At 42.0% G+C, this 144179-nt stretch overlaps 2 protein-coding genes across 3 annotated transcripts; one reads left to right on the forward strand and one right to left on the reverse strand.

The window, feature by feature from the left end:
• Positions 1–4973: 4973 nt before the first annotated feature.
• Positions 4974–96469, forward strand: ncor2 (nuclear receptor corepressor 2). The gene is made up of 47 exons (XM_030737611.1): positions 4974–5218; positions 24501–24696; positions 25493–25608; positions 31712–31889; positions 36021–36203; positions 42612–42725; positions 47798–47854; positions 48588–48640; positions 53005–53071; positions 54117–54289; positions 54520–54613; positions 56580–56758; positions 57406–57460; positions 57550–57648; positions 59359–59486; positions 60946–61106; positions 62311–62373; positions 67550–67692; positions 67814–67952; positions 68635–69064; positions 72304–72424; positions 72933–73215; positions 73935–73982; positions 74267–74431; positions 74571–74698; positions 74807–74906; positions 75005–75106; positions 75232–75326; positions 78462–78612; positions 78760–78909; positions 79012–79104; positions 79190–79407; positions 79492–79834; positions 80023–80214; positions 80372–80623; positions 81460–81606; positions 81692–81970; positions 82088–82271; positions 82388–82770; positions 85000–85118; positions 85273–85445; positions 85635–85769; positions 90206–90348; positions 90437–90490; positions 93303–93491; positions 95214–95393; positions 95506–96469. The coding sequence occupies exons 2-47, from the start codon at positions 24592–24594 to the stop codon at positions 95706–95708; spliced, it is 7167 nt and encodes a 2388-aa protein (XP_030593471.1). The 5' UTR covers positions 4974–5218; positions 24501–24591; the 3' UTR covers positions 95709–96469.
• A 3443-nt stretch (positions 96470–99912) lies between these two features.
• Positions 99913–107499, reverse strand: rflna (refilin A). 2 transcript variants are annotated; one of them, XM_030737649.1, is made up of 4 exons: positions 107240–107499; positions 106728–107106; positions 103287–103396; positions 99913–103145 (listed from the first exon to the last, which is right to left on the reverse strand). In XM_030737649.1, the coding sequence occupies exons 2-4, from the start codon at positions 106944–106946 to the stop codon at positions 102812–102814; spliced, it is 663 nt and encodes a 220-aa protein (XP_030593509.1). In that variant the 5' UTR covers positions 106947–107106; positions 107240–107499; the 3' UTR covers positions 99913–102811. The 2 variants fall into 2 exon arrangements, with proteins under 2 accessions (XP_030593509.1, XP_030593510.1); XM_030737650.1 differs by lacking the exons at positions 106728–107106; positions 107240–107499 and adding an exon at positions 105149–105193.
• Positions 107500–144179: the final 36680 nt, after the last annotated feature.

The following is a 144179-nucleotide window of genomic DNA, read 5'->3' on the forward strand; positions in this document are numbered from 1 at the left end:
TTATCATTGTCACATGCCTTTTTCTAATTCCAAAACTCTCCATTAGATTAAATAACTATTTGCTATGGCTTCACATTTTCAGTCCACCCTCTGGGATCATTTAAAATCCCTGCACTGTTTATAGTACAGCGTGATCCTGGGCATGAGCAAACCTGCGCTCTTCCAGTTTATCACCAGCGTTGCTTATGAATTAGGTGAACCTTATCAATCATTTACGAGGCTGCCTGTTGTCATTTTCTTAGAAGCTAGCTTCCAGCGTCATCTTACTCAGAGCGCTACCTTTCACTGTCGACACACATAAAAAGATCAAAGCCGCTCCATGTGGAAATGCCAAAAGAGTCCATTTCCAAAATGCATATGATCATGAGTTGAAGCAATGTGCTGAGTGTGTTCTGTGTTGTATATTGAGCAACCCCCCCCCCCCCCCCCCCCCCCCACACACACACACACACACAGCTCTCTGAAGTAACCCATCCCCCAGCTGAGACATTATGTGACTACATTACAGCAACGTCCCATCCCCCCACTAAGTGAGCTTTTCTGAGCAGGTCCCTGGGGTGGGTGTCAGTGTGGAAAGCAGACCTTTTTCCCTGTCCATGGGATGTTATTGATGAGGTAAGGTAATGGATCCCCCCCGCTGTGCTCACAGGGACTCTGAAGATAAATCAGACAGTGGGTAAGACCCAACCAGCCATTCCACCTATCTCCACACTGAACTGCCATTTCATTAGCTTTATTTATGGGGGTTTTGCACTCTTCTGAATCCCTCCCCTTTCTGTCCTCCCACTGAAAATGCTGCTATTTCTCTTCCTCCTTCAGTGCTATGGCAACCTATATGCAACCCCCCCCCCCCTTTTTTTTTTCCATCGAAATAGTAGTCTTCAACCTCCCACACATATTTCCTGGAACTACAGCTAGCCTCAGTCTAGTTCATGTAAAAGTCAGCCTGCTGTCCGTTATCTAGCAGTGGACAAAGGACTGGATGGAAAGTGATGTGCTCTGAAGTACTGAAGGACATGCTGGGCTTTTAACATTAGATCCAAGTCCATCCAGCTCAGCACTTCCTGCAGAGCTATTTGAGTTGGCTGATCAGCAGCAATTCACCTCTGGGCTTACAGCTCGCCATGTAACAACAAGAAAAAGCAGCCACTTGAAAAAAGAGAAGAAATTTCTTTTTGGACCTTACTGGAAAGGACTAGTTGAACTCATATTATCGCCACAGATCAAATGTTATTTTTTTATTTTTTCTGTCAGAAATTGTGTCCATTACTGGAAAGCAAACAAGATTCAGTCTGCTTGAACTGAGCGAGTTCACTTCTACGCCCGTGCCAGCAGAATATTACACTGATTCTTTGTAGCTCTTTCATCACTCTTGCCTTAGCTGCCAAAGTTTATCACACAACTTTGATAACATACTGAGGAAAGTCCACAGCACTGTGAGCTCATTGCATCTGTACAAGGCATCAGTGTTATCAGTGTTACTGCTATCTGTTGATGTTGTAGCATCCAATCAGAAAGCAGCTATCAATGCTGACTGATATTTCTGACAAGCTTTACAAATGCCAAACCTCCGTCCGTATATAAATGTTGATATGCATATATAATATATGCAGCACCATTTGCCCATATCCTATTTATTGAAAGTAGTGAATCAAGGCAGTGAATCATAGCCTCATCATATTCGTTTTCCATTAGAAAGAAATTTCTTTTTCTTCCTTTAATGGTGAATGTTGATGTCATGACAATCCTGCTGGAACATGTCCATACAAGGTCCACTTTAGTGTACTCCACATGAATCTATGCAGTCTGACAGATGGTAGACTGAGCAAAGCTCCAGCAACGCTGTGCTACTGCCAGTTCCATCGGTTAACTTGGACATTGGACAAGTGTGAATGTGTCTGTCACGCCCACAGCAGCCAGTGACACAGAGGAAATTCAAGCACGATTTGTCCCATGAAAATAGAGAACGCATAGTATACATATAGAACAGTGTGTGGCGATTGATTATTTCAGTTGCCGCACATTTAAACTGGCTTCAAACCATTATCTGTAATAAAAAAGAAAAAGCTTCTAAATTACATGGATGCATGATGCAACAATGACACAGAGCACTATTCAACTTGTGTTACATGTGGGCGAGGCTGGAAAAGACTCATATTATGTCTCAGCAGTAAGATTTAGTCTACACATGATCTTGATAAAAGGCAGGAAAGGAAAAAAAAAAATGGGAGAAAAGCGTGTGCTGGCAGTCGGCCAGGTGCGGACAGACTCAGGAAGTTAAGCCGGAATTCCAACAATGCAGGCAGTCGTTAGAGTCTTCAGTGAGGTGCTGCCATTTCTGCTCTCAGTGCCGTCTTTGTTGTGGCAACGAGGAGGCAGTTAGGTGAAATGCTGTGGCTGCGAATAAATTTCAGCCCTTGCCCTGAATTGTAAACCACGACTGATGTGTGAATGATACAAAGTAAATAGTGTCATCAAATCAGGCTCCTCTCTTGCGCTCCCGTCCACATCCACACAGAAGGATCATTTTCCCAGGCTGTCTGACTCGAGCCCAGTCGTGACAATAATCAATGCCAGCAGTGACAGAATGAATGATGTCTCAGCTAAAAATGTACATCATAGGAATAGGAAGAAGCTGGCATGTAATTACACTAGAGATATAAATAGCAACATGTGCCACAAAGTATCCATCACCTTCATCTAAAAATCACATTAGAAATGGCACACTCGATTTCAATTACAAATTTTTTTTTTTTAATTCTATTTATTACAACGTGCACATTTCCTGGATTAACTGTGCTTGAATCCAATTAGTTTAAGCCTAAGTGAACATTCCTTAAACACTACCCATGAATGCAATCAAAACCCAAGAATGCCAGAGTGTAATAATGTGTTTCTAATCGGCCACAGCTTTGAAGGATGGCACCATGCAGCACGAGAGTATTTGAATTTGTAATCAAAGCTGATCATTCAGAAAGGGGAGCTCCATTAATCTGGCAGACTCCGGATGGCAGCCCATCTTTTAAGAAGTGTTGTTTTGATGAGGATTTTCCCTCCAGCCTCCTCTCAGTTCTAAAAGGCTTTCTGCCGCCGCTGCTGCAGCAGCAGCAACATGGCTGGTGTTGTTTTCACCTTGTGTGTCTCTATTTGGGTTTTTGTGTGTCTCAGTGTGCCAGCAATCCAAAATGTGCTCCTAGCTGAAGGTGTGTAGCTGAAATTAAGCAGCAGGTCAGATTCTAAGATAAATGTGGTGCGATACATACAAAAGCGAGACCTGGAACTGGCCACTACACACATATATTACTCCTTATTTGCAGAATTTTTATCTGGTGATTGAAGGATGTGGTCTGAGAACTCACTGGCGTTGCAGCTGGTGTAATCTCACATAAGGATGGTCTTTAGCTGATCTTTTATTTTATAGCTGTAATAGGTGTCTGTGGTGTATCTGTCAACTGATGGCCTTTAAAATCTCTAAAGTCTGTTTAGCTGATGCAGTCACCTCCTTGGTGGTGCCTTTCATGTGGGCTCTGGATCTACTAAAGCAATCCTTTAGTTGCACGAATAACTTGTAGGAGAGATACCCCAGACGATCCTCCAAAAGTGGGCTGCAAAATTAGTTTTCCATTCAGGAAACAAAGGGTATTCTATCCAGATTTACTAGTTGTGAGAATTTAGAGAGCAAGACAAAGAGAGTTCTGTCCATTTGGGCTTTGTCTGAAGCTTTGTTTAACATCATGCGGAATCTGGCTGCAGATGAAACACAGCTGTTGACATCAAAACTGGCAAGTGAGAAACATTTGCGCTTTATCAACAAGCTGATAAATTGGGCATTGCAGATCTGGGATAGATTGTTTAGACATATGCTTAGGCTCAGAAAACCCAGCTGAAATAAATGGTTATCTCTCCTGCTCTGTGATGGCTGAATGAAGAGGTGGTGGTTATACTGATGGTTAGAGGGGGTCTCCCAAACCACAGAGCAGAAAGAAAAACACAGGGAAGAAAAAAAAAAACAATCCCAACTGACATCATAGGAAAAGCTGCTGCTTAAATTTAGGTCAAGATAAAGCCTGCCTGGAGTGTGCCAGATAGTTATATGGCAAATACAGGTTGCCAAGGCCTTGTCCAAGTGGAATAACACAATACATAATCATGACTCTACGGTATAAAATTAACTGAAACTTATTACCATAAAAACCAGGATTATATTGTAGCAGATTTTTTTTTCTTTAATGAGCTCCGCTTACTGAACGTAAAACAAACAAAAAACAAAAAACAAAAACAAAAAAATAACAAGGCAGACAGACATTTTTTCACAAAATCCTCTCTGTGAGTGAAGTAGGTTCAGCACAGGTGGTGATTTTAGAAGCCCCTGTGTGTGGTAAAGAAAGTAGTCTCAGATCACTTGAACTTAGTTGATGGCTCAAGCAGAGTCATCAACTAAGTTCACAGCATGGCATGTTGTGATCTCCCAAGTACTATCCTTCAATGTTAAGTCAGTGTATTCACAGCTTGTACTTCTCCACGGGAATCAGGCAGCACAGATGTAGACTTCCTGGAGTTTTAATGCTCGAGCTGACCCTTTTTGGAATCTCTGGGTTCATAAAGGAGCAAAGAGGGGAGGGAGCGGGCTGTAGCTCGAGAGGGACAGAGTTTGAGTCTAAAGTGTATCAATAAGTCCATGATAAGATAGAAATTCTTGTGGACTGTTTATGGAGTGTGTTATACTATAATGAAAATATGAGCAGCTGTACAGTGTATGCTTTATACATTACAAATCTATATTTGAAAATCAAACATAACCTTTTATTTACCAATTAAAATGAGACATGCCAAATTACTATATTGCTAAATATATTGTGGGCATGGGAAATGTGCAGCGCTTGAGTAAAGAGGAGGAGCGAGAGAGCTTGCGGACCTATTGAGAAAGAGAGAGGCGGTTCAGCCCTGCTATGGTCTCGGCAGCAGCAGCAGCAGCAGCTCCAGCTCAGGGAGTAGTACTAGACCACTGTGTTGTGCAGGAACAGGCACGACGTATCCGAAAACCGCTAGCGGAATAAATGAAAACGAGAACTACTCTTTCATGTGGATTAATCCAGGAGAGAGACGTTCAGTCGAAGTGGGAAGATCTTAAAGCGAAATTGGACCGACTGACGAAGATTGTGACGGTAGTTACAGAGCGATAATACCACCGAATGGTTTCTTTTGCCCCGCCGCTAAGGTTAGTTAGCTTTCATTGCTGGCTGTCCATTGGATTTGGGGGGGTCTGCTCTGCCGTTGGATGACGGGGTCCGACTATTCTTTGGAGGAGAAACATAGCCGTATTGACCTTTTCGAGTCTATACGTTGTGCTGTAGTTACACGATCCGACAGACCTGTATGAAATTAAATGTTTAACCCCTGTTCGACTAGCTGGCTACCCATCTCACAACGGTACTGTTAGTTGGCTGGTTATTGCCAGCTAGTTAATTATTTTATAAATCCGGAACACGTGCTACATGGCTAGGCTAGTCTGGCTAATGGCTAACGGGGGTTAGCTACCCAATCTGGCTGTCAGAGTGACCGAGTAGCCAGCGCCAGTTTTATCGAGCTGAATTAGTCGGACGCTGGTGGCGGCTCTTTAACGACGTTATTCCACATATTTTTCGACCAATATCCAACAATATTAACGATTGTCAACTTCTTTTTTTTACTATGTAGTACCAGAAAAGGGTTTCAAGCTAGGTCGTTTAGCCTGCTAACTTGGCTGTGCACAATAGCGCCCGGTTTGCGTTTGTAAACATTGGTTTTACATGAAGTGAACTTAATGTGTTGTATCGGCGGCTAACTTTAGCGGAGACGCATTGGTTTGTTGTCAGATGGCTGATAAGCTATAATCGGCGTACACAGTAGTTCTCTAAGCAGCTTGATGCCAAGTCTCTAAAAACAAAAGTAAAGAGGGACGGTGGTGAGTTAGCGTTAATGTTTGGTTGTCAAGAGATTGATACATTGCTATTGAGAGAATATACTTGCTGGAGTTGGACCGGGGTTTTGGACCTTTGTGTGTTTTTCGGTAGGCTGCTTTTCGTGTGCAGTGATGGTCTGTGATGGAAACATTCAAATTTAGGTTGTTCTAAGTAGTTAATCTGCCATTGAGAAATATCTCGGTGTTAATTCTGTAAAGCTCAGGCTTAAACACTTTGGTCGGATACTTAAGGTAATGAGGTACAAATGGTTTACCTAATATTGAGTACCAGGGTGGGACTTTAAGTTTGATCAGTGTCCCTGTTGTTTGAAGTGTTTTATTTTGTAGAGGAATTCTTGGTTTGTGTATCTGGGACTCTTGTAACACCTACTGTAGATAGGTGTTTATCAGCAATGAAGTAACTGAGTGATTTGGAAGTCCTGTAAGATTTGTTGTTGCTGTGATTTTTCTCTAAAACACAGAAACATATTTTTTGTCTCTTTCCGGATCTAACAATTTAGTTTTAAGAGCCCACGTCTGAAATATGTACCATCACAGAAGTAAAAGGGTGTGGTATGGTTAAAAACGTACATACATTTAACTATAACTTTCTGCATATCTAGAATTATATATTTAGTGACTTTGGTGACCTGAGGGTTTCCCCCCAGGCCATAGTTTAACCAAGCTGGTAAGCACCTTTGACCCAGTTTGTGACTGATGACCAAAGAGTCTATGCATTTTTTTCTGTTTCCATTAGTACATAGATTACACACAAGTCGTGCGTGATTAAAAATAGTGACCTGTGGCCTGTAAGTGGGAGAGCTAATAAAAGGAACTGCACAACAATGTGACGAATGACCATGTGTGTAAAGCAGGCATTGGCCATAAGTTGGCTATAACAAGTGAATAAAACATTTATTGAACTCATTATCAATCATTATTAAACATGAGCCATATATTATTTTGAATGTCCAGGTGTAAAGCTATTCCATTGCTTTATAACACTTGTGTGATGGGTGACAGAGAACTAAACTGATTGCTTTAGAGTACTTCCTGCCAACTGAAACATCTGAGTGTATCAGGAGGAAGTTGCCCTTTAAACATCTGATAGAATGCACATCTCATTGTTAAACTGGGACAAGATATCCAAAGATGATTGGAGCATAAATGAAGAAAAAAAACATTGATTTATTTCCAGTTCACTCTGATATTTAAACATTAGAGCCACCCCTCCCCCAAGACTAGCATGGTTTAACAACCCGTTAACCACCTACTGCTCCACATTACTAATTAGCATAAGCAAGGTGAGCTCATAAATAGTTAGCATATTATGACGCATGCACATTACCGAAGCTATTTTTATGCACATGATGTTTATGCCAACAAGGAGGGTGTTTCCTAACAGAAAAATGGCTAAACCACAGCTGCTTAGTTCAATGCCATATTTCACCACTAAGATTGGCTAACGTACAAATATTGTTTCTGCAGTTTGCAACAGCAATGAAGCAATCCCTCAGTTTCTCTGCCTTAGCATTTATGAAATCCTATGGTTGTCTCATTCATGTTGTCATCCTTGTTTCTCTGTATTTGCATTCATACTGCAGCATATGGGCAACTTCATTAGTAAAGTAATGGCAGCAGTGGCTGTAGCAGCAGGTCAGGTGGGGGGAATATTGTGCTGGAACTGCATCATGAGACCATAATACGTTATATTCTGGGGGCTTAATGTCAGGTATTATTAGAAACAAATATTATTTTCCTAAGCTGCAGCTCTGAACTTTTTGTGACAGGTACATATTAAAATCAGTTGGACTAGACATAAAATTGCCCTAACCTGCCATGTCCCTGGTACAAACTCTGATGTTCAATTGCGCAGGTTATTTAGTGCATGAGTGTAAAATAATTAGGTGTTACAAGCAGTCATAGTACTTGTAGACTCTGTGTGTCTGAGGCAGTCTGAAAAGCTTTGAAATCTCCTAATAATCCATAATGATATGAAATTTCTCACTTGAATTCGCCGAACTGAAGTCTGTGTAGTACGGTGTCAGGATTGCAAAGAGTTAAATCAGAGTGAGGAGACATCTCCCCCTTTTCCAGAAGGGTAATGGGGGCAGGAGATAATCCCGTGCTCTGCATGGAGCCTCAGGGAGACCGTTACACCGCTAGTTCAATTTCTCCTCTTATTATGAAACACAACAGAGTTATGAAACTGGAAAGGGGAAGTTCTTGCTCACTTCATTTTATTCCATTGTGAAAGATGAATCCTTACAGTAAATTCTTGTGGGCAGACAAAGCACATTGCATCATCATAAATCAAAGAGTTCCATTAAAATTCCAAATGTCTCTCTTTCATAATAATAAATGTCACAAGTTCTTTTTTTCATTATTATTTATGTCACCATTAGGTGCTGGTGATGTAGCAGCTAGTCTTCCACAAACAACAAAAAAATCCCATATACAGGAATAAAACATCTAACACATCTAACAGCATATTCAAGACAAGTGAAACATGATTTAAAAAATCCTCCTTTTCTCATTGCATTTGAACTATCAGATCAGTTTTAGGGTTTTTATTACAGTCCTAAACCCTCGAATATATGCCCGGCATAGACATGTCGGCTGGTGACCCGATGTTCGAGCAGTCTTTCCTCTTATACTGCTGGGGCGCAGGCGTAGATGATGCATTGTAGTGTGAATTTTCCGTGGACAATTCTGTGCGGTCGCAAAGAGAAAAGCAGATACATGGACATCCGCACAGAGCCTGTCGATCAAATTCAGGGCTCGAGTGAACTCGTGGACGCGGAAAGTATAATCAAGGCTTTAGACTTGTGCAGCGCCTAAGTATGTTTTTAATTTTGGGGGGGGCTGTCAATACATGACATTCTGTCAGTAGGTTTAGTGGATTACCTTCAGCTCGATTGTTTTGAGCAGCAGGTGGACAAGGAAGAGATGTATAAATATTTTTGTTCTTTGTTTTTAAAATTTACTGTTTTCTCACATCATGAATGTCATTTTTTAAAATTGACTGTTTCTATTATGTTTATATAGTGATTTTGATCCTATAAATATTACCCTTTTTCTACTTGAAATGACAGTTTTATTTGACTCCAGCCTTTTTCTATTTTCTTTTGTAAAATAAGAAATAATATCTAAATATCTTAATTAATGGAGACAAAGCAGTAAGATACATTTATACCCACAGCTGGGTAATGGCCTCTATGAAAAATATGTTGATATACTGCCCACCGCTTAAATTAGGTGAATATGGCCAGTTGTTGAACAGATATGTAGGTGAGAGGATTTTTCTTGCTTCGCCCTCTGCTGAGTATCCTTAGTGATTCCTACCATTCTATGTCCCATAAGGGTTTTATTAAAATTTTAGCAATGGTTTTGAGTAGTTTGTGACATTTGAACGACACTTGCTTTGTGCTTGGACTCTGTAAGGCAGTGTCAAACAATGCATGCACATTCTTAATCAGATGTTAACAGCTCACTAGATCCAGTGACATTGGTCCACATGTAAGCCAAGTCAACCTGTCTGGTTAGTGTGTCAGGGCTATAAGGATTGTTTTATATCAGATGTAGCCTTGGTTCAAATCTCTACTGAATCTTAGTTGTTGACAGGCCGGTTGGATGGCAAATTAAATCACAAGTTCACATCATCCCTAACCTTATAATGTAACAAATCCAATCAGATGTGACTTTTCCAACATTTAGCACTTGACATGGCAAATTAAATGTATATTTACTCTAATTGCAGCACATAATAGAGTTATTATAGGGAAACTGCACAAGTTTACGTGGTGCACTTGATGAACCCTCCAGTTTACATTGTAGAAACCTAAGAGAGAAATATGAGGCAGTCTCTGTAAAACTGCCTCACAGGCTCTTTCCCTCCTCCAGCCCAGTTTCCTTCTCACTGGATGAGTAACTGCAGCTGTCTAGCATTTCTTGCTCACTAGTGGACTGCACCTGGTAGGTTTTGTGTGTGGAGAATGTTATGCATGACTCAGTGTGATAGAATATTATGATCAAGCACAGCTGGTCTGTTGCTCTGCTTCAGATTACAATCTAAGTGCCATTGAACTGGACAATGTGCCACCCCAGCTCTTGTGGCTACATGGGGGGGCTAAAGTTAAACAGCTGTGCTATTTTCTATGATTGCAAATGGAAAAACTTGTTGTGACATGTTGTTCAAAGAAAATTGGCCAGTGCAGACAGTGAAAGTTTACATTATCCTGCAACCTCCGATTTCTGCCCTTATCACAAGTAATCTAATTTTCACATTTAGGATGCAGTTTAGGGAAATCCAGTTGTGGATGGGAGGAGGTCTGCTGGTCATGGGGTTAATGGGGTATGGAGGCCAGGCTGATTGTGTGTCCGTTACCTTGCGGAGTTCAAAAAGAAGTGGTTTATCCTTCAATCAGGAATTTGCGTTGCTTGCAAGAGCAGGTTAGGTTAGGTTTCCAGTAGGATGATGTGAGAGAGAATATAGGTGCCTGTTCATGTGTACTTTTTATGAGCCGTTTCATAACTTGATTGTAAACTAGTCAGTTCTTAAAACATTGGCATCAACTTGTGTTTCGCTTTTGTGTGTTTGTCTTGCACAGCCTGTGGCCAGAGTGTACTTTCAGAATAATTTTGTGGTAAACAGGCTGCAGATGATGTTGACAGTTGGCATGGTGCTCTGTCACTGCGTTAATGTGCTACTCGTTCCTGCTGATGACAAAAACTGTATAAACAGCAGTCCAAGCAGCTACTATTGTGTGTTTGCAGATTGTGACATTATGTGTTTCTATTGTTTTTAGTATGTGGACAAACCTTTAAAAAAATTTTTTATATATATATATAAAAGCTCGCACTTTATCATAACACATCTGAATGTTTGGTGTTTAAAAATGCCTGTTACTGGCCTAACTTCACTTCCTTTTCTTATAATTATTTATTAAAAGCATCTGGTGTCTTGTCCTTTTTTGGTTAGCTCGCTCCTTTTTAAGAAGTGTATTGAGTTTCTTTTGTAGTCAGTGTCTTTGGAGATTAGCTGCGACTGCATTTTAAAAACGTCAGAATAGGATCAGATGTTTAATGTTAAGTTACTTAATAATTTTTTTTGTGTGTTTCATTGATACAATTCCGAAGAATTATTTGGTCAGAAAAGATACTTCGCAGTCCTCACTGTGCTTCAAAACACCTTCGAAACCTCTTGTAATACACCTTTGTTTGGATGCTGTTATTGGAGGTGTTGGAGCTGTTATTAGCAGTTAGTCACTTATTATTCATGAGGTGTTCTGTTTTGATTTCCCTAGCTATGAAATATTCTTGCTATTAAAACCAGTCACCCATATTTAAACGCCATAAAAGAGAGCCAGACAGCGGATTATCAAAGATTAGAAATGGCTCTGTGGTAAGCGATTCACTTGACTCAGTTACGCAACACAGATGACAGCATGGTAAAGGGCATTACTCTTGTTTGTGTGTAGGCTACCAGTGTGGGTAGTGTTGTATTTGCCTCTCTGATTAGCCTTGCTTTTCTACTAGGAATGTGTGTTACAGCATAGTTATTTTTTTTTCCCCCCTTAAAGCAAGTTAGTCAGCCAACCTGGGAGTTGATGACTATATATCAGCTGTATTTTCACTGTAGAACTGAGAGGTATGAAGGCGTAATTACCGGTTGTGTGTGCTTGTGTGAGAGGATTGAGCTCCTGTCTTGGCATGTACCTTGGATCCATGACAGTGCAGTTTGGAACAAATTAGTCCTTTTGAATGTGCCTGTTCGTCAAGCCATTGATGTGACATCTGGTCTCTGTTTTGTAATGTGTGGATTTATTCCCTGCTTAAATTGCTCCCTGACTATAATTAATTCAACCTCATGTATCATATTTAGGAGGGGTGCATTGTTTATGCCATCTGTGTAAATAACAGAGGCATGTATGGACTTTAGTATTTGGTAGTGTACACATATGCACACTGCCACAGTGTACATGCACAGCCACCCTTATATGCTTAACTGGAAGCTCTGTGAAGCTGCTATCATGAGGGGCAAACAGAGGCACTCGGGTTTCATGCTGCCATACAGAAGAACATTTCAAAGTTCTTGAATAATTAAGCAGCAGTGCGGGGGACGTGGGTCAGCTCAGCAGACAAGTGCACTCCTCACTTTTATTTCCTGCTGCTCAGAATTGAGAGCTGAATGTCAGGTGGACTTTAAGAGCCAGCGGAGAATAAAGAGGGATGCATGAGTTGAGGCCTCATGCAGTTGCTTCCTACACAGCTGAGAAACAATTTTATGTGTCAATAACAAACACACCAAATTGTTGTGTAATTTGTACCCTACTAGTAACAGCTGTAACAAAACTGAAGTGTTAAACTACCAGATGAACTGTTCCTTATCTTTACTTCAATGAGTATAAAGGTGCAGTTGGTGTATTGGGCGTTTTCTGACCTAATTGAATAAGGCTGACTTTGCATATCTAGACAGATTGATTTTTCATAGGTGTTTATAGGAAAAGCTTTCTGATTTGACCTCTGTAAACAATATCCTGCCAGAGGTGTTGATAATTCACTACCCATGTCTAGGGCAGACATGCATGTTTGAAGACTTGAGTTTATATACCTTGGCCTGTTTATTTTGCAAATATGCAAATGAATAATATAATTTCACATGGTGACAGAGAACCGCAGATTTCAGTGGTTTCATTTACCTACTTACCACTGAATGTCATTAATAGTTAAATTTTGTCCAATAAAATCTGGACAAACAAAATGATGTAATGGTTAAGCTCTACTGCACTGATTCAGAAACAGTATGTGATAATAAAACACTTGGAAGAGAGTGAAAGTACTGGAACTCTGAATGTTCATTATATTTATAAGGGGCAAAAAACGAACAATAAAATTGGCAACAAGCCATTGAGACAAACAGCAGCAGTAACAATATATAGAACTGGGTGAGGACCTGTGGTCACCTGGTTCAAAGGTCTGTCTTTTTTGCCCTCTAATAAATACAGTGAAGTACATTCGGTTTCAGACTGTGCATCCTGTAGGTCTTCAAGCCAATGTGGAAGTTTCTCCAACTTACAGTGTATCTGAAGGCCCTCAGATGGTGATAGCTGTGGGTACAAAAAGACCCCCTGTCCTATAGAAGTCTATAGGAAAAGCTTTCTGATTTGACCTCTGTAAACAATATCCTGCTGAGTTTACGGTCTGATTCGATTGTTTTGGTTCATATTGAAAAAGTCAATTTGTAAATCTTGGTCTCACAGTTTCGAAAGTTAAACAATGAGGATACCACAAATTATTACAAGCCAAACACGCACATACAGCAGTTAAAGGGGTGAAGGAACAAGGATGGTATAGGTAGAAAAAGACAGTCCGCACACGGAACGCTCCTGGGAAAAAATTTTATTACGATAGTGCCTTCAAAGCATAGTAATGTTTGGGGCATCCATGCCCTTCTTCAGACCTAAGTTACTATGCTTTGAAGGCACTATCGTAATAAAATTTTTTCCCAGGAGCGTTCCGTGTGCGGACTGTCTTTTTCTACTGATACCACAAATTATTCTAATGACTTGTGCCTGACAAAACTGTTAGCCAGTCAGCAAGTGATTTCACAGTCAAATCTGCCCCTTAAGGCTTCAAAACAGGACTTTAGAAACCAATGAATGATGCCACATTAGCCACATTCATCTTTAAAACTGTCAATGGTCTTTACGTGACAGCTCGCACTTTTCAGTACCACAGATTGTACATAACCTGTTGGTTTCAGAGTCTACATTTTGAAGCCTCAACCATAGCAATTTGGCTGCTGCCGTGTTGCTTTTTTTGGCGCCAGAAGTGGCCATACTTGGAAAGGGTAGAGTGCTGAGTTAATCAGCTTATGCTGCCAAGGCTTGGTTAGTGAGCTGCACTTATAAAGACACTGCTAATTAGTGCTAACAGATTATTAAAGTGCTACTGGAGAGGTCCAGTTCAGTGACTTGAATTAGCAGAGGGGAGGCCTTGTGACATTGGCTTTGATGCCCTCTCCTAGCACACCTGTCAGGCAAAGTGGTCACGCCACTAACTTTAAGTCTCAGCAGTGTCCATGTAGATATCCAGAGAGTTACCATCTCTTGAGTTGCTAAGAAGAGGGAAATAAATATCATTGGCGCACTAAAATGCTTTTGTACCAGGCTCTTAACATGTTATTCAGTTGTGGATTTTAGTATGGGAGTCTATGGGGATTGACTCTCTTTGGAGCCAACCTCAAGCCTCAGCATGGTATTTATGGCTGCAGGGATCTCTGAATCACCACCATAGATGTACTGATGGTGGCCACCATCTTTGTCCATTTGGCTGTCAGCCTGTTTTTCCTGATGTCAGTTATGATTGCACCACCCCAGCTGACACATGGAGTCACGCAAAGCATTTGACCAGTTTGCTGGTTGTGGCTTATGGTGTTAGAGGTCATAGGAGGAGCTTGAACAACTGGATCACACTGCATCTGTGTTGGACTAGAAGCTCAGGAGAAATACTGTCAGTTCTTTAGGCTGTGTTGAGTACAGTGTGTATCGATATTTGCTATTGAACCAGTTTTCCAAATACTCTGCATTCTCACTTTGTGGTTTCATGTGTTTTGCATGTAGGTGTATTCCTGAAGACTCATTCTTAGATATTTGTTGAGATTTTTGTTGCCATAATGGATTTACCAGAGAAATTACGTAAAATGTGCTTCCCTGGTGTCAGCATGTGTCAGTGAACAGAAGGAGTATCTTTTAGATCCTCAAGTGTGTTTTGGTTGAGTGGCTTTGCCTGCATGATTACAGGGAGTCATAGTTGGCAGTGTGTGAAGGCCCACTACACTGGCCAGCAGGGAGGGGGCAGGGCGAGCCTTATGTAATTTCACACAGTGTTGCTGAGGCGGCCAGTAGCGAGGGAACAGAGAGGAAATCCAATAATGGCTCTACTGTACACCATAGACACAGCTGGATGACCACATCTGGAGGTACAGGACAACCAATCACTGACTTGTTCATCTCTCACCTCCTTCTGGCTAGCCCCTTCCTGTCAGATCAGTCCATTTTAAAATCTGTATGAAACAGTGACAATGATGCATGCACCCCCCCCCCCCCCCCCCCCCCCCCCCCCCTTCTTCGTGGTCTCACATTTTTTTTTACCCTTTTATGTCTGACATGGGTAAACCAGTTGATTACTGAGACCAGTTATCTTTTTCTTTTGGTTCTTTCTTGTGGGTATAACAATAGATGAGTCATATATATATCTATATAACATAAGCAAGCATAACATTATATTCACCTGCCTAATATTGTGTTGCTCTCCCTTTTGCTGTCAAAACAGCCCTGACCAGTTGAAGCATGGACTCCAGTAGGCCCCTGAAGGTGTGCTGTGGTATCTGGCACCAAGATGTTAGCAGCAGATCCTTTAAGTCCTGTAAGTTCTGAGGTGGGCCCTCCATGGATCAGAATTGTTTGTCCAGCACATCCCACAGACGCTCAGTTGGACTGAGATCTGGGGAATTGGGAGGCCAAGTCAACACCTCAAACTCTGTCTTGTTCTCCTCAAACCATTCCTGAACCATTTTTGCTTTATGGCAGGATGAATTATCCTGAATGCTGTTTCCATGAAAGGGTGTACATGGTCTGCAGTGATGCTTAGGTAGGTGGTACATGTCAATGTAACATCCACATGGATGGCAGGACCCAAGGTCTCCCAGCAGGTTTCCAAAGCATCACACTGTCTCTGCTGGTTTGCCTTCTTTCCATAGTGCGTCCTCATGCCAGATGTTCCCCAGGTGAGCGACGCACACGCACCCAGCCACATGATGCGAAAGAAAACGTGATTCATAAAACCAGGCCACCGTTGATGCTCGTGTGCCCGTTGTTGATGCTTTTAGTGGGTGACAGGGGTCAGCATAGGCACCCTGACTAGTCTCTGACTATGTAGCCCCATACACAACAAACTCAAATCCTTATGCTTGCCCATTTTTCCTGCTACCACATCAACTTTGAGGACAAAATGATCACTTGCTCCCTAATACAGCCTACCTACCAACAGGTGCCATGATGAAGAGATAATCAGTGTTATCCACTTCACCAGTCAGTGGTCATAATGTTATGCCTGATCAGAAGTGTGTGTGTTGTAAATTAATACGTTTTTGTTTGTTTTTTTAACTACACATTAATACTGATTGTTTTTTCACTTTAATAGCAATGATTCAGAACTGTTCTAAGGGGAAACTGCTATGAGGTACTAAAGTTTGCTGCAAAGCTGCTTCCCAACACTAAACTACTATAACAGCTTAGTGTTAAAGCACAAGTAAACGACTGATACTTGGGCTTTAATGACTCATTCTTTGATTTTAAAAAAATGGTATAATGGAAAAAAAAGACTTAAGTTATGTCTGTGTTTAAGGTCAGAAAGTAAATAGATGAGTCATATTGTGAGCTACCTAGTATTTTTTTTTTTTAAGCGACTAGCTGAGAGTAGTGTTTATGCTGAAACTTTCCTTACAAAAACAAGATGAATCAAATTACCACCGTCACCATTTATCTACCTATCTTTCAAAGCCTCTGAAACTCTTGCTTATTTTTCCTCTGTGGCCTGTGGTTTGTTGATCTGATTGGCTAAAGCGTATGGTAGACATTGCCAAGAGGTTTTTGAAAGTATGTACCCCTTTTCCAAACAGTTCTCAGGGCTGACTTCCCAGATGGTTCTTTGTAACAAGCCATCTAGTTCTTCAGTTAACTCTTGGACCGTGGCCATGAAACATCTATGCTTAAGGGCCAGCTCTAAATTGGCAGCAGCACTAAGCCTTGTATCCACCAAACCTAAAAGTCTTAAGAATTGTGAGAGTTCTGCACTTGCGTTTTCTTATGAGAACACAATGTTGGTTTACATTTTGGCACTACAGCCTGAATTAGATATCTGAACAGCATTAAATGCTATTAATTGTAAAATATATCTGATTGATTTGAAACGAATTAGGTGACTGACTTTTGACACCTTGCTTTTCAGTGCATAAAATATGAAGTCTGTGAAGTGCCACAGAAATCATATGGCAGTGGTTATTTTTTATTTATTTTTTTTTTTTTTGTATTTTACATTTTAAACTAAATGGCAAAGTAGGTTTGTGTCCTATTGAGCCTCATTTAGGCAGCGTTACATTGGTTTTTACCTAAAAAGAGACATATCAGTAAAGCTTCCTGTGCTGTTTATGCTTCAATACTTCGTTTCATTTTCAGTCATAGTCTCGAATATATTTGGGTTTTTTTTTTTTTTTTGCTCGTTTTTGTCATGGCTGCAGGTGTCTTTTGCTTCTAATCATGCTGCTGTTGGTGTGATAGGTGGTGGCGTTCACTCAGATTTAAAATGAAAGGTCTGTCAGGCTGTGGTTAAGGGTCATTGTACCTCTTTCTATCAGACAAATTACAGCTGTGTCAAAGTTGGCTGTGGGTGTTCACACTTTTTTGCGCAATGGCTTCAGTTGCTGACTGTGTGTTGTGACCGCAGATTTCCTGTGTGAAAGTTAAGCAAGGGTGTGCTGCAGGGTTTGGGTAACTAGGGTAACTGCCTTCATAGGTGACAGCTAGCTGTGTTATCATTGGAAAGCTTCGAGCGTTTTTTTGCCGCTATCGCCAGGTTATGGTTGAGTGCATACAAAAAAACCAAACACAGATTCTCACCTGACTTTCAGATTCTTGAAAGTCGATATCTATCTGTCTGTCTTTGTATGTTATCTCTAGATTAACCAAATTTGCTGCAGTGTGTGACGTGTACTTCACCTCTTAGCCTTTTTTGGTCTGGTGATTTTTAAGTAGACATAGAGATGTACCAATACTGGCTTTCTAACTTTATTTCAAGCTGGAAATACTGAGCAGTCTTTCTGTTTTTATGACGCAGGAAGGCTTTACATACCCCTTGGTCTGGGTGGAGCAGCTGCTGCTGCTGTAGCTGGTGAAGCTGTGGGTGGATATGCCTGTTATAAATCATTATTACCCCAAACATATTGAAATATGCCAATTCTGATTTACACTTAAAGCCGAAATATTAAACACAAATGTTGGCAGAGCATCCCAGGAGAGACAAGTCACGTGGTGTTTTTCAGTAATATTCCATGTTAGTAGTTGAGCTGTGAAATGCAAACTGATGCACAGCTTACACTCATCCTGTAAGTCGGCTTTTTGTTTTTGTGAATTCAAACCCCACCGCTGACTGCTTCGAGATGGTGTTGAGTCGTTTGGAGCTCACTCGCAGTAAAAGTTAAGTAAATGTAAACTTCCTAATAAAAAATGCTTGCAGTTATCAGTAGGTTTGGGTGAGTCCACTGTGAGTCCACTGTCACGAAAAAGCTGGAGTGTTTTTCACAGGTGCTCTGTCCCCCCTGCTGCCAAAAAAGATAATTGAAAGGCTACTGATGTAGCACTTGTCTCCTTATGAAAGCAACACCTGCAATTGTCTAATGGGAACCAGAGCAGCCTGTGACTACATCTCTAATATTTAATTAATGCATTAGCACACCAGGCAAATATCCTCTTTATTGGCAAGATGCCGATTACACTGATCGTCTGTCACACGGGTTGTCTGACACAAACCTTGCTTGTATTTGTGTTTTTGACCTATGGCTTAGATTATGCATGTACTCACAAAAAGGATATCTTGCATCATGACCTGTTCACTGCCCTTTTTTCTTTCGTACTTCGTCCTCTTCGTGGCGTTTCTGTTCAAAACACAGGCAGATTGGAATGAATTATTTAAGCAGTCAACTCAGGCAAAGTCGTACTCTTGGACTCTGGGAGATGTCCGCATCAAGATAAGCTTTTTCTATTTTTTAATATAAAACAAAAAGTTAATGAGCTCACTTGGAAATGGTGTAATTATTTCCACTGTGTCATCTTAAGATGGGCATTCACCTTCTTTTTGCACCATGACCTTAAAAGCGCTCTTTGGGCCCAGTTCTTAAGCTTCAGTGGATTAATTGCAAGAGCTCTGTTTCCATGCTAAATTAGGGTGGATGGGGAAGGTGGAAAAGTGTGGGAGTAGAACAGGCAGCAATTAAACATGAATTTTTAAGACAGGGCTAAAGTTTCTCCAGATTTGGCTGTAAGACTGCAGGTTGCTCCTCCAGAAAAAAGACTAAATGTGTGTAGGTGGGAAGGAACACCTGAGATGAAAAATATTAGTTATGACTTCTGTAGGGTGTTAGGGGTGTCCAGTGACATTAAGCAGACCTCTCTAAGACCACCTGATATGTCTGGGCAGTTTGTACATTAGAAATGTATTTTGCCCCAAACCAGTCAGTGCTTTAAAAACAAACAGTAGAAGTTGAACAGGAAGTGGCTACAAAGATGTGAGAATAGACTGTTTTGGTCCACTTTCTGAACCAGTTTCAGAATGGTAAAGAAAAACACAGGAACACACTTTCTAAGTCCTGTTGAAACTTAAAGCTTACAGCATTTCCTATTTGGAGAAAAGTGGTATAAGTGTGGGTTTTAGTACCTGTAAGAAATGGCCTTATAGTACAAAAGCATTGATACATTTTCAGAAAAACCAGTGCCATGTAATTAAAAAGCCTACAAGCAGAACATCAAGGCAGCAGGAGAAGGATTTTAGGTTATATTCATAATAGAATCTACTGTGTCATGTTAATCGAATTGTTTAAAATGAACACAAACAACAGGACAACAGTACAGAGCTTATATCTCATTAGGAGGGACTTGCAACTTTTAAAGGTGCAACATTTGGAACCTCTGGGTGTGTCATGAGATCACCAGACTCTCAGACAAAAACAAATTGGTGCAGTGGCCGCATTTTTCCTGTCACTTAGCTGAATGCTGCTTTCACTCACATTTCTTTAAAACGTGGGGAGGTCCAAGAGAGGCACTCACATTTGTGAGGGTCTGGGCAGGGTAGTACACATCTCTGGCTGTGTGTGCAGCAGCCTCACCTACTTGCTGTTTACAAGTGGCAGCCAATCACAAGAAAGTTAGCATAAAGGAAAGGGGGAAGGGAGCTAAAGTGGTTTGTTACAGATAGTGGATGAACTGAGGGGCTGCACCAAGACCCAGTTTAGGATAACCGCAGATTACTTTGAACTGTGAATCGTGCAAAGCTACTTCAGTGGAGTCTTAGGAATAAAAATATGGAGCTGGTAGTGAGCATGCTAGGTCCCTGTTAAGGATGCAATTACCGCTCTGTATCTTTACATGGCAGAAAGTTGTTTGCTTCTATTTTAGTATTTAAAATCATGTATATAAAACCTTTAATTTTGCCAGGAATGAGGCCATTCCATTGTACTCTCTTTTAGAGCTTGACAGTCGCGTTACAATGTCTGAGCAGAGATTTGAATAACTGTTTGTCAGTAGAATGAAACTGTTGTTTGAAGTCTGCCTCCTGCTCCACTAGCAGGCAGCAAGCCGTCTGTGTGCTCTGGGCTAGTATTTCTACAGCCATTCCTAAAATGGTGGGGGTGGGGGGTAAGAGGATGAAATATTGGCTTGCACTGCTGAAGGTTGAGGCCCACTCTACTATGTGGAAAAGACAAGAGCAAAAGAGTGAGTGGGGAAGGAAGGCACGCTAGAGCGAGAGAGTAAGGTGACTGAGTTCATTTGCAGTGTTGGCAGCAAGCCAGCGACTTGCCTGTGGGTGTCTGTAGCAGTGCCAGCGCATGTGTTTAGCCCGTCGTCTGGAAGGCCCCTTTCGCTTCAGAGTTTATGTCAAAGATCACTCATTGTGTTGGTTCTCTCATCTTGATTGAGGTTTTTTGTCCTCCGCCGATCTGGTGACTGGCTTCAGACTTGTTTTCTCCCTTCTCAGGGGAATCTCTCTGAACATGACAGTCATCAAAGAGAGGTTTCTGCGTGGGAAGACTCTCTTGCCCTCTTCCTGGACTCCTTTTTTTTTTTCTCTTTAAACCTTTTATTGAGAATAGTACACATTCTGTCAATATAGCAAGAATTTCTTAAACTATTTAAGGGTTTGTTTCTGCTAAAGGACTTTCCCTGATGTGGTCTGTTTACTGTCTGACCAAACAATGACTTTGCACTAGTTTTGTGAAAATACTTGAAGCCACAGTTTAGACTACTAGACACAAAGGCACAGTCTCTAGTTGGTTTGAGACTTTAAGCAGTGTTTTCCCATCTTGTGGCCTCTATGAGTCTATGTTTACAGAGCTCCTCTGTTTCTTACAGTCAGCCATGTTCAGCCTTTCGTAATGGAGGCCTTTGCGTAACTGAAATCAAATGACACTTTGTGTTTGTGACAGTTGAACAGGAAGGAAGGGTAGATAATGCCCCTCTTTGTGCTGCAAAAAAAAAAAAAAAAAAAAAGTCAAAACCATAGTCAGACAATGGAGACTGGCACACTAGTACTCTTCCCAAAGTTATGCTGTTATTTGGTCTCTGGTTCATAGTGCTATAAAAAGTTCTAGTTTATTACCAGTTGCAAAGATTATTACTCAGCCTGTCCAACTGGAAGACTTGAATGGAACTCACCATGACCAACTATGGCCAACAATTGAGGTTTGTCGTGTGATGTCATGGGCACAATGCTCATGAGTCGTCCACCATATTGGATGTGATGCAGCCACCGGTTACTAGGGAAAAAGTGTCCGCCCCAACCGTTTGGGAGTGGTTTCTGGCTGCTGTTGAATGAAATTGGTTACAAAGAAAGTGCTGCACCAAAAACCTCCTGGTGATATCTTTGGTTGTGAACCGATTGCCAGGGTTGCCTGTACTTTTTATTGTTTGTCTGTAGTAGTCACTAACAACTAGCCCAGCAGTAGTAAAACTTGAAAAAGTGTGAAGCACACCGGAAATGGAGAAGTTTGGCCTTAGAGTGAAAGTAAAAGTTGTGCCTCAGTGCTGCAGCCGACATGTTTCAAAAGGTGCAACTTTTACTTTGAAGTCAAGCCTTCTCCATTTCTGGTTTGCATCGCACTTCACAATTTCACTACAGCTCAGAGAGTAGCTGGCCAGCGTTTGTAGACAAGTCTGTCACTTCCATTCAAACTACCACTGCAGCAATATGCTAGCAACCAAAACAATCAGTAATTTGCCAGCTGACTGGCAAATTACTGAAAGGTCTGTTGGCCTGTGTGATTAGGGCTTTAGCAATGATCCCTGCAACTGCCATCAACTTCTAGCAACCACTAGGAACCAGTCGAGGAATTCTCATTTTTCCCTCCTGACCAGTGGTTGCCGGATGGTCATGGACCAGTCTCCAGGCATGTGTGACTGGAACCTTATTTGCTTGATCCTACATTGTCACCATGATTATTATTATTATTACTAGTTTTCAAACAAGATTAATTGTTTCCCATACTTGGATGTATTTTTTGTAAATTTCTGGAGCAGCCCAGCACAACAGTACTGCCACTTTCTATGTTTCTCTATAAAATGGTGATTTATATTTTGCTGTACTGCTGAACAGCGCATTCATTTTTTTCACAGCACCTGTTCTTTAATAATTTAAATATAAAATATTAGTCTAATCTCAGTGCTGACAAAGTACTTCTCTTCCTAGAGAAATTTGAGTTGCTTGAATTGATAGTCCACAACTAAAGAAATTAGGTTAATGCTGCTGGGCTCACATTCTGCTTTATGTTGTTGGCACTGATGATGGCCACTCGCCTGTTAGTTGGATTGGTGAAGGCATTCGTTGCTTTTCCAAGCTGTTGTACAGAAAGTGAATTAAAAGCTCTCACTGCTTTTAGTTTGCTGTTTAGTTATGGTTCCTACTCTTGAGTATTAACGCGCTCCATAACGGCCATGTAGATTTCCACACTCCACATTGAAAACCGACACAATAAACAAATGCCAACAAATACCAAAATAGCCAGTAGAACTTAAGGCCCCTTAACATTATCTATTTATATTGTACAGTAAATAGAGGGGCTCTATGAAGGATCTACGACAAGTTTTTCATATGTATATGTATATGAAGTACCCAAATGAAACAGCTCTGATTTGGGTTGCAACAGGATTTGTATTTTTAGTGGTTATTCTGATATTAATTAAGTCAATAAACATTATTACACATTAAAGTGTAATATCTATTTACTATTTCTTATTTCTTATGTTTAATAACTACTTAGGTTTGTTAGATCTAAGTAGACCTTACAGTGTTTTTTGGACTAAAGTGAGAAATTACCCAGTGTCCTGTCTCATTGTCGTCTGGCATTGAAATGCATTTGGACTTCTTTTGAGCAGTTGGCGCAGTGACAGTAGCTTTCCCGTTCAGTTTGCAAAATTGGGGTGCACTTAAAGCACTTTGCTGTCTTGTCAAGATTTCAATCATTGCCCATGTTGAGTTGCCATATTTCACCATGCCTCTTGTTGTGTGCCGCACATAGCACTTTTTCAGCGTGTGTTCTAATTTGCATGGTTGCTGTAATGAGAATAAGACAGTTCTTCCCAGTTTATTTTCAAGCAGCTTTAAAACCAAGTGCAGGGTTTTGACCAGTGTATTGCAAGTATGGCATGCTGCCACCAGTTCTAAGCATTTGCATTGCAATTAGCATGTTGTTAGATGGTTCTTGCTTTTTGTAAGACTGCGTTGTGCATAAAAGGCACTCTCAAGCACTCCCTTTCAAAGGATATGTAATAATTGATTGGATGAACTATCCAGGTGCAGCCTTATTGGCCAGTAGTTGCTTATAGGAGGCCAGTTGATCTGAACTAACTGGTAAACACACAGCTTGAAGCCTAGAAAGATGGAATATCTTATGATTTTTTTTTTTTTTTTTTTGATGTTGTGAATCTCACATCATCAATCCAGCTGCCTTGCAAGGTTTGAACTTAGTCTTCTGAAATGTATGGCTAGAATTATGCATTATGATAGACACCTATTACCCATAAGTAACCTGTCGTCTTCACTTCAACTGGTTGCAGAAGGTGCCTGAGGTCCATATATCTTAATAATAACAATAATTAAAGTTATCATGGGTCTGTGAAGTAAGTATAAGTCAGGCCTACCAGTAATTCATCCTGTAGCTTTTACACAGGGGTTATAGGTAGAGGTGTGTTACAGCTTAGGGCGGTTTTTACTTATATCTGCTTTTCTGGTCTGTGTATGGCATACTCCTCATGGATGATACCACTCTGGTTTACATAACATCATCTGCAGTTAAAATCCAGTGGCCTGACTCCTGAGACCTACATCTCTATCTGGAAATGAGTTATTTATGTTGGTTCTAAAACCCCATTGCACTTGGAGTATTTTTACTGGCTAGTTGCTTGTCTTGGCTGGTGTCTGTCTGTGAGTCCTCAGTGTGAGGACAGTGGGCCATTCAGTAAGCTGTGAAGCAGGGGTTGAGTCTAGCAGGTGCAGGGATTCTCACTCCTTTACTAGGCGCTATGAAGGGTGGAGCAGCTGTGGTAGGGAGGTGATGACATTCTAAGATCTCTAGCTTATCTGGATGTATTATCCAGAAAGCATCAAAGAGCTGTGTATAAGACCTGTTTTGTGATTATTCTATGCATGTGAAAAAAGTGTTGAGCAATTCCACTGAGGCCACCTAACTTTCAAAACGTCTCATGTGTCCTTTTTTTCCTCCTTGTCACAGGTTGCAGGCTAAAATAAACGGCCGATAATGTGCGGCATGTGCTCTACAGCAACAAGCACTTCCTGTCTTTAGAGGAAGCGGCTGTGCCAGCATGTCCTCTCATCCCCAGACTGTGCCGCCGGGCCGGAGGACTGTGGACACACGGCACCTGCCAAACCCCGCCACTCTACCACTGCAGCTGCAACGGGCACACACGGTAAGGAGCCTGACACACAATGACTTTATTGGAACCACCTGTAGTGCCTCAGCCTTTTGTTTTTTTTTTAAGGGAAAACCCTTTTGAGAGATGATAACCATAGTTGTGGCCTGGCTCTGCCTACTCAGTGGCTATTTAGTAAACAGAGAGTTAATAAGAACTACTGGAAAAGGCCTAACCCCAGAGGCCCCCCACAGGTATCTTTCCAGATCACAATGGTGTAAACCCAGAATGGTCCCCTCATTAGATGTTTGAGTTGAAAGTTCATGTTTTCTTGTGGAGTCGGCATCAAAGGCTTCCGCATGATTTCCACCCACATCTCCTAATTATCGAGATTATGTTCTTCCACGCGTCAGGGACAAAGCTGTCTGCGCTTGAAAGAAGAGGCCTCTGGCTGATGTAAAAGTTCATTCAATGACCTTCGGTGTTTGCAAGGCTTGAATGGGAGGAAGGTCCAAGACTTACCCCCCCACAATCCCCATAGCTGCACCTTTAGTGTAACCCTACCACTCCTTTGTGTCATCATATTCACTGGAAGATGAAGGTTGATGGACTGTGTTATGCATTCCCTGATTGGCTTAGGTGCAAGTTTAGAGTAGTTGTAATGTTTTACTCTGCTTTTCTGAGAAACAAATTGGAAGGAAGTGATATGAGAGCTGAAGAAAAGATGAGACATTACAGGAGAACCATGGCAGGAAATTAGGGTGGGGGGTGTTAGTGTTTTTGTTACTATGGGTTGTTCTTATAATTCTTAAGAGGGGATGATTTAATGCAAGATTTGTTGTTTCTTTTGTAGGAAGTGGGTCTGGTTGACTATCACTCTCATCATAGTCGGGACTACAGCTCCCACCTCGCTCAGCCCCATCGCCGTCGACCTTCCTTACTGTCAGAGTTCCAGCCTGGGAGTGAAAGGTAAGAGCCCAATATTCATGAATATGGTCGATTCTCTCCTGAGGAACATTTTCCCATAATTTCGAAAGGCATTGTTAAGATTACTTGTGCTTTTATTTATTGCATTGCCGTTTTCACTCTACCTACTGAATGCTATTGAATGTATGTGTACATACAAAATTGGTGTTAGTGAATGTCCAAAAATATATCATGCTAACATAATTATAGCTTTTACTGAAAAAATGTATTGTTAGAAATCATTTCAGCATCCACTGCTGGTTTAGTTTTGTTGCTGACACCATATTTTATACTAGATGCACACTTTGGTTAAAAAAAATAATTATGATAATTTGTGCAATTTTAGAAATGCATGTCTTTGAGCAGTAGAAGTAGATGAAAGTCAGAGAATATAGGGCAAATGGGGAAGATGCCATGCATCAAGAGAGTGGCCTCTTGGGATGCTAGCTCCGGATGTTGTGCTTATGTGGCATTCTAGTATTGCCCCCTTTAATGAATTTGCCCTTGTTGATTGCTAGCCAGAGCATGCTCAGTGGAAGCCTCTTGCAGGCTGCATTTTTATGCAGTATTATTCTGCTAAAGCCTGTGGCTGTTAACCCTCCCCCAGCGTAATCCTTATGTAATTGACATCTGCAAGCCGTTCTTCTGTAATGTTGTATTAAACGGCTCTGCTGGGCAGTGGAGCTTGCAGAGGTTTTTTACTTTTCCAATCGTCCAAACAGCAAGTCGGGCAAAGCATTGTGTGAATAGTACTTTGTCTCTGGAGATGCAGGTCTTGTACCTGCTAATGGACTTTATTATTTATATTGCCATTCTCTTTTTGAGGATGAAATTTGATGAGTACTTATAAATAATTTATATGCATGATATGAATTTTGCACGATGCACAAGAAATCCCCCCCCCCCCCAGTTGTTTTGCAGATTTTCTTGCATATATTAAAACATGCATGGAATACAAAATGTAGGCAGACTTTACTAGAAATCAGCTGACAGATATTACATACACAGTAAGTCAAGAGTAGACTGGGGTCTGTCTTTCACTATATAAATCATCTTGTGTGTCTGACACGACAGACAGCAGATGGCAAAATGATTCTGTAGCAGTGTGGGGTTTTGCATATTTTTTTGGCTTATTTAAGTGTCAATCTGCTAGGATTATGGTCTTCATTGTAAAACAAAGAGCTGTGCACTGGCCCCGTTTAACAGTTATTAGCTTAGCCTGCAGTGTGGGAACATTGGGTCATGGTTTGATAAACAGATAAACACTGCACAGTTTGAATGCTTCCCACTAGCTCCTGATTTTCTGATACTCTTCATTCAGTCACTTGGCAATCTATCGGAGTTGACCCACTTGTAACTTGTGCAACTTTTACAATGGCAATGAATTATTATTTTTTTTAAGCACACACACACAAAAAAAATAACCACCATATCAGAAGGAGAGATTATAGACAGGTAGCCCACATTTCTTTGTGGAAACTGTGAAATAAACCAGTGGTTTGCTGGCAGGCGTCTGGGGGTGGGGAAGCTTTCAGCTGAATATTTCAGGCCTTCAGCATTCCTTTAGAGATCTCAGAATTCAGCCTGAAGCCCATTCAGAGTCTGAATAGTGTAATTCTGGCCTTTGCGATCCTTCAATCTATTCTCTGCTGTGTGCCTGTCTTTTCAGAAGTCTCAGTAATTCTGCACACCATGTTTGCATTTGTAGAAAGCTCAAGGTTGTTACTGTTCTGAGAGAAAATGCGAGCACTAATATGGCCTTTAGAAACTGTGCCATTCTGCAGAGATCTGTCATACTGAGAAACAGTGTGACAGATCAGTGTATTCTCTTTAGTCTGGACTCAAGGCAGGCGGAAATGTGTTATTTTAACCTAATTACAGGTCACAAAACCGTTGCACTGTAAGCACTTTTGAACCACTGTACTAAATGTTTGTTTCTTTTTTTTTTTACTCCATGCAGTACCTCAGTCCCTCCCCCTCTTCCCGTCTGTGTGAGATCATCCCGGTTTCTTGAGAAAGGGAGCGAATGCATTTTATAGCAAACATAACAAGACACTGAAGCCACTTAACACTTTATTTCCTGGTCCAAACAGTGTGCGAACATGGAAAATTAGTTTGCACCATAGCTGGGATTATTCTTGTAATATTCTATGAAAGTAATATTCTAAGTCTTCTGGGATTTGTGTAAGTGCAGTCTGGCAGTTTTCACAAATTTTTTTTTGTAATTAATCCTTTGTGTTGCGACTATTTTAATACCTAGTTATTCCAATTTTTCTTTTATTCAAATGCATTTTTCATTTGTAATTGTAATGCAGCCTTTTTTGATTAAGGCCGTTTAATGTGCTGAATTACTTATTACAGTGCATTATTTCACTAGATTTTTCTGCCTCCGCCTGCATTTCACACATTGATTTTGAAAAAACAGATCTTTTAAGTTTTTGAAATAAATGTGGTTGCTATGATATTTTGTAAATATTCTCCAGTGTTTTTGGCCACTTGGGCAATGTGTTCTTTATTCAGTAATGTGAACAGAAAAGTCAATGGCTTGCACATTTTGCATGAAGTTTTTGGACTCCACCCGCTGTCCCTTCTCTACTGTGCATTATCTCACTTTCATTCATCCCAGCTGTGGTGCATTTAGCCAGGCGTCTCTCTCTGTTAGCCTTCCCTGCGCCGTGCACAGCTGCGTAGCTGCTCCTCTGGGGAGCGACGAAGAGATTGGCAGCCACACAAACGCCGTAGTGCTTTCACAACAGCAGGCTGCGATCAGCATACACGAGCTCTGTTCTTGGCATAATGGGGCCCAAGCCAGTAAGAAAGTAATGGAGCTGTTGTGGGGTGTTGTGTTACCCCTTCCCTCGCTCTCCCACACACTCTCAGCCCACCACCACCACCACCACCTTCACACACATCTCTTTCTCTCATCCTTCAGATAAATCCTCCCTAGCGAACAGATTATTCTGCACGCTCACAAGAGAGAGAGGGGGGGGGGGGGGGGGGGGGGAGTAGAAGAAAAGGATGGAGGGAGGGAGAGAGAGAGAGAAGGGGGTGGGCTAGAGCTTGATGATGTGATTATGTAAGTGCCAATCCTCTATGGAGAGGAAGTATTCAACTGAATGAGTGAGAAAATTGTGTCCGGGGGAGAAATCACACAATCACACACCATCTGGGTAATATTTTTGCCCCACTATTTATTTATTTATTTGATGTGTAGTCCATGATCTTTTAGACTAATCTTTAAGTGGAATCGGGTAGAAAGATATCGGCATTTTAAAACAAATCCATTTTGAGTTGTGATTGCGGAGTATTTAGATTGAAAACTGCAAAAAATAAGATAAACATCCACAATCCGTTTCTTTCCTTGATTTCACATCACAACAGGTTTAGTCCAGCACATTACATGCATTATAACATTTTTCTCTTCTGTTAATGTCTTGATTGTTACACCACCCTTTCAGACAGAGATGGGCTCCATGCGCTTTGGCACATAGAGAAACCTCACACTAGGCCATTGTGGGCTTGGACCAGCAATTATGGTTGTGTTTTCTCTCTCCTCTTCAGAAGCCACTTCCATTTTCACACTGGCAGCAAAGTCACTGACATTCTGGCATCTGCCTTCAGGGTAGATTTGAGAAAACTGCTCCCTTAGTAAGAACAGAGAGCCATTTACTACTGGGCTAATAAAATTTCCCAGATCTAAGTAGCGAGTGCAGTTAACATGTGGAAGCTGTCATTCGACTACACACCAAGAACCTCTTTTACTGGTTTGCTCAATTTTCCCCTGTGCACTATTGAATTTAATGAATGTGACAAGTATGATTTATACTGGCACCGCACATGCAGCATATCATGATTAGATCACATTGCATGATGTGTTTGTGTAATTATTGGCACTCTCAGCCATCCAGACCCATTGTAGTTTTGGTGTACAGTATAAGGAGTGTCACAGTTTCTTCAGCAGCTTTAAACAAAGCCTTTTATGACTTTATATGTGTGGCCACTGCATACAAAACCCCACAAAAGAACTACTTCGGCATATGCTGCGGTAAATGTTAGTGTTACGGTGAGTCACCATTTCCAATTTTCTTGCTTCCTTTTCTTTCCACTCACCAGTGCTGGGTAACCAATTGCTGCTATTTTATAGCAAAAAGGGGGAAAAAAAAAAAAAAGCCTTCAGTAATCATTTGATGATGATTCTGTTTGAACCAAACCAAGCCTTCTGACGTTTGAGTATGCCTTGAACACAACAGTAAAGATTTAGGCCAGCCTGCTCGCAGGCTGTGACTGTCATCTTGTGTACACATGTCTTTTTGTTAAATGTGGTCTGTATAAATGGGATTTAATTAGGTCATCATGATAAAACAAGCTTGCACTGAGCCTTGTCTCTAGCTCAGAGGATTAGTTTTGTCCGCTCAGATTAGTTAACTCATTTTGACTTGACACGTAAAATTTAATTAATTTTTTTTTTCTGTCTACTGTACATTGAGTTTAATTGACTTAGTTTGTCCCAGTGTTCCCTTAAATATGGTTGGGAAGTGTTTGTTCAAGTCTGATCTAGCAGCTGAGGTCAAAAAAGATTAAGGTGCATGGTTCCTAATGTTAGTTAGTTAGTTGGACTAGTCTCTCCTACAACTTGCCTCTGCTTGAACTCGCCTACCTCAGATCCACCTGAGCTAGGCTGCACCTTGAGCTGAGTGCTATTATACGCTAACCTGTTCAGTCACTGTGTACACAATTGTGCACATCTCTTTCTATAGTTGTATATCATACTGTAATATTCATTTTCTGACGTAAAAATATTATGTAGGCTTATGCAAGATTAAGTTCTTTCCACCCAAATTCCTGTATGGTGACCAAAGAGGCTAATATAACAAAACACCATGACCTACCTTTGATAGTGTTGAGCATAATATTTTAATAGGCTTCTGACAGGTATCTTTAGCTCTGTGACTGGTTTTCCTACAACCAAGTTCTCTTCTACCATTGCTTCCTTCAGTCCGGGGCTTCTTATTATTGTCTTTCTACGTTCTTCTTTAGCAGATATCATTCACTCTTTTTATGACATCTTTATGCCGATGACGTCCAGCTGTATATGTTTAAACCTCCCCAGCTCTAAAGGGTGTCCACACTAGTTCACTGTTTATATTGGATAAGTGTCTGGCTTTTCAACAACTTTCTATAAATTCCAACAAAGCTGAGACAATGATTGCTGTTGCACGCATTGTGCACTGGCTTAGATAAATCATGTCTTTCGTACTGAAGACAAAATGCTGCAGTCAGACTACTAATGTGTTGTAGTAAACAAGCTCATATTACTCCTATTTTATACTCTTTATATTGGCTCCCTGTGGATTTTAGAATTTGTTTTAAAATACTTGCATACAGACCACTAAATGAACAAGCTCCAGTCGATTGCATCATCTTTTAAAACACAATACTGCTCATACACTTCAATTGCAGGTTTAAGCTTTGATTATACTGTTTTGGACATATACACAGGCAGCTGGAGACACCACGGTTGAGTAGTCATTCCTATTATACTTCTTTGAAGTCTGCCACTTGGGGCCCATGTGTAGTTAGTGCATTGTTATGTAAATTCTCTGCCGTCACAATAAAATTGGTAGGCTTGTGGATGGTCCACACTGGCCCCTCACACTTACAGTCTAATGATGAAATTTGTCACTTGGGACCAGGTGGACCCTGGTGGACTTGTAGACATGGGAAGTATAATCAAGACTTTAGAGTTGAAGCTGAGGAGGGACAGAGCCTTCAGTCTGTTTTGTTTTACAGCACTTTATGACTGTATGCCTGTGAAAAGTGCTTTATAAATAAACTGTACTTACTTAGCACAAACCCAACAAGGCATGAAATCACCAAGACATCTTTAAGTGCCCATTGGTATCTGGCACCAGGACTTTAGCAGATCTCTTTGGTCCTGTGAGTTGCAAGTTGGGAGTCCCCATGTCTGTCTCTTCTCAGCTTCTACAATATATGGACAAGATATCAGGGAAAATGCTGCTCTTCCTCAGTCTTATTTTTCTTTCAGTAGCATTCTGTACTTTTTTTTTTCTTATCTGCTATGTTTGTATTTTTTTTTCTTTTGCAGAGGACAAGAACAGCATCTCCGCTATGAGCACATCTACCTACCAGAGCCCAGTGGCCAATCAGAGGTGGAATATGCGGAAATCAAACGGCCTCGTTTAGAGATGGGACCAGAGTCTGTGATGAGGCCTTCATCTCACCGCCCGCCATTGCCTCTGGTAGGGGCTGAGGATATGACAAAGGTCAGTAATTGGTATGAATTACAGCGTATCATGTTGACAGTTTGGAGTATAGTACAGTAAAAGGGTCAGCAAGCAAATAAAAAAGCATTAGTTGAACACACAGTTCGACAAATCTATTCTAAATGCAGACTTCAGGGCTAGATGCACCCACAGAGTTTTGCAATTAACGCGATCTGTATTTTGGGAGATCGCTGCATTACCAAAATGATTTTCAGCAATTATGGTTCATCATGTAAAAATGATAACCATTTTCCTTGAAAAGAAAAAAAAAAATTATAAACCCATCCTAGAAATCTGTTGTTTTTTATTTGCCTCCTTCTGAGCCCCAGAGGATGTTATTAGACACACAGCAGAAGTTGTAGAGCGAGATTCAGCATTGTAGCTAAGCTGGCTCTCTGTGAGCAGCAGTAGGAAGGCTGAGGGAGTTGTGAAACAGCAATTAATAAATAATAGAGCTGACCTAGATTTCAAAAGACTGAGCACGAAACTGTGTGAACTGCAGATCAAAACGACTTGCTTGTGTGTAGAGCTGCTGATGGGGAGGTGTTCCTGATTTTACACAGAGTGCTTCGAACTGCCAAGGGAGGCAGCCAGCTAAGGAATGGTAAATAGATACAACAATAACAGACGGTACAGGGGGAAAAAAAAAATAGACTCTTAAGCTAGCAGGGAAATATTCAGGAATGCCAGCAATTCCCCCTTAGACCGGCAAGGGCTGGAAACCCATTATATAAGTGATGTCAGATGCAGTCACTGTGTGGAACAAGTGTACCTAATGATAGTAGGCTAGAAAGGGAGATGCAGCTGAAATGAGGCAAAGGGCAAATGTAGGGAAGTACAGATAAAGGGTCATAAGGGAAAAGAGGAGTAAAAGACCAACAGTAAAAAGGGAGTAGGCCAGTAGTATCAGACAAAGCTGATGCTTACAGCATGACTCACATAGACTGGGAATCCGAGGGACAAAGGCAGCATGTTGATACAGTAAACCATTGTGCAGTCATCCTGAATTTGTGGCTTTAGAAAGAAAATGAAATATAAAGGAGCATAAGAATGACACACTAGGAGTGTTCTTCTTTACAAGGGTGGTCTCAAAGAATTGTTCTCTGGCCTTATATGGCTGAAAACTGAGAATTGCCGTTGAAGTTATGAAATATTGATGGTGTTATAGGAATTCACGTGTGACAAACCTGACTAATGCACTCTCCTGTCAGCTTCTTTCTCCCTGTCTCTCGCTTGCTCTTTTTATTTTATATTTATATATTTTTTTCTCTAAGAAAATCCTGAATGGCAGCCGTTCTCTCCTGGCAGATTAACACCTGTTGTGGTGCTTTTATTGCGCTCTCAGTAATATGACAAGATGTCTTCACCTTGAGTAACTTCATCATCATTTTACCGCTCTCTCCTTGGTGCTGAGGTTGTGTATAACACAGAGGTGCAGCGCGTGTGCTTTGGTTGTCGCAGTGGGAGCATTTAGCGACTTTACTTGAGGTCTTGACAGCACATGGACAGGAAAAGCAGTGTCATTGCTCTATATATTGTTTTCTTAAGGAATACTGGGTAATGGAATAATTAGTTTGAATATTTTTTTTTAAAGGTTCCTTGTTGCTGTTGCATGGGTGCAATCCTTTAATCTCAGCTTTATCATACATAACAGTATTGTGTTGGTTAGCTTAACTCATCTCTGATAACTGGGGTTGCTTTGAAGAGGGAGGGATTGGTACAATTTGTTGTACGCATGTGGTGTGGCTGTGAGGATTGCGTTTGTGGGCTGTACTGTACTCTAAGCATTACTAGGATCTGTGAGCGGCTAGTTCCTGGTGCTTCCAATTAAAAACAAGCGCTGTCTGGCTTTGGTGTTTTTCCCTTATAAGGATGTGATGTCAGGTGAAAAGTATTGTACTGACGTTCACCTCAAATTGTGTTTCAGTCACATCAGTGTCAGTGGGTTTGTGCAGCCGTTGATGCATACTCCTTTGTAGAAACCAAAGAAACTACTTTGAACTTAATACGAGAACAGGATCTCTAAGTCTTTATTTAACTGTTGTCTGGAATGCAGACATTTGCAATGCCAAAAAGTGTACCCCCACATCATGCAGGAAAATATGATCGAGTTAAGCTACAAGCTATACTGGGCCTGGCCTTAGCTATTGAACTGTGACCTTTTCACACAATGTCATGGTTGTAGAAACTGTAGATGTGTGCTGGTTAACCAAACAAAGGATAGTGTATGGAACAAGATCAGAGAGAGAACTTGATTTGGAAAATGTGTAGAGTGGTTTTGACTTCATAGTTTTGTCGTACCACCAAATCCCATCTGGATAAACAAGGTCTCTTAACTGATATCCTGTATCTTAAGTGGTATTGAGTTTGCAGCTGATGAAAGTCGTTATAGTTGAGGGATGTTATTTTAGACAATGTGACGGTATCCATTATTTTTCTCTTCCTATGTGGTGAATGCTTTGTTAGGGTTTCATCATTAAGGACAGCCCCTCAGCAGCCTCTGGCACTGACATTTTCAGTCACAGCATGTCTGCAGGGCTGTAATGCCGGCTGCCTGGTCCAGATTAGCCCACTTATGTAACCTTCATTTCAAACGTTTAAAAATAACGCAGGACAAAACCCAGGCTTATGTACAACAGTTTTTTTTTCTTCATGCATTTTAGACAGTAAACAAATGAATTCCTCTTGTTCTCAGGTGGTTATTTTAGTTCCAGTATGTACAAAGGTGCCTGTCCGCATACCCACAACTGTAGTGTAAAGACCACATGAGTTTGTTTGTATGTGCACAGAGAATAAAAGTTGACTGTTTTCCCCAAGTGAATTTTTTTTTTCTTCCCTAGTTTTTTTTCATTAGGACACGGTGTTTCCATTACGACAGAAAGCCAGAGGAGAAACAGTACTGACATACTGTCTGTGTAAATAACAATAAACTAATATCATTAACATAACGTACTTAACTCTGTCAGTTGAGTGTCAAGTGGTTTTCTAGTGTAGTGACTTCAGACAAGCTTTCACAGTAGCGTGCCGCACTCAGCCCTGTGGGATGCTAATATTAGCTGCTTGTGCTGTTTGAAAGACAATCTCTGGTTAAAACAGAAAACAGTGACTGTGAGTGATCATGTAAACCTCCCACTGTGGCTTCAACCATTAATCTCATATATAAACAAAGTTGCACAATCGAAAATGTAAGATGGTGTCATCAGATCTGAGAAGAGCATACCAGCTTTTCAAGAAAATACGAATGTGTAAAATGGTAAAAGCAAATTTGTCCACATATAATGAAGTCAAAGTAATGATTTCTTTTAAATATCTTGGATACCAGAATGAAGTGTGGAGCATTAATTTTTTTTTTTTTTTGTCTGTGCTTATCATCCATGCTATTTTGATCTTTGGCTGTTATTTTCTTCTTAAGTTCTGGTGGGTGGCAGCACACTGGTGTGTGTCTGTAGCTTCTGTGTTGAATTCCCACAATCCCAGTCGCTTTGTATAGCCAAAGAGCTACAGAAATGGATACCAGTGCAGGGCCACAAACCCCGCATAAGGCTGCTCAGTTAATGGAGAAATCTCTGTGTTTTTGACTCGAATGACACACACACACCGTTTCTGCTTTCGTGGTTAATAAGCATCGCCAGAATTTACACCACCCGCACATCTACTGCCCATCTGATTTCTCCCAAAACGTCGTCACAGCAACAAAAATGAAGTGATTTTTGTATTTTAAACAGTCACTATTATGCCTAATTCTGGTGAGAAAAGCTGTGTGAGCTCATATTCACAAGTGTGTTCATGGAGCCAATATGCTGGCTTTTATTCACTGGCATGTGTTACTGTCTCAAAGGGTATACACACACACAGTTTGGATGTTTTGTTTTTTTTTCTTATAGAGTAAGTTTCAGAAATTGCAGTCATGGGAAGAAACGTACAAGGTCATTCGCTGTGAAGAGGTTCTAGCAATAGCTTGTATGCTTAGTGTTTGTGAGGGCCCATCTTCTGACCTCCTGGCTATAAAGTTGTGTACACCACATAGTTTAAACAAAAAAAAAAAAAAATCCTCTTTGATTCAGTCTTGCATTTTTTATATGTAAAATCGAATCTAATCATGGCAGTCTCCTCTGTGTTGTGCTTCTGTAGGATCGTGGAAGTGCCATTGGGAAGCTGGAGCCCATCTCCCCAGTAAGCCCTGTCCATATGGACCCTGACTTGGAACTGGTTCCAGCTCGCTTCTCCAAGGAAGAGCTGATCCAGAACATGGACCGGGTGGACAGGGAGATCAGCATGGTGGAGCAGCAGATTTGCAAGCTTCGCAAAAAACAGGTGTGTGTACGTATAGTTCTGGCCTTAACTTTCAGATTATGCTGGCTGCGGAAAGTTGCCGTCTTCTGATTGTGGGAATCAGTGGGAACATGTGTTCCACAAATGTCTTTGCAAACTAGGTTGCAAAACAGTTCATCTTGTACTGAAATGAAGAAAAAAGTGCACATTCTTTTCCCTTTGCAGTCAGGAGGTCATTTTCCCAGGTGCTTATTTATTGTTGCCTTCCTAGATTATATAATATAGTTTTATTGAACATAGAATTAACCAATAAATAATTATGCAGGGTTTCCCACAGAACTAGATTCTGTTTGTGATGGTAGCTGGTGGGTGGGCGTGTGCATGTCAATGTTACCTGCTCTTCTAGCTTTCGAAGCAGCATATTAGGCTGTTGTCGTCGTCCTCCTCCTCCTCCTCCTAACCTACTTATCTTTCTTCATTAGCTATCTCTTTCGGACCCTCTTTTGTGGCTTCAGCTGCCACAGCAATGCTGGAAATATTTTAAGCATATTAGTTGGCCACATAATCTCATGGGTCAGACTGTTCAGCTTTGCTGCATTTATTTTATGAAGTTTCTAAAAACCTTTATAGATCTTGGGAAAACTCCTAATGAGTCTTTAAAATTTTCACTGTTCACGTGAATTAAGTTATACATTCCACACAAGCCTTAAAGAGTTAACAGTGTTGTCCATTTGCATGAGCAGGTTATTTGAGGAAATCACTCTGAATATTCTGTAATCAGCTGCGGAGCACAAGCACTGCTCGACATGCAGCATGAGATATTTTGTGTGCAGCCTGTGACAAGTGAAGAAAGTTGAGTAGAAACTGCTGTGTGATGTCATTCATGCGCAGTCACCCTACATTCATGCCAATAAAGCTGAAATTAGGGCAGGAAAAAAGTAGAGAACTGTTTGTCATGGTTGTCGAAAACTTTGCCAGTACTGGCATGCATCTGTGTTGAATTTTCTTAGTGTACTGTTGTGTTTGTTTGAAATAATTGCTTTTCCAGTGTGACTTTCCCTGCCAGGCTTCAGTTGGCATCAAAGCAATAAAGTCTTAAATAGTCTTTGCTGTGTTGTAATCACCACATTTGAGCTTGTAGCATTTATTTATTTATTTTTTTGCTCGGTGTGCACTGATTATGTACACAAACTACACCAGGTGTCTGCATTCTCTTTAGCCTTTAATTTAGGAGAAAAGTAAGATAAAAATGTATGGAGCTATAAATAATAGCTGCTCTGTAGCGGAGGAGGAGTGGAATTATGGTGGAGGTTTTGTGTCTGTGCTGAACTGCTCATATGCTGGCCACACTGTTTCCCCCTTTGGCCTCCTTCCATGTTCAGTAAAGGAACTGTACGGACAAGCTTGCTCTCTTTACCCAAATGATTCCTTCAGCATGCATGTGATAGTTAGTGTGGCTGTTACTGTTTGTGAATGTGTGTCACATGTGGTCCTGGACACACCTGCTGTAAAGAGAACTACCACAAAGGAGGTTTTGAGTACTTTGCCAGATGTTTATATGTTTGCCTGTCTGTGGACAGCTTTGTCAACACAGTTGTGTCACATCTGTTTGCAGTACTGTGCAAAACTTTTTAGCCACCCCTCATTTCTTAATATTCTGGTAAAAAAAAAAGAAAAGATGTGGGGTGATTTATTGAAACATGAAAAGTATATAAGGCAAAAACAGTCTGTACAATTCTAACAAGCTTGAAAGTCAATATTTGGTATGACCTTTTTTCTTCAACACAGCCTGGACTCTCTTAGGCAGCTGTCTTGTAATTTCTTTAAGTAGTCTTCAGGAATAGTTCTGCAGGCTTCTTGAAGGACGGTCAAAGCTCTTCTTTGGATCTTGGCTGCCTTTTCACTTGAGTTTTCACTTAATGCTTGGTGGTGTAAAAAATTGTATTTTATGTCTGTCAGACTGTGTTATCTTAGATTCATAGATTCAACTAAAGAAATGGGAACAAATGATTTGTTTTGTGACAGGCTGCTAGTAACAAAGTGCTTAAAGATGCAGTTTAAGATTGGTTCTTTGCTAAGTTATCTGTTACGTGTAGACACAACACTGGTTCATTCCTTGAGTTAGGTCCCTTGTTTATGCTTGAATGATTCACGGGTCAGTGTTAAGTGGTTAAAAAAATTCCTTTGAAAATGGGCAAGAAAGGACCGGACTGAAAATGAGCGAAAAAGCAGCCAATTTAAAAAAAAAGGAGAAAAAAGAAAACCCAACAACAACTTTGAAAGACTTTCAGAAAGTCTGGAGAACTATTGTTTAAGACCAGTTTATAAAAAGAACAGGAAATTCTGGGTTCTTGGATATAAAATATAAAGAAAGGGGTGGCTTAAGATTTTTGCATGACACTGTAAAGCTCTGACTTCAGAGATGGGGGTGGTCTGAGAGCTCACTGGTGTCACAGCTGATGTGATCATGGTCTTAAGTTTGTCCTGTTTTCACCACACTAACATGAATTGGCTATAGCTGTATAGCTTTTTTTTTTTTTTTTTTTTTTTTTTAAAGAAGTACTAAAGTGAAGCTGGCTATTTGATTTCAACTTTGGTGTCAAACCTTTTGAATGATGGAGAACCTAAACTGTGCTGCTCACAAACATAAATCAAGATCCCTCCCTTCATCGTCCCTTAATACACACAGTGTTTTTATGGATATTTTTACAGTCCAGCTCTCTCAGAGCATTAAACCATCTGGACTAATTAAGTGGCATGCTAAAACTTTATTGAAGAGTTTTGGCAGAGTTAGTGAATAGGTTGTGGTTAAGGCTTAGGCTACAGCCAGCATGATTCATGTCAGCCAAGCTTAGGATGGCTGATTTATTTTATTTTACTCCATGATGGGTTTGAACAGGGAAGAGGGTGCTCTGCAGGAATGACTGTTTGCCTCACCAGATTCTTATCCAAGGCTATAATGGCGCAAGATGATCCATCTTAGAGTCCTTTCATGTAGATCCTCTGGAGGCTGCCTTTCCCCTCTCTGAAGCCCCTGTCAGGAGATGAGAAGGTGGGGTGGCTGTGGCTGCCTTAACTGGTAGATCAACTGTATGCTCAGCCACACTTGGTCTAGTTCTCCAGTAGGTAGTTATAGCTGAATATGCTCTGCTTCTGTCTCTAACTTACAGCTCATATTCTGTATTTAATTGAAATAAGCTAAACAGGAAGTGAAATCTCTTTTGTGTATTTTATATACTCGACACCTCTTCAAGAGGGTGTCAGAAATTTTAGATTTTGCTGGCTGCTGAAAAAAGTGAAAAGATGTTTTTCCTTCCAGGACTTATCTAATGCTGTTACGTTTGGTGCTGATAGTTTTGTAATATTTGTCAAGGTATTGCACACATAGTGTCTGAGTTGCATTTTTCCTTTTTAGCTGGAGATGGATAGCTCCATTATTATTGTGTGTGTGTGTGTGTGTGTGTGTGGGGTGGGGACCTTGATGACTTTAATAAGCGGAGTTTATTGTTAAACACCAGAAGATACTTGCTGCTGAATTAGATTTTTATCAAGCTTTTACTGAAAGTCAGTCCTTGGCTCTGGCTCTTTTTAATGTAACAATTGAAAAGAAACAGTAAATTAAACTTAACAGTCTCTGTAATAACGGTCCCCTTTCAAACCTCACTCGGTGTCTCACTATGGGAAGCACCCTCTGGCGTGACCAATCATGGAAGCTCCACTTACCACCATGTCTGTCCTAGACAGACCAATCACTTCAAGGGCACGGGGTCCCCCAACCCCCTTATAACAGCCCCCTGGCCCCACACCAGGTATTTTTGCTTTCTTCCCCGTGAAGATCATTATAAGCTCCTCAGTGGTCCTGGACCAGGACTATCCACTTAACTGTTTGCTGACGCAGCCATCAAGGTAGTCCCTGAATGTGGGTTTTTCTGGTTACAGGAATAGCGTTTTATTACGTTTTAGTCATATTTTTGTCATGAAAATATTTCTGTCTTATAGCGGTTGTTGCGTTGCTGCATATCCTCGTGTTTGAAGGAGCATGTCAAGTTTGTATTTTGTGAAGCTATTGCTAGTTGTCAAAGTTGAGCATTAGTATTATGTCTACCACTGGATCCTCTCAGGGGAACGCTGGTGGTAGTGGGGTTAAGGATGTCATGTCCCGCCCTTGCCCAGCCGCTGTGGGTTGACCATCTCGGGGAAAGACCCCTGTCCCCTCTGCGTTGCCTGTATGGGTGTCAAGGACGCACAGGCATTGCTGGCCTACCCTGACTCCTGCGAACACTGCCGCGCTATGCCCAGTAGAATCTGGGAGAAGTGTTTCCGAGTGTCGGCGGCCTCAAAAGCAGATCCGCGTCTTTCTGACACTATGGAGAAGCCCAGCGATAAATCCAGCTCAGGTTCTGCTTGCTGGGGGGGCATGGTCGAGGACCTGGAGGTAGAATTTCCTCCTCTCTTCAACCGGCTCCTTGACTCCGAAGAGGAGCGCGGAGATGACGCGGAAGATGATATTAACATGGATATCCTTGGAGAGGATAACGATGAGGATGAGGAGGATGCAATTCTCCCTCCTGCCCAAGCGTCGCGGCCTGGCAGCTCCACCTACGGGGAGAGTCAGCCCTCTCCATCAGCCCGTGAAGTCGATATACATGAGATGTGTAGGCGTGCGGCAGCCAGGCTGTCCATTAGCTGGCCTGCAGCGCAGTATGACAAGGGGGAGGAGAGGGACCTGTACGACGGGATGCTCGTCAGGCACCTGCCAAGCACCTCATGCCCGCTGTCCAGCCATGTACCAGAAGGTGTATAAGTCGGCAGCTCAGTCTATAAAAAAATTTAATGTTGTCACCCTGCTCACAGCATACCAGGCTGAACTGTTTCAGGACATGGGCCATCTGCTGGATAAAGGTACCCCCAGTACGACGGTTTGGGAGGAGATATGTATCATTATGTGGGGTCTGTTCAGAGCAAGAGGTATTTGTGGTTCCAAGCAAAAAAAGCACTTCACATGGGTTTTCAATAAAAACACCACTGTCGCAGCCAGGCATAAAGCCGAGGGCCCAGTGTGTTCAAAAAACAGGAATTTAGTAAATTTAGTGATTTTGACCATTAAAGTGTTGAAATAATTCATAAAACAGTTTTATAGAACACTCTCTTATCATTGTTGGTATTTTACTTGCCATGATGCCATCATGGCATCATGACTTGGAACAAGTCACACAGAGCCACAGCATAAGGATGAAAGAGCCGCGGGTTGCCGACCCCTGCCATAGTGAGATACCTCACTCTATTTTCAGAGAACTGGGGTTACTCCAGTAACCAAACGATTTTTCACCACTTTGCTTCACTTCCGTTGATATCACAGATCTCATTCAGATCGCTGTTCTTACGGTTTAGTACTTTAGTGTTCATAATTTTTCTTGTTCAAACACTACCTAACATACCTCACAAGAAGGACTGAGGGAAACTGAAGTTTGATTTAATCAGGTAATTTTTAATTTTTTGGACTTCAAGAACAGGTAAATAGCCACTGTCTTGCTAGCTAACAAATCACTGTCAGGCACAGACTTCGATGACTCACACTACTGAATAATAAGCAGCGTAAATGTATTATTGCTCATAGATAAATACTACATATACAGTAGGACTGATGTCATCTTTAAAAATGTATGTGTTAAAGCTCCAGTCACATTAAAGTATTAAGTGTATAAATAATTTAAATGTTTAAATAGGCTTTGGCTCATTATCGCCTTCTGTTTTCAAAGTCAGAAGGAATTGGCTGCTTCCACATGCTGCATATTGGTGTCGTAAAGTGTGGGCGGATTAATGGCCCTGACTGATGCATTTACCCCCATCCACATCTGGGTAGAATGCACAGTTGGAAAGCAGTCTCGGTCTGAAGCCCTTCGTTGCATTTTCACTTTGCTTTTTCAATGTGTGAACTCTGTTTTTCTTTTATAAACTGATGCACAGTAGTTTCCGTAAGTCCTCTGGTCCTGGAGTATAATCACAAGTAAAGGTTGATCATATGCCAGGATGACTAGTAGGTTAAAGAACTTCCGCTGTTCCAGTGTTTGTCTGGTGTTGTTTTTCATATTTCCATGTCATTATTTTCCTCTTTCCTGTCTCTTTTTTGGTCTCTGTTTTTATCTGTCATTGGATGTTCAAGCTACACAGCAGGCATTGGCTCTATTTGTCTATTTATTTGGCTCTATTTATCTCTATCTGTTGTGGTAACTCTTTGATTAACTAGACCCTAGGGAGCTAATAGCTATTACAGTAAATAGGACTGTTGGTGCTGTCCCTGTTGGAGCGCTAGAGAAAGACAGCTGATCTAATTGACACTGTCTAACCTCACAGCAGAAACCCGTGAGCCACAGGTCTCCCTTGAATTTCAAGGCCCTTTTAGACTTGTTAAGCATTAACTGTCATTTTTGTTTATATGTACCTTAACAGCAACAGCTGGAGGAGGAGGCCGCAAAGCCCCACGAGCCAGAGCGACCCATCTCTCCGCCACCCAGTGAGGCCAAGCACCGCAGCCTGGTGCAAATCATCTACGATGAGAACAGGGTCAGTAGACTGCACCTACACACAAACACGCACACACAGTCTGTTCAGTCTGACCTTGCATTTGAATTTAGTTTTTCATTTACATTTTGACTGCATTTATTAGCACAAGTAAATGTAGGAGGAGAGCACAAGTTTCCAATGCCAGATAACCATCTAAACTAAGTCATGCTGTTATGTCCTCTGAATGTTCTCTGATGCATGGTATGCTAATTTTGCTCTAATGTCCGAGATAAGGGAGCTTGCTCAGTGTTTGAGATAATGTCTGTAAGTTTAAATAAATTGCACAGCAGGTGCAGCTTTGAAGAAACCGCGTTTATTTTACTGCATAACATACCAATAGTCTGTAGCACTTAATTTTTGTCCATCAATACATTTGATGGACACCTTAATCAAAGCGTGTGTTGCTCATGCTTTGGTTACACAGTCTCTGAAGAGCGAAGAATGTTTTTTTCATACTGATCTGTCATTTTCAAATACCTTGTTTGATTAAATTTGTGGGGAAAAAAACCCCCCAACTAAATATTGTAACAAAGACTGAGAGTCACAGTATTCATCTCATAGATGACCCTCCCAGTCTTTACTGTCAGGAAAGGCACAGCTCTTGTCTAACAGAATGAGTCCCTAAAGGTCAACATAGCAAGCATGATGAATCACGTGTACACATTTAAAAACATGCACACATTAGAAAATGACACAAGTGCACACTGACACAAACCTGGCTTTTGTGCAGGTCTGTTTGTTCAAATTGTCATTTCTTTCAAAAAAGAAGAATGAAGGAAAAATGAAAAAAATAATTATTCCATTTAGAAAAGGAAGTCAGTCATTTAAAAAAAATAAAAAGGTTGTAGCCAAAGCAATAATTATGTGCTGCAGAGAATTATGTGCTGTGCACAGAGGCCTGTAATGGAATGATTCTCTGTGCTCTCAGTCCCTCTAGTGGCTAGAAGCATTAGCATCCTTTTTTTTTTTTTTTTTTTTAAATTGAAGTCTGCATTTTAAGCAGGGGAGTCCTATTTTCATTTTATTAAGAGAAAAGAGCTTTTTAATGTTGTGAACATTTCTCTGACACATTTAAGACACCAAAAATGAAGAATTTGATTTAAACTGTTTTGAAAGGTTTAAAATTTTAACCCTGGTTAAATTTCATCTAAAAAGATCACCAGTTCTAGGACCCTTGGCTCTAACTTTGTTTGTTTTGAAACGGGCATGTCACTGTAGTTTGTGTTCTCTCATTGTTATTCAAGGCAGAGTGTGTACTAAAGCTCCAGCAGTACATAGTGACATGTTAGTCATAGCCCACATCTTTTACAGCTACATTTTATGTCCTTGCCTTTAGCTAAAGGCAGTATGTTAGTCCATTACACAAAAATCAACCGACAAATCTCAGTATTCTGTTTCCTGGCTATGACTACGGAGCACAGCGTTTTTGCATCATTTGTTTGCCTTGAGGTTTTGTTTTTGTACAGAGGCTGGGGTTTTAAAGAACTATAATTTTCTGCCAGTTCATGGCCAAAAATGGCATTAAAAGCTCTTTTAAGAGAACCAGGGTTGTCCTTCACAACTATTACTGTCATCATTCACAGCTAACTCGAAACAGTTCTGTGAAACAGCAGGACATTGCTTAAGAGTTATCTGGATGTGTATGGATGGCTCAATTGCAGTGTTACCTCTGTAACACTTCCCACTTCCCTCTGACTGACATGATGTACTTTGGCCTACTGCCGACCCCCTCCAACTTTGCTTTCTCTGTCTTTAGATTTACAAACTAGCTTCTTTTCTAGTTTTACATTTACTCTTCCCCTCTTTTGTATTATTATTATATTACCTTGAGATATTAATAAGAATAATACTGTTATATTGCAGCCCCTTAAATAGAAAACACAAAAGAGTGGTGATGTTAAAAAAAATAAGTAAATTGAATATGAACCTGTAAGGAGATTATATATAAAATGAAGGCAGGTTTTGTGGTATGAGGTAGTAGTGATATCTATTTGCCAGATCAAAGAAAATGCAGTTGTATCATCTTGGTTTTAAGTGACACATACAAATGAGTGCCAACCCTACTCAAGACCAGAGCTAATTATTCACTTGAAGGTGTACGATCATCCCTAGAAATGTCAGTCTTATAATAACTTGTACACGTCTGCCTTTTATTGCAGACAACAATTAGCAACAGAAAATGGCCTGCTTTAGACAGACCTGGCAATATCTGGCTTAAATGCTTCCTGAACACATTTATTTTTTTATTTACTTATTCTAAATTGTGTTGAATTGTCTATTTGGAAATAAGTACAATTTATTAGGGTCAAGCTACTGGACATATATACTGGATATCGGCAGTCAAATTCATTGCTGGTTTTTGGGAGTCTATTAATTCTATTTTGTAGATTTAGTTATCTGCCACCTTTTTGAAAATTAAGTAACTAATTTATAAAGCAGAATTGCTTAATAGCACCTCACAGTGATGTCACCTTTGTGTTTGTGTATATAGATACCTATTGAGACCCTTATTAAGTGTCACTAGTGAATGTAGAGCTGTGGAGACCTGTTCTTGTGTGGTCGATGTTCAGCACTATGGAACATCGCACTAATACGGAGGTCTCTGTGTTTGTGTCTAATAGTTTTCTGAGCCTGTTGAGTCCTTTTTGGTTAAGCTGGACATGTGTTAGTAGTTAGTCACTGCACTACTATAATTTATAGGTTATGCACCCTAATTATTTAATAGCATATGTTATGCCCAAGTGTTTGCTGCTTTTAGAGGCTGCAAGATGTCCTACATCTTTATGTCCGCCAGCTTTGGTGTTAGGCCTGGGTTAAAGCAAAAATAATCACTTGTAGGTGTGCTGTACTCCGCTGCGAATATATATTTTAATTTATGTTGACACACATAGATATATGTATTTAAGCACCTGCCTATAATTACTTCATCCTCCGCACACCCTTTTGAGGTTGTGTCTTTGTGTTGTCATCTATTCCTTCTGCGCTCTGTGCCACCAGCTTTCTCAGGCTGGGTTACAGCCACATTTCTGCTGACAGCCCCATTATCAAACCCTGGGGAAGCTCAGCTCAGCTTCACTCTTCTCATATTTAAAACATGGGCACAAAACACAACAGAAAACAGCTCCATTATTACACTGGTTAATCAAAATTCTGTTGAGCTATAGAACTATTCTATATTAAGATTGCCCTCTAGGCCTTACTTTCTTTTTGTGCTTCTTTTTGCGTTCTTTCCCATTTCCCCTAGTGGGAGTTTCACAGGTCTGGTCACATAAGAAACCATGCTGTTGTAGTTTTAGTTTGAGCTTGTGACCTGCTGGAGAAAACAGTTTGCTGTACAACTGTAGTATTGTTCAGATCACACCTTATTATGCTGCCGGTAGAGTAGAAGGCCAGTATGCGACCAGAGGTGTGTGATTTTAAATATTGGAGCCGGAGCCTCTGTTTGGGGTGTGTGTGTGTGTGTGTGTGTGTGTCTATGTGGTAAAGATGGATTGAGAGAGCAGCTATTAAAAGCATCAGTCCTCCCTCATTAAATACTCTGCGCAGCTTCCTTTCGCATCTCATCTGTCCCCTTCTCTTTATTTCTAGACGTGTCATCTCTAGTATTTTTGTCTGAATGTGTCTTTCAAGAGGTTTGAGGTCAGAACTCGTGCAGTCTTGTTCTCAAATTTTGCTTCAAGTGTCACAGCCAGGAAATGAATATAAATCCTTGAGTCTCCATACTCCCCGAGGATGAAAGGCTGCTTTTAATAATTGCTGCTCATTAGCTGCTTCTGTAGTGAGCAAGCTCTCTGAGGCAACACTCTGCAGCCTGTTACACCTACTCACTGGTGAGGAGCAACAGGAATGAGGAAAACTCTAATCACTCTGAAGGAAGAATAACAATATCATGATACTGTATTTGCATTTTAAAGATATGTATACTAAAAATATGTAAAGCATCAGTACTTCCTCTTGTGTGATATAGCAGGATAAATACACAGTCATTTTAAAGGTAGGAGCCGTGTCTCATGGCTTCTCTCTCAGCTGACCTACTTGTAAGCCTGTGTTGACTAAAGTTGAGCTGTGTGCATGAGCTTCTCTGGAGTCTCACTTTCAAGTCTGTTAGTGTGAGTCTTGTATAAACTTAGGAGAAGGTCCCCAAACACCTCCTTTGTTACCTCTACAGTGAAGAAACATGGTGGGAGGTGAAGAGTGTAGACTTCCATCACATACCCACCCACTTCTCCCACATGCTCCTCTCCATCCGTGTACTTCCATCCTGTCTGTAAGCGTCTCAGCCGAGTCAGTAAGACTGGTCATGGAGGGAAGTAAAATGAGATGTGAAACAATAGAGTAAGCGGTGTGCCACCATGGAGGGTCTGCTTGATCAAGCTCACATAGTGGAATAAGGAAAAGCGTGACGCAAGCATTGAGAGGAGCAGTCTGGGCCACCGCTTGCAACATTTGTCTAGTGGTGGGAGTTAATATAAATGTATGGAGGAGCAGAGCAGCAGAGATCATCCAGAGATTGTTTATTTTATTTTTTTTAATTGCCCAACTTCATGCCCCAACACGTCTCCTTTCTTTTTTCTTTTTTTTTTAAATGGTCCCTGCCAACATGTTTGGTTTTTAGAGGCTGATGGCTGTAGGTAGCCCAGTACGAGCGCTTTCTCTGTCTTTCATCAGATGTCTCTTATTAGATAAGCACCAAAGCCTTATAGCCCCCACCCCTCCTCGTTCCTTGTCCACTCTTTCTCTCTCCCACTCACTTTTTGTTCCACTCCCACTTGCTTTCCTGCCCACCTGCTCTTTTCTCTCTCTTACCTCTCTCTGCTCAGGGGTGGTGAGTAATCTTTTTTATTTTTTTTTATCTGAGCAAAAGAGAGAGGAGCGGGTGCTGAGGCAAGGAGCTGTGGCCCAGCTTCAGTTAAAAGCTCTAATAATAGTCAGTGCATCCATCTCTCCATCCAGCCGGCAAGCAGCGGTGTAGCCTTAGTGATCAAGTTAGCATGTTCACTGCGTTGCCTTGGTGATGGCAGGGGTGCAGGCGGCCGGCTAATGTTCTGCTTGTGTTTATCTTTGCTCACCAGAAAAAGGCAGAAGAAGCTCACAGGATACTGGAGGGACTGGGACCCAGAGTAGAACTGGTGAGTAGCTTTATTTTATCTCACAATTCAGTTTTTGGACCCCCCCCCCCCACTCCTGTGTTTTCACAAGGTCACATTAGAGGGATAAAGGATGCTTAGAGAGGAATGAGCTTGATCACATGATGCCCTCAGTTCTGAGGTTAAAAATGATTAAGTGAATACATTTGATTGCTATCTTAGAGCTGCATTAGGTGATAGTTTTAATATTTCATTTTAAATAAAATGACTCACATGTTGCTTGTTCCAGCAGCTACTTTGAAAATTAGGACTTCTGCTCCAGTACAAATTTCCCAACTACTTTTGTTTGCAGTTATATATATTTTTTCGCATGCTTTTGTCCAATAAGTGCTGCCTTACTATGTGTTCATTTTGCTGTCCATACATCTTACTCCCACATGCCAGAGTAGCACACTCAGTGTGACCGCTTGGCTCTTCTTAAATGAACCTGTGCAAGAGCCTACACAAAACCCTATCCCTGAGGTTATTCATTTCATTTCACGAGTTCTTTGGATCAAATTAGATCATGTTATTGGTTTTCTCTCAGCCAGCTTTGTGTCATTCCTGTCAATTCATGACCATATATTTATTTGCTACAATGTAAGAATCATATTCATGTTGGAAGAAAATGTGACACATGACCTTCATTTTATCTGCTGTTTAATAAATGTTGCACAATTGAGGGGGGAAAAAAGGTTCTTTGTTCATCAGTTTTTTTCTTTCTTTTCCAATCCAGCCTCTGTACAACCAGCCTTCTGACACCAAGCAGTACCATGAAAACATCAAAATGTGAGTCTGTTATCACATATGCCTACATACTCTCTCATCTCTAAGTCTTTTATACACAGCCACTAAAATTTAAAGTATAACCTTCTGAAGAAGTTAATTGACATGTATTGGTTCAGTAAGATATTGACAGTGATGTCACCATTGATATCTTTATGGCCATCTCTTTTTATATAAATTAATTACAAAACACTAAATCCACTGACAGATTAACTTAATAACATTGATCTTTTTGTTGCAATGGCACGTGTAAAGTGATGGAATAAATTAAGCAGTGAGTGAACATTTACTGGGGTTAGGTTAATTGGCTAATCTAAATTGCCCATAGGTGTGAATGAGAGCATGAATGTGAGTGTGAAAGGTCGTCTGTCCCTCTGTGTTGGCCCTGCAACAGGCTGGCGACTTGTTCAGGGTGTACCCTGCCTCTCGCCCTATGACAGCTGGGATAGGCTCCAGCCCCCCCGCGACCCTTAACAGGATGTGCGGAAGCGAATGGATGGATGGATGGATGAACATTTAGTTTTTGAAGCTGGTGTGTTGGAAGGGGGGGAAAAAAGAGGCAACTTTAAAGATCTGAGTGATTTTTGCCAAACGCTGCCCACCAAAAGTGGTCCAGCAACTGGTGAATTGGTGATAAGGTCATCAGTTCTCAGTGTGTGTTGATGCACACTTTGGGGAGTGAAGAGCTACTGTTGCTGACTCCAGTCCACTTCAAGAAGTACCTGCACTGTGAACATGGATGTCAACAGTGGAAAAATCTGATCTCTCCTAATTAATGATTTCTTTTACATCATGTGGATCTCTGGGGGCACTTGTGTTTTTTTTTTAACCCGTTGAAGAGATGGGAAGGAGGAGACCCGGTGGGAGCAACGTTCCTCTGGGGAAAACTGTGTTTTACTTTGACACCTGCGTAAACATTAGATGCTTTCAGACCAGAGAAACTTACCCATTTGTTCTAAAAACCATTGACAGAATTTCCCTCTTTTTTTCCCGTGTGTGTGTGTGTGTGTGTGTGTGTGTGTGTGTGTGTGTGTGTGTGTGTGTGTGTGTGTGTGTGTGTGTGTGTGTGTGTGTGTGTGTGGACTTGATGCAAGAATAAGTTGATTGATGCCGCTCTGGCACAACCATGGTTTAAAAAAAAAAAAAAAATCTCATTCAAGCATTAGCAGAGACTTTATAGGATATTCTTTTGTAAATAACATGACTCTAAAAATGGAACATAACACAGAAATATAGACTGACAGTAAAGTCCAGGTTTTATACTATGGAGGAAATATATTGCAAATTTGACTTGTCAAGAGATAAAAACATTTGCTAGCATTTCCTGTCAGCTCGCAGCCTTTGGTAACCACACACACAGTGACACAATGTACCAAGAAAATGATGACGCTGAACCTGAATTACAAGAAAGTGAAAGGACACAGACCAGAGCAAAGGGATCTAAATTGGTATGGTTTACTGGCCTCTATCTTTGGCCTTAGGCTGGCATATACTGGTAATGTAGGCACAAAGGATTCATTATTCAAGCTTCTGGAAGCTTTCATCAGTGGCACCAGGAGCTGCAGTTTTCTGGAGGAGACATCTGTCTGGGGTTAATGGCTCCCTTTATACTTAATAACATATAAAGAAAATAGTTACTTGTAAAGTTATGTACAAATTGAGTGCTTTAAACCACATACGTAGTGTCAATTCATACTTCTCCTTTCCAGAGCTATTCTTATGAAACTTATGACAAGCAACTCCAATCATAGTGTCCTCTATTTTGTTGTTCTAGTTGTTGCAATGCCAGCTGCTAACTGGTTAGCATTTCACCCTGCTAGCCCCACTGGTGTTGCAACTGTAAACTGAAAAGAAGCCCTCAAAAGTGCCTGATTCTTAGGGCATTGTCCTAGCATGTAGTTACACCAGGGAGTCCCCGTCTGAAAGTGCCACATTTTCATCTATGGAGAGCCCATCTTGCAGCTTGTATCTCTCCATCTGCTGCTGACATCTTGTTGCTCAATACTACAGGACCCCTTCAGGGGTCTTGTGGAGTCCTTCCCTTCACATGTCAGAACTGTTTTGGCAGCACGAGGGGAAAGGTGCACAAAATCAGGAGCTAGTTTTAATGTCTAATTAGTGCGTAATCAGTCTAAGTAGGGCATTTGAAACCATGATAATGACCTTAAAAATGGAATGCCAGAAACCAGATTGTAGAGGATCATTTTAAAACATGTCAAATGTTAAGAGCACATGTTATTGTCTCCATAATATAACTGTACAATTCCTGTTATTTTCTGTTAAGGTGTCCTTGTTTTTATAATTCTGGAAATTGAAACTGGGTGACCTTAGCAGCCATTAATCTCTGTCCTGGTTTTATATTACTCCAGTGAGAGAACCTAACCATTTTTGACCACCCCCATATTTCCACTCTCCCTTCCCCCTTTGGCAGACCACAAAGACTGGCATTTCATAGGGGGATGTGAAATTGTCATTATGTAAACTAAGTAATGAAACTTACTGCAATGAACATGTTACAAGGGAACCTAAAGGGTTAAAAAAAAACAAAAAACAAAACAAGCACACACACACACACACACACACACACACACACACACACACACACACACACACACACACACACACACACACACACACACACACACACACACACAAAAAGCAAATGCCTACTAGAATAAGACAAGAGTAGAAAGTATACAATACTGTGTGGCACTGCCATGTCTGTCAATGCAGCTTATGTCTGTCTATAATCTTTTAAGGACTGTAATTCACAGAGGCACATCAAAAGACTCCACGAGAGTGTAATGGCTCGCCTGCACCGTTGGCACTGTAGTTTGGGCACAGTGGCATACCACAAGATGCGTCTGACCTATTAGCCCCACACTGCTGTCTTCACCCCTTTTGATGCCTCCATCGTTTGATCAGTATTATTGCCTCAAAGCAATTAACTGAAAACTGTCCTCTCTCTCTTCGTGTTTGTTATTAAATACCAGTGAGTCGCTTTAAGCCTGCACAATTGACTTCTTTGTTATGTTAACCGGTTTGATAACCTTGGCATTCATCCCTATTGGGGTAGATGACTAGCAGTATCTCTGTGGAGCTCTGTCTTCATCCTAGCTCATCTCCTCAGTGTATCATCACATAGTAGTCGAGTACCACAAAGGATATTTACCAGTATGCTTTTGTGTATGCAGAATACTGTAAAGACATATTCTATGTATGAAGTTTTCTTTTTTTCCTGTGCGGCAGCACCACTGGAGAACATCTGTCACAATTATGCATATGAGTCTTTCAGCAGGCATGTTTTAGAGGTATAATGCCAAATTACAGTGGTCTCCGATATCTCAGAAATGGCACCGGCTTACAGCAGGACAAAGGAAACCTTTTGTAGGGGTTCAGGGCTGCTAATCTTTCCCTTTGCCATCTGGTGTCTAGAGGACAATGCCATCTCTGTCCTTAAAGAGCTTAATCTATCAGTCCTGTTTTTGCCATAGCAAGTTAGTTCTCATCCATTATAGGCCACACTGTGTGGACATCTACACTATCTAGCTGGATTTGGCAGCTTTTATCTTTCCTGCTGCAATGGCTCAGCTCAACATGTGTCTGTGTTTGTGTGTGCGTGTGGGACTGTTTATGTAGGTTGAGGGGAGTTGAGGGTGTGTAGATTTCACATGGTTTTGGTACTGCTGGGAATGTGAACGGGCCATTGTAGGCATTTATATCTACTTACTGAATGATATCGTGCTATCTTTAAATTTTCACAAGAGTCATACACCCCTTGTAGCCCACTTCCTAGTTTTCCGTCCTTGTCCATGACCTGAAGGACCCTGCGGCTCAGCTGAAGTGACTAATGTAGAATAAGATTACATTAATCAGTGGGGAACGTGACCTTACAAGTGACAGATTAAGTGTCAGGAATAAAACTCTGTCTTGCAGCAAAGAAAGAGACAAACTGAGTGGCTGCCTAAGGAGATTACTGGCCCTGACCTTTATTTGAAGCTCTGTGGCTGGCTGTTCCCAGCACAGACAAGTTTTATAAGTTTGGCTCCCCTCGCTGTCCTTTCCACCCAGAAGTAAGTTTGAGTTTATCGAGCGGTGGCATACAAGGACAGGCATTGTTTCTGTTTATGTGAGTGTGTTTTATGTATTGAGCAAAGAAGTGCTGCAGAGAAGCTGTAGAAATAATAGAAAATGTACCTGAGGATCTGGAGGACATCATAGACTTGGGTCCATTATGTGACCAAAGTGATGAAAGCCAGAGCGCCGTCTGATAATGAGCTTTTTTTCCCCCTATACGTTCTCACCTTTCTCTTTTATTCCTGTCCTCCTGCCCCACTGTTTTCTTTTGTTTTCTTCTACCCTCTTAGAAACCAGGCGATGAGGAAGAAGCTCATCTTATACTTCAAAAGGAGAAATCATGCTCGTAAGCAGTGGGTAAGTAGAGAACTCCACATTTTTTGACTCTCTGCTGGACTTGGCCCATGATGGATGACTAGTATGAAACGGGGCCAGCTGCTCCTTGAAGTGCGTGGCCATTTCAGGCATACCACAGAAGAAAAGTGATGTGGGTATGATCTGTTGTCAGTAGTCGTACTGTGCTCCTCGGAAACAATTGCTTTCAAAAACAAAACAAGAAAAAAAAGCTCATGGTGTCATCTGCAAGTATCATTTTGAATTCACTGTCAGCCAGTCACTATAATGAGCACTGTACAGGCGTATTCCATGCTCCAGCCTGCCAGGGCCTGAGTAAGACTGAGCAAAAGAGCATGACTATAAATAAAGCTGAGATCAATGGGGTGAGCTCTGATGCTAAGGCCAGGCAGCCACTGTAAAATCAGCTGAATTGACAGGAAATCATTATTTTACTATGACATTTGCGTGCATCCAAAAGTAGAAAATATAGATGATAACGTAGCTTCTAATCTCTGTCAGTGCCAGAAGGAGCTCTGCCACAGCATGTTAGGTATTGTACGTTTATGTAAGGCAAAAATTGTTCAAATGTAGCACTTCATCAGAGTTGGGGTGTCCACTCTTCTGTTATGCGATCTAAGTGAGGAGCTTCTTGGGGGCAAAGTGAGGGGAAATGTTAACTTGTAATTTATGAGCCCGCCGAGGGTCGTGTCTCCACCAGGGTTAATGGTCTGCTTTACAGCCTGGCTGTGAGGACGCTGGCAAAAACAGTGGGCTGCCGTCTGTTGGAGTTTTGGCTCAAGGCTAGACTCCCCATAGAATACCAACATGTCAGTGTGGCCCCTCTGAGCACATGGGGGTGCATGGTAGGATACACCCAAGGGAGGTGGCACGCAAAAAAAAAAAAAAAAGTCTATTCTTTGAGGGCTTTCTGGTTACCTGTCAGATCTTCAGGAAATGTAATAGTCCATTACTTTAAATCCAGTACTGTAAGGGAGAATAAAAGGCATAAGGATGTTATTTAAATTCTGTATTAGACTGAGCTTGCTCTGTTTCTATGATTGTTCAGGAACAGAAGTTTTGCCAGCGCTATGACCAGCTAATGGAAGCTTGGGAGAAGAAGGTGGAGCGCATTGAAAACAACCCGCGGCGCAGAGCCAAGGAGAGCAAGGTGCGGGAGTACTACGAGAAACAGTTCCCAGAGATCCGCAAGCAAAGAGAGCTGCAGGAGCGAATGCAGAGGTGGGATGATTTGTCTCCCCTCCCGGTACAACAGACACTGTTAATTTCTGCAACCAGACTCAATCACTTTGATTTGTTACCTTATTACTGCTGCTCTTGTAAAGAGCTGCTGTGGATTTGTTTCATCGTGCGATGTGGGTGGCTCACTGACAGTAATGTGTGGGTAGATTTGAATGAAGGGTCATCTGAATTTTTCTTTTTTTTTTCTTTCTTTCTTTCTTTTTTTGCAGCCGTGTTGGGCAACGAGGGGGTGGGCTGACCTCATCTGCAGCTCGCAGTGAACATGAAGTCTCTGAAATCATTGATGGAATATCAGAGCATGAGGTGAGCTCTTCTGTTAAAGTGCCTGTACCCCTACACTTGCTCTTAGGATCCATCTTGCATTTGAAAGTGCAGCTCAGGCCATATATTAATGTGATGTTTAGGTTTACTGCACTTTGTATTTCAAGTGGCACTTTTGAAGTTTTTAGTGCTGGTTGATTTGGTGACACTTGTAGTTAGTGTAGCAGCACTGAAACCAGTTGAATACTGTAGCTCACACAGTTGCAGGTGTAGCGAAGGAGGGAGAAAAAAAAAATCAGATATCAGGCAATAATTGGCCTTTCCCCCCATCATTCTGTGAGCAGCTATAATCTGATTATGTGCAGCACATGGCATGAGTCTGAATAGAAACCTGCTGTAAAAATGAAAGTTGGTTACCTTGCTAAGCAGTCAGAGGTGTGCTGTTGCCTGCAGCATTTTCTCTGAACACATCACTTTGGCTGTTCCTTCCTGTTTCCTTACTCCTTGCAATGATTCAAACTGATTCACTGACAGAAAATTCTGGGAAATGGACATCGTCTTGTTTGGTAGAATGTTTTGATGAACGGTGCCAGAAGATGCTAAGCTCCTGACACAAAGAGATTCATTTCCTCTGACTTAATTTTAAAAGTCAGCTTGTGTTTTGTTAGTTAAATTCTTCTAATGTGAAGTTGCTACAGTGGGAAATGTTTGGTTTGCTTAGCATTAATGTAATACAGTTTTTGTTTTTTTTCAATGAATGTAAATGTATCGAAAGATGGTGACTTAACAGACGAGGGAAAATCTTTGAGGTTGCTACTTTAATAAACTGTCTATAGTGCTCTTTTTGGAACATAACCTCATGTTTTTTGTGCTTTACTTTTGTACTAATAATATATACAGTATATTGCAAATGGCTGTTATAACGGAAATATCACACAGACACTATGCAGACCCTTTTACAGAGTACTGAGTTGAATCACCTTTTGGCAGTGATAACAGGCTTTTTGTAAATTACTGAAACATGGCTTCATGTCAAAGACATATGGCACTCGATGCTGGCATACAGTACAGCTGCTATACAGATGGTATGGAATGTCAGTGGAATATTAGTAGTCCTTAAGCTATCGGGGGCAATCCGAAGCAAAGCAGTAGCTCTTTAAGACCACCACAACCCAGAGGCTAGCACAGCTGCTTTTAGTTGGAATGCTCTCAAAGCTTTGGTAGTGTCTGGCAGTTTTTACTGCCTGTCTCACTTTGTCTTCCCTCGTTTCTCTTTGCTTTATGTACTGTGTAATCTGCACAGTCGACCCACAGCTTTAGCTACAGTAATCATAGTCCATGCACTCTTCCACTGTGTAATTGTTCTGTGATGAATCTAAAAACCTTCAGGCAGAGAATGGGGAACTTTTTTCAACATGGACCTCAAAAATCAACTGCCTGGAGATTTGCAGGTTTTGGAAAAGTTTCAGCATTAAAAATATTAAGATATTTTTAGCAATCTGATGCAGGTTATATGATTAAAATTCAGCTGGATAGACATCAGACATACCAGACAAGGTTGCAATAGGCAAAAAAAAAAAAGCTAATAATTAACACATTTCAAGTCCAATAGAAACGAGATACAGTTGCCCCCAGTGTGTTTCTTCTCTAGAAATTGTCTTTGAAAATATCACAGTGCCTTTCATTTACAACCCAGTCCTTAGTTGTTGTTTTTTTTTTGTTTCCCTTTTGTTAGGTTGCAAATTAAAGAGTGATAGGAAATAAGTCTGTGAAGGAGAGCTGCTATTGGACGTGCACCGTAACTGAGCCTGATGAGTCACCAAAGCAGACTCAAATTTTGTCCTTGTTTTTTTGGTGCTCTTCAAACATTGTCTTGCCACACTAGTTTCAGGATAGTGCATGCCTGTATTAGCACTGTGCTGTAAGTTTCTCTGTGGAGACCAGCCCACTCACTCCAGGATGTTGATTTCTGTGTCTTGTGTGGGTTTGTGGCACGTGCGGACACCAGAACACAGAGAAGCAAATGCGACAGCTGGCAGTCATCCCTCCTATGCTGTTTGACGCTGAGCAGCAACGCATCAAATTCATCAACATGAATGGATTGATGGATGACCCCATGAAGGTGTACAAGGACCGGCAGGTTATGAATATGTGGAGCGAACAGGAGAAGGACACTTTCAGAGAGAAGTAAGCTCATTCTTATTTCCTAGCAGCTAGATGGAGTTTCCTTTGCCAATAACACACCTAGAAACAGATTTTTTTTTCCTTTTCAGGTGCCTTATTAACTTTCAGTTTGGCTCTTATTTTCATTATACATCCTGGGATTTTTTTTTTTTAAATAATACGGTGAAGTACGTCTCTTACTCCCTGTGAAATGTGTGTGACCGAGAAAGGGTCAGGGAGCTGTTGATAAGGAAGTGAATCTTCCTCTTTCGTGAGAATTGAGAAGAGGCTGTTCGAGCTGCCAAATCAAACCCGTGCAGTAAAATCGGTAGCTTTAAAGTTCGGCCACATACGAGCTTCAGTTTCTTTTTCTAACAGCACTGATCTAAAAGAAATACTAAGTAACTGGTATTATTAATTTATTTAAATGTATTTATCTGTGTAATAGAGTTAAAGGAGTGGGCTTTTTTCCCTGTCCTTTCCTTTTCTTTCCTTTTTGTTTTTGTGTTTTTTTTTTTTTTTAGGTCAGCTGAGTCATAAATTGTAATGTTCTTTCTGTGTGATTGCTGACGTCACCCCACTACCAATCACTCTCTTCGTGGTATTTTGTGATGTTCCAGAAATAACTGGTAATTTTGAGTCATTCTGTTGGCTTTGTTGCGCTCTCACAGGTTCATCCAGCACCCCAAAAACTTTGGTCTGATTGCATCTTTTCTGGAAAGAAAGGTATTGTTTCTCACTTTTTTTCTCCCTGCTTTTTGAGCGATCCTGTTTGCTCAGGGCATGAAAAAAGTGGCATTTCTTTCATGTTTCAGACGGTGGCAGAGTGTGTGCTTTTTTACTACCTGACCAAAAAGAATGAGAACTACAAGAACATTGTGAGAAGGAACTACCGGCGCAGAGGAAGAAGCCAGGTATTTTCATCTTTCAAGCTTACGCGTCTGATAGAATCTCCGCATTGTGATTCAGTCAATAACATTGTGTCTATGTCGAGCACATCGGGTACCTTGTGTGACAATTCTACACACCGAAAGATTTCCGTCCCTTAAAAACTACTCAAAATGAGGGTGAAAATAAGATAAGATAAAACTTTAATGATCCCACGACGGGGAAATTTGCGCATTACAAATGTGTCCATGTGTCATAATCTCACTACCTTAAACCATTTTTTTGTAGTGGTGTGAGGTTACTTCTACTCCTAATGATCTCTCTTATAACATATCTGCAGATCAGGTGCTAGCTGTTAAACTTCATGGTGGTGGGCACTAATGAAATGGCACAACCGGTGACCTTTTCCTGTGTTTATGAGCATGGCATCTCATTTTTCCTGAAGAAACTGCTCGTTAGCGGGCGGTTTTCTCCATAACTCTTGAGCAGCAGCTAGCACTTATAGCTCACAGTCACAGAGGGAGGCATCTATAGAGGAGGAACAGAAAGTGCATCGCTATACATCAGTATGACTGCAAATGCTAACTGATTCTTTTTTGAGAGAGGAGAAAATATAATAGGAAGTTGCTAAATATAAATGTTAATGTCTTTCCAGCTTTACTGAGTCCAGTTTGTAGTGTGTTGAGCTCACTAATAATTTCAAAGCGAAGGGGAGGAATTAGCGATGATGTGCAAATGGGGGAAAAAAAAAAAGAATTGGCTTCTCTGTGAAAGGTGCTTTTTAAATTTGCTCTTCTCTCCTCCTGCTTACTTGGCAATTGTTGTTGGCTTGCCAGGAGCAACATGTAGAGTGTGTGTGTGTGTGTCTGTGTGTGTGTGTGTGTGTGTTTGTGTGTGTGTGTGTGTGTGTGTGTGTGTGTGTGTGTGTATAAATATTTTGTGTAGTACAAAGATCGACATTTTTTGCATGCTTTGGATGAGCGTTTGCACACAGGTAGTTACAGCAAAGACCTGAGAGTAGAAGATCTTAATTCCTGATGCGTTGTATCAGTGTTAAGCAGTATTTACAGTTTTAGGTTGAGCTGCGTGTCGGTGCTGTGAACTCTAACCATAAAAGCCCAGACAGGCAGGAAACTGCTGAGGAAGTGGTTCTGGGTGCTTCAGGAGCAAGAAATGCGCTGCTGTAATTTCGGAACTTTCGCATCCTCTTTGGTTTTGCCTATGCTAAAAATGAGGCTGTGTAAATCTTCGTCTAGTAAGTAAAGCGAGATGCATTTGAAAAATCTTTTTTAAAAGAAAGCAAGATTTTAGAAATGAGGAAGAGTGGAATCGGTTGCTTTCATATTTCTGTTTTTCTTTTCTTTTTTTTAAAAACACAGTGCCGTGTTTTGTATTAGACATCAGATCTGCTGCCAAAAGTGCCAAATCATTCGCTGTTTGAAAGCAAGCGGATAATGCATGGGAGAAGATAAATTGTGGTTTGTAATGCTAGAGAGATACTGGAGTAATCTACAGAAATAAGTCTATTAACCACTGACTGCTTCTTTTTTATGTTAATCTGATGGGCAGAATGCACATGGATTTTTTTTTTTCAGATACTGTCTGTGTTTGCACACTGAAGTGTGTGTATCAAAGATGTGCAGAATGCATGTGATTTTGGGATGTTTGTCTCCGCCAACTACTTGGGATTATCTTTGTAATACGGCACCTCGTTTTTCGTGTTCTTTGCCTCACAGCACGGTCAGCAGCAGCAGCAACAAGTGAACCGGAGCAGCCAGGAAGACAAGGAGAAGGAGGAGAAAGAGAAGGAAGGAGAGCGGGATGAAGAAAAAAATGATGTTGAAGACAAGGAAGATGGAATGAAGTGAGTTGCTTTGAAAACCAACTAAAAGTTGCAAGCACAATTTAGCATTATTAGCTTTAAATCTGACTTTAGAACGAGCACAATGACAGTGAAAAGAAAAGATGGAGCAGAGTGAGTGAAAATCTTAATAAAGACTCTGAACCCATACATCTGTAGTGATTTTTCTAACTTGATCTTTTTCTCCAAGTCACAATTTTTAGAATTGTTCCGTGTCAGGATGCAGGAAATGGAGTAGGAGTAATTTTGGCTATTGGGAGTAGATCTGGAAATCCAATTATTCAGTAACCCTTGAGCTCTTTCTCCCTCACCTCCAGCCAGACTTTCCACCTACAGCAAATTCGAGCATCCATTTGTTCTTCCTAGTAGAGCAGCTGTTTTCCTGTTTATGTTCATTCCCTTGCAAATGGTGCCAAATCTCATTTTTAAAACTCTGTGCTTATTTTGTTAGTCTGAGTTGTTTTTGGTGAGGAAAATAAGCAGTGTAATTAACCTAGCCGGGTGCAGTGTTTGAAGGAGGGGGTGTTTTTGGGCACGGCGCCAGTAAAGGAGGCAAAACAGTAGGAATTTCATTGCTTTCTGTAGCCTGAAAATTATTAGATAAATCCAGCTCTCTGTGTGTGTATTTAGGAACTATATTACGTTGTCAGCTGAGACTGAACACTATAGCAGTTTCAAGCAATGGTAGGTCATATTTGCAGATGTGTCAGACTGCAGGATGATGACGATGAAGCGTTGCCTGCTGCCTGCCTGCTCTGAGGCGAGGCCAGGGGACTCCGTGACTCCCAGCACACCCCGCTGCCTGCCTGTCACCCCTGGCACAGCTGGCTTGCCTATATTTAGTGTGCCACCAGCTCCCCTCAGCAAGATTAATGGAGCTTGGGGAAGATGAATGGAGGAGCAGAGGGTTCAAATTCAGTGGCTGTCTCCTGGCATGCCATTGTGCTGACACTCGATAAATTATCCTAGAAATAAAAAGAATGGAAAAAGCAGCGTCTGCGTACACGTTCCCATTTTTGGCTTTAAGTTTGTGTTTCATTCTGTCCTCGTGTGGACAAACATGTCTGTGCCCAGGATTGATGTTGCAGAGTTACAGCATCAGGGACGGGGGGGGGGTCCCAATAAATGTGTGATCATATTAAATATTTGGATGCACTTGTTTGATCTTTGGTCAACAGCAACTTGACATCTTCCTATGTGATGCAGAACTTTGCCTGTACAGCAGCTCTCCACAGATCTTGCTTGTAGTCTGTTTTCTGCAGTAAAACACTTCAGTTCAGCTAGATTGAGAACATTAAGCTGTTTCATCATAAAAGCCCCCCCTGCCCCCCTCCTTTTTTTGGAAAACTATTATCAGTGCCTTACAATGCTGCCCAGAAATTAATGGACTGTTTAATAGACCTGAGCATTCAACAAGCCGGTGCGTTCTCTTGCTGACTCTGTTGACATTTCCCAAATACAGGGATGACACCTCTGGAGAAGATGCAGAGGACAAAGAGCCTGCTGTGGCTTTCAAGGGTCGACGCACAGCCAATAGTCAGGGACGCCGCAAGGGCCGTATAACCCGCTCTATGACCAGTGAAGCAGAGGAGGCCTCTGCACCGCCACTCAACAATGAGCTCGGTCAGTATCGCTTGCATTGCACCAAATGACTGCAAATCGCTCCTCTGCTGCTTCTTTCTTCAACATTAAAAAAAAATTATCATATGACTAAAGGCATATCACAGTCTGTAACTTGAAGTAATGATGTAGGTAAACAGCATGAGCAAATCACTATTGCATTTAGATACAGATATATACTAGCTGGATCTAAAGCATTAAGATGATGTGTGGGAAAAATTGTGTGCATTTGTTAACAGCATTTAAACAGTGGAAGCTTTACAGATAAATATTTGCCGTCATCACACAGGAGTTTGGTCACCTTTGATCTAGTTGCGGCCTTTGGTCCCACACCACAAGAGTGCACTGTTGGTCCTTTGTTTTCATTAATTTAGTGTCATTCAGTCTTGTACTCACTGTTTTTTGGCTTAATGTCACTCACAAACAGCATGATAAGAATTCAAAATGGTGGAAAAATGCAACCACATTAGGTATGTACACAAAATGCTATTGGCAAAAGATGAACTATTATTAAAGGACCAAATACTGTGTGTCAGCAGTGTCCCCCTGCTTAGCTCTGTTTTATGTTCTCACAGATGGTGTGTAAGCTGTGCACACACGGACACACTTGCTTCAGGCTAGGATGGCGTTTTTGATGTTTCAGCAGTTGTGTATACATACTGCAGTCGCTCGTACAGCACAGGTGTAGACACAAGGAATCCCCAGGTGACTCCCCAGGCTGCAGGGGCTCTCAGTCAGCAGCCACACCCCAGCTACTGTTTGTTCCCCTGCTAGCAGAAGTGCTAGCTTGGCCCACTGTGCCCTTCACAGGTCCATATAGAGGACACATGAGTAGGACACAGGCTCCTGCTGCACTGTCTGTCATACAGGGCCACGGACAGCTCGGCCTGTGCAGGGAAAGAAGCCAGTTGTTATGTCTATAATCATTAACTAACTTCTCTCCTTGGATTTCCTGCTTCCACCATCTAAAACAAACAGTCCCCAGCGACCCATGCTGCAGTGCTTTACTGGCAAGCAGTACACGCCACCCTCCCCCCACCCTCTTATTCTATTTTTTTCTTCTTTAATTTCTCTCTCGCTTTCCTCTTGTCAGTCACTCCCTAACCGACTTAGTGACAACTGCCCACTCCCCCCGCCTCCTCCCGCCTTCTCTAACTTGGTGGTTCTCTTTTTTCTTTTCTTTTTTTTTTTTTTTTTTTTTAAACAGCCAATCTGGAAATGAATGAGAGCTCTCGCTGGACTGAAGAAGAGATGGAAACTGCCAAAAAAGGTAAGCCAGAGATACCTTTTCTTTTCTCCTGTGATGTAGCTTTATTGCAGGTTTTATGTATTATAATAAACTTGTCAAAGCAAAGAACGCTATCAGCTCATGCACTGTTCAGAAGCATAGACAAGTGATGTGGCTGTGACTTCCTGTTAGTGTGGTAGCAGCCACCACGTGCTGCTAGGTTATATCTATACATGAATATATCAGTCTTCCTCGATGGGGTCTGTTGCTCTTTGGAGCCGTTTGCCTGTGTCTCTGGGTCAAGGCAGCCTGTCTTTTATCAAGGAGGCTGTAAAGTCTGCCCCTTATCAGCCAACCCCCTGTAAATGCAGCAGTCATTAACTCAGGCTGTTTATTGTCTCTCACTGAACATTACTTAGCTTATGGCTGATTCACAGAGGTCACTGACATTGTCAGTTTTCCTTGAACCAGCTCTCTCTGTGTGTTTAAACGTGTTGCCCCCCCCCTTTGTTTTTGTTTTTTTTTTTTTTTTTTTTTAAATGTGCAGTATATTCACCTCAGTTACTGTTTCAGTGATCTCTTTACCTTCAGTGATGTTTACTATGCTTTAAAGACAGATTTGCATGTTGCCAGAAAAGGTTTTTTGGGCAACATGTAAATATATCTCTGCCCATTATTTTAGAAGTTATCTGAAGAAAGATGCATTTAGTGCAAAAGTAAAGTTGATCAACTACCTCTTTGTAGTGCTAAGTCTTCTGAACATGATTCATTGGGTTTCACGAGGTGGCTGCTTTGTGGTAATTTTGTCAGTGATGTGTCATTGTGCTATGTGCAACTGGCAGGCCTGTTTCTGACTGTTTTGAACAGTAGATGAGATGCCTCGCAAACAACTATCAGACGCATCAGTGTGATATTAAAACCACATTTAGTCTGCACCTGCTTTGTTCTTTGTGTACTGTCGCCTTCAAATTGGTGTTTGTGCAGGTTTGTGTGTTAAGAGGTTATTTTGTGATAACTGGCACTAGCCTGGCTTGAACACGGTCCTGTGTAGTAATCCTGGTTAATGTCTTCAGTTCCATTCTCCTGCTGTAGGATTAGTGGGGCACTCCATCCAAGAGGATTAGCCTGGCAGCTCTGTGGGAGCGGGGCTTCTATGAAGGGCTTATGTAACCACAACCACAGAACCCCAGCTACAGTACTGAGGGCTGAAGAGGAGGAGGTGGTCGTTTTATCATCAGCTCTAGCAACAACCCCCACACCTGTCAAAAGGGATTCCCTTTCCAAGAATTCAGACATTTCAAGATCACACCCTCCATCCTCCCATTTCCTCAGTTACTGTTTAGTTTTGAATAAACTTGTCAAGGTGCTTTCCACAGCAGGTGCTTGACATGTATATGTTTTAAAGAGGCTTAGGTGTCCCGATGCTAATGTGTTTATTCCCTTGAGCTAACCAGATCTGAATAATAGCATTTATAGTGCCTGTCTGGGCCTCACCATTCCTGCATGGCAGTGCCAGCCAGCATTGCCTTCTAGGATGACATGACCACACTTGGAGATGGATCGCTCTTGCTCAAAGATTGGCACCTCAAACAAGGGACGAGTAGGCTTTGTAACTCTTCTGTCTTAAACCCACCAGTTCTGCCTGCCTAAATGTGTGCACATTCAAGTAATATGTACCATGGGCAATGTCTGTCTGTTGGTGTGTGTACCGGTCTTGGCCAGCATTTATGTAAGTGCACTAATCTGCCAGGCTTCGCTTGGGTGCAGGCAAGCAGGCATCTGGATAATAGCTCCAGCTCTGCATGCTGGAAGAACCCATTTAAAGGAGCAGCAGGTAGAGAATGGCATATTATCTTTTCTCCCTTTCTCTTCTGCTGTTGCTCCGACTCTGTCTCTCGTTCTGTCTCTCGGTTGGGAAGATGGCAACGGCCCAGATTGGCAAGAGCTGTGGAAGATTTGGCAAGCGCCTCTTTCCCCCACTCACTTTCCCTCTCCTCTCACTGTGTGTTGTTATAAACTGGAGAGGTCACATTCAAGATGAAAAGCAGGTCAGTCAGGAAAAATGTGAAAGCCTTTATGCTTTCTCATGGTATCAACATCAACTCCCTCTCTCACCCCTCCTGCCCCCACTCTTCTCTCTGTGCTAACTCTCCACTTCTGTATCCTTTCCTTTTCTCCATTGTCTCTCTGGCTCAGTGGCTCTGCTTTCTCTGTTTCCTCGCTTTCTTCAGGCTGCTCCGTCTCTCCAGGCTGCTCTCTCTCTCTCTCTCTCTGCTCTCTGTTTACTCTTGGACTGCCCGAGTGTATGTTTGTGTCTGTGTGCTAGAGTATTAACAAGAGAGACAGAGAGAGGAAGAGAGGAAGAGAGGGAGAGAGAGAGAGAGAGAGAGAGAGAGAGAGAGAGAGAGAGAGAGAGAGGAGAGGAGAGGGAGAGAGGGAGAGAGGGAGAGAGAGGGAGAGGGAGGAGGGTTCGAGTGAGTTTGTACTCACTCATGCGGTTGTGTGTGTGCATGTGTGTGTATGTGCATGCCGCGGTGCCTGCTGGCAGAGTGAGGTAGGGGGAGGGACGGACCGACGGAAAGAGGGAGGGAGGGAAAAAAGAGAGATAGAGGAGAGATCAGATGAGGAGAGAGTGGCTGAGCACATAGAACCGCCCCACAGTCCCACTTTCCTGTGGAAGTCTTCCCAGACGACCGCCATTGGGGAGAGGAACGACTGAGAAGAACAGACCAGCACTCACCGAAGCACAGGGAGGACAGAGGGAGAGGAAAAGGAGGGGAGAAGCCAGGAGCATGTGCTGGGTTGGAGCATGTCAACCTGACACCGGCTCAAGTATCAAGCCAGCTGGCAAGAAGACTGCCGAGAGTGAGCTGTTTTCATCTCCTCTTCTCTGGATCGGAAGGCCCAGCCCTGAAGAGCTTCCCTGCTGGCCTTCTAGAGATCAGACTGTCTGATAGCGTTATCCAGAGCAGGGGCACGAGACGACGATCGGAGCGACAGGCATGTGACAGACAGGAATAACCACTTTCTGGCTGCACCAGGTGTTGATTGGACTTTCTCTGGGAGGAGCTAATGAGAATACAGTGTCCTGATTGGGTGTGAGGCTACCACCTGTTTCAGTATTCCTACTGCTGATTGGATGCATGCTACATGTGTGTTGCTCTGAGCAACTAAGGCCCTGAGTCAACCAGAGCTTGGGATTGTGCTTTGTGTGTTTGCGTGTGACGGATCAAATTTTGATAGCCTCTAGCTATATCCAAAGTGACCTTTGACCTTCAGGAAAGATACTTCACTATTATCACTTTAGCTTCACGACATCCTTCAAAGAGTTTGTGTTACTTGTGTAAATATGCTGGTTCTTATGCCACTGTTTGTTTCATGGTTGGTCTGAGCACATATGTTTGTATGTACTCTTATCAGTTTGGAGAGTGTCTGACTTGTAGGGCAATCCACCCCCATCCACCGACTGTAAAAGGTTATTAGGTATCAGTGGTCACGTGTCTCAGTCCTCATGGAGCGAGTCAGGTCAACCAGTCGTCTTTTCTTCCTAGGAGAACCCTTTCTAGCAATACCTTTTGTGGCAGTGATGAATATTTCAGCTGAAAAACCTCTTCCATTTTAACACTTGACAGTTTCAAGGTGCGCAGCAGCTATTAGACACCAGAAGCTCAGACTGGAAGATCACCCATGCTTGTTATAGCAGCTCTTTTTTATAATAGTATTAATAAATTCTCAGCAGGACAGTGAATATTATAGGCCTTTTGCACTTTTTCTGCATGATTCACAGCTTTTCTGGCCCTTCTAGGTGGAGTTTTTTGTTATATCAGTAGGTATGTGTGACACAAGACTTATGTAGGTGCAGAGATAAATATAATAGAAAATATTTTGCAAGAAAATTTTACTGCACAGGTGGGTTTTTTTTAATACTTTATCATATCTGAGATGTCATTTTATGTGTCTTTATATTAGTAGTATCTCTGTACATAAAAGTCTTATGAAACATTTCCAGGAAATGAAACTTGTAAACAACTAATAGATCAGCTTTTATTGTAGATATTACTTAGCAATAGTCTTATCACTAACTACTCAATCAAGCGTTGGTATCAGATTCAGGCTTTCAGATTATTATGAGAGTTGAAGTGATAGGGCTGTAAACAGCTGTCCTTTTCTCTCCTTTGGCTCAGAGCTCTGCATGTTGTCCTACTACCTCCATTAAGCGATGAGATGCAGAGACCTCTGAACCCATAGCCAAGGTTATCCCAAGACGTGTTGGCTCTGTGCCTGTTAATAACACCCCTCCCACCCAACAGCCCCCAGCAACCTTTCGAGAGGCTGTCCTGTTGCCAGGACCTGTCAGGCTGGCACAGGAAACAAGTGGGTGGTGTAAGCTAAGCCTCTTACAACACACACTGTTAATGAGCTGCCTTTTAGCTAACAGCAGACTCTGGGAGGGGGGCACTGGAGCAGATTCCATACTATTAGTATTTCTCATTCACTTGTTCTTGTACACCGGCTTCTCTCTGCATATCTTTCTTTAGCACACATACACACTGTATGCGTGTGTGTATGCATGTGTGCTTTTGTCTACATTCTTGTGTGTTTCATGACAGGTTGATCTATCACAGCTCTGGCCCAGCGGGTGCCTGTAGACTCTTGTGTAAGGCCCAATCATGTGCTTGACTGAATAAAGGACTTGGGTTTCTTGGAAGTGGGTCACATCAAAGTCAGTTAGAATATGACACACAGTGACCCCAGTGGAGGGAGTTAGTGATGTCATTGGTTTGACTGACGTTTTGCCTACCACACTAGCACTCTCTTCTCTTTTCCTCAGTCTCTCTCTCACTCTCTCTGTACTTTGGAAGTCTGTGGTATCAAGCCATGCTGCTGCTGGGAGAGTGGGGACAGTGTCTCTGTTACACTGTGGGTAAAACTCCCAGGCTGTGTGGCAGTTTAGACAGCTGTATAGGGACAGATGTTCCTGGCTATTGATTTACAATGGAAAGACATCTATACTGTGCACTTGAAGAGATTAAAGATAGTGTTGATAGTATAGAAGCCAGAATGGCCATTACATTTACAATCGTTGCAAGCAGTGTACTTTGCACAGCTTACATCTTTTACAACTATACAGAGAATGGCAGGTCATCAAGGCCACATCTACACGTTTGTCTGTGTATGTCTGTCCTAATCCCTCTCCCTGTCCATCTGTTAATTCTAGGCCTTCTCCAGTATGGTAGGAATTGGTCCGCCATCGCCAAGATGGTGGGATCAAAGACCGTGTCACAGTGCAAGAACTTCTACTTCAACTACAAGAAGAGGCAGAAATTGGATGAAATTCTGCAGCAGCATAAAATGAAATCGGTAATCAAAATGATAGTTTCGTGTAAAAAAAAAAAAAAAAGAAAGAAAAAAGTGTGATTTCTCTGTTGCTTGTAAGATTGTTTCTTTGGGGCTTTTTTAATGTGTGCTCATTTTCACCCAGGAGAAGGAACGAAAGGCCCGTCGTAGGGGCAAAGCCTCACAGAATGAGGAAACTAGTGCCCCATATCCAGCAGAGGAAGAGGAGATGGAGGGTTCAGGAGTCAGCTGCAACGAAGAAGAAGCCCCTGAAGATGGAGAAGGTACGTCAGTCCCAGGAACTACATATATATCAAGCTAAAAGATTTATCATAACACTGTCTAATTTTAAGCTTTCTAGTTTTTTAAATCTTTTTTTACAGTTGCATTTTACCTCAGTAAATCCTGTTTGTATTGCATTGTATCTTTCTATTTCTAACTCTTAGATTTAAAAAAAAAGGGGGGGTCTATAGAACATTAACAGACTTATCACCCCTCTTACAGTTTAATTCTTAATAGCTGTCAAGGTAGAATTTATGGCAGAATTGTTGTTTTTGGGTTTTTGTGCATTTGACTGTGCACATATACTTTATAAAATGGCACCATTTAATATAACAGAAAAAAAAAATTTGAGCGGCTCCCGTTGGCTTAAAGAATCATAACCTACAAATGTGACAATTACCCTGAAAACGCTGCTGTAGTTAGTTGACAGAAGTATACTGTGTAGACTGTGCTACCTCAATAGAGCACTGAAGCCCTGGGGGATTTCATCCATCATTCCAATTGGTTTTGTGTTCCTCCTTATTGTACAGTGAAACCTGATTAGGCAGAAGACTGGCACTGTGAAGAATCTTGTTTAGCAGAAAGTGATAAGGGAAAGATGCAAGAATAAAGGTGAAGGAAGTATAACACAATTTATAGTATAAGCCCTAATTTGTGTATCCTTTCGCCCTGTGTCCCTGTCAGGTGGAGCCAATAACAGCTCTGACACAGAGAGCCTGCCCTCGCCGCACTCCTCCGAGGACAGCAAGGCTAAAGAGGATGCCTCAAGCAAGTTGAAGGGCAGCTCAAGCCTTGGCGAGAAAAAGGAGGACCTGGCAGATGCGAGTCAGGCAGGGGATGAGAAACCTCTGGTCAAGGAAGATGCAGATTCAGCCATTAAACAGGAGATAAAGACTGAAACAGGAGAGCCCAACAAAGAGCAGCTGCAGCCAACACCACCTAGTGATGCCACAGATAAAAAACCACCTACAGCAGACACGGGGGAAGTCAAAAGCTCTATCAAGAGCTCCAAGAAGGACCATGTGGCCAAAACAGGCTCCCATGGAGACAGTGACTCTAGTGCCACTTGCAGTGCTGATGAGGTGGAGGAGACGGACAACACAGATAAGAACAGGTGAGGATTCTTTGCAGTAGATATAGTGGAAAATGGTAATTTCCCATTTGTTTGAAAAACAACATTTTATTACAGGCACAGCATTAAAACCACTGACGTGTGAGGTGAGGTGATCAATGATATTCCCTGAAGTGAATAGTGCATTCTCTTTCATAGCATATGTTTCATGTCTCCTTATGGTGGAATGCCTCTTGTGTGACCTCATCAGAAGCTCAAATTCCATTACACCGATCCTATAGGCTGGCTCAGTGACACCCACGTCAAGAGGGGCTAGGGTCCCCCATATAATAGACTGACACAGCACCAGATGTCGTTCAAAAACCTCTTCTCGGTTCTCACAGAAGCCTGTTGACAGCTGTGCTACTGGGTGCTAAACTAAACTGTCCACACACTCTGTCATCGGGCACTTTGTTCCCAACATTTCAGTGTGTAGTAGCTGGTGCTGGTGTTGACTAGCAAAACTTTCACCTTGGTAAGTAGCAGTATTTTCCAAAGTGAGGTGGCAACACTTTGCTAATAAAGTACTGCTAGCATAACCATCAGGTAGCAATACTCATTAACAGCACTAGTGATATCTCACATTAGGTAGAAATACTTCTAGAAAAGTAGCACTACTTTTCACTCCACAGTTAGTGGCTGCACAAGTTGTTGAACCAATTGTCTGGCCCTCTAGCATTCATAGCGCACTAGCTAACCATAGCTATGGCTAACAACTTGAGTGAACTTGGAAACATTTATCCCTGTGGCAACCATAGCTCTGCCTGGGCTGCTTAGGCTGCCTTCACCTCCACTCATGTCTGTGTCCACTGTGTGGCTTTTGCACACTTTTCCAAGCTGCTCCACTGCAGGCTCACTTGCCAGAATAACCTGTAGGGCAGCGACCCTTTGCTGCTTGAGGAGACTTGTCTGCAATGCCAGGCTTGAGTTGGGTAGAGGCATCTGCCCATTGCATCTGCTTTCTCATTGCTGGTGGCAGACAGAGGATGTGAGGGTTTTTTTTTTTTTTTCCTTGAGATGCTAGCAACAATGGAGATGAGTCCGCTGACTCAGAGCTCCTGTTGTCTGATCACAAGGAGGATGAGTCCAACTCCCTCGCATCACCTGGGCTGCAAACTCCCCACCACCACGGACAAGGTTGATAAACCTGCACCAGTGTCTCCCCTAGATTTCAACATGCAGGGCATGTCCAAGTGCACAGGTGCTAAGCTCAACATGCTGTGGCCCACCATGCAATCCGAGGTTGTCACATCTTGTTTTGATGAGGAGAAATTGCTGAAGGCGAAAAAGTTGGGTAAGCATGTTACCTGTTTTCCCAGAGCTCCTTGAGAAGATAACAGTGACATGGAAAGTGAGAAGCACCTCATTTTGAGAGGTTCCCTGTGCCCCCTCTGCCAAGGCAAACAAATAAAGACTGTGAAGAGATGTAATCCTTGGCCTCTGCCAGATGCCACAAGTGGAGCTGTTGGTAGTGAGCCACATTCACCCAAAGATCTCTCTGTTTTCAAGTTTGTTACAACTGATCATGTCCTCCATCTCCACAAAGTGGTGAGACAGGCTACTGGGAGAGCCATGGGCCTAATGGTTCTCTAGGAGTAGGGATGCTGGCATGGGATAACTGACCTGATGACTATGAAAAAGGAGCTTCCATCCTCCAAGGTCTATTTGGTGGAGTGCAGGAAGTGTCTCACCCAATCTCCCACTTTCAGGATCCCCAAAGTGCAGGCAGCCCACCCAGGTTGCATGTATTCTAAAGAATCAGTGGACTGCAAATATGTGTACTAGGAAGCTGACCAGACCAGACCTCAGGTAACTTCCCCTCCTCACCCCGCTGCCTCAACTGAGAGGAAGAAGCAGCGGCTGGCCTGACAGCCTCTCCTCCAGGGGAAAGCAAACCCAGCTTGCTCTCCTCACGGGCTGCTCGCCCATCACTAGGCTCCATTTCAGACAGAGTTCAATGGGACATGTTCCACGCAGATTCCATGGGGTCGATTTTCCTGTTCACAGGCCCACCACAGGGAAACAGAAAAGTCTTTGCAGTGTTGTTTCACAGGCACTTCTCTTATGCATTCTGTGTTTATAAATGTCCTGACATGTGCATCCATCACGTGTGCCGGAGGTGATGGAACATGGGTGTCGCTGAGCCAGCCTATAGCGGCATTTGAAATTAGATCACGGAAGAGGCCCATAGTGAGACACTCACTCATGCTAATCAGAGAACCAGGGTTATATCCATAACCTTAAGTTCTGCTGGAACACTTTTGCACTGGTGATCATACAAGAAAGACCCCTGGGCATTGATCCATTTTTCCAAACTCCACAGATGATGATATCAAACCTCTCCAATATCACCAATGTCACAGTGTCACAGGATACCTTCCCCCTCTGTCCAAGCTCCAGAACACCTCTGAGCCATGATGGAGACTTACATAGCATTTGGCCGATTGCTGATCAGTGTATCCCTTTTCTGCTTTATTTCCCCATTTACATCTTTACACCTGTTTGACAGCTTTGCTGTGGAAAAAAAAGCTTCTGGTTTTTGAGAGGTTTGTTAGGTACCTTACTTCTCTGTTCTGATATAGCAGACATAAGAACAGAAAGCAGTGAGGGCTTTGAAGTGGTAGTAGTTGCCTAGCTACACTCTACAGCATTGAAGCCATATTTGGCAAGCCACTTGTGTGTGTGTGTGTGTGTGTTTACCACAGGTTGCACTTTTCTATTAACTAAGGATTTTATTTGCATATCTGTATGAATGAGAGTGTATATTTACCTTTGTATATATATATATATATATGCGTATTGTATGTGTTTGTGAATGAGGCAGCCAGAAATTGGTGTCAAAGTGCGTAGGAGGACTGATTAGTCGTGTTTGCACGGTATTTGTTCAGTTTTTTCCATGACAGCAGACTGCATGTACTGGCAGAGCTGAGGGAAATGCTGCCCTCTCTGCCAAGGCAAACAAATGGGGTGGGGGTGCACAGGCGTGCATGTGTGGATACACTCTTTTGCTTCTGTGCATCAATTTGTGTTTGACTGTAATTCAGAGTATGTTGTCTTTTTTTTTTTTTTTTTTTTTTTTGACAGCATCAATATGAATCTTTACTTCTTTTCCATGGTCTCAGGCTATGTCAGTATGCATCCTACTACATCAGTGGGTGGAAAAACTAAACAAGGGATTTTTGTATGCTCTATTCTCAACCTCTTCTTTACTCCCACTAACTTATTTCTGTGTGTCTGTGTAGAATGATGTCTCCACGGCCAAGCCTACTGAACTACACTCATGATGGGGTCATATCGTCCCCACTACAGAAGCCCATGGATCTGAAACAGCTGAAACAGAGAGCAGCTGCTATACCACCTATTGTAAGTTGTTAGTTTTAACAATTGATTATTTTGTGACTCATGCAAAGCTACTCTTGTAGAATCCAAGAATACAAATATGGACTTGAAAATAAGCATAATGTGTCCCTTTAAGCATTTTATCTCCCTTTTTAAGTGAAGAGCATCTTAGCTTTTCCAACCTTTGAAATTGTCTTAACCAGATAAAACTGATGTATTCACACATAGACATACTCAGCCTTTCACTGCAGTGGTGAGTCCTATCAAGGTCTCTCTGCTTACAGTATAGCAGGTAAAATTGTTAAGTCACATGCGTATAAGATAAGCCAACCAGATGGAGGATAATGAGAAATGAGATGGTGGCCATTAGGGAAACTTTAGCTGATCAAGAAATAAGAGATGTGTGTTAGCTGTCATGCTTATCAGATTTTTTATGTGGCTAACCATATGTCATCTGCCAGATAGGAGTGGGCTTGTGTTATATGTGTGGCATATATGTAACAGTTTTATTTTCCTGTTGTCATGTGTGCAGATGCAAGAAGCCTCGATGCAGGGGGGTCAGCAGAGTGGGGGTGGGAAGGTGTTACTGCCCCCCCATGCTCTGGCACTGTACCAGCAACAGATCACCATGGCTCATGGGGAGTCCTCTCAGGAGGTCAAGCAGCAGCAGCAGCAGCAACAACAACAGCAGCAGTTTCCAAGCCAGCCAGGCAAACAGCAGCCTTATACCCCACAGGCAGACAGAGACAGGGAGGCTCTTCACAGCAGCAGCCCACGTGTTCGCCCGCGCAGCCCCTCCACCAGTGAAAAGGATGGTATGCACACCTCCTTCACAACAGAAACAACGCTTATTGCCTAGTAACTTATTTACCTGCTAAAGTTACTAATAGAGGAACTTTTTAGCTTACATCCCGTTTATCATTTTTCTGCATGACTCCTGTGTCTGTCGACTCCATGGTGTACAGTTTGGTGTTTTATGAAAAGAAGATTAGAGCATTAATGAAATTATAAAAAAAATAAATTAAAAAAAATGGAGGTTTATGAAAATCCAGCACAACGTGCCGTTCTAGTTGCGTTTGATCTAGTTTTACTTTGTTGGTCCTTGCTATACGCTCTAACCTTGAGTCTGTGTACTCTAGTGTTTAGGGCATTCAAGTGTTTCTGGGACACTCGTGGAGAGGGAACTGATAAATGATCTGGTATTGCTATTGACCCAGAATGGAATACAGTCTAGTTCAGTGCAGTTTACTGTAAGCTAATTGAATGGACTTTTTACAGTCCAGACAAAGAGAGGTCTTTTATAACCAGCATGTGCGCAGCAGCTGTGAACTCAAAAGTACTGCAGCTGCTTTTTCATTCATTTTATCTGATATAGAGGGAGATCTAGACATATATTCCAGCTATTATTTATTGATATTTTTCAGCATTTTTCATCACCGTGGGGGTAGTAATGCTTACGAGTAAGTGATTATGTAGAGATTTTGAAAAATGCTGTGAGGATTTGATGACCTGCGGTGTGTTTGTGTCCCTTCAGAGTTGGAAAGCAACGAAAAGTGGTTACTGCTCCTCCTGCAGGGATTAAGTAGGTTCATCCATTGCTTTTTATCTTTTCCTCAGCTGGATTTGACTTTTTTGTACTTCAAACATTAGCAATGGATTGTTGTGATTATTAGCGTATTAATTCAGTGCCGTGTCACTCTTGCTGGGAAGTGGCACGAGGTGTTCTTTGTCGTCATTATGATGACAGTGATGATGGTGGGGACAGCAGTGAGTTGATAATGGCTAAAGGACAGCTTCTTGGATTAGTGGATGTCCAGTTGAGTGTTGTTTCTTGGTCCTGACTGTCCTTATTTTTCAATGTTGCAGAAAAGCCCCCAGCCTTTTCTCCACATAGTGAAGCTAAAAAACAGGCACTGGGCCCTGATGACTTGAGGACTTCTAACTTGGGGCGGCCAGTTCTCTCCCCTTACCCTGTGTCCCCACGAGACATGGCCAAGAACAGTCATGACCAGCACCTGCTCCACTTCAACTGTGAGCATTCTTTATTTTATCTGTATTGTAACGTGTACAATATTGTGGGAACTTTGAGCAAAACTGTGTTAGTGAACTTAACCCTTTATTAAAGATCAGTTGCTCAGAGCTCAGTCTCATAATCTCATCTGTCTGCCAGCGTTCCAGTCAACAGGCCACCCCTCGCTGCCACAGGACAGCGGAAGGCTAGCAGCAGTGAGACCCCTCACAATGCCAGAGCCTCCACCTCTCATTTCCTCCTCCAAGCCAGGAGGCTCTATCACGCAGGTATTGCACCACATGAATAACATTGAGTAGTCATAGTTGGGCAATAGAAATCATCAGTGTGTTTTGATCAGTGACTATGTATGGCTTTTAAAATTTTTTTTATTTCAGGGCACCCCAGTACAGTTGCACAGCCCAGCTCATGGGTTGGACCATGGGAAGATGCCCCCCACACAGATGGGGGTGAACTGGATGGATCAGAGGAAAGGCGGTGAGTAAAACTGGCTAAAGGGATTAATATGCTGTCTCATTATTGTCTCTCGATTCATTCCTTGGTCTTTTCTCTCTGTAATCCACTATATAAAGCAGGTCCACTAGTAAAGCAGGAACAGCTGTCCCCTCACAGCTCGTCCTCCCAAGCTGATAACCTGTCAGGCCAAGGGGCATCTTATGATAGTGCTGCTGGACGTGGTGGGTTTTGGGTGGTCTTGCAGAACTTTTACAAACGTTTATTTCCAGTTGAATGCATTCCACTTTTTTACTCTTAATGTGGCTTTACATGTTGGATTGTAGTGACAGCAGTCTCTTTCTTACAGCATCTATTCCAGCTGTTCAGGGCGGTAGTATCACTAAAGGCATCCCCGGGACCAGAATGCTTTCAGATTCCTACCGAGGCGGCTCCATTACTCAGGTGAGCATTGATCAATGAAGTAGTCCACAGTCCTTTTCATACTGGAGTTATAAATGCCCCAGTTTTATTCTTTTGCGACAGTTGTGGCTTTATTAAGCTGCACTGAGTAGATGTAATTCAAAATTGGGATGTAAGCAGGGATAAAAAAAAAAACTATATATTCTGAAAATAACTGTTGGCTTAGCCATATTTTCCAAAACATTTTAGAGTTCTTGCTGTTTGCACTGAAAATACTCACAGGCTGTTCTACAGCTAATAAGTAGTAAATCAGCTAATCTACAGATAATCCCTGACCACTGTTATAACTTTCATTGCGACAGTCTCCCATATGTACAGTTTGTTGGATGGGGCAATCCTCGTGGGTGGGTGGGTGGATGGGTGTGTGTGTTAATAATATTCTGCTGACTGTGTTCAAATTTGAGTTGTGCATTACAACAGAATTGGAAAACAGGTCTCTTCCCCTTTTCGAAGAACCTTTTGAACAACTTTTCAAATTCCTTGAAGTCACTTAAAAATAATTCGCCATTATGTAGGTTTAGGCATGGCTTGCTTTTTATGTATAAGATCATAACTGGCACACTGTAGGGCATTATGGTGGGAAACACCTTTTATCAATTATAATATGAATCTAATCACTGTTTCTGTAGCGCATTAAGGGTTCCTTTTTACTCTTGAGGGAAGACATGAGGGTGATTTTGATTTAAATATTATATTTCTGTCAGAAGTTGAACATGATTAAGGCACTGTAAGATATTATGTGACTGCATTCTAAAAAACAACATTGGTATAGAAAACAAACTAAAATCTTAATTCTGACATGTAGGGTACAGCTGGGAAAGTACCGTAAATGTTAAAGGCCAGGAGTTGGTAACAAGGGTCAGATATTTTAATCAGCTGCTTAAGCCCAATATTTTCGACTGCACTTACTGGCATCATGTCATATGATAAGGTGGGCTGCTGTATCCATGATATCACAGTCTCTTTTTCTAGTATTGGATAAAATGTATGAGACTGTAAAGTCTTGCATTGTGCAAGTGAATGTCAGCTGTGCACTGTGTGAGGATAGCATTGCTTCCGATAATGAAACAGTGGTGTTACCTGCCTTTGTGGAAACGTGCTTTTCGACACAGTGTGCAGTCTATGCTGCTCTGCTTTGTCAGACTTTAAATAGCCAAAATATTTCCACACTGCTGGATTCCTCTGTCCCTTCTTTTCAACGGTGTCCTCGTCTCTTGAGCCTCAGGGTGTGTCCGCTGGGGTGTCATGTTCAGTAACACTGTCGCTCTTTTATCGCACTAACACTCCTGGTGTGTACTGCTTATATTATGGTACCGTCAGAGGGGTTTTCAACCAGCGCGAACATGCTCCCATGCAGCCCTCCAAAATCCCAACTGCATATTGCTCGACATAGATGGCAGTGTGTGTTGGTTCAATGCTGATTGGTTGACAAGTGGGCTGGAACAGAGAACGGAGCGACAGAAGAGTTTATCAGGAATGGAAGAAGCACGAGAAAAACCCCCATCAAAGATAAATAAATAAAAATAAAAAATACAGTATGAAAAGCACAGACAGTGGCTGCAGTGAACATACTTACATACAGCTTTCTGTATGTTAGAGCTTCTCTCTTTCCCAGGGGTGGCTGATGGAGCAATGACAGCACAAGCAAGAGTAGCTCACATACTTGTTGTATCACACAGTTTTGACACTGCCCCCATCTGAGAAGAGACGCTCTCTGATGTTGCTCTAACTCTGTTCCAACCACGATTGATGTCATTGGCCTTTTGTGTTGTCTGTCAAAACAGTCAACAGAATGACTTCTGTTGACTTTAATATTGACCATGTCTCATATTTCTATTGAGGAAAAAATCGTTTTGCAATAATGAGCGTTTTATTGCCAGCCCCAGCACACTGTTTCCCCTTATGACGTTGAACCGAAACTAACACTGTTAAATTATGTCAAGGTTCACGGTACCAGCGTCTTATACTGCTCGTACACTGAGAGGCCAGGCTCGTTCTGACAGTTAAGGCCCCCCACAGTCATTTGACTGTGGGGGGCCTTAACTGTCAGCCTTCATGCATCTGAGCTTTGTACATGATATGAAAACGAGAGCAGCAGAGCTGGTGAGAGGTCATGAGGCAGACAAAGTGCTGATGCTGGTGGATTTCCATGGTGCTGTACCATAACTGCAGCTCTGGCCCTGTCACCTTAGCAACAGGTACACAATGTACCACATCTGTTCCCTCTTTTATTTATCTATTTACTCTAGACACTGGCAAAACCAGTCATTGATATGCCCACAGTGATATCACGTCCAGCTGCCATAAAAAGGAAATGGAGTGTTGAAGGGGTTTCTGTCCATCGTGGCAGATTGGCAAAAGGGCACAAGTGAAAGCGTCATTGCCTCTGTTGTAGAGGGATGCCTGTATTTGTTTAGGCTACTCTTCAGTGCACTGATACAGATGGCATTGATTCCTTTTCTTAAGGAGCTGGTGTGAGTACCTTTAGTCAGCACCAATCGATCCTATAATAAGAAATGCTGCTAGTCTGGCCCCTTCCTTTCTCGGTGTCTTGGAAAAGCTACAAGCAGCACAGCAAAAATGTTGCCTGAGCGGCTATTTTTCAAAGGTCCACTTGAGTAGGTTGAATCGATGTTGCTGCTTCCTCTGCTGACAGTGTTTGAGCTTAAACTGTACTCATTTCTAACTCATTGTTTTCCTTCTTTTACATTAGTTGGTCTGATTAAACTCTCCTTTAGTCAACTGAAACATCCATAGTTGTTTGTTCACTCACATTTTTAATTCAGGTTTAATTTTTGGTGTTAGTAGTAGAGTAATTGTGATTAATAGTTTTACATACTTCATTACCATGAGTGTTATTTCCTGCGTCTGACAGGTGTGAACTGCTGCTTTTTTAAGATCGAAATGTTTTGTGTGACATTGGTGCCGTCTAGTTTGAAAGAAATGAGGATTATTAAGGAAGTCTGCTTGTAGTCAAGGTTGTCTGTCTTCGGTCCTCACTGTTGCATATCAAAATCCTAATCAGACTTTTTTTTTTTTCTTCTTTCCCTGAAGAACAGCTGCTGCAGCACACTGAGACAAAATCCAGGTCTCATTTCTTCTTTCTTGTGTTTGCAGGGGACGCCGGCTGATGTGCTGTATAAGGGAACCATAACACGGCTAATCACAGAGGACAGTGCCAGCCGGGTTGAGAGGGAGCGAGATGAGGCGCTGTCTAAAGGACATGTGCTCTATGAGGGCATTAGTGGGCACATTCTTACATATGATCGTAAGTACAACAGCTAGGCTGTACTGTACTACTTGGTGCCATGTTCCTGTATGGCTTTCAGTTATCCTCAGAAGTAATATAGATTTAAATTACACCTGTTCTAAGAAATACTGTCTGTATATTTATTATCTCCTTTGTAATTTCTAGGCTCAGCATCTCAGACTCCTAAAGATGAGGGCCGAGGTGCGGGGCAGTCTGGGGAAATTCTGGGCCTGAAGCGTTCTTATGATGTAATGGAAGGAGGCATCTCGAGAGGACTCCCTATGAGGGAGTCCCTGTCTGCTGCCAACTGTGAAGGTAAAAGGGGACTTATTTAATGAGATTTGACTTTCATTATTTACAAAATAACTTATTTCAGTCTTACATCTTACTATTCCTTCCCTTGTACCTCCACCTTAGGTCTGATTGGAAGAGCCATGCCTCATGATAGTGACAGTCCCCACCATGCCACTTACAAGGAAGCTCATCACATCCGTGGTTCCATCTCTCAAGGTAGCAAACAGATTGATCAATTGAAGTGACACAGTTGTGCTGAGAAACATCTTGAAGATGTTGAAACACATTAAATGAATTTCAGGTATTCCTCGTCATCTGGACATTCAAGAAGGCTACATAAGGAGGGAACCTAAACATCTGAGAAGAGAAGGCTCGCCACCTCGGGGGCCTAGCTCTCTGTCTGACTCTATGAAAGGCAGAGAGACCATTGTGCCCACAGTGAAGGAGGCTGGGCGCTCTATCCACCTCATTCCCAGGGAAGAGCTACGACAGTCTGCGAAAGAGGGCATCATAGTACAGGTACGCACATACTAATAACACATGTGGAGGCAATCCAACACTTTGTTCTTGCTAACGGATTAATTCTCATTTTGATCTCTGCAGGGAACACCCATGAAGCAGGAGGTGGCTGGTTCAGGGAAACGTCATGATGTTCGCTCCATCATAGCCAGTTCACCGCGTTCCTACCACAGTACACCCTCCCACCTGGAGATGCGTGAGAGAAGCCGATATGAAGATGCACCTAAAGGGCGCCCCAGTGCAGTAGTCAGTACAGCTAGCCCCATAGCGCGCTCTTCTCCGCTTACGCTGGGGTCAGAGCAGGGCAGCAAAGCCCATCATAGCCCAGTGGGCTACGACGAGAAAGGCGCCTTAAGGACTCCTTACCCTGGGCCCTCGCATCGTAGCTCCCCACTGTCCAGGGAGGCAGGTCCAAGGCAGCACGAGGGTGGGTATATCACATGTAAAAAAAGACATTGAGTTTGTAATTTAAGCAAAAATAGATCAAAGAGACATATATAAATGCAGAATTCACATCACAACCAAATGCTAAATCTTGTATATTAAAAGAAGCCATGTAAGAGTTGTTATGCGATCTATACCAAAAATTCTTCTGTTTCCTTGTTTTTCCACCAGGCTCCAGTAAGAATCTGCCTCAGGAGCGTAAAGCCACTCCAACTCCCAGGGAGATGAGTGCCACCAAATCACCACTTTCCACGGTTCCAGATCAGCAGGCCGTGTTTCAGAGTCTCGGACCTGACATGTACCGTCACATCTCCTTAGCCTTTGATCCTACAGCACTAGGTCGTAGTATCCCAATTGATTCAGGTACTGTGTTTAATATAGTGTGTACATGCTGTCCACATCTTCATTAGAGAACAGTTTAATCAAGTGCACAACATTTGTGTGATAATGTGTTTAGATTTTTGGTCTAAGCTGAATCCTGACCGATTTTTTTTTCTTTCTCCTTTTTAATACACTTCAGCCTCCTACTACTTGCCTCGGCACCTCGCTTCTAACCCAGCATACGCTCACCCCTACCCCTACCTCATCCGTGGCTTTCCTGACACTGCCGCCTTGGAGAACCGACAGACTCTACTCAATGACTACATCACTTCTCAGCAGATGCACCAGTGGCCTGCAGCTGCTGCCATGGCTGCACAGCGCTCGGACATGCTGAGGGGCCTTGCTCCGCGAGACCAGCCCCTTCCTCTGCCCTACTCTGCAGCTCCTCGCGGTAAGGCTAACACTCACTTTCACTCGCCGTCGTAGTTTACCTGGCCTTTTTAGTTGTTTGGTAGGCTGGAAGTGGAGTCAAATGTGCTATGCCTGCAAAATTAATACAAATAGGAGTATGAAGCAGCAGCAGGGTGGTTGTTATCATTTGACTTAAGATCAAGACAACTCCTTACTAGAAAAGCACCCTAAGGAGGATACTCCACAAAGGGAACATCATGATGATGATGATGAGCACCTGCAAACTAAAATTTAATGTCTGTGCTGTTCATGAGCTATTTACCTCAATTTGGTGAACATTTCATTCAGTTATTTTTTGTATAGCAGTCAGCTGGTGTGCAGTATAAATTTTAATTCTGTCATCAGTCTCTGGAGTATTTATTTTCCTTTACTTTGGCAGAGCTTTGAATAAATCTAATTTGGTACATAGTTTATCCCACATTTGTTCAAAAACCAAAAATATAATACAAAAAACCGAATTGCATTTAGGTTGCTGAAAAGTTTACATGTGGAATTACTGAGGGAGCTGCCAGTCAGATTTGGTTTCAATATAATGTGTTGAAGGAACAAGTGAAAGTATTTACAGGAACACCTCTTGCCTCTGTCAACTTAGAGCCCTCATTATAATTTGCTTATTTTTTTCCCACTTATTGATCACATTTTGAGTCGATACTTACTCATTAGTCAGTCCACATTTAAAAAATTTAGTAAATATTAATAATATCATACATTTCCTTTAATCTCGTAAAATCTTTGCATCGCAAAACAGCCTCTGATTAACTTTTATCCTCTGGATCAGCTGTAACATTGGTCTTGACCCTACTCTCTGTGCCCTAGGGATCATCGATCTTTCTCAGGTACCACACTTACTGGTCCCTCCCTCTCCAGGGACAGCAGTCTCACCAATGGACCGCATCACTTACATCCCTGGAACGAGCACCACCTTCTCTGGCAGACCTTACACCGCCTCCCCCATCTCACCCGGTACAGTTCAGTTCACACAAGCAAACTCACAGAATAAATAAGTGGCACTCTTACTTTTCTGAAGTTTTCTCTCTTTTGTGTACAGTTGGCTCCTCACACATAAACAAAATGCAAGGCACAGCCTCATCTTTAGAGCGTGAAAGAGACCGTGAACGTGATAGGGAGCGGGAGCGTGAGAATGAGAGAGAACGGGAGAAAGAGAGGGAACGTGAACGGGACCGGCAGAGAGATCGGGAAAAGGAAAGGGAGCGCGAGAGAGATCGTGAAAGGCAAAGGGACCGGGAGAGAGAGCGAGAACGAGAGCGTGAAAGAGATAAGGGTGGGTCTCTTGGAAATGTGGAGCATGCTCCCATCTGGAGACCAGGTGTGTAGAATATGGTGTTTTTCATTTTTGTTTGTATTTAAAAGTGAAGTTACAAATGTAGTTTGAGAAGATGTGTGGAATTTGTAAAATGAAAGGAGTCTGCTTTATGCTACTTAGGTACAGAGCACAGCTTGTCCAGCAGCAGCAGCAGTGTAAGACCTGCGTCCCAGCCATATAGCCACCAGCACTCCCCAGTGTCGCCTCGTACCCAGGAAAATGTGCAGCAGAGGCCAAGTGTCCTGCAAAACACTGGGGGGAAAAGTCTTTCTGCGAGTGAACACTCGAGCTCATCTGTGTTACGGTAAACTGGACTTTAGCACAATAAAAATGAAATAAATAAAAATCCAAGCTCTATTTAAAGTTGATTTTGAGAACATTTTAATTGCAGTGTTTTTTAATGTGCGTTTACTTTGTTAGGTCCATGCCCTCAGGGTCATCCCACTACCAGAGTTACCCTGGCCACCTCCATAGGACAGGTGTGCTTCCTGAGGCCTACCCACCTGCCATGGATTCAAATGTAGCCAAAGAGCAGAGTCGTGATGCAGGCAAGAACAGGGGAGGTCTACCCAAGCATGTGCAGGACCAGCACGGGCCCTCCAGTAAATCTGACCCCAAGCTGTCCAGTCCCAGCCCAGGTGGAATGTACACCGGGTCTTATTCCTCTGCTTCAGGCCGTTCCCAACACCTTCTGCCTCTGCAGTCGGATAACCCTCCTGGCCGTGGAGAAAGTGGTACACCTAGTAGGGAAAAGACTCAAAACAAACCGATGTCCATTCAGGAACAAGAGCTCCGAGCACTCGGTAAGACCACCATGACTGCGGCCAACTTCATAAACGCGATTATTATGCGTCAAATTTCTTGTGAAACGGGGATGCCAGAGACGGGCTCGCTTGTTGCCAACAGCGCCACTGATGGTAAGACGCTCTGGATCCCAGGGGTCCCCTTCATCACCCAGACCCACCCCCGTCAGTCTGTGGCCTATTGCACGCTGTGGTGATTGGCATTATCAGATCAGCCCAGTTCATTTACATTTTTTGTTTCAGTGCTATAGTTGTTTTGCTTTCTTTCCCAGTTTTTCCCTTTATAGACTTAAAGACCACCAAGGGTGCCCTCTGGAAAGCAGTAATTCTAGCTTGTCTGAATTGGACATTGCTTGTTTAGATTAAATTAACAGAAGCATTTTGCAAGCTTGAATAAGTTTTGATAAAGTATTAATGATTAATAACTTAATTTTCCATGAAGATCCTAGGTGTCCTTTAAGGCAGCTAAAGCTGGTGGGACATTTAGGCTAAACATCCTTTGCTGCTTATCTTCATTTTATTTCCTAAGAGGATGTGACTTGAATGTAACATGTGGCGCCCTCCTCCCTGCCATTCGGCTGCTTGCATTAACAAAATATTTCACCACAGACAGCTGGAAAGGTAGTTCAACAGTGTAGGAGTTTATATCCCATGTTCAGTAAAACTTCTGTAATTCAAACAAATGTAACTCAGATGAAAAAGAGAACTGAAATAGAAAATTGGTATGATAGTTTCATTATACATGAAAAGCCTTACCAACCACCGAACTCACTCCCTGGGGTCCCAGAGTGCACCAGTGTTGCACAGAAGACAGGTGGGAAGGGGAAGGAACATGGCAAAGACTGGAGACACAGCGAATCAGGGGGAGGGGGTACTGCAGCTTCTGGCCCTCCAAATCTGTGCATGTTTCCTGTTTATTGCTCACTGTAATCTATGCTCATTTATTTATTTATTTATTCCCCCCCCCCACCCCTGAACCCCCCCCCCCCCCCCCCCCCCCCCCCCCCCGCACACGCACCAACAGCACAAAACACGTCTCTCTCTCAATCAAGCCTTTGGGAGGTTGTGTGTCATTTGGAATGTGATTGTTTTGTGGTTTTCTGCTTGTAGAACAGTGTATCACATCTGTCTTTATACAAGGCTTTAGAGCACGTGCATGCTGAGGTGGAATGAGTGTTGAAGGCCAGTATACTCGTGTGTGTGTGTGTGTGTGTGTGTGTGTGTGTGTGTGTGTGTGTGTGTGTACACGAGCACGCGTGTGCGCACGTGCGCGCACACACACACACACACACACAGTAGTGAACAGGAAGCATGCTTCTCAAAGCAGATGAGATGGTTGAGGTAGACATCACCTTGCTGTTATGTGTTCATCAACTAGTAGATAGATCCACAGAGGCTCTTATAAGCTGCTGTTGAAATGAACCCAGAGTCTCTTGTGTATTTGCTAGCTAACAACAAAAAGCAAATCATGCTGTCCCCACTGGATCACTTGTTCTCTCCCTGGGATTCATACAGTCAATCCTGGTCCCCACATTCAACTTACATCATCCTCTGAAATGAATAATGTAGTGTAAGAGTTGTGTAAGAGAACACATAGTGTGATATGACGCACAGGGGAAAACAATCTTGAAATCCATATATTGTAGTGCTCTCTAGAGATTGCAGAGAGGATGTTTTAAATCCTCAACTTACAACTAACCATGAATTAGAGTATCTGGAGTTAAGTTTTGTACACTTAGTAATAATAGCCTACTTGTATTCATAGCATGCAGCTAACACTTTTATGTTCTCCTTTATATCACTTATTGAGTTACTTATAAAGTACCATATTTTTAACTTCTTCATTTGAGTCACTAATGCAAAACCTGCCAAATTTAGCACTATTTCTGGTTAAAGATGTGCTTGCCAAGCCGTATATATGCAAAGTGTGCACCAAAAATAACCAGAAAATCTTGAGCAGCTCTTTGCACTCACTCATACATAATTTTTTTAGTTTGTTTGTTTGTGAGAAATCTTGCACCTTGAGCTTTCATGTGTAACCATGAGTCTTGATAGATTAAGAGACATTTTGAAAAAAGCTACATGTTCTCATTGGGACTTTAAAAGGTTTTTGTATTATGTTACTTTAAACTGAAAATCCAAACTAAATTTTAAACATATGGGTGTGCTTTTTGCTTGTGTGTCTGTATGTGCTCACGCATGTGTGTGTTCTCTGGGTTCGACTCTCAGCTACGCCACACGGTCTTTACTGTCCATCGTCCGAGGAAAGGCTGTCTCCAGGCCAGCAGTCCCCGTCCCCCTGTGTCAAAGGCAGCCAAAGGGTGGTCACTCTGGCACAGCACATCAGCGTAAGCCCTCTCAAATACTGCATGACAAATGGCAAAAACACCAGAATAGTCTAATATCAAACAATAATATTTAAAAGTGCAGTAAAATAAAATCCGGTATGCATCTCAGACAACGTTGTGTAATGTTTGATGTTGATAATCTTTATCCAAACAGGAGGTGATAACTAAAGACTACACCAGGCAGAGCCAGCAGCAAAGCTACCACGGTTCTCCTGTCCTGGACTTGACCCGTCCACCCAGTGCCTCCCAGCTTCCTCCCACTTCACAAGAATCTGCTCAGGGGACCCGCTATGTCGAGGGCCCTGGTGGAGAACGGAACAGAGACCGGTAGGAATCCCTGCTGGGCATGATTAGGACCTCCAGCCTTTGTTACTGATGTTTAAAATTCCTAGAAAATAATTGAAACATAGACTGTAAGTCAAGGACTGTTATTTTTTTTGCTCACACAATATCTGCAATGGATAGTTGGAATTGCCATGTACATGCCGTAAATTCATCTGTTTGTATTTTCTCCAGATCTCCACCTCAGCCCAAAACATCACCTGTCAGCGTTTCAAATGACGGCATCGAACCAGTGTCTCCTGCTGGAGCCAACTCTGAACCTGAAGTCCAGCGAGGGGCCTCCTACCCCAGCGAGCAGGGAGAGCAAGGGTAAGTCCTCACATTGCTGCACTTATTGTTTTGACCTGAGTCGGACCAGCCAGTCCTCCACCCGAAAAGACGTCTGTGGTATGTGCATAATTCATTATGGGCACAGCTTATCTAACGTTTAGCATCGCTGAGCTGATCATTCCACTGAGCAGATTCTATAAGATAAAATTAATGTAAATAAACACATCTGGAGTGGTGTGGTTGCAGCTCCTGTACCCACCCGTGGGATGTTCCTAAAAAAAAAACAAAAAAAAAAAACACCTATCCAAGTGAGGACCCAGAGCTCAGTACTCCTTGGGCTACACTTGGAGCAGAGACATCCAACCTGTAGAACTGAACGAACGTGAGAGGTGAAGACCAGCTTGCTGCTGCACAGATTTCCTGGACTGACACCCTTTTAAACAGGGCCCAGGATGCTGCCAGGAGTGGAGTGAGCTCGCAGGCCCTCTGGAACCTGCAGCCCCTGACTCGTATACCCCATCGCAATCGCCTCCACAATCCAGTGTGAGAGCCGTTGCTTAGTGATAGGTCTGCCCTTGTGAGGACCTGCCCACGAAATGAAAAGCTGGTCACTATTTCAGAAACTCTTACTCCTGTCCAAATAAGCACACAGAACACGAACAGGACACAGCATGTACAACCTTTGTTCTTCATCAGAAGAAAAAGGGGGCAAGGAGAATGCTGTCAAGGTAATAGGCACATATGACCCAACCACCTTAGGCACATAGGCCGGGTTGGGTTTCAGCAGCACCCTAGCCTGCCCCTGGGCAAACTGAGTGCATGAAGGATGGGCTGAAATCATTGACAGGTTTAGCCAAGGCTAAAGCCAGCAGCAACACAGTCTTCAGAGACAGATGCTTTAAATCAGCCCCCTGTAGAGGTTCAAATGGAGGGCCACTGAGCCCATCCAATACCCTTTTAAATCCCAAGGGGGTGCCGGTGGCATGGAGACAGGGAGTAACCTGCGGGCCCCTTCATAAAATGGCAAACCAAAGGGTACTGACTAACTGTTTTATCACCAAGGCCCACCATGCTTAGGTTGACCCACTCACAGGCCAGGCCCAAAGTGCCAGGAGCTCAGGATGTGGGTGGAAATCCCCCCCCCCCCGTGCCTGGGACAGCATGTCCCTGCACAGTGGGAGTTGCCACAGCTGCCCGCACAGAAGCTGATATATCTCCGCTAGCCAGTGCTGGCCAGAGTGGAGCTATCAAAATCAGTGTGTGGCGATGTTCCCTCACTCTGGACAGAGTGGGAGATATTAGAGCCAGTGGAGGAAAAGTGTACAGGAGCACGGGTGGCCAAACGTGTGCAAGTGCGAGGCGCATGTTGATCGTGCAAGGAGAAGAAACGTGGACACTGTGTGTTTTCTTCTGAAGCAAAAAGATCTACCAAAGCCTGGCTGGTGTTCGCTGCTCCACAGGATCAGCCTGCATGCCAGTGTGTGCAAATGCCGTGAACGCAGTCCCCCGTGATGGTTGATATAAGCCACCGTTGTTGTATTGTTCGTCCTTACAAGGATGTGTTATCCCTGTAGAAATGGGAGAAAGCACCAGAGGGTGAGAAACACTGCCAGAAGCTCCAGATAATTTATGTGGGATCATTGGAGAGTGCCGCTCCAGAGACCTCTCACAGATCGCCCTTTGTGAACAATGCCCCAACCGGGACAGGCTCGCGTCTGTGGTGACCACCTTCCGACACTGGGTACCCCCTGAGTCAAAAAATCTGGATGCTGCCGACGGCGTAAAGCCATTGCGCATTCTACCTTTACTGTAACCCTCCGCGCACCGTGACGCACGGGGTCCAGTCTGAGAGAAGCTACCAAGCATTGAAAATCTTTCATATGTAGCTGGCCGAGTTGCACTACAAGGATGGTTGAAACCATCAATCCCAGTAGTCGAAGGCAAAGCCTGAAGCTGAACCGTTTTTGTGTAGGCAAAAAATAGCAAAGCACACTCCGCCTTCACTCTCTCCACTCCAGAGATAAACCCAGAAAGATTATATGTTGTGCTGGAGACAACACACTCTTTTCTGCGTTTATTATGAAACCCAGGTCTGTTAGATGCTTCACGACAACAGACGTCTGTGTCATAGCTTCCTGCTCTGATTGTGCTAGAAGGAGCCAGTCATCTAAATACGTAGCCAGACGGATGCCCTCCTGCTTCGGTGGTGCGATCGCCGCTTTGATGCAGCGTACAAACACTCTGGGGCTCAGGGACAGGCCGAAGGGCAGCAGTCTGTACTCATAACAGATGCCCTGAAAAGCAAACCTCAGATACTTCCTGTGTGGAGGGTAAAGGCGAATGTGAAAATATGCGTCCTTTAGGTCGACGGAAGTTAACCAGTCGCCCTGGTGCACTAAACATATCAGAGATGCATGAGTGAGCATCCTGCACTCGTATTTTCTGAGAAATTCATTCAGAGCCTGCAAATCCAGAATAGGGCAAAGTCCGTGCCAACGTCTTGTGTTTCATCCGCTTGGAGTGTCCCCAAAACTTGTATTAAGAGGCCATCTTGCGGTGGGGTACCGTGGTGACAACAAGTTAACACTGCACATGCATGGGGTGTTAAACTTTTCACCGCGTCGGTTGTGGCATTCTTCCCCTCTCAAGGCTGCAGTGCCATCGTGCTGTTTATTGTTTTGTTTTTTTGACTGCGCCCTCGACAGTAAGTTTGGATGTTGCGGTGGAACATTCTTTAATAAATAACAGGAGTGTGTGTTTTTGCAACTTAGAAGAGGGACAGGGTCTGTTGTTCCCAAAACAAAGTCTCCTTTCCTTGTGGCTTGGGCGTTTGCGCTCGGTATGGGCATAACGCGCAGCGACGGGGAGTCGATGGGGCGGGGGTAACCCTGCAACACACTCCAGAACATAGCAGGTAGAGCTGGAGAACGGGGTCCTCCCTCTTCGTCACCTCACATCTCTGGAAGCCAGAGCAGTCCCGAAAATGCCATCAGGCACAATCGGCATGTCCAAGATGCCCTCCTTTTCCCTCTCTGATAGGTCTGTCAGGTTGAGCCATCTGTCACTTTTCCTGCAACACCATCATTCCCATAGATTTCCCTGTGGCTTGGACTGCACAGCGCTGCACGCGTAGGCAAATGTCCGTAATCACAGTGATCTCTTACCACACATTCGGGTTGGGCCTAGTCACCATATCCTTGCACTGCTCTGCTTGGTAAGCAGCAAGCATAGATGAAACATTAGGCCCCTAACATCCAAAGCTGCTGCTTTGTAGGCCCTTTCAGTCATAGTGGACTGAAAACGGTCCGTCTTTGACAGGAGTGTGGGGTTCCTGGAGGATGCCACTGCTTGCCACAGATGGAGGTGGGCTGCAACTAACAGCTCCATAGGAGGCATGCGGAGTAAGCCGTGCTTCTCCATGCCTTCAAAATCCAGGGAAGAAGCCCCTTGTATGGTCCTTCCACGAGACCGCTCTCTCTCTTCCAACAGCTCCGGGAAGACTGGGAGTAACTGCTTTGCCACCCTGGTGGCCTGGGGCAATTTCTACCCCCCGTAACGTGAGCTGGTGGTCTCTGTTATGACTTTGGGCCACAGAATATTTAGCCTGGATGCAGCACATTTGCACATATTCTGCAAATCCATGCTGGGAGTGGGGGAAGCCGGTGCGCTGTCCTCCTTGCCCCAGGAGGGTGGCCACAGTGTTAGGCTTGAAAGCCGGGAAAGAGGGAACAAAAATGTAATCTTCGTTCACCTCATCGTCGGATACGAGGTGCTCTGAGTTTCTCTGAGGTGTCTTTGTCATCATCCCCATAATCCAACTCTAGCGTGTCTTCCATCAGCAGGGCCACCACAGCTAGGTCCAGCTGTGAGCCCCAGCTGTTGCCAGCACACGGTTCAGCTTCCACAATTCCTCCCTTGTCGCCACCATCTGCCACAGTCCTGGCTGTGGGCAAGTAAGGATCTGTTCCCGACAGGCTAGCTTGGCATGCTAGCCATCACCAGAGACTCTTCATGGTGAACCGGGCACAGTGCACGCATGAATTGGGGGCTTCAAGCACAAGCTGGGCATGTTCCAGCCCAAGGCAGCAAGAGCAGGCCTGGTGTGTGTGTGTCTTTACTTGAGATTTTGTTGCCACAAACGCAGAGTCGAGCCCCGGAGTCTCCGCTTCCTCTGGTGTGAGGGAATGACGGGTTCATCTTCGCTAGCTAGGATGCTAACTATGATGACAGCATGTTTGCTGGTTTTCTACCTACAGCAAAAGAAAAGAACAGTATTAGCGGTAAGGCGGTTATTTGTAAACTGTACAAATAACCGCCTTACCGCACGGTAAGTGGTAGGATGTCCTATGTCTATGGGGAAGACTCGGGATGAGACGAGCAAAAAGGGCTCGTTTATGGGCTGATTAAATTATGTAATATCACACAAGTCAGATTAGTTTGTGTGTTTTGACCTCATACTACTTTCTCTTTTACAGAACTGGTTCCCATTCTCCTCCTAATGCCTCCCAGCCTCCAGCCTTCTTCAGCAAGCTGACTGAGAGCACTTCGGCTATTGTGAAATCAAAGAAACAAGAAATGAGCAAGAAGATGACAGTAGTGGGAAGTGACAGTGATTTCAGTAAGTGGTTTTTAAAAAAAAAACAAAGATGGTATGTTAATGTGATTGGAGCACTAATAAAAAAAAAACCAAACATTTACACTTTCAGATGCTGGTCAGCCTGGAACAGAAATCTTCAATATGCCGGCATCTACAACTGCAGGTAACTTTCACAACACACTTGATCTGGAACAAGCAGACCAGTGAATGCATGCTTAGGCTGAGATATCTGTGCTTTCTTAATAATGCACCGGTATGGTAGTAGCTTTATCAAAGAATTGTATAGCTGGCATCATTTGCAAACAAAAATAATTTAGCATATTTGTGAAGTCAGACATTCAAAATGCTACTTAAGCTTGATGTTGGTTTGTGTAGTTAATAATGAGCCTTCAAGAGGGAGTTGCTACAAGGAGTGTGAATCAAAATAAATGTGAAAAGAAAACAGTTACATTGATATTGTTGACCATGAGCAGAAAATACATTTTAGCTCTGTTCTGTTTGAAAAGCAGCCTTTGCACATATGTGAATAGAGCAAATTTTATTTAGGTTTAAGAAGATTGATGTCCACCGTCTTGGCAGACTTTATTCTGTTATGGACCACATCTGTCAGCTGCTCACTGGGGAACAGCACTAGCTGCAGGTTTTCAAACGCTGGTTAAGTGCACTACAAGTGCACTTGTAAATGTACATGCTTGACTGGACTTGGGTTCCTACATGTTAGATATGAGGAAAAATGTATAAGTGCATCTATACACGCAAGCCTTTAGAGGCATTCATATCCACCTCAGCTTCATCCATCCACCAATCCATTTCTGTGTGCAGAAACAAAGCTCTGACTCGGAGGCACTGTGGGTGAACTTTGGCTAATTACCAACTGCTGTACTTAATAACTGTTTTCACCAGTTTCACTGTTTCTGTTGTCATGGCAAACTGTGATGCTGAAGACTTTATGTGTGTCTGTTGGTGACCTAACGCACCTCTGAAGTCAAAGATGGGTGTGGTCGGAATGGGAGCGTGTTGGGGAGCATTGTGGGTGACGGTGGGCTCCATTTCTCTCTGTGAAGGTTGTTTTCTGAAGTAATATGCTAGTCAGTGAATGTCTCTATTGCTTAAATGAGCAATTTGAGTTCATCCACATAGTGAGTCATTGACTTAATTCATGATATACCAGGGTTATGACAGTTTCTGAAGGTGTTAAAAAAAATGACTGTCGTAATTTATGTCAGAGCTGCAGTGACAAGCTTTCAACTGAAAGTAATGTAAATATATATATTTGTGCTTTTCCTTTCAGAGCACAGTATTTAGGGAGGAAAGCATTTAAATTAACACAAATGCAGTTTAATAAGGTCTCCAGCAGGCAGTCTACTGCAATATGCACCAGTATTTAATGCAGAGAAAAGAATCATGTCTTACTTTTAGGCCTGACATAGTTGATATATGATTCTAGGAGTGTTTAATTTATTTGGGATGCAAGTGGGAGATGTTGGCAGCATTTTTAGCGCAGGTGGATCGTTGAGCCATTGCTTTGGCTCCATCCTGTAGCTCTCATGCAGAATGTTTAGACCTGAGCCACACATGGTCTGTAAAAAGACTGGTATCTTAATGTAACAGAGCCAAGCTTGGTGTGAGGTGTTAGGAGGAGGAAACTGTTACCTGATACAAGAACACGGGCAGAGCAGTTTGCAGGATTTAGGGTTTTAAAGTCATATTTCTGCACAGACCTCAGTCCATGAAGAAAACACAAAAGCTGCTGCATCTTTTTATTCAGCACACACAGAGCTTTGCAACACTACAAATCAGCTGTGATGTATGCTTTTTACACGATTGTCTCTCATCAGTCATAACATACTGAAATTTCCCCAAACTCCCAAGACCCCACACAGTTCCTGTCAGTTTGTAGCAGAAGAGTACACCCTTATATCAGAGCAAATTTTTCTTCAGCTGTCTCTCACTGATCCAAATTAGCATGTCGTTTCAGGAGAGAAAAACATGCTTGAAACCTGCACTTACACTGTGTACATCACTCACTCTGTCAGCCAGTCTTTTAGCTTTTGCCAGTCCCATCACCAGCTCAAATCTGCACTTTGATTTGGAGATTGCACTAATTTAGTTCTCAAATCTGGCTCTTAAGTTTTCCCAAACAACATATCTTCTCCTGTTTCCTAAATATTTTTTAAAGGTGACTGCAGGATTTATTTTTTAATCTGGAGGATCAATCTAGGAATAAAAAAATTCTAAAAATTGTCAGAAACGAGTACAGGGTTGGAAATTGGCTTTAGAAAACACTGAACAGAGTTTTCAGGTTTCTCCACAGTGCTCTGCACCCTAATGCAGGTGGTATTAAGTGTGAAGTGAAGCTGCCCAGTGATTTGAAGTGTTTTGCATAGTGGCTTACACTAAGGCTCTGATTGCTATTATAGTAACGAGGGTTCTTGTTGGCAGAACATTTATTTTTAACTTAACCTGGTTTCACTGCCTCTACTGATGTGCCGTCTCTTTGCTGTCGGATGTGTCACGTAGAGAGAAGAGGCTGCAGCTCAACTATAAATTATTACCTATGATAACAGAGTCATCGGATGATGATTTTTTTAATACTTTTTTTTTTTTAAATTCAAATGGCCCTAAATTAATTTTGCAGTTGTAATGTAAGGCACAAATGTGAAACACTCACGCTGCCGAACCTCATATAGTGCACAGTGACATTACCTCTGATGTGTATATACAGACACTTTGGAGAATTACAGGTCATAATTATTGACCTCAAAATGATGGAAAACTCATGGAATTTTATTTTTAATAACATGTTCAAAATTCTGTATTTCTTTTCTTTGCTGACACCGTTTACTCCTATGACTTTATGATGGTCTTCATCTACCCTGTGTATTATATATTTTTGGCTTTGACCTTTTTGCATCTCAGTGTTCTGATTCTGGACCCCGACTATCCAGCATTTCTAATAATCTCTTCTCTCACAGGACCTGTAAATGTCCGCCATAACCCAGCCCCAGAAACACCTGGTAACTCAATAGGCCTGGAGGCCATTATAAGAAAGGCTTTGATGGGCAGTTACGATCAGTCTGAGGAACGCTCTTCATCCAACGCTGCTAACCCGCTGAGTTCCAGTTTGTCTGCAGAGGGGCGGGTTGATGACTCTTTGTCACAAGGTGCCAACACTTAAGACACTTTAACACTTAATCTGGTTTGGATTTTATCTTTCCCTAAGGTTCAAATTCTACGCCTACACTATATTTTTAGATAACTGGCATCCCTGCCATCTGATCAGTGGCATCTAGTATTTGCCCTTGTATCATCTGAGCTGCCTAACATTTGGCATATACACAGAAAGCTTTGTGCCCACAATTTTATCCCAGAATTTTCTACTTGAATCTGATGAGTCTGTTTTAATTTGTCATATATGTATGTAATAAATATTACCAGTTAAGTGTATTATATGACCTTGTGTAAAAGTGTGCCTGTAAGCAAGAAAGATCCTATTATCCTTTTTTTTTTTTTCTGTCTTTTTTTGTTTCCCCATTTCAAGTCAGCATAAAGGCTGCTCGTGGCATCCTGTTCTCTATTTGTTGCCTAAAATATTCAAGATCAGCTGGCTGATCCAGGATCTGCTGATCTGGTTTGTTTGGTTCTTCAAATGATTTTATTGGATTAGAATAGTTGGATCATAAAGATGATTGGATTAAGGAAAAAAAAAAGAAGAAAAAAACGATTCTGGAAACCATGATCAGCACTTCTGTGATGGGATGAATGATCAATGGGAAGGTTCAAGATTTTCACACTGTTAAAGGGCTCTGAGCAATCTATGAAAAATTGACAAATGGGTAAACATGATCCTACTTCTGGAATGTGCTTGTTTGCTACAGAAATCGTGGTTCAAAAGAAAAACATTATCTTAAAAGTCTGTAAGGCAACATAGCCTACTGTTACAGCATAAAGATCAGGCAGGAAGATCAAAGTGAAGGACAGTATAAAACATTAAAATAAGTGAGAAACAGTAAGAGAAATGGAATAATACAGTCAAATGTAATAAGCAGCCAGAGGTCTTTATAGTTACTGTTGGAACACTTGTGTCTGCTGCTGTAATGATCTTGTATTCCTGAATATTCTGAGCAAGTTGCAGCACATCACGAACCTGACAACAATGTTTTTAAAGCAAATAGAAAGAGGGACAGAATCAATAGATTAAAAAAAAAAACAAAAAAAACTAGGATAGACAAGCTTTTACCCCACCTGAAGAGGTGGATGTATGCTAAAATATTAAGAGGATGTAGAAGAAGAGAGCTGTTCCTCACAGCTGCTGACAGCTATGAGCAGCAGCAGTGACTTCATTCCAGTTAAACTTGTTACATAGACATCCCTGCTGTTTGTAGCCAATTCATAATTGTTTGGTGGAAGTGACAGGAAATGCCATCACATTTGGCTCCTAATGTGTGCTGCTTACAAATTACTGATGTGAATGCTCTTCTTATTATCAGTTCACTGATTGCCGCCGGTTCCTCACGCGAGGATGGAGCAGCCATGGCTGGCCTCATTTCTTGAAATGACACAGTTTAGATCTGTTATTTAATCTTGTTTACACTGAATAAATCTGCACCCAAGCAAGTTAGACCTTACTGATATGTCGCTGCAACATCTGCTGTGAAGAGCAGAGAAATCCATCATCACACCCAAACTGCCAACAATAAAATGCAGCTGAAACGTCAAGCCTGCGGAGATGAGACCTCTTATACTTTTGTGACTAAACAATTGCAGCTCCATTAACATTAATTATTGAAGCTGCACTTTATGCAGCAAAAGGCGGCTTAGAATGAGCATGTTTAAACAGAGTATACTGTAGGCTCACGCCAGCGCTCTGCCTCCTCTCTTTACAGGCGGTGCAAAATCCTTGAAGGGTAGCGGACGCTCTAATGGGCGCAAGGCTAAGTCTCCAGGGCCAGGACTTTCAGGAGGTGAGAGACCATCCTCTGTGTCCTCAGTCCACTCAGAGGGAGACTGCAACAGGCGAACACCTCTTACTAACCGTGTCTGGGAGGACCGGCCTTTGTCTGCAGGTATAAACTCCCTTTGTGACACTCTTGATTTACTGATTTAATCTTTTGTAGGAAGAGAGCGCTTTAATGCTTAGAACACATGAGAACAGTTCTCTCATTGTGTATTTTGCAGGTTCAACACCAACTCCCTTTCCATGTAACCCGCTGATAATGCGTTTCCCCAGCGGGACAGTGTCTGCTCATTCACCCTCATCTGGCCAACAGGGGAGCCAGGGCCCAGGGTTAGGACCAGGACAGGGTCGCCCCTCCTGGGGGGAGGAGGAGCACAAACCTCTGCTTGTGTCTCAGTACGAGACCCTCTCTGACAGCGAGTGACTGGAAATGCCACTGTTTTAGCAGGAGCCTGCTTACAGCCAACCACCTCCGTGCTGCTGCTGCTGCAGCGCATGCATACACAGACAAGGCATCTGCAGACCTTCCCCACACCATTCCAACATGCATTTCCTCCATCAGTCATCAAGAAAGGATTGTGTCCTCCTCACATGCACCTGATACACCAAACAGCGAAGAAGTGGAACACTGCTGCACCTTGTGCATGCATGTGTGCGCGCGCATGTGTGTATGTATGTTTGCGCTTACATGTTATCCATTCACTCCAGGACTGCTCCAAAGGACAAATCACTTTTTTTTTTTTTTTTTTCTCTTCCTCTTCTTAATTTTTACTACTTTTCCTCACTGGCCTTATCAATATACACACATCACCTGCACCCTTTTTAAACTTGTGTGGAAGGGACTCTCGAGGTTGCGTTATTGGTGCGGTCAGGAGGCTGATGACTGCTGCTCTAGTGACAGATAATTTGACCTGAGAGCAGCAGCGCACAGAGGACCCTCTTGTGTTTCTTCATGTGAACTTGAGGTGCATGTGGCCTGTGCACTGCTACCACTACAAGAACACGTGTGAGGGGGACAGGAGGAGAATCAACATGTTTCATTTTTCCTTGTTTTGTTCTGTTTTGTTATTTTTTTTTTTTTCTACTTTAAATTCTGTCAGTCCAGTCCTGTGTTTGGTGAGCGGAGACCTTTAGTACATTTTGATGGTGAACTTTTGATGGTGTCATTTGTTGTAAGGATGTATCTTTTGGGGGGGGGCAGATTGTCATAATGGTGAGGGGTGGGGTGGGGTGGGGGGGTCGTATCATTGGTTTACAGGGTAAACATGCTATTCATTGCTGATGTCGTCACATAGTAGGGAGGGCCCTGGAGAAAGGCAAAGCCCGGCTGACTTCAGGAATCCATGTGCGGAGAGATGATTTGCCAGATGGATGGCACTGAGACAAGTGACACTTTCTCACTGTTTTTATATTAATCATGTCTGTGTTTGTTGAAACGGTTTTTTGGATATTAAGCACTTAGTTGTCAGTCTGTTCACAATGGCATTTTTAAGAATTTGTGTTTCCTGTGGCAGGTGAAAAAAAAAACAAAAAAACTGGACCCAAGAACAGCATAGAAATCCCACTGTGGAGGTCTCCTTCAACACCTGTTCATTTTGGTCTTGCCACCTGTATTCTGTAGCTCTCCCACACTCAAAGTGACAATCACATTTCGGTGATCGTTGACTAAGCCGCTTTGAGCCAGTTGCAGACCAACCTTAAAGCTGCTTAAAGGCAAATTCCACAGCATCACTTGGAGTTTCCTTGCATTAAAAAAAAAGGTGACTAAAAAAAGATAAAGCCATCCTTCTATGACTCTTGGTCCACGGCAGTGTCAGGTTCACCTGGCCTGCTAGAATCCCGTCTAGGAGCTGTTGTGACGATCTGACCTCTGACCTTTTACTGCCCAAAAAGAGGCGCTGAGACTTGACTCCTCATCCAGGCAGATTTTGTACAGTTATGAGATATTCCTAGTGTTAAGTGCCATTTATTTTACATATACAGTGCTGAAGTTATCAAGTGACGCACAATTTTTCTTTTAGCCCCTCATACCAGGGTTTATACTGTCCACCCAGGAAAATCTAAGACAAAAAAAGCAAATGAAACGTCTTTTTTTTTTTTTTTTTTTTTTTTTTTTTTTTAATTTGGTGCATGTTTTTTTTTTCCCTTCAAATCCATCACTGCCTTAGCTTTTAAATGTTTCACTCATTAGATTTATACACTAAACAAGACAAAACTGTGTCAAAGGACAGCTTACCTGGGCCTGCATCAAATGTTTTCTTAAATATGAGACCTATGACATACTAATTCAAGTGTACTTCATTGCAGCTCCTGAGTTTGTGTTGGTTAGAGGAAGTCGAGGGTGAGGCATTCAAAAGCATTCTGGTAGTTTTATATTAGCTCCCATTTTGCACGTTTTCGTGCAGCGTTTTAAAGGTCACCCTCTCTGTAAATTGATGTGAACAGCTTCTGGTTTTCATTCCCTGACTGGGACTAGGAAGCAGTGGCAGTAAGCTTGTGATACTCTCAACACAAACATGACTGTTATAGGACTCTACCTCCTCTCCCTCCTTCATCCTACCTGTTGATGGTGAATCATCTAGCTGGCCTTACCTGCAAAAAGCTCATCTCAGCCATGTTTGAGGTCTCTATTTTTTATCTTTTTTTTATTTTTTTATTTTTTTTGTCAAGACCAATGGATGGTTTATTTGGTCAGGCATGGCAAAAATACAGCCAGGCCTCGTGCATTGGTGTCTGCGTGTATATCACTTATCCACTGATGAAATTTAAGAATGTGATGCTAAACAGACTAAGCCATATCCAGCTGTTCCCTGACTAACATGTTTTTTTTTTTTTAAGTATACTAAAAAGAATTTTAACATGCATCCATTTTGTTTTTGTCCTCACTGTTTGTTCAGTGCACACCTGTTTCATTTGAAATCAGATTCATCGTTCAGACCTTAAAGGACAAAGTTGATTGCTGATGGTGTTCCCTGGACTGTCCAGTGGTGGGTGGGTGAGGTTTGGGGGGGTGGGGGGGATTGACACATTGTTCAACCATTTTTGTGCATATTTTTTTTTTTTATTATTATAACCCACTGTATAATAGCAAGGATTGTATATACAACTGAAGAGATGTAAATATTTATGTGGCTTGCTTCAAGGTTGGTATTACAAAAAAAAAAAAAAAAAAAAAAAGAAATATTCACATGGTTAAATTCTACATGCCCACCAGCAAGCTTTGTGGATAGCAGTGTAAAAATGAAAAACAAAAGAGACACTGCCTTAATGTTTAAATAAAAAGCTTATTGCCAATTATAGTCCCAGTCATATTATTTATTGGTAGTGGCTCGTATGGAGTTTCTGCCTTTTTCATTTGTTGTCTTTTTAATGGGCCAAAAGTAATGACGGTTGAGTTACAGCAGGGGGCGGTACAAGCACATTTTTAAGTTGCATATTGAATGTGTTAGAATTATGGGAAAGATATTTTTACTACATGCAATAATTGGGGGGGAAAAAAACCATTTGAAATACAGCTTGACTTGTATTAATATAGCATTGCCATGGTGAAGCTGCATGTTTCTGGCTGGTGTGATGAGTCTCAATTTTCTGCTGTGACATTTGGATGGCAGGGTCAGAATCTGGCATAGTCTGGATCCATCCTGTCTTGTAACAACATTCAGACTGGCGCTGCTGGTGGTGTAATGATGTGGGAGACCATTACGTGGCACACTAAAATGCCACAGCCTATCAGGGTGGTGTTGTTGACCATGTTCATCCCTTTATGACCACAGTGCACCCGTCTTCTGATGGCTGCTTCTGTGGCGCAGGATGTCACAAAGCTCAGATCATTTCAAACTGCTTTCGTGAACACGACAGTTCACTACACTCAACCCGAATAGCAAGGTGTATCTACTAAAGTGAGCGTATACTTGCTCATGGTTTTTCCATCTGTTCTGCAGAAGCTAAACTATTTTCATTCAACTGTGTACATCCACCTACCAAAAGGGCTCCATTAATGTGTGCATCCCATCATGGTCTCACTAGCATAAACATCTAGTCATAATGGTAGTTAACTGGTGATTATAAATTGCCCATAGGTGTGAATGTGAAAGCTTGTCTGTCTCTCTGTATTAGCCCTGTGACAGGCTGGTGACCTGTCCGGGGTGAGGCCTCTCACCCTATGACAGCCAACACCCCCACCCCCACACACACCCCTGAATTGGATACACAGAAGAAAATGGATGGACGGATTCCCACTCGGGAACCAAAAGAAAAGTGTTTAACAGATAAGGCCTTCCTAAATGTGAAACTGGTTGGGCCTGTCTGCTGCCTCGCCATCTTGGCCCTATCCAGCACTGGAGACGGATGAGGCGCTGAATGATGTGGGCTGCTGTGGAGACCCTAAGGCACCAATCCAAAACCCTGCACTAACACTGGCTGCAGGAGCAAATGTTATTTTTATTGCAGTCTGATATTTTAAACCAGCCGAGGATATACATGCGGGATGATTGCCGCCTTGATTTACAGTCTGTGTTTTTAATGCATAAAGAGGAACACAGGGATATAATGCTTTAAAAAAAAAAAGAAAGAGGGGAAAAAAAAAGCAGTAACACTGTATTCTGCTTAATGGACAGGCCTTAATTCTGTTTTAATGTGATATAATCCTTAAAGGAAAAAAGTCAGCATTAAAGTGTTTCTGTGTCTGTAAGACAAACTTAGAACTTGTATGGAAAAATCCATTCCTGAGCAACAAATGTTCTCAAACAACAGAAGTAGGCTTTGGGAATTGCTTTTTTTTTATTATTATTCCATCAGGTATATTCATATTTTTTAAATTACTTTCTTTAATCAGAATAAGAACAATGATTGGCGTACAAAAATAGAAAGAGAATTATGAAGTGCCTCAATGCCACATATACAACAGGAAAATATTTTACAGTAACAAAATCAAGTGTTAGAAAACACAAAAGGATCTCACATAAAACCATCAAGATATTAAACTCGACACTGGTCAACTGTCTCTCATCACTCTGACACTTCACAGACCATCTCTGACATTTCACAGACCATCAACATGTAGCAAAACTAACATCTTCCAAGGAGCTTTGTTTTGTCCAAAAAGCCTTTTCCTGATCTGCTCTTTATTTTTCTTTTAAAGGAGCATATCTGCTTGTCTCTTCTCTCACCATGCTCTTTATGTCCGTTTACTCTCCCTCTGTAAAAACTTCTCACAGTACTGATGCACCGCCTCGGCTTTGTGCCCTCCTTTCTTTCCTGTCTGACCTTTAACCTGGTTGTCATTTCAAACTGAAATAAAACAAAACCAACTCACAATCAACAATACACACTGGCAATGACTTAAAATTGATACCTAAGAAAATTTGAGGTAAAGTTTGAAATTTCAATATTTGCCATGTTCATTAATCAAAACATATAAGACAGACATAAAGGAAACCCTCAGCAGGGAGATCTGACGTGGGTTTACGGCTTCACTTTTCAAATGTTGGCCATCACAGAGGAGTTTGATGCATGAGACACTCAGCTGTTTATTCTAGTTAGACTAGCCTAGTTAGTTAGATTTTGCTAAATGCAGGTGTGCACATCAGTGACTTATCAGAGGTTGCATCTCATGTTTTTTTTTTTTGTTTTTAATTAAATGTTTAATCTTAGAGCCCAAACAAATATAGGATTTTTAAGACTGATACCAAAACCAATATTTGATGATTTAAAAATCTGATAGTCCAATATATCGGCCAGTATTTTTTTTCTTTCAGATGCACGAAACGCACACAGATTTTCCTAACATTTGTTCTGTGTAGTTATTTATTTACTCATTTACGCTCTGCCCGACTGCGCTCAGATCAGCTGGTTGTCGTGTTTCAGGCCTTTCCAACAGTGCGCTGCCAATAAAGAAGTTGCAGAGTGCCCTCTGGTGGACAAACACTCCTAACATGTCTGAAGGATGTTTCTCCCAGCTCTTCTTTCCTTTTTAAACTTTCAGATTTCAGCTGTTATAAATGCCGATGTAGACTGATTGGGAAATAGCTAATATCGGCCAATAATATCGGCATGCTGACACTCCACGTAACTTGTAGAGCTAAAAAAAAAACCTGGCATTTTGGAAGTAATGCTACAAGTTGTGATGCTACATCAAATTTCCATCTATTATTATCATTACTACTTAAATTATGGATGTCTTTACTTGCTAAGGTATTCCTTAATTTTTAAAGTAAATCACTGATTTACTTTTGTCTCATGCACAGTCTTGGTAACAGATTCCGAAGCGCCGCTGTGAATGAATGAACAGTGTTGGCGATATTATGAGGAACAAATGCTTCTTGTTTTTGTGTGTTTGTTTTATAACTCTCACAGAGAAGCAGACGGGTGAGCGCCACTGCACAGTTTGTTCTGTACTGAGAATTATGACAGGGAAGTGTTACAGGCTTCCCTCTGATTGTCCCTCTGGCAGGTTAAAAATGAACTGTTTTGTTTTTTGTTTTTTTAAAAAAGGGAAGCAAATCACTGTTAAAGGTCCTGTTCTCAGTTATATTCTAACTAAAGGTGATGTGGTCCTCTACCCACACAGTCTTAATAAGGCACTTTAATTCACTTTTTTAAACATTAAAACTCTTAATATATTGCTAGTTTTTTTTGTTCTACAGTCCTTCAGCACCTCCTAGAGAGCAAACAAGGACCTGTTACCCAAACTCCATCGTTATTGCTAACCTAAAGCGTTCATGTTAAATTAACAGCTGTCGTGGCTGCGATCCGAGTTTTTAGGAGCATTCAGTATCTGCCTCTCCTCTGATTTTCTCTTTCCCTGTGTTGTTGTGAGCACTCATTTGATTAAATCTCTCTTGATCAACCCAGACAAGCTGTCGCTCGAATATGCGCTAATTAAATCTGTCAAATGAAAGCGAAAGCTCTGTCTCAGTGTGCACGCTTACTCGAGGGAAATAAACTTTGGTCCAAATTTTCATACGCAGTCCTGAAATTCCCCCGTGCCCTGCCAAAGTCCTCTGAGAGAACTGCGATACATAGAAAACAAGTGCAACAAAGCTATATTCAGAAAGCTTTACATTGTGTGACTGTTTTTGCGAAGGCTCGGCCGAAATCCAAGACACGAGTCATTCTTGATTCTTCCCCTATATACACATATCTACATTCTGATCATTGCCTTCACTGAGGCTACAAAGGAACCCAAAGTAGTGTGAAGGCCACTTGTCAGCATTATAATTAAATAAGACATTAACCACTGAAGCGCAGCTTTAAACTGCCAGAAAACCAGCGCCCTTTTTTAGAGACTGCAACAGTAGAAAATCTAAATACACTCGGGTGAAATGTCACCGCAGTTTCTTCCATGGCCAGTAAAGATGAACAGAGCAGGGTTTTCAGACACTCCAGGAATTATTTGAAGTATTTCCCTCTCAGTATGGGCCTTTTTGAGTTTAAGTCCTCAAAATAAAAAAAAGAAGAAGAAGAAAAAAAACCTCAAACAACCAGGATGATCACCCTCTTCGTGTGCAAGCTGATGCAGTCCAGACACTACAGGTCCTCTGTGTAGATGATACAGGGACTAGTATCCTCAGTTGACTCCAGTTGCACTGTGGAGACATACCAACGGCGGGAGCCTGCAGCATTGTAGTTGAGCGTGGTACGATAAGTGTTCTTGGCATGTTTCGGGTAGATAATGGTGGTGCTCTGGTAGCTGATGGGCCTCTGCCGTGGCTCCAGGTACACTTGGGTTTTGTAGCTCCTCCAAGTGCAGTTTCGCACCGCTACCACCGTCTCGCTGAAGGATGTGGCTGTAGGAACAGGGGTGCAAAGCACCTGGTCACGGTAGTGTTTGTCGGAGTCATACTTGATCTCAGAGTTACACCTGAAAGCAACAAGGTGACTGTTTAGTAACTCACGTGAAACTGATCAATAGGTGGCAGTGTTGACAAGAGAACAACAGTCAAAAGAATGCGAACAAAGCATCTTAATGCAAGCAGTGCCACATCTTTGCATTTCCTCTTACTTGATTTCCTGCTCCGGTTTGGGGTTGACCTCGATGCTTTCTCCATAGAACACGGGGTGCATGCGGGTCTTTGGGTCTGTTCCCGTGGAGTTCAGCAGCAGGTAGGGCAGCTGTGCAAAAGAAACAGGAGTTACAATCTCATCAAATCCCAACAGAGCCAGTTCAAAACACTGCACGACCCCACGTGTATTAATTATTTTGATTATAAACATTTTCTTTAACAAGCTGTCACCATATCATCCTAAAGGTAAAGTTGACATCTTTACAGCGATTAAATAATTCATAGTATCATTTAAAAAAAAATAAAAATCAGTGCCTCTATAACATCATTGACTATAACATCATTATCATTATAATCCTTCACACACTAATGCTTCAATACTTCTATAACTTTGTTTCTTGTGTCTTTTGGCAAATGAAGTTAACTCAGCATACACGTAGTTATTCGTGGTATTATAATATGTGCATTACTGATGCAATATCAGTAGTTCCCTTTCAAACCCCATGGTTATGATTAATGCAGAGTTAAAGTGATACCCATAGTTTGCTTCAAGCACACTGTAGGGGGCAAAGTTAGATTACCTTGGTTATGTTATATAATCTGCCTGTTTAAACCAGCTCTGATTGTGCACTGACCCACCGACCTACAAGACTGCCCCCTCTGCAGCCATCAGAGGACACACAAACTGGCACTGTACAATGCGACGGACCATTTTCTTTGTGCGATTTAAAACTCTGACCCGTCTGAATCAAATCCCACCACAGCCGCAACTCTGGCCCCTCTCACATTACACAGGAGAGGCCGTCACATGCTGCGGTCTGGACTACACATGCCACAACAGGGGACGAGCGAGAGAAGGCCAAGGGCGCTGCAGATCACTGTGTGAAGCTCGTCTTACCTACAGCCTACGATCATCACCGCACAGTATCTGAACGGTGGCACTGAACTTGAACAGCTGCTACGCAGGCCTGAACGAAGCTGAACTGCAGCCTCGTTCAGTTTCCGCCGCTGCTACTTGGCGACCTGGAAACAGTGTGCGAGTATGCGATTGTCTTTCCACCGCTGCTCCGGCACGGAGAGCATTCCAGGTATTTCGCCACAGACGCACAGACGGTGTGCTCTGGCAATGTCTGCAAAGCAAACAGTCATGAATGGAGGGGAGGTCGCCTCCAGGCGCCGTAACCCCGAGCAGGAACACACCGCACATGCGAGGCACATTTAGAAAAAGTCATCTCTCTCCCCTTCCTGTCCTCCCGTCTAATCCCCCAGCAGTTGAGCCACCTCCTTGAACTGGACACGTACACGGCCTTAACCACCTCTGAAATATACACGATTACATTACCACACGCATGCTCTCCCTGCATTTTGTCCCTCTTGTAACGCTCTTTGCTAAAAAAAAAAAAAAAAAAAAAAAAAAAAAGGATGCAGATTTAAGAATAAGAATGTTATCCTTCATCTGCATGCATTTGAACCACGTTTGAAAACAGGCTGGCCGAAGTGCGAGGTCATCAAACACTTATGCAATGGCCTGCGGTCGCCCTAACGAGCCGCTGCACCTCTAAAATAGAACCCGAGGATTGTTCTTAGGTAGCATACAAAAACAATACAAAAATAGATTTGGAAGGAGTAAAAAAACAAAAACAGAGTATGTGTATACGTCCCCAGGTCCCAGGCTTGGGAAACTGTTTTTTAGATCGAAATATTTGATATTTTAATGCAAATAAACCCACAGACGGAAACAGGAGCAGCTCCTATCAGGGCCGAACTTTAAAAAGGAAACCACAAAACGGAGGAGTCGTGGCAATCAGAACCTCCAGAGGATTAGATGATCTTTCTCTTTTTGTTTCACGTCTCAGCATACCAGTGTCATGCGCCTCCCAGGATGCTGCATTTCTGAGGCCTCTTTCAGACACTCCAAAAGCCACCCCAACCTGTGCAGACATGTTCTTAAGACTTTTGGAACTGGGAGTGACCCGGAAATGATTTTCAATCAACTCAGCCTTGTCATGTGAGGCGCTGCGGGACGTGGCAATAAAATGCATTTTGTTTACCACTCGCAAGAAAATTGCTGTTAATGCAGGAAGCTATTTAGGGTTTTCAGATAAGACAAGACACAACAAAGATCAAAAAGCTCCTATATACACGGAGCTTTTATTGCTTCCACATTTAAACTCACTGTGAACATTATTTAATCCAGGAAGACGCTGTCTGCCAGATGTCTCTATTTTTAGAATCAAGTGATTTTTTTTCACTGTTTTTTAATGCTCTCTGATAGCCTGCAACTTAATTTTGATACCTTTTTTTTTTTTTCATTTTAGAAAGCTGTGTTTGTCAGTGTTCAGAAATTGAGGTCACATGATGGTAGGATGACAGGACCAGCAAGATATAGAAAAAACCGTTAAGTCATTCAGTACATTCAAGGTAATATTAAGAGAGAGAGACTAGAGTCAGTGAAATGGAAATAGTCAAATAAATGAGTATTTGAAACACTGGTTCCTGCACCTGGAGGGCACTGCCCATATATATTTTTATTGCATGATTTTTCTAAAAAGTCATGCAATATATATATATATATATATATATATATATATATATATATATATATATATATATATATAAAGAATGTAAAATGACAGCCTGTGAAGAATAATAGCTTTAGGGTAACAATCAAAGCAGGTTGAAGTACCGTCTTTAAAATCAACTACTTTGACCATTTCTACAAGTTTATAATCAATCTCGTTGCCTCCGAGGCAAAGAGATAACAGACCCTAAGAAGTCTGACCCAAACTTTTTCATAACAGTACCTTCTGTATATCCATAACAAACTATTATTGCTTTGATCACATTTTACTATTTACTGATCTGGTCAGCCTTATACTCTCCGTGCTTTCACTCACGCTAATAAAGTAACAATGTTAATAAGTGTCATTGTTCTGGGAGCCTCTGGAATTCTGAAAAGGACCCCTGGGAGTCCCTGGACCCTAGTTTGGAAACCCAGTTGGATCTACCAACTCACTGACCTTACGACACCATCTAGTTAGGCCCCAACTGATGCACAGGCCTAAAAAGAAGAAATGTTACCAGATTGTGGAGGGCCGGTAGCATGAGTGCAAATTCTTAAGTTTGCAACTGAATTCCAGACACACACACACACACACACACACACACACATAAAGAGAGAGGGAGAGAGAGAGAGAGAGCTTCCAGATGTGTGAGGGGGACTGATGTGAAATCTGTTTCTGGCCAAACACTAAAATGCTTTCAGATTTTCAGTTTCTCTGCCTTCAGCGTCATTATTAGGCCATTAACTCTTTTGTCCTTTAATTGATTGTGTCAATGAAGCGACCGAGTGCAAAATTCAGATTCTGGACATCAAACAGAAATAATTTCAGATTACAAAACGGTTTTGAAATAATAAAGTGAAGCAATATGTTTCTTACCAGTTTCCCTTCTCTGCTTTCCTTCTTATAATATCCATGATGGCTTTCGACGGGTGTCGTGCAGCTGCCGGAGCGCGACTCGATCAGACCCGGAGAAAGGGAGCAGAAGGGCGGACTTGGACTCGGGGGCAAACCCGAATCCGGACTGTCGAGCAGCCCTTCCCGGTTCTTTCCTTTGAGGCTGTCATCCATCGCTTGTAAATGTAGGTGCCCCACCATTTCTGGGGCGGCTCAATTAAAAAAAAAAAAAAAAAAAAAAAGCCCAGACAAAGTCGCACTCAGTTTTTTCCCCTTTCCTTTTCTTGAAGCGCTCCGAAATGCTGCGCGCTCCTGCGTCGAGCAGAAACACGCTCCCGTGCCAACTTTCTAAAGAAGATTTCTGCAAGTGAAGAAGAGAAAATAAAATAAAATAAAATCAGGAAATGGCATGTAACCATTGCCCACACGCTGTGGACAAAACTCCACAAACCGATATCAATTCAACTTTTAATTCTCTTCAAACTTTACTGTACCTGCGCGGTGTCAAGTATCCACTTTATTCCGGAAAGATATTCCAAATATGCGCGAAGAACCGTGAAACAAACCCACGAAAGTCTGGAACTCAGTTCCAATGTGAAATATTAGCTATTTTAAAACAAGAAAAACAAAACAAAACAAAACAACAACGTAGTAAAAGTCGCGCAAAAACAAAGAGTCGACAGCGCGTCTGGCACCGATCTGGATGAGAGCTCCTCTGCTCTGCTCTGACTATGTGTCAGTGCGTTTGAGTGTGTGTGCGTACTGTATGTGCGCGCTCTCCACTGGAGAGCTCCCTCTTAATGATCCTGCCAGGCTTCCCCCCCCCCCCCCCCCCCCCCCGCACCTGGATCTAGTCCAGCACTCATGATCTGGATCACTTCCATGTACAACCGACAGGGGCGAGCACATCCTCCTCGCTCCTCCTGTACGGTACAGTGTGGCTGGTGTGTTTTGCGAACCTGCTGACGCGCATTTAAGCAAATTATCCAATTTCCTGACTGCTGCATCCGCTGATCTAGTTAGATATATTATAATTAGCAGGTAGGGACAAGAAGTTAACCAGCCATTAGTTACATTTGCTTATTCTTTGAGAAAAAAATGTGCTATGATGGAGTTGTTTTATAATGTTGGCGAAAATGAAAAAACAAATATTTATAATAAACAAATGGTTCTGGCATTGTTCACTATTTGCACTTAGTTATATCAAATGATTAATGCTGAGTTAATGATATATAACTTCAGCAAAGTAATCAGTTAATTAATTATGAGTCCAGTTTCGTGGCAATTCATCAGATAGTCACAAAATGCGATTTTGTATTTCTGTGTGAACACATGGATATTCAGCAGAACTATTTCAGTTGGAAGCATGTGTGTATTTTTTGGAGACTGCGCCCAAATAGTTTTGTTGCCTCACCCTAACCAAAGAGAGAGTACAAAAAATACTTAAGTATTAAAACAAAAAAAAAATCTGAAAATAATACCCCCCCCCCCCCCCCCCCCCCCCCCCCCCCCCCCCCCCCCCCCCCCCGACACACACACACACACACACACACACACACATTTCCCGTCTCTGGGTTTTCATTCCCATTTTCATGAAAAAAAAAAGTCCAAGAGTGTCACTGAACATTAATCAGTACATGCAGTTTCGACAGGATTTCACAAAGTCACACAATGTTAAGTTATAACTGAAGTATAAAAATGCATTTATGCCATTTAAGTTTCTAAATTATCCATCATCATGTGCAGTATTGCCAACTTATGTTGTTACAGGCCCAATTATCATCCTTTGCCTTCCCAACACAGAAGTAATAATCCTATCGGTGCTCTGAGCTGTTAGCACTGTATTTTAGGTTTGGTGTTAACAATGTTAGGATAGCGGGTATTATCAATATATCCCATTGTTGTGTTATTGCTGTGATTCATCTGATTGAAATTTGTCCTACTGACATCTTCATGTAGTTGCAAATTCAACAACATGATATATTTACACCTTCTTCACTCACCCGAAATCAAACGTATCTCAGATAACTTGGAAAGCCTTTTCTCCCACCTCATTTCAAATGCATTGTGCAGGCTGTTATTACAATATTTTGCTCACAATCTAATTTTTCACTGTGAAACTTTCTAAACACATCGATGATAAGCATAATAAATTTTTTTTTTCTCCAACCACAAGGCCACATTTTGGTTTAAAGAGAGTGGTCCAAAAAAGAGAAAATATCCAGTGAGCAGAGAAAATGCCTCATTGATCCCAAAGGTCAGAGGAGAATGGCCACAGTGATTTGAGCTGATAGGAAGGCAAATAATGTTAGAACCAAGATATGCTGGAGAACACCTTGGACCTTGAAGCAGATGGACTACAGCAGCAGCAGGAGGCCACAGCAGGTGCCACTCCTGTGAGCTAAGAAGAGGAAACTGAGGCAACAATTCACAGAGACTCAGCAAAACTGGAGAATAGAAGACTGAAAAACATTGCCTGGTCTGATGAGTCTTGATTTCTGCTGCAACATTCTCTTGATAGGGTCAGAATTTGGCATAAACAACATGAAAGCATAGATCCGTCCTGCCTTGTGCCAACAGTTCAGACTGGCACTTGTGGTGGTGTAATACCTGAGTATTGTTGCTGACCATATCTATCCCTTTATGACCACAGTGTATTCTGATGGCTGCTCCCAGCAGGATAACTCACCCTGTCATAAAGCTCCAATCATCTCAAACTGCTTTCTTGAACATGACAGTGAGTTCACAGCACTCAAATTGCCCTCCACAGTCACCAGATCTCAATCCAATAGAGCGCCTTTGGGATGTGGTGAAACGGGAGAGTCACATCATGGATGCGCAGCTGACAAATCTGCAGCAACTGTGAGATGCTATCATGTCAGTATGGACCAAAATCTCTGAGAAATGCTTGGAGCACCTTGTTGAATCCATGCCATGAAGAATTAAGGCAGGGGGGTCCAGCCAGTACTAGCAAGGTGTATCTAACAAAGTGTCTGGTGAATGTAGGCATGTGTGGGCATGTTTGTGAAAAAAAGAAGTGAGAAGACCCACAGCTAAACAAAACTCTCTTATCTACTACTTTTTTTTGTAAACCATCTGTTTTTGAAAACATGCACCGATGAGACCTAAAGGCTTCTAACACCAAAAGCTTTCCAGATGAAGTTATTCAAAGGTTACCTAAAGATATTCAGATAGAATCATGTCCTGTCAAGAAACATCCTGATGCTAATCTTGTTTAGATAAGTGAAGAAATGCTCAGTCAGCTGCTTTGGCTGAGCAGTTTGCTTTTGTTTGGAAAGCGTTTAGTCAGGAAAAGAGCAATTCAGGGATCGCTGTGGTTATTTTTCAGGAGATCTGTCTGTGCATATGCGTGTCTGTAACTATCCTGCCTGGTATATTTCAGGACTGGGTGGAGATGGGTGGTAGCTCTACATCCAACAGCAACCAAATGAGTTGCTCTCACACATGCATACTCACACACAGGCAGAGCAAACAAAGCAGACCTGAGCGAACAGGCAGCAGCCACTGTGGCAGGCAGAGAACACTGAATTGAATCCTTGTTGATCATTCCCTCACACAACGCATGTGCTCTCTGTTCATGCTCGTACCAACAGCAGCTCCACCAAAAGGGAAATCAGTGCATAAATAACAGCCAGTGCAGAACTGCGCAGACTGTTTTTCTTAAGTGGCTGATTGTATCTTTGATGGTCCAGCAGCTCTTCATGGTGATTACCATAGATTTCCAGGAAATCATGCATGATGTTTTTTTTTTCTTCTTGTTTGTTTTTTCAGTTCTCATAAAAACTGAGATAACTCTGTGTTTGCCTTTGTTGTCTGGAAGATATATTTAATGGCATGCCTGTTAAGCCTGTGCAGCTGTGATCTTGTTTGCTGAGAACTGTTTTTCCCTCCTCCGTGTTTCTGTTTGGAAGCCGCCGCAGGAAACTCTGGAGCGAGGTTTTTTACTAGCGTTCCCTGCATCAGGTGTGTTTTTGTATCATCATGTCCATCTTAAAGAGCCCATGATGCTGATCCTCAGACATTCCAAGGATTAGTGTGGAGATCTGGTACAGATTAGCTATAAGACACTGGGACACGGTTGATGAGCATGTTCGTGGGTGCAGGCATGTCTCTCTGAGCATGCCGAAAGGAGGAGTTGCTCAATTGCAACCTCAGTGAAGGATAACTCAAAGAGCTCTGAAACTAACAGGAGCAACCATGGTGAAATCTTATTTTGCTTTTTTATCTAAAGGTTGGTATGTTGATGCTGTACATGGATACATTAAAAGATCAGTTCACTCAGAGCGGAAACCTGCAGCCAGCAAGGATGTGTATCAGCTGGCCACTGATGGTTTATTTCAGAAACAAGTCAATCCTCAGACTCTCGTGTTAGAATGCCTAATTTTATCCCTGAAATAGACTTGTTTGCAGACTGGTTTTTCATCTAATTATCTAACTTTTATCTAACTTATCTAAGTCTAATCTATAAATCAACATGTGAAGACATCTTAATTACGTAGAACTCTGTGATTGGGGTTGAGGTCTGGCTTTGAGCGGACCATTGCTGTAGGTTTGCTGCTGTGATTGGGATCATTGTCCTGTTATATGGCAGCTTTGGCAAAGCTTTTGCTGTTGGACAGATGGCCTCATATTTGACTCTAGAAAAGGAGTTCATGGTCGACTCAGTGACTGCAGGATGCCCTGTGGGTCCTGTGGCTGCAAAACAAGCCCAAATCATCACCCCTCCACCACCGTGCTTGAAAGTTGTTATGAGGTGTTGATGGTGATAGGCTGAGTTTGGTTCAGATGTAGTGCTGTGCACTATGACTCAGCACCTCCGCCTTGGTCTCGCCTGTCTGAAGGACATTGTTCCAGAAGTCTTTGTTCAGATCCAATATTGCAAATATTGCAAAGTCTCAAACCTTGATATAAGGATAATATAACTGTTATTTGGATGGACTGATCATAAAAGTAACCAAAGCTATTAAACATCCTCTTTAGAAACTAATTGACTGTGCTGTTATAGGATACTATGACTATTATACGAATATTGTTATATGAAATATAAATATGAAATTTTAGCTTCATGTATTAAATGCTTTTCAAGATATATTCTTTTGAAATCAGGGACGTCCCTGAAAAAGACATTGCTTGGACAGCAGCATATGTTGCTCCAAAACCTGTATGTACCACTCAGCATTAATGGTGCCTTCAGTTACCAATGCCATGCACACTAACACACCCCCATACCATCAGAGATGCTGGCTTTTGAACTTTGTGCTGATAACAATCCGGACAGTCCTTTTCCTCTTTGGCCCGGAGGACACGACATCCATGATTTCCAAAAACAATTTGAAATGTGGACTCGTCAGACCACAGGACACTTTTCCACTTTGTGTCAGTCCATCTCAGATGGCTGGATGTTGCTGATACATGGCTTTCACTTTGCATGGTAAAGTTTTAACTTGCACTTGCACTAGATGGAGCGGCAAACTGTGTTCACTGACACTGGTTTCCGTTACAGAATGATGTCGGTTTTTCATGCAGTGCCGCCTGAGGGCTCGTAGGTCACAGGCATTCAATGCTGGTTTTCGGCCTTGCCGCTTACTTGCAGAGATTTCTCCAGATTCTCTGAATCTTTTGATGATGTTATGGACTGTAGATGATGAAATCACTTTGTTCTTAAACTGTTGGACGATTTGCTCACACAGTTGTTCACAAAGTGGTGAACCTCACCCCATCCTTGCTTGTGAACGACTGAGCCCTTTGAAGATGCTCCCTTTATACCCAGTCATGACAGTCACCTGTTTGTAATTAACCTGTTCACCTGTGGAATATTCCAAACAGGGTTTTTTTTTTTTTAGCATTCCTCAACTTTCTCAGTCTTTTGCTGTTTTTGTTGTTTTTGTTGTCCCAACTCTTTTGGAACGTGTTGCAGGCCTCAAATTAAAAATGAGTGAATATTTGCAAAAATAAAAAACCCAATAAAGTTATCTGTTTGAACATTAAATATCTTGTCTTTGTAGTGTGTTCAGTTGAATATAGGTTGAAAATGATTTATTTATGTTTAACACAACATCCCAACTTCATTGGAATTTGGGTTGTAAGTTACCTGGAATATTTCGATGTCCATTGTTTGGTTTTACAGGTTTTGCCAAGAGGAAGTCAGTTTAGCTCTTAGCTGGTCACAACTCTGTACAAACAAGCAAAAGTTTCCATTATGACCAAACTTTCTTAATGTATTTTCCAAGCCCTTCATTCATCACAAGTTTAGGGACATGAATAATGTCATGATTCATTTTGGGGACAGCCATTTGCATGCCTGTTTTATCCTTCTCATTTATCCGGTGAAGTTGCTTTGACACTGTGACTTGCAATATTATTTAACAGGCACCTTTACCATTTTGACCCAGTTCTGTGGAAGTTGACTGAAGAGTTTTGCAATCAGTATTCTTCCTGAGTTCCTGAGAGCTTTGAGATCCCAGGAGGCACTGAGACAGACACAGTGGGGGAGGAAAGTCAAGCTGTCTGCTGATGATTCATTTTTTTAGTACTCCATCATCCATCCCCCTCACAGGGCAGTCATTCCTCACATCCTGCCCCCCCCCCCCCCCCCCCCCCCCCCCCCACACACACACACACACACAGACGTGAGAACATAAACATGTTTGCATAGATTCAGACACTCTCACTCTTACACATTCCTGATCTGGCTGCATTCTCTTCGTATTCACACAATCCTGCCAAGCCAGCTGTACGAACTGCGCCAGAGTAACAGGAAGGGGGGTGGGGGGTGTTAACGCAGGTGTGTCTGTGCAAGTTTGTTTGCAACAACAGAACAAAAGGTGTGGACCAATTTTTTAAGTTTTCACTGTGACTTATCCATATTGTCTCAAGGTGTGCAGCTCACTGTTCATGCCAGGGTGTGCACCTGCTGTGCGGAGTAGCCCTCAGTGTATAAACAAGGTACAGAGGGGCCGATCCAGGCAGGATGACTATTTTGAGCTGATGGGGACGTCAGAGTTGTTTCCATACACAGGCTCTTCAGACCCTCAGCCACGAATCGCATGAATCATGTCGCAGATAGGTGACCATTCTCCAGTTTGCTTTTCACACAGTGTACACAAAAATACTAGCTGCTTGTTCAGGAGACTCATGTGGCCCCGCTGGACCTCTGCTCCGATAGCCCCCCCCCACCCTTTCCCGTTTGAAAAGAAACAACCTTTGACGTGATGATTGATGAGCCTGGCTGATTTTCAATGTGCCATCCAAACCACAGAGTTCAGTGTAAAATTCACTTCTCAGGCTGCATCTGGTTCTATTAATGTATACAGTGTTCATCCTGTGACTCCCTCTATCACCACCAAGACTTTTCTCCTCCCATTATTTCTAATCTTTTTCTATATAGATGGTCTTAAACTGCCATTGATTAAAACGCCGTAGCTATGCACATTAACTGTGATGATTTCTTTGCTTAGGGGTCAACTCAAAGATCCCTCGTAAATCTAGAGAAAAAGATTAATGAGAGGTTTAAATCAGGAGCATCAGTCTTGCACTGTGTGGATGTTTTTTTTCACAATTTTATGCTAACATAAAGGCAATGATTGTTTTGCCAGAACTGAGGAAGGCAGCAAATGTAAGGACAGCTGTGATTGCATATCATGCAGAGAAAATGACAACTAGGAGCACTGACATAGGCAACAAGCCTAAGAAAAACCTATGAAGTGTAAACAGTGTTTACTGTAAAATTACTGTAACCTCTAAAAGGGGGAGACAAAAGTCCCACACTGCAGGGTTAAAAATGAACGAGTATGTGGAAGCAGCCCCTCTAGAGCAGGGGTATTAAATATAAGGCATAGGGGCCAGAATTGGTCCGGCAAAAGCTATAATTCGGCCCACTAGATGGCTTTGGAAAATGTGAAAGAGAACATAAATTCTGGACTTTTATCTGTGCTTTCATAGATTTTATAGCTTTTCCTACTGAAAAAAAGCTCCCCCATGGCCACTGATACTACACCAAATTAATTAAGTAATAGATAAACAATTATATGACAGAAAAATTCCTGTTTTTCATGATCTACCATCATTTTTTTTATTTTTTACAACGAGTCAACAGTAAAATAAAAAAACAAACAACAAAGAGGACTTGTGAATTAACAAAAACTTTCTGTTTCATAATTACAAGACAGTCTGGGCAATGAGATACAGAGCAATCACTGTGATTTTACTTCTTTTTCTTATATTAAGCTTTCTGAGGGATTCAGTGTTTAAATTTCTTTACACTGACAGAAATGGGCTTTTCACTCATCTGGCCCACTTCAAAGTGAGCTGAATGTGGCCCACAATGTAAAATGAGTTTGACATCCCTGATCTAGAGGATACTGTCATCAATCTGCTTGTTTTTTTTTGTTTTTTTTATTCTTACTTTTTACCCCAAGCTCACATCCTCAAGTAGTTTACGCTAGCTACCACCATGACAGATGAGAAAAACAGTGCCTCGAACTTTATTCACTGGAGAGTCTTATTTTTACTGGAAACCACAGAAATATGTCCTTTTTTGCTTTCAGACTGAGCTGATTTTCGTGTTGCTCGGTGTGGTCTGCACACTCTGCTACCCGCTTACTTGGACTTCCCCGGGGCTCCACAGCTGTTGGCCTTGCATGTTAGCAGCTCATCCACTCTCAGCTGTAATCAGTGATTCACCTGACTGCTTCTTCCTGTGACATCTTCGCTTTGTGTGAACAGTAAGGATAAACACGTGCCCTGGCTTTTGTTTAACGTGTCAGTTACAGTGACTATCTGTGTTTACTGACATACTCCATGATGCAGCTTCAGTGCATGGTCCTTTATCTATACAGTCCACATGCGGATCTATATTCTGCTAAGGCAAATATGCAGTGATAATTTAAACATGTGAGATGTCATAAAGAATTGACATTGTGCACAGACAGTCGATAGTCGGTCTCTGGTTTAGATATGACTGGCGCACATGAGTCACAGCTCTGTCAGACAAATGGCAGGGAGCAGGAGTGTCAGCAGTATCCGCCCTTCGAAAAACCAAATCCAGGCAGAGATACAATCTGAGCTTTGTGTCACTGTATTGATTTTCAGAGGTATTTATTGACTAAACAAGGTGTACAGTGGTCACAGGGACAGCTGGGCTCTGGGAGCAAACACAGCCCAGTGTGTGAGCCAAAAAAGACAAGAAAAGGTCACAGCATGGATAGAGGACAGAGCGATAACAGCTGTTTATGTTTCCTGTCCCATTCATCTCCATTCAGATGCATTCATGTCTACACCCTGCCCTGCTCTCTGTGCTCTGGGGGATAAACAAGCCCCACTCTTGGGTCGTGACAGCAACCCTGCCTGTTTGCGCAGCATGTTTGCTCAAGCCTGCGGTTTGAGTTCGAGCGTAAGCTGTGCATAGGCAGCCAATCAAATGAAACAATTTGAGACTGATACCAATGGAAAGCAGCTCGCCGCAGTAACGTGATATTTATTACCACACGATTAGACCAAAGGGATTCAGTCCAGGTTGTAGGAAGAACAAACAAGCTGGGACTTCCTCTTCAGCGATACAAGGATTTATTCTCTACAATATATTTTCACCAGAGAGCTTCCTCTCCTTTGCTGCCTTGGGGATAGTTTAAACTCTCATCTCAGAGTGATTTGTGCTCCAGTCAGTCTTCATGACTTGTCTCCTGCCAAACTGACAGCACCTCTGCCATCAGAGCAGGGCTGTGCGTCCCATGGTGCTTTGTGTTTGCCTTCTAGCCTGCAGGAACGAAATGACAATCAAGGACCACCCATGTGTGCTTTTGCTTTACTGTTCCCCAGTCAGTGTGTGTGTGTGTGTGTGTGTTTGAAACCATAATCCCTAGTTTATGTTTGCATGCTTGCACCTTAGCCAGCGTGATGACCCTTTATTTTGAAAGGTTGACATGAAGACTTAAAGAGATCACACTGTAATAACTGATAATTGGCTCTTTTCTTTTTCATTGCATAAAGCAAACACTTATTTAAAAGCTGGTGTGAATGGTGCTGTTATTCTGGGAAAGCTAGAGGGAAACAATCGTTTTTGGCTTTATTGGTTTACTTTGAATCTTCTCAAAATGCTTGGTTAAGTGAGTCGGCACCGTTCAAGTTTAACAATCCCCTACCTGTTCGGTAGAGGATTGTTAAACGTCTCCTTTTTAAAAAAAACAAAAAACAGCAGAGTCTTGCCAACATTGTGTGCTGTATTGTAGATGTATAATATTTCCCACTGCTTCTGTCAGATACAGCCAGCATTACCATTACTCTTTTTCTCTCCGAGTCTTAAAGGGAGGCAGAACTAGGAACCAGTAACAGGAGTTCAAGTGGACAGATATTCATGAGCTGCCCCTTCACCAGAGGTCCAAGGACCTGCTGTGTAGGACAATTTGCTGCATGTTGGTGACAAAAACCACATCTCGACTTGGCTCCACTGTAGTGGTACAAACTGCTCTCCATGTGTATCTGTCTGCAGACTCAATGACTCTACCTAAAAGCATCCTGGGTGAGATGTAATGGCTGGAAAGCAGGAACAGAAGAACAGTATAATTGCCAAATATGACCAGATGGAAGATTGTCTGGGCAGACGTACAATCATTAGTGTACACAATAAAAAGTAAGGTTGAAAGAACACAACTCTGTGGGGAACCAGTTGAGGTGTGTTGGTTGGTTACATTCATGTAGATGAAATCCAGCAGAGTTTCTGGGCAAGAATATGTGGCTTTAGGGTGTTGAATGCAAAAGAAAAATCTGCAAACAGCTGGCTGCTGTGTTAGAGGTCTCCGGGGGCTTGTGAATGGTGTCCCTCCTCAAGCATTGCAACCCTTCTGCCTGCCCGATATGCAAACTCAAGTGGGTCCAGCTGAGAATCTACTTCCTTGGCGATGTGATTTTAATGACCCTCTCCATAGACTTCATCACCAGAGATGTAAATGCAACCAGCCCAAGGACCCTGAGAGTACCCTTCTTTGGAATGGGAGTAATTGTGGATTGCTTCCATAGCTGAGGTACAGCAGTGCCATCCTAGAACTCTGGAACAAGAGCTGGAACACGCCCCCTAGCTGCTCAGCACACTAATGTTATCTGGCCCCGATGCTGTCAGCACTGGTCTTCTTGGGTGCTCTCACCATGTCTTTTTGTGATTATTGTGAGTCACCAGGTTTGAGTGAGGTTTAACTGGCTTTTATTGTCTTGCTCAAATCTGGCGTAAAAGGAGTAGAGGTCATTAAGAAGTGACTCTGGACTACTGGCTTCAACCTGAATGTACTTATGGGAAGACTATATTCACAGCTGCCAAATTCTTTAAACTCAGTCAGGCAGAGCAACGATTTCTGCTCTTAAATTTTTGTTCCACTTTATCTCTGCATTTAAGTTTGGCAGTTCTTATAGCATGCTTGACCTCTCTGTTTACCTCCATTTTATCAGCCTCTGAATCAAAGAAGAAAACTCTCTTTTTCTTATCGAGGGTTTGTTTGTGTTCTCTTGTCATCCAAGGTTTATTATTAGGGAGCACTGTAATCTTTTTAGTAGGAATAAAGTTCTTTTTCTTCTTGCTGATTACTTTAGAGGTCATTGTAACGGACCATCTGCCTTCTTTCTCCATCACTAGAACTAAAATCTCTGCCACGAAGAATCAAGGCAGTTCTGAAGGCAAAGGGCGATCCAACCGCTACTAGCAAGGTGTACATAACAAAGTCGGTGAGTTTATACATAAGTCTTACAAAACTTGGGAAGGTACAACATTTGTCTGGACTTTGGGGCAGATAAACACTGGGCAGGTAAACTGGCACTAAAAAAAAGAAAAAATCTGGCAAAGGAAATAACTGATGATGATGAATTGACAAACAACAGCAATGAACACAAATCTAAAGAAAAGGTGAAATGGTTGGAAACATTCAGGAAATCACAGAGGTGACAACAAGATGGAAAGATGGAAAAAGCTTCTCAAAATAATGACAACCTTTCAATAAGAGAAGAAGAAGAAACATCCAGCTGGTTTTTATGTAAAAAATGTGGTTACAATGAAGAACGATCCTACAATAATACTGCTGGCATACATAGATGTTAATATACCACTGTTTCTGCACAAAGAGGTGAGTTGAATTTAAATTTGATCTTATCTGGCTGCATCTGTGCCTCTTACAGTACTCATCTCTGTCAGAGTTTCCCCTTTGCTTACATTCCTTCTCCGTCATTCAAAGTCACCCAGTTTCACTCATTCAGTTAATCACTCACTTACGCATGCACTTTCTTTCTAAACTCCTTCTTCCCTCTCCACCTTCCTGGCCAGGTCATAACTTAACTGTGTGGCTGTATTTGGAGATTATCTTGGTGCTCATATGTCAGTCTGTGGTTTACAGGATGTGTTAAACCTCTCCTTTGTTGTCTGATAGTGGTGCAGCACAGAGATGGTTTACAGTTGCATGCGGGACTGGAGGTATCTGGAAAAGACTTGCCAGCATGAAAGAGAAGCAAATTCCTTATATTTTTCCTCCGTTACATTTTCAGCACAGAGATCCAAAGTAAAAACCATTTGAACACCTGGGAGAATTTACCCTGCCAGAGAGTCAAACGGTCAACTTACCATCCAGTCCAACAACAACTCTTCATCTTTAAATGGAATTCTTTAGAAAAACCAGACAAAGGCTGTAAAATTATTAGATAATTGATCAAAGCTGGATGTGCCTCAAGGCTCTTGTTAATGGTAGACTGAAATCAGACTAGTCTGCAGTGACACACACTGACTGAGGTTGTTTTGTTTTTTTTCTGCAGCTCCTGTCTGGATTCTGGCCTCAGGGAGGATACATCTCTGAGCTGTTGCTCAACACAACTATGGGTAAACAGGCTGTGTTTAGATGTCCGTGTCTCAACCTGTAGACACGCGAGGATGCATACATAGAGAGGCACACAAACCGAGACGCACGGAGTGGGTGTAGCTGAAGTGCCACACCAAAGACTCTTGCCACAACTTGTTAGACTGAATAAAACTGCCCTGTTGCACACCCACACGACATAAGATGCACGCACCTCTTCCACACTGCAGAGAGATGTAAAGGGGTTTCTAAGTATGGAAAGTAAAGTTTCTCATCTTGTTCTCCTTGTAGAACAGTCTATAAAAATAAATGCATTAAAGGGAGTTAGTATATTGGAGCAAGCTTTACATCAACTACTTATTAAACCTAAGGTGTGCATCTTTCCAGATACAATGTTTCCACCATGTTAGCATAGGCAAAGGGAGACACACATGGTGTCATCCTATAGTTAGATTATACGCTGTAATAGCCTGACCTTTTAACAACTCTTACTATCTCTGAAAAATTTATTAATTGTAGTCTCTGGACATTGAAAAAGGGCAACTGGACTTCTTTTTCAAGCTCCAGAGACTACTATGACTTGGATGACTGAGAATCTACGCAGACGTATTTACTGTAGGTACATTAGCAAAGAAAAGTAAAGTGACCGCTTTGCTTTTAAATCATAAAATGAAGCAAAAATTAAACTATAGTCATCTATTATTTTGAATCTATTCTGTTAGCAGAGTATAAAATGGCAGAAAAATACATTTTATGGAGTGAGATTGTAGAGCTATGTGAGGAAGACCTCATTAAATAAATAGCCGCCTGTTGCTACTGGTTTTATTCAGGGTCCCGCCTCTGTTTTTAAGTAGTGCATCATAACAGAGGATATACTCAAAAACACGTTATCTACAGACAACACTAATGACTGAGCTCCTGCTAGTTTGATGATGGTGCAGGAATCACGCTCAGTGACTCATTACTCAAATCATTGTCTCATACCATGCTGGAGATTGACAAGAAGTTATTAAATACTTAAATCAGAGCAAATATTGTTTTTGACTCATTATAGTGGAGGTTAAAATCCATCCATCCATCTATCCATCCATCCATCTATCCATCCATCCATCCATCCATCCATCCATCCATCCATCCATCCATCCCTCCGTTTTCTTATTTACTTGTCCAGGTCAGGATCACAGATGTGGCTGGAGTGTATCCCAGCTGACACTGGGTGAAAGGCAGGATAATCCCTGAACAGGTTGCCAGGCTATCACAGCGCTAACGTAGAAAGATGCACGTCTGTGGACTGTGGGAGTTAGCTGCAGTGTCCAGAGAGAACCAGTGCAGGTACAGGGAGAACATTCAAACTCCACAAAGGACCCCAGCTGGCCTTTCTCATTGGTGAGGAGGATGCTAACCACCTCATCACTACACCACCCAGGTCAAAAGTCATAATTCACAATGTTATCACAATGTATTTTCAATGAAAACAAGGCTAACACAATGCAAGTCAGTAGGTGAAGTTGGAAAAAAAAAAAAAAAAACTTACAAAACTGAAGTTTCCTGAACACACAGAGCAATACAATGACATTTCAAAATATTTTCCTTTAACACAGTAACCACTTTCCACTGAGTTCTTGTTGGCACAATTACAGAGCATGGTGCTTTCTTTCCTGTAAGTGTCTGAAATTTGTCAGGAGGAAGTGATCAGTCAGAGAGGCAGCCGCATTCCAGGATGTTACTTTCTAGAAGTAGCCATTCAGAGCTTCTGATATGGTCTAAGTCCAGCCCCGGATAGTGTGAGTCACAGCAGAAATAATACATTTGTTATCATACATCTTTAACCTGCTGGCAACATCTAACAGGTTGGAGTGGCTCCACCAAGCATCAGGAGAATATTACACAAGCATTCATGTGATTGTATGCTCTTTGCTGGAGTTCACTATATTGTACACACACTGGGGCAAAACCGACTTAAAAAAAAGCCCAAAGTATTCTGGTGACCTGTCTAGACAGACCACTGCAATTTAGTTTCCTAGAATTGCACCTGCAGTGATTAAAAGTTGGAGATGCTACTCCATTTTTCATGACCCATTTTTATACAGGATATGAGGGTTCAAATTTGAGCTTCAGCCTGGTTTTGGCAGTGAGTTTGTTCAGCTGTGTGGGGCTGGACTGAGGACTTACTTGTCCCACCAGTCCACGTTTACCCTAACTGACCAGCGGTGGCTTTAACACGCAGCCAACAGCAGCACAGAATACAGCTGCCGCCCGGGTTTCCTTAAGCTGACCTACAAGGCCGACAAACAGGAACAGCAGGCCAGACAAAAGTGAGAAAGATTTAGATTTCAGCCAGCCAGTCACGGGCCATTTCCCTCCACAACGGTTTATTTTCACATTGACGGTATCCATTAGGCCCTGAGCATCCAAACAGGGAACTAAGATTTGTGCATATGTAAGCTATAAAGAGCCATGAATGGTGGGGCAAGTGCAGCTCTGCCCGCCTCTAAACCAGGGGCCATATTTGCGTTGGATAGGAGGGATTTGGAGAGATGTGTTTCTATTCGTTGCTCTGAGCTCTGAGCCAACTGGTCCATTTTCCCCGATCCACTTTCACAGGCTGCTTTTATCCTTCACAAAGCCCAAATACCGCAAGGAAAATGGGACGGGGCGGAGTTCAAACAACAGCTCAAAAGTTTTATGTTCGGTGGAATTAGAAATGACTTTTTAAATGCCACTCTGTATGCGCTGCCCTACTGTAAGAACTCCGCTAATGAATTTAATGTGCAGTTTTTTGGCACAGGATGCTCATTTTTCTTTTTTGGCTGATTAAAAAGTATGAGTGATTTACAGCTGCAGGAGACCTCTGGGTTGTTTGGTCCTGTGGGCGTCTTATTACGCTTTTTAGTTCCCCTCATGTGCGTCACCGCTGTATCATACTGTATTTACCATTTTGCATACGGTGCTGGCAGGGAAATATTGCATTTCAGTGATAATTTGAAGCCACCAGCCCATCAGGCTTCTGACTGATAGACCAAGAGCTATCATTGTAGCACACCTTCCTGTATTCATTTTCTTATGATTTCAGCTCTAAGGGAGTTACAAAAATACTGAGAAGAAAGACATGAGGAATATTTAAGGGGAAGATTTAGATACACATTTCTGCTAATGTGAGTGAATGCCAGCTCCGGGGAAAATTTCAACCTGCCTTCTGCATGCAATCCTTTACTAACTAGGTAACTGTGTTGCCATTCAGACTTAAAATGGTGCCTTTTTGACTTTTGGAGCACCTCATTTGTATCCTCTCTGTAATTTCAAGTCCTCGTGAACATTTTTGTGGACAGGAGTAAGGGAAGTGGTGGCACTTCTCTTCAGTGGTGGTCCCACCTCAACCCCAGAACCTTGTGTGTTGTAAAGTTTTGAAAAACTGAGCACGTTGCTCTAGATGACCCAAATACTTCAATTATACTAATAAATCTGTACAGAAGACACAATTATTGAGACATTTTAAAAGACACAATCTTGATTTCCTCCTTTACTCTCTCAGCACTGAGAGGCAAAAGTCCGTGATGAGGAAGATTTATCGCCAGTGCTGCCTATGCATATATTTAAAGCCATCATTCTTTCATTGCCAAGTCATCGTGAAGGCTCTTGCTTGGGGTGAGCGAGGAGTTGTTTGGGTTGGATGTTGTACCGTGATTTATCTAAACTGTGCTGACGAAGTGATAACTGACAGGAAGTCAAGCGCAGAGGATTTTTATTCCGCGTGGGTGACAGGTGTAGCTGGAGGCATCGCGCTTTTAGGTAGTCCATAATGCATTCAGTTTTCATGCATCCTGAGGTCATTTCTTTGGATTTGGACAAGCATTAACTTGGACTAAAGAAAGAGCTGATCAGAATTTGATGCTCAAATGTAAACATTTCCATGACCTCAAAAAAAGACATTTCTACTTCTAACTCAAGAATCCATACAATGATTATTGCCAAATTTCACACAAATGTTTTATAGGCCTTAATTATGAAGTGAAGACATTTTACATCCAAAAGGTCAAAGGTCAGTTTCAGTGCATCATTATGTTCTGCAAAAACACTTCTTTAACCATTTTTCAACCCCACAAGTTGGGAAGGGGAAATGGTGAATCTAGTTCTTATTGTATCAAACTATGTGCACAATACAGTTTATACTAAGGCCACCACTGGCTTTCTGTGCATAAAATACTCACCTGCATGAACAGCATGAACCTGCATGAACAGGTTGTGCTGGTAAGAACTTGGCCACAGCTTATTCCTTGTGGGATTCTCCATGTACCTTAACTGAGAATCCACTTATTAAGCAGACCGGAAGATGTTAAAAGAAGCCTCCAAAAACCCTAAAATGTCATTGCAGGACCTACAACAGGCTGTTGCTACTGTTGATGTGACAGTGCATGCCTCCACAATCAGAAAGAGACTGCACAAGTTTAACTTGTGTGGGAGTGCAAGGAGGAAACCTTTGCTCTCTAAGACAAGGCCAGGCTGAAGTTTGCCAGAGAGAACTTGAACAAAGGTCAGGACTTCTGGACAAATGTTCTTTGGACAGATGATATAAATTTGAATTATTTGGACACCTGAGTAACTGTGAAGCATGGAGGTGGAAGTGTCATGGTTTGGGGATGCTTTGGTGCAGCAGGACCTGGCCAACTCACCTTCATTAAATCCAAAGTTTTACTTACTAAGCGCCTTGAGGTGACTGTTGTGATTTGATGCCATATAAATAAAATTGAATTGAACAGAATAGTGAGTGGGTTGTCCAAACATTTTCGAAAAATTATTCGCATTTTTGTTGTTTACCTGCAATTAATTCACTTTCTTTTCCAGAGATGAATAAAAACAAGATCAGACATCAGTATGTGAACATTTCTTAATGAAGAACTGAATATTCAGTGGGGTGTCATAGGTTTTTTTTGTTTTTTTTTTACATGACTGTACATATAAGATTTAGATTAGAAGAACAAGAGGATATTTTTTATTCTGTCTTGGATAAAAATAGCTGACACTAATTCTCAATTTTGGCATACATATTTCGGGGCTTATAAAAGAGGGTGACATTTCTTTGCTTTCTCAGATCAGACATTTATAGAACATTTATGAGTGTTTTCATTACTATAAGTGAATGGTGGTGTTGTTAATAAGTCATTGCTGGCCATGAATAAAAGCTAATCGTGACTAATACTGCGTGTTAGCAGGCACGATCTTCTGTTTGCCATCAAATATAGGCATTGAGAATAACAGGTAATTTGATTCTTAGGGGAAAGAAGATTTACATAATCACATCAAAGCATGTATACAATCATTGTTAATGTTGGCTGGATGTGTCAAAATATGACACAATATTCAACTTGCATGCAAAAACATACAAACACTGCAAACACTTACAATCCTTTTTTTGTAGTTGCTCACTGATGGCGTGTGAGTATGCGTATCTGAACATGCTCACACAGGCACGGAGGGAGTGTGGCAGCCTAGCAGGTCTGATATTATTAGTGGGTGCTGAGCTTGACACAAACACACACACACACACACACACACACACACACACCTGAGCCACTGGGTTAATGTGACTGTGTGGAAAGGGACGCAGACTGTGACTCACACCGTGAATATGACACCCGCACTGTCCGGGCCATCACATGTCACCGAGACACACCCTGCTTGCGCAAAAAAAACTCCGCTTCTGACGCAAACTAGGCAAACGAATGCCGCCTGTCCGCCCCCTCAATGCACAGAAAGACCTCGAAGGCTAACTACGTTTTTAGGAGCATTTCACGGCTGCACCGCTGATGCCCACGTTTCCATTGATTCATCTATTGATTTCCCAAGTCATGTGTTGAAATAAATGGGTCCAGCTTTTTTTTTTTCTTTCAAGGATGAATATTTCCTCCACATGTGTGTAAGTTTATTGATAGCATGTGGCTCCATTTAATGCAGACACATAAAACAACAAGCAGGAAGCATTAAAACCATGTGAGCCTGGCTTTGCCGCTCTGCAAGGGACCCACTTTTCAATTCAGCCTGTGTACTCCCAGTCCAAAAAAGAGATGGACACACACACACACACACACACAAGTGTGTTTTGCTATCTTTGTGGGGAATTTCCATTGACTTCCATTCATTTCTACAGCCTAAACCTTACCTTTACCCTTTTCCTAACCCTAACCATCACATACCTAACCCTAACCCTAACCTAAACTCAATTCATACCTTAGCCCTAACTCTGACCCCTGACCCAAAAACAGGGTGTCCCCTTGTGGGGACAAGGTTCCAGTCCCCACAAGGAGCACTTGGTCCCCACAACGTAGTATATGTCAGGAAAATTGTCCCCACAAGGTATTATAAACATACGCACACACACACACACACACACACACACACACACACACACACACACACACACACACACACACACACACACACACACACACACACATAGCTGTTCAAGCAATTAGGCATGCCTGTTCTCCGTATTGGAATAATAAATACAGACTGAGGGGTACTGCACCACTGTACCCAGTTAATGTGTCTCTTTTAGCCCTCCCTACCTTATTAGAATAAACAGAAGTGGCATGCAAGTTTGGGAAAGTTGACGAGTGGCAAACCTAAGAGTCAAAGCCGAATTCACATATATCTTGTGGCTTATTTAAGCTGACCACAGCGGCAGTTTATACAGTATGAATGTGCCCAGTGGTGCAATCAGTGTGAGAAAGCTTGGAGAGGTGTATTTGAAGTGCACTGTGGTTTGCTCTCCTGCAATTGGCCAGCCTCTATTTTAAATGTGCCGATACAATACCACCACCCCCCTCACCTGCTTCTCCCCCCTAGGCCCGCTCATGTGGTCGTCTGAAGAGGGAAAAACAATTGCATATTTAAACTGCTGTTCCACTCATTTCTGGCAGTGGGTATCATTTATTTGTGACAACCAATAGCGCGGATGACTCCCTCCATGGTAAACAGTCATAGAAAACCCAGGATTCAGTTGCACAAAAACAAATAGCTGACTATTCATAGCACTAATGAGACCTGCCAGGGACACCAGAGGGCCTTGAAATGCACTGTTGCCACTTGTAGAGTTATGGCAAGGTAGGAGCCGCAGCTGGCTGAAGTGCTGGGTAAACAAAGGCATTTGTGTACAACTTCCCCTTTTCCTTGAATTTTTGTTTTTGTCTCCCCTGCTTTTTTTTTTTAAGGTCTGTGCTTCTCTTTTTACAAAGAGAACCACTTTCTGTTTTTTTTCCCTCCACCCTGCAATTTCCCCTCAGACAAACGTTGCTCTGTCCATCAGTGGCGCAGTCTCAATATGAAGATGTTTTTACTTAGACAAAGATGTTTTCCATCAGCGTGTTGCTTCTTCTGGTCCTTGCACACGCGGTGATTTGGCCTTACATAACCTTGTCACGTGAGCCTCACTGCAGATTGGATTATGAAGGTGTCAAGTCTCTCCCTAATAGTCACAAGCTATTTTCACAGTGAGACATTAACTTATCATTACCCCCTACTGACCACAGCGGAGGAGGGTGTGAGTTAGCACTGTGCTGATTGATTGGTCTGTTTATTTTTTCATTTGGCCTGACAGGAATTTCAGACTTTAACTTTCAGATTCCTTACAGATGGTCAGCCGGCCCTTTGAATCCCCACTGTAATTAACCTTTGGAGGAGAATAACATACCAGTCCACAGGGGCACTGTGGCCTGACTCAGCTGCTTTGATGTGGCTCCTGTGTTTGTTCTGCCATGCACTGAAAGGGAGGTGAACTCTGTCGACATGTTCGGGTCTCCTGAGGAGGTGGTGGTGGCGGCGGTGGTGGGGGTCTGACACACCACCACCAGCATGGAAGGGGCTGTTATCACCTTTCTGAAGCCTGAAGCACTGGCTACATTTCTTTACAGACAGGACCCGGCCTTTGCGCACAGTTTTGGTCGCACATCTGAGTTTTTTCCTGTTGCCTCTAGTGAACCACAGGACATGACACTGAGCTTAGGTGAAGCATTCACTCACTGATTGACAGATAGATGCAGCGACACAAGATCTCTGTTCTCTCTAGCTCTGTTCACCCAGAGCAGAGATAGATCAGTTAACCTATGATCAGTTAATGCTAAATAGAGCATTGATAGCTGGCTCCTGGGCTGTTGTGCTTGTTACACAACCCTTTGTGTTAGATTGAGTAATGTTCAGTGCTTGTGTTATCATCTTATCTTAAATATTTTTCTGCTGAATCCTCTGCTGATGTGTTTGTTTCATAACTTACAAAGCTTTCATCTTAAGCCTCAGATTATTCCAGTCATTTTTATTTGTTTCTTTTTATTTATTTTTGCCATGTTGCTAAAGTATGTGCTACTGCTATGACTTGTAAATAAAAGTAGATTGTTGTGCACCCACTTCCAAATATCAGTCCGTGGCCTGAACTCTCACCCACAGTGCTGCATCGGGGTCCTTTTCCTTCAGCATTGTCTCCATGTGCATTTTAACAGGCCTGAGAAACAATGTTGGCTTTGTGAAGGCTTTCCATGAGTTTTCTGTTAGGGACGTGGCATTTCAGAGAAACAGATTCCTTTGAATGTGTCATGATGGCAGTGGATTTTTGTATGTCAAAGTGTGGGTTTTTGGCAAAATGGGCTTTTGAAGGAACAACACGCTCAAACCCGCTTAAACAGTATACATATGCTGATCTTGTTTACATGCTTCTAACTATATACTTAGCTGTTTCCTTCCTCTCTGCAAAATTGTTGTATGTATGTGCATGTCATGTGCACAGTGCAAAGTTTTCCACTGGCCCTGATTTGTCAGTGGGTGGGAGGTGGTGGAAAGCAGTGCAGCAGCTCTAAGCTGTGGACAGGCTGGTTCTCCATCCTATCTGCTCTGTGTAGTTGGCATTCTGGCTCTATGGGCCATTTCAACACCTCGACACTCTATCCCAACAGGACTGCAAACGCCTCGCTAAAGCTGCTCTACACATTCTCATACACTGTCTTTTGAAGTGCAGTTGTTTGTGTTTGATCATCTCTGGTTAAAACTCAGCAGGAGGTTCTGTACATTCAAAATAAAATAATATGCATGTTTGTAAAGGAAATTTGTTTTCAAGAAAGAAAAAAATGAGAGACTAACTCTCTATTATATAAACTCCCACGATGCTGAGTGTTTATGTTCCATTCACCTCTTTTCACTCTGTTTTTACACCACTCAACATTTAACCACGATTTATTATTAATCTCTGGCTCTCTTCCACATATGTCTTCTTATCTCCCTCCCCTCACAACCAACCAGTCACAGCAGCCTGGTTCTGCTGGAGGTTTCTTCCTGTTAAAGGGGAGTTTTTCCTTCCCACTGTCGCCAAGTGCTTGCTCATAGGGGGTTATTTTGACTGTTGGGTTTTCTCTGTAGGCAAGTGATGTTTTAACATTTGGTTTTGCAAAATCACATCTTTTTAGGTAGATGTCAGAAAATGAACATCACAGTACAATATATAACTACAGAAAGTGATGTACACAACTGTGTATGCGGTGACAGAAGGGGATAAACACCATGCTCTATAACATAAGACTTCAACCCAGTGATTCAGACCATGGACCTCTTGGAAAAGTGTTCACTGAGATCATGGATAAAGTTAGAAGAAGGGTCATTTTCTGATAGACATATATGCAATTTGACTTTTTTTTTTTTTTTGCAACTACAGGGTCTTCCCCTGCTGGCCATTAAAAAGAATGTAGGTTAAACCCTCAGAGGTCTAAGTTCTGTATCAACTCAAACCTTAACCTTAACCAAGGTGGTCAGAATATGTTTGCATTCAGGTACCAAAGAAAATAATCATTCTGATACACATCAAAAAGAATATAGGGTCATTATTATTATTATTATCACCTATGATAACACTGAGAGAGCACATGAGTGATAAGATACCAGCTTAACTAACCACATATATTTATTCTACAGTTCAGTGTGTTAATTATTATCTGACATGGATGTAATGTGACCCGACACATTCAGTTAAACTGATGTATAAGTGCAGTAAATATTAGTAATTATCATAAATCAATGAGTGGAGGAAGCTGATGTGATGTTGGCCAGGAAAGAAACAGAGGCAAAAAGAAAACCTCCCAACAAAACAAAATAAAAAATAAAACAATATAATAATAATAATTTAAAAATAAAAGAAAGCAGAGAGGGAGTGCCCTGCTGCTTACACGGCGCTCTTTTTATAACTCTGTGGGTTCACGGAGGCTGGCTCCTCCATGGCTGCCCAAGGCATTTGGTTACCAAGAGTTTAATGTGTGCAAGCTTACATCAGAGGCCACTAGTTCGAATTTATGACTGTGTGCAATCTGATGTTATGACAGTGTGTGTAACCTTTGCTGGCTGCAAGGTCAAAGAGGGTGCAGGTTTGGGGTGCATGCATAAAAGCAGTTAATGTAGGTCACTGATACGAGGACACCATTGCTCTCGGGTTCATAGATGTAGTTTTTTTTTTTTATTACTACTTGCTTGTGTATGACTGGAGTGTGCACAGTGTAAATTGTGGAGGTTTACAACATGATGTAGACATGTGTGTCACAGCAAGCTGTGAACACAATAAACTGACATGTAGGGTTGATATATTTATTTTGGTCACCACCAACCACTGGGGAAATGCCAGCTCTGCTAAATGTTTTCCTGTGTTCACCCTTTGACTTTGTTTGTCTTTTATTTGGTATTTGGAAGTTTTCCTTGATGGAAACAGATGGCTGAAAGAGGCAAGAGTGAATTAAACAATTCGCAGGCCTTGAAACTGCAAAATTGACAAGCTAAGAAGATGCTAAAATGCTCTGAAATGTGTGCTGTGTGTGAACAATAATTTGTGTTTGTGACCATCTACATGATAACAGTAAGATTCCAGTTTAGTACAAATTAGTTTTACAGTTTTTGTAGTTTCCTTTCAAACATTAAATACTAATTTGGGGAAATGTGGCAACATTTCTCACAGAGACAACGACAAGCTAAGAACTTCAAGATGAGCACACACGCTTTCACAAGAGCCCACACACATTTCTCCTTGAAGGAAAAATTATTCAGAATTTCAAAAATCTTTTTTAATTCTAAACTTATTCAAGACATTTTCTGTAACGTGAAACTGCGACACCCGTGTGGGTAAGTAACCATACGCAAACTGTATGATTAATACCCAAACTGTTTGCTGTAAACGTGTACATACAGTTTACAGAATGACTTCCTGGTTATGCTATGTGTTATAGTTGTGGGAGACCATAGTTTTCTAGTGCAATGAGAAATTATTACTGATTATTCAGGTGTTTGGTTAGTTAGTTAGGAGGTTTATATAAAGTTAGCTGCTTTTGCAGTCACCTGATCTTGTGACTTTTAATTTTTCTCCCCTGGTCAGACCTTACTGCAGCCAGTTCTTGAGTGTTTTAGTGTAAGATAGTCATGGTTGGGCCTGCTCAAGCTACACGACTCTGTTAAAGGCTACCATTCTGACAGGCTGAAGGCAGTGTGGGTGGTCTGGCCAGGTTCAGCTTCTAATGTCCTCTTGCAAAGCCAGCAAACACCCTCTGCTCACACTAACACCACTTTACCTGCACACACCCTCAGTGAGCATCAGTAGCTTTATCTGAAGTGCTGCCTTCCAGGAGAAACACCAATCTGTGTGCTGTCTTTCCTGCCACCTCATCCCCCTATTTACGCCTTTTTACCTCTGCTTTCCCAGACTTACTTAGTCACACCTTCATTGCAATCATTCCTTTTCTCCAAGTCACTGCTTCTCTAATTTGCCCCTGTGTGGAGAACAGGAATCTGCAGCACTGCTCTGCTGAAACTGAATCCTCAGAATGGGAGCGGGACACTGAGCAGAGTGCTTAAGGGAGGTCACGTAGGTTTATGGAAGGTCACAGCAGAGTTCACCTAACAGTCCGACCCAGCACTGATCAAATATGTGGAGATGTACTTTGATCATAGGCCTTGAGGTGGTCCCCCATCCAATGACCTTCAACAAGTAATGCAAGCCCCACGGGTGGGGGTGGGCGGTCCACCTCCTGGCTCCGTGCAACAGCTCCGCCTGTCATTCTGACCTCCTGTCCCACCTCGGTCTTGTGACTGCAGGGCAAAAAGATGGTGGTGGGCATTTGAGCCATGTGGAAGGTTACTCCTGGTGCCAGTGTTGGGTTTCAGACTCAACCCACAAAGTTGGAAGCAGAGACCATGTAATTGCTGCTGTCAGGCCAGACAGTGCAATTCAGTGACAAAGAGAAAATTTAAGAAAGAGAAAGTGCAGCTTCATAAAAACCCTCACTGCTGCCGTGAATGCTGGGTACCACTGAGTTTCACCAAAGTCCTTACCCACGCTGACAGCACACAAATGCAAACACAAACAGCGAGGAACACTTTATTTTCTGGCACATTCTAATACTCCAATATTTGCTTCAGTTTGTTGCATAACTCATCAAATATTGGCACCTTACAACACAAGCTAAAGCTGGAATGGTTTGGAACCTGGTTGTGCAGCTAATGCCATTTTCACCAAGAATTATGCTCAACAACTCACTGATGTGAAGCTTTTTTTTTTTTTTTTTATATATATTCAATTGTAAATAATGTGGTTCTACTTGAAGTTTAAACAAGTGCCCACTGCAGAGGACGCCATGCACGAAAGGTTTAAAACAACCAAAATGAGAATTTTGTGTCAGTATTCACATTTTTATTCTGATGTTTAATGTGTGCAGACTAATACATTTAAAACTTTACAAATTTTCTAAAGATAAAGCTGCAGCTATTAGTCACTGTTTTCAATTGTAGTTTTGTATTTGGGTAAAAGAAAAGTATGATTTCTTTTCCACATTTCTTAGGTAGTGCATTATTTCTGTGTGGTGTTTTTAATTCATCCACCGCTGTGAGCGCTGCTTTGATAAATGCCTTGCTTTGCTCCTGGCAGGTCTGAGTGCTGACATGTAAGGCAAGGCGGAGAAGGTGAAAAAAAAACCAGGAGGAGATGGCAGATGTTTGGAGGAAGGAGCCTAACAAAACAGAGCAGGCCAGGTGATATTTTCACCTTTGGGCTTAGGTGTGCCAAGACTAATCTCTCTGGTACCATTAGCACATGTGATGTGAGGGCAACTGGTGAACAGCCGTTAGGCTCTGATGGCATCGGCTTCTTTGGTACAGGAACTAGAAAAGGATGTTTTCCATGACACCGGTATCTCTCGGGTTGTAAATGTGACTCAGGATCACAGATGGCTGATCTGTGTAAATAAATGGTGGATGATGAATCTGTGTTTGTACTGAAGCCCATATATGTTGGTATGCCTTGCATGTGTGCTGGAACCTACTGTTTTTAGAACACGTGTGTGCTTTGGGTGTCAGTGACTACAAAATTGATCAAATTGAACCCAGGAGCACCCATTTCTTATAAGATTTGCAACTAGGAAGAGAGGAAAAAAGATGTCAGAGGATCATTAAAGTAATCACAAGTTACCATGAATGTTTGCACCAAAGATCGTGGTGATCTGTGTGTGATAATTGTTGAAACATTTCACTCAAAATCATAAATGTCAATTTTACACAAGGAGAACGGTCAGGACATCATGGAACGCCTTTAAGACATAGGTCATCACTAAATATGGTTAATCTCTGACTTGAGTTCCCCACTGGGCTCCACAAACATAGGCCCCAAACATAACAATAATCCAGCCAAATACTGGCAGGGCTGAAAATGTGTGAACTTCATAGTTGTGTAAGAAAGCATGTCAGTACAGTACATTGTCCATCTGAGATATTTTTTTGTTGGGACCAAAGTGGTGGATTGACTGACAGGGTGACTGACAGATGCCAGATGCCACTTCTGAATCCATGCTTCTAATCTGGATTTAAAAAAAAATACCAACACCAAACACGCACAGAAGTACAGTGGACCAGAAATGGTGAAATAATGTATGTACTACACATACTTGAACTGAAACCATATTTCATAGGCTGCAGGCTCAGTTGTATCATTTGAACTGTGCGTGCACTGAACTAAAATAAAACAGAGTCAGTGTCCACTTGCAGACACAGAACACTGCACTCTAATGTGTCTAGACAGCGACAGAAGTGGATATTAGTCACATGTACCACTTTTAAACAGCAAAGAGAAAGAGACTGAGGAGTAATAGCGTGGTACATCACTGTTGGCTGTCAACTGGTGACGGATTAAATGACAAATCTATGTCTCTGACTCTCACACAGGGACATTTTCTGGCTCACCCTATCGCATTCATTCCCCCCTATAAGTTTGTTGCTGGGCCTTCCTGGTAGTTGCTAGCACATGTGGGTTAAAATTAACTCCCTGCCAATTGTGAATTTTGGATCTTTATTATAGCCGTAATAGCTGGTGTTGCCGCCTGCTTCTCAGACAGAAAGACTGTAACTGACTGTTGGTGAGGCAAAAAAGAAAAGAATGGGACACTCCCCATCAGTGTAAGACACAAACAAAATGCTTATAGGGAATCGCCCTAAAAATATCCTGGGACACCACCAACTATAGGAAGAGTGGCACTGTCCAAAAATACATAGTGCACAATAAATGAAGAGGCAGCAAACTGCTGTGTGTGTGTGGCTGGATGTTTGGGTGGGTACGTGATTGCTTCTAATCTATGAACACAGTTCAGGTAAACTTACCAAAACCTGTTTGGCCTGGGAAAATGTGGAAATGTCACTCAGATAAATCAAACTTGATAACATTTTAACAGAATACTGTATTCTTACATTTGGCAGTGCTTTCTGTTGTGATAGCATTAGTGTTTTTGTTTGAGAAGGAGAAAGGTGAGGGTGGAAGTGAAACTGCGTTTACATATCCCAGACTTCTTATCAACAGTGCTGACTGAGAGGGAAACCTAACCTCACCATGACCTTGAACTGGTGTGGCACAAGCTTGTTAAAAAAAAAAAAAGAGCCTGGACTCAACAAACACACCCTGACAGCAGATTTGGCACATTTTATGTCAGTACTTCTTATCTTTGGCATTACCACCCCACCCCCCCGCAGATGAACTATCTTATAGATTCATTTACTTTTTTAAAGAGAGCTCTCTGTGCTCGCTGTTTCCTCTTCCCTCATTACCCGTATTTATTGTCTGCGTCTTCCTTTGTCCTTTTTTGAGTCATTTTCCAAGCAGTGTTTCCAGTTGGAGTATTTAGAACATTGTTGCAATAAAGGCTCGTTTTATGTTCCACTCCTGTGTACTAACCTGCCTGCCACACATTATCACCGTCTAACATGCAAATATCAGTGAATTCTGCTAAAACTTAAATAGAGGCATCATATTTTAAGTTTGTATACATAGACTTGCAGGAACTGGTGCATTTGGCATGTTAAACCATATGTTTACAATAGATGTGGGAATTACCAGAGACCCCATGATATGATATTATCACGATTGTTAGCTCATGACGCGATATTACTGCAATTTTAAACATTTTGCAATATACAGAGTGTTCCAGGAACATATACTGTGTTTTATTACCATGTTTTTCCTTTCAGTTGTGCTTGAACTTTCCTGAATTTTCCTAATTTCTCTGCAGAGCCTGGGTACGGCTGTGCCCATGAAAGAAAATGCTGCGATGGTATCACATACCTGGGTTCTTGTTTTCCATAATGATGTATGGATGCAGGTATTTGCACATAAAACATGTGATGAACTGTAGTATTTTCTTAGCTCGCTCTGAATTGGGAGGTAGTTTTGTACAAGCCAAGTGTGTCCAGTTTGGATTTGAAGCTAACACTGGACTTCTGATTTCTTTCTTTGATTCCCCCATCTTTGTTTTACCAATTTCCTTTTCACTTCATCCATACTCACTATAAAACAAACAAACAAACAATAAAAAACTCAATAACACCATCTGGCAATTGAAAAAGCAATTGGTCTTCTTACTCTTGTAATAAAAAAGTCAAATATGTCCTTGTATTTGTCGATATTAGGCATCCTTGCAATACAATATTGCCACACAAAATATTGCAATACTATGTAGCATCAATTTTTCCTCCAACTCTAGTTTACAATAAGTCGAATAATGAGACAGCAGAAAGAGTAGCATACAATGGCTAATAGTCTGTTAGCACATTTGTATGAGTTTATCTTTCTTTATTTTGTTATTGTGGCATCATTTTACTAATTAACACTGAACTGTCGTGCTTTAGATTTGCTTTAGTTTAGTTTCAACTTAAACCAAATAATGCTGCATAAAAATTGGATGTAGCCAGCACGGTGTCACCCATTCGTTTGCAGTTTCTCTTTGTGAAGCTGCAAGTTTAGCATTACAGCTGCCACCATCTTGTTTTTTGGAGTCAGATGTGAGGGTGTATCTAGCTAGCAAAGGGCATCCATATCCTGTGCTAATTAGTGGGAGGTAACTATTATTTCACTCAACAAATTTCACTCACAGAGCACGGACTTCTTGCTGCTAGTAGATACAAGACATGATTTTTTTTTGTAAGATAATTGCATTAAAAATGCTCTAAAAGGCACCAACACAGTGAACAATGTTGAGAGATCCAGTTCAGTGACTCAAATTGCGTGAGCTTGATGCCTGACAGACACATAGTTGGCGCCAACCTGCCACTCAAACAGTGCACACTCCTTATAATGCCAAACTTCAAACCTTAATACATATTGACCTATAAATATAATTGAACTGGGAATTCAGATATAGAGAGACCAAAACTGACAGCTGGGGTCGGCTCCAACCTATTTAAACTGAAAGCTACTCATGGTACTCCATTCTAAACTCCTTCATCCTCAAATGCGGGTTAATTTGAATGGATTTCTACTCAAATGACTTTAAATTCTCTATTTGAAATCCCGTCTTATCCAATGCTGAACCACTCTACACGGGAGTGTATAAAAAAAAATGTTTGAAGCAATCACCAGTCTATGGTTCGACATTTAGTTTTATGTATATATATATATATATATATATATATATATATATATATATTGCTTGAGCTGGTGGGTGGTAAGAAATCAAGTGCTGCCTACAGCTGTGTAGTCAACCAAGACTTTGTGCTTTTCTAGGAATTTGAACCTTTTATTAGATTGGTGAAAAAAAAAAACAACAACCATGTTTCCAGTTAAGATGTCCTCATATTTCTTTGTCAACACCATCCCGTCCAGTGCAACTGTGAGAGCGGACGTCCGGTGGGTCTGGTCAGGCTGTGGTCATCCAGGAGCTCGGTTACTTGTCTTCCACTGCTGAGGGCAGGCTGCTGTAATGCTGTTCTCATGCAGTAGGAGTGTATGAAATAGTTTAATATGAGAAAGCCTGAAAGCAGCAGCTGTGCAAACAAGAATTCTAGCAGTCTGCAGCAGGTGGGGTGTGAGTCTTTTATGCTACCTGAATTTCTCTGGTCTGCTGACTGTGCTTCTCCAGACTTTAGGTGCAGATTTAATCTAACATGGGGCCAAGAAGACCTCCTCCTACTATGATATGAGAGCAGGCTGATGGCTGTCTGAATGGGAAGTCTCTGGGTGTTGTATGCTTTCACGTGAAGCTGATGCATTTTTGTAGTTCTGTTTAAATGTGTCCTTCCACTGACAAAAACAAAACACTCGGATGTGATTACTGAAACAAGAACAAATCTAATCAAAAAGGGAAAATCTTCAGTGTCTCTTTACTAAACAGGACGAGTCCAGGTGCAAGAAAAAAGTCAAGAATGATAAGCCAAGGCTTTCCCCAACCGCCTGTTGCCAGAATAACTGTGACCACCGCAGTGCAAATTTTTCCTTTAATCATTTCCATGCATCTCGCAGGGATTGAGAAAATTGCTGTCATGAGCAGTACGCAGACATATGCTGTTCGCCTCAACGTTAAAGTAAACACAGGGGAAACTCACCCTCTTTTTGTTTACCCTGCTTTTCCAGTCACCAAACAAATGTACCAAATTGGTCTTAATCAAAACATTGTGAAAGTGCAAATGGTTTTTGAACGCAGCCGTCTTGTCTAACTTAAGAGGTAATCCTATTTGACACGTGTGACAGTGAGTAATGTACAGCATCTCCATGTCCTCTAATTCCCCGAGCCGCACAATCATTTCTTTCCCCCTCTTTCTCTCTCTGCCTCTCATTTGTGCAGCCTAGCATTTCCACCAGCCATGCTCATTAATTAGCTTTCTCTTATGGGAAACAGATGAGTTTAAATAAATTAGGATCATGTTTTGAATGGTTTAAATACCTTGATTCTAGTTACTAAGCTGCAGATTTAAAGCTTTCTCATCTGCCAGCTCAACAAAAAAAGCCAAAACCCACAGAGATATGTGAGACAGGATAACTGGGGTAAAAGTTATAGACCCCCACATGCTCACAGGTCCCGAGTTATTCTTTGCCAGCAGCACCACCACCACTCGCCATATTTTTCTTTTTCCCAGGCACAGAATCAAGTTTTGATAGCCAGACGGACTTATTCATCAGACACCAGAGCCTATATTTACACTAATCAGTGCCTTTATCTCAGGCACTCCCTTATAACCGTTTCTGCTCTCATGTTTAAGCCCAGGGCAGTTTGCCATATCTTACCTTACCGCAGCTTTCCCCCTGGATTCATTCATTCAAACATTTTATCGTTTCTTCTCAATTTCTCCACTTTGGAGAGAAATTAAACTCTCCTTCTTGATCAAGTTTATAGTTGAGGTCCGATCAGATGATTCTGAACCCGACCTTAGCAATGCTGCTATAGACTCAGACTGCTGCAGGACTTCATGCGATGCACTGAGCACTTCTTCTCCACTCACCTCTTTTAACTCCCCCATGTGTTTATATACCACTGCAGTATGCCATTACATTTTTGCCTTCTCTCTCCCTTAGTCTGTGTTTTGTCCCGTCTCCCTGTGCGCTCTCTTTTTTTCTCCCCTCAACCAGTCGTGGCAGATGGCTGCCCCCTCCCTGAGCCAGGTTTCTTCCTGTTAAAAAGCAGTTTTTGCTTCCCAGTGCTGCAAAGTGCTCGCTCACAGGGGGGGTTGCTTGAATGTTGGAGTTATTGCCAGATTACTGTATAGTCTTTACCCTACAGTATAAAGTGCCTTGAGGCAGATGTTGTTGTGATTTGGTGCTGTATAAATAAACCTGAAATTTCCTGATTAACATCAGAGAGCACAGTGGCTGAAATGTCCAAGCCTGTCCCGCTTCAGCCAACTACCAGACCTCCAGCCCCTGTGCAACTAAATCCTTTCTATCCTTTACATCTATAGGATTTGTGATACATGGCTGGCTGAGCTGTGGTCCTAACCTGGAGCAAAACAACTGCAGATTTAATCCTACCATAACAAGTTTCTCCTAAAGTCGCACTGTGTGTCCGTTCATATCCTTAAAGTCTGATTACACTGGAGTGATGTGGCCCACCCTGTGAATTTTTTCCTTCCTGTCAAATTCGAAGGCGCAGGCGTAAACTCTGTGTGACATTTGATTTGGACAACAGCCCACTCACCTCTAAAGAGTTTATCTACTTATGTGTTTCCTTCAGAGCTAACCAAATGGAAACAGACGCAAGTGAACTTCCAAACCACTGCTGTGTATTTTGAACTCACCTCATTAAATCCATGTATTCACTCCTCTTTTGCCCACCTTATTCTGGAAACAGGTGACAAATGTTTTACCCCTTTTACCTCTATGTTACCCCATTGTTTTTATTCGTAATTCACTTAATTTCTGAGGGTATGTCCAACTCTTTCCCTTTGGCTGCTCACAGCGTAACTAATCTGGGCACGGCTGGTGTTCTGCTTCTTTATGCTGTCGCTTACTCTCCATTTGGAGTTTTTTTCAGGAAGAAAAATGGCTTTTCAAGTCGGCAGAGAGAAGCAGGTCTCTGCAAGTCATTATAAGTGTTCTTCGCCTAATGAGACAGATAATTTCTTGGATCACACTGAATGTGGATAACTCTGTCTTACTGGCCACCTTTGGCTTCATGTGTTTGGCATTTTACAGTACCACAAACCGTGGGCATAGCGTTAACTGCATAAGCCACTGACATTTGACTTGGTTTATAAAGCGCAACAGAAGTTTCTTTGCTTCTCTGTTCTGTGTGGTCTCTGCATGAAAAAGATCCACCACATGCTCCTCATCAAGGTAAATGAACAGAAAAGTGTTAGATTTACATTACTTCTATACAGTGTAGTTGGTTTTTGCTTTAGGCTTTATAGCTGTTTTTGGTAGTAATAATTCATAGGGTTAGTGAAACAAAACCAAGTCCAGAAAGATGTTAATAAATGAGTTTTTGATTGAGAGGCAAAAACAATGAAGTCACTTCTGTGATATGTTAGAAAACTTTGTAATCTAAAGCAGCAAATCAAAATTTAGAGCTGCACTAATCCATTTTCATATATCATTACTCGAGATCAACTAACTGAATCTGAAGTGTCGTTCACAGTGATAAGCCCACAGAGATTTTGCCACCCGTTTGTTTTACTGCAGACTGCTTTGGTTTACTTTTACAGTTCGTTTCAGCATCTTTTTTTTTTTTTTTTTTTTTTTTTTGCACTTTATCCATCAACTAATTTCACGGTGATAAAGCAACTGCGCAGCAAAAAAACAGAGTTAATGAATATCTGATGAACATAATGAAGCTTTTAGTGTAAAAGCAGAGTGAAAGTTGGACTTCCACTGATGAGGTGGCCAGAAATATGACTCCTAGTGAATGCATAACTTTTATCAGGTCTGGTGAACATAACAAGCCACGTTAGCATGATATACGCTAACATGGACCATATGTCAGTGTTTTGTTGTCAGCTTCTTAGATTGTCCCAAGAGAGAGCAAACTTCCGCTGCTCACTCTTTAATTTTAAGGGAATAGTTTTGTATTTTGTAAATATTTATCTTGTTTTCTCTGTTCTTTTTTTTTGTGGCATTTTTGGCCATAGCAGCTTTTACTGGCAGTGGAGAGAGACAGGAAATGGGGGATAGATACATGGGCAAATTGGTAATGGGCCGGGACTCAAACCCGCACCGCCCGCCCGCACCGCAACGCGGCACATGTATGTGGTCGCCAGCTTCACCACTAAGCCGCCCGGGCACCCTCTCTGGTCTTTTTTAAATGTACTTTAAGAAGTCTTGAGAATATCTTCTTTTAATATATACAGTACCAGTCAAAAGTTTGGACACACCTTCTAATTCAGTGATTTTTCATTATTAAAAATTGTCTGAATTGTAGATTAATACTGAAGTCATCCTTAGATGACAGCTTTACACATCTTGGCATTTTCTCAGTCAGCTTTATGAGGCAGTCGCTCAGAATGGCTTTCAGTTAACAGCTGTGCCTCGTCAAGAGTTCGTTTCTTGCATTTCTTGCCCTCTTAATGTATTTGAGACCAACAGTTGCGTTGTGAAGTGGTAGAGTTGGTATACAATGAATAGTCCTATTTGAGTAATGTTCTAATCCATATTATGGGAAGAACTACTCAACTAAGTAAAGAAAAACAACAGCCCATCATTACTTTAAGAAATGAAGGTCAGTCAATCTGAAAAATTTCAAGAACTTTGCATGTATCCTCAAGTGCAGTCACAAAGACTCATCAGGACCACACCAGGAAAGGAAGACCAAGAGTTTCCTTTGTTGCACAGGATCAGTTCATCAGCGTTCCTGACAAGTTCCTGGGGTATAAATTATATATGAAAGGTTGCAAACTGATTAAGATAAATAAATATATTTTGTTACATAAATATGTAATCTGCATTCTTTTGTCTAATCTTTTAAGATTTTTTTGGGGCCTTTATTAGATAGTACACAGTGAAGAGAGACAGGAAAGTGGGGAGAGATATAGGGGAAGACACACAGGAAAGGGTCACAGGTCAGACACGAACCTGGGCTGCCAGCACCACAGCCATGTGGCATAAATGGTTGCCTGATCATCCACTGAGTCATCCTGGCTCCCCTTTCATCTAATCTTTTACATTTTTCAAGTTAAGTTAGTTAAAATTTTTGAGGATAAAGAAAAAGAAGTGGAGGACAAAAGATGTGATAGGTCTAAAAACTATCTACGGCAGAATCTAAAAGTGCTTTAAAAATAGAAGAAAACAAAAATCCAGCAAAGAACTGACACAGGATCTGAGAAATGCATCTGATCTGGCTGCATCTGCATCTAGCTATGCATAGAGACTTTTTATGTCTACAGTTTGGACACACTCTCCCATTTGTTTGAAATGGAGAGTGGTACTGTATATGTAATAGCCACATAGTGTATACTTATAAAAATACATGGCAAATAATAAAATTTAGCATATAACAAAAAAAAAGCTAAGTATTATAGTGTTACCTTTTAGAGATATAAAAAATATAATGTACTTTGATGTAGCAATCAACAGGAAGGATACTGTATGCAACTGCAGCAAGAAGTTCTACAGACACTGTTTTGTGTTAAATTATTAAGTATTTGATATTTAACCTGCTGTGTTGGGGTTTGATGTTTTTTTTTACTCAAAAATTCGTCACACATTACTTGTTACTTTTCTCAACGGTACGCCACAGAATTATTGGTCAGAGAAAACTATTCATTACACTGCTCGTTACATTACTTTCACATGATGCAGTAACACGACCTGAAGTACATTGTCACATAATTATCAGTTAATTATGTAAACCTGAGGCCACAGTGCCACACACCAACACATAACCAAATCCCAATGTGGCCACACATGTGCTCTTTCTTTTAGTGTTCAAGTAACAAGACAAAATCGACAACACAAAGCAAAGTTGTAAAACAGCCAAAGAGACTTCAAAGCGATCACCACAGTGATTCTGCTGCAGAAAGACGTACAGTGCCTTTGTTACCTGTTGAAGTTCAGGCTCTGAGTGTCTGCACGCGCTCAGCTTTAACATCAGTCTTGGTTTTTGGTTAGATTTGTGTTAGCATGCTGTCTGTGCAGATGCATGTAAAGAGGAGATGTTGTGTTAGCAGTATAATGCAGTTCTTTCTGTCTTGGACGCAGTTTGCACTTTACAATTGCTCTCTTGTTTTTTAAAAAAAAAATAAAAGTAATGTCCATTTCTCCACTCCTCAAACGTTATAGACCACTCTGGTATTTTCCTACTCCCTGCATGCAAACTGAAATCAGCATTTGATGTTTTGTTTTGTTTTTGTTCTATTTACCAGTTGTGCAGATGAGTTAAGAACCTTTGTATCACAAGTAATGGCATAATTGTAACTCTACTGTGATATAATGTGTTACTTTGGAGCATTATACCCAACACCTGTGAAACAAATTCAGTCTTGCCTCATGATAAGCTGTGTACATGGAGCATTTCAAACTGCATCTTTGACTTTAGGTAACAAGAAGGCATTTGTGTCAACACATTCCTGTTGCCTTCTACTCCCTGCTGATATGAAAGTGAAGAACTTTAACAGCTTTACTTGGCATTTTATAAAGGAGGAACAGGCACTTCTATTTGTTAACTTCCCACTTTATCGCATTCAAGTAGCAAAAAAAAAGGTGCCGTATGCATGCTTTTTCATTGTTCTTGTCTGCTGGACTATTTTGCACATAAGATAAAGTGATGCAAAGTCATGGTTTAATTAAGAATCAGAGATTTTTTTTTATCAGGAGTACCGCAGCCAGAAAAATACATGCAATGAATTCCTAGCTCAGTAAGATATTTTCTTAATTAGTAAAGGAAATCTATTATTGGAGAACCATGGTGAGGGGCACAATTGCAGGAGAAATCACCCCAAGACAATTCCACCTACTCCTCAACCACCTGAACATATCGCTCCCTGTTGGTAGCCCTGCACCCCACACTAAACAAATATACAACCCAGTCAGGCCCTGCTTTGCTTCCTCTACCTCCATAGCAATGCCCTTGACTTTGTACTCGGTGTCTACAATGCTAATTCTCTGAGGTTAGAACAATAAACACTGCAGTGATGGACTCAGCCCAGAGGAGGCCACACTTCCTGTCTGCCCAGGGCTATTCTCCAGGAGAAAGACCAGAGGACTGACAGGAAGGGGTCAGGGAGACAGAAAGAGGAGGTAGGTGAGGCATGAAAATGTGGAGTGAGATTGTGTGTGTGTTTGTGTGAGACAAAACAAAAAACAGGTGTAAACAGCTGTGGTACAGAAGAATGAAATGCATGACTTATTAACCTCGCTAGTGATCACTTCTATAAGACTTCCTTATTAGCACTAAAATAATCTGCCAAATCTGCCATAAACAAATCGTTCTTCTCATCTTTTTTAGTCCGCTAACCTTCCTGAAACAAAAACACTTTATCAGTTTGCCATAAACAGAGTGCAGGTCAGTCACAGCATTTATTATTATAATTCAAACAATGTCTGCAGACTTTGTCTGATCAAAAAAATAAAAATGATATTAACATTTCAGCAGAATATGTTTATGTACAGCTGCTTATTTTTGGGAAGATCCAGATGTGTGCTTTTCTGGCTGTGCAAGTCCAAAGAGAGCTCAAGCATGTTGCAGAATCCTTGCGGGGGTGCAAGTTGCCTGGTTCTCTCCTTTCTCTGTGTCTTTGAGACATCTGGCTGCAAGCATCTTTAGGATTCCATTAATACCACAGCAAGGGGGAAAACCCCACAGCTGAAAAAAGCAGCCTCAGCAGTCTGAATCCTTGCCAGCTC

Source organism: Archocentrus centrarchus, chromosome 9 (assembly GCF_007364275.1).
Source record: "Archocentrus centrarchus isolate MPI-CPG fArcCen1 chromosome 9, fArcCen1, whole genome shotgun sequence".
NCBI lineage: Eukaryota > Metazoa > Chordata > Actinopteri > Cichliformes > Cichlidae > Archocentrus > Archocentrus centrarchus.

Coding starts and splice junctions, on each gene's coding strand:
- ncor2 (XM_030737611.1), top strand. CDS start 24,592: ATGTCCTCTCATCCCCAGACTGTGCCGCCGGGCCGGAGGACTGTGGAC. Junction 54,290..54,519: donor CTGCAGGAGCGAATGCAGAG/GTGGGATGATTT, acceptor CTTTTTTTGCAG/CCGTGTTGGGCAACGAGGGG. Junction 73,983..74,266: donor GCTCCTCCTGCAGGGATTAA/GTAGGTTCATCC, acceptor TCAATGTTGCAG/AAAAGCCCCCAGCCTTTTCT.
- rflna (XM_030737649.1), bottom strand. CDS start 106,946: ATGGTGGGGCACCTACATTTACAAGCGATGGATGACAGCCTCAAAGGA. Junction 103,397..106,727: donor AAAGCAGAGAAGGGAAACTG/GTAAGAAACATA, acceptor TCTTTTGCACAG/CTGCCCTACCTGCTGCTGAA. Junction 103,146..103,286: donor AAACCGGAGCAGGAAATCAA/GTAAGAGGAAAT, acceptor TGTTGCTTTCAG/GTGTAACTCTGAGATCAAGT.